This window comes from Alligator mississippiensis, chromosome 2, assembly GCF_030867095.1.
Source record: "Alligator mississippiensis isolate rAllMis1 chromosome 2, rAllMis1, whole genome shotgun sequence".
Taxonomy (NCBI): Eukaryota; Metazoa; Chordata; order Crocodylia; family Alligatoridae; genus Alligator; species Alligator mississippiensis.
This window is the reverse complement of record NC_081825.1, coordinates 192,882,310-192,992,117: the sequence shown is the minus strand read 5'-3', so window position 1 is coordinate 192,992,117 and position 109,808 is coordinate 192,882,310. Positions and strand designations below refer to the sequence as shown.

Below are 109,808 nucleotides of genomic sequence, written 5' to 3'. Positions count from 1 at the left end.
ATAGATATCTCATAACACCAGAAGCACTAGGTATCTCATGCAACCACTTGGGGCAGCAAGTCCAATACAGTATATGCATTTACCAGCCCTTGTAATCAACAATTGCATTTGTACCTCAAAAGTACACTTGCTATAAGTAGAACATACTGCTCTAACATGTAGTTAATTCTGGCATAACAGGTTCAGGCAGGCAAACAGCAGGTTTAGAAGAGTTGCAAGAGAGGATATCAACTTTGGTAGGATTGAATTTTTTTTTTTTTGAAAGCGATATACAAGGCTAAACTACCACATGCCCAATAGGGGAAAAATGCATTAAATCAGGGTTTGAGCTACAATGGTTTCTCTCATCTCCCCCAGAGCTAATCACTAGCTCTCATATGTCATATCAATAGGAAGAACAAAAAAAAAAAAAAAAAAAAAAAAGTCTAACAACATCACCCAAACCCCATGTTAGACCACGTACAAAAGGAAAAACAAATCTTTCCTTACCTGGAAATAACATGAATGCTTCTCAGCAAATGTAGTTTATATCCACTATAAGTCAATACACATTACGGCTGCTTACAGATGCAACTCTCCATCCCCAACCAGTGCTTTACTATAAAAACACAGAGCCCAGCACATGCCCCAAAGAGATCCCATTAGTTGGACCTGGCTCACCCAACATCTGTATCAGTTGGGCTCTTTAGTGGGGCTTTTTTGTCGCTTTTATCCAATAGCCAATTGAATCAGCTTTAGATAAAAACATCCAAAAGCCCTGCTGGAATGCCTGATCTACAGAGACATGGCAGAGCCAGGTCAAACTAACATGCTGCCTCTTCTGGTAAAACATGTTCCCCACTCCCTCCCTCTTAGCAGTCTATGATGGACTAGGGAAACTGGAGTTAGACCAAACTTTCACTGGCACCACAAGCATGTTGGCAGCTTGTTGGTCTCTGTTCTGTTAAGCACTTCTGGTTCTTAACACTGACTGGATGTAGGGCAGCGGGAGCTCCACTCCAGATGTTAGATTCCATAAGAGGCTCACTTACTGAAGAGTGCCACGTATTATCCAAAGAAAACTGGTACAAATCTGGCTGACTACTTTTTTCACCATATTTTAATAGGAGCTGTACCTTCTGTAAGATAAATGGACTGCTTCTGAAACTTGTAGGTGTTTATTAAATGCCAAAAATTAAGAACAGACATAGAACTTTAGTTATGTAACTTTATTCTTTTAAAGTAGAAGAAATCAACTCTTATGCGACCAGGGCAGAAGCTGTGGATGATTCACTGAAAAAAAGAAAGATAAATTAGTTGTTTTGAGTAGCTGCCACTGCAACTGCCAAAAATCCAACTTCAAATCAGAGCCTGACAAGATAAAAAAAAAAAGTGTCAGCGTTATTGATTATATCCTCAATTATCACCTACTCACTTTCCTTTATTCCTCTCACTGTTCTATGGCTGCTCTCTTTTGAAACAAGGGAGCTGTACTCTTCTTTTCATTGCTGTGCCAGTTCAGCATCAGCAACCCTAAGCTTATCTAAAATTACACTTTCCAAGACTAGAGAGGCTCACTCAGACATCCAAGGAAGGTTTAGCCAACACTAAGGAACAACCTTTCTGGTGGAAACTGCAAATGGTTGGAAAGTCAAACATCACAGCGAGCAACCTGCATTTAAACAAAACGTGCACAACTGACACACAAATGAAGATGACAGGAGGTTTTAGACTCTTCCTTGCTAGAGATGTTCAATACAAATAGAAAAGATTCCACTATTATACTGTAAAATGTTACTCTACCATACAAACCTAAGTTTGTAGGTAGGATAAGCCCGAATTTAACTCCAGTACGCTATTGGCCATGGATTGTCCAGCATTTAAATATAGTTAAATTTGGACCACCAGCTACTGCTCTGCTTCCTTATTTAAGCATACATTGATCATATAAAATGCTGTCCTAAGATTTTGAGCTTTAACTCCACTATCAACTATGGGGCATTGGGAGCCAGGGGGGATTCTCCATAGCAAAAAAGGAAGAAAAGCCAGTTAAACACTTACTACTTCCAATTGGGTGGTAGCACTCTCTTGGTCTTGTAGTAGCGAGCCAGCCTGTGAATTCTGCTCTCAATCAGAATCAGGCGGAATTTAGCATCTTTATCCTGACAAAACAAATAAAAAACAGTCAAGTAAAGAACTTCCTCTTTGGCATCCAAGATAGTTTATTTACAGTATAAGCTTTAGTTAAATCCAAATGCCCACTATCGTACAGGCTGGTATTTCTTACTTTTAGACTTTAATCCTGATCATGAGACACCAGCCTAGTCAGCTGAAATGCATAGGGATTCTGTGTAAAAGCAGCAGTAACTTTATGAGAGACCAGCACTAAAACTGGAAGACATACACAACAAAAGAGCTAGTTTTTATCCAAGCAGGCCATTTACATTTTATTAAGCCGAACAGCCAAGTTTTCCTCAATTGTACTGAGAATCTCTTCTCAGTAGAAGTTGTTTATCAGAATCCTTGAGCTTCCTCTCCATTTACTCCTCTGCAAAACAGCTCTACCAACTAACTTTGTAAGAGGTGAGTGGCATTATTTAGATGCCTGAACTTGACTTCCACCTGGCATCAAAACCAGATCTTTAGCTTATAAAACTATATTTTATCCTGAAAACTTGCAACAATATCCAAACAAACAGATAAACCAGGTTCATCTTCAATATCAATTTCAGTTAACGAAAGTGAAACCACAAAAACTTTCATGTGCACAAAATAAAAAGATGTTTGTAAATTAACAGACTAGCACATGTAGTTTCTAAATTAATCCAAAGACTTCTGGGGCTAGCAAAGATTTTTAGGACGTCTTATTCTCGTTTGTCATGGTGCCATATTTGTCACCTTTTGCCATACAAGAACCACTAGTCATCAGGGGCACATGCACGTGATATGCTTTTAAAAGCACTCAGCGCTGCATCTCATGTGTCTGTATAAATGGTAAAATGCACGTCAGCGCTAAGAAAATGGCGTCAGTGCTCTTTTGAACTAAAACACATCAAAGGTGTTTTAATTTCAAAGTGCACCACTGCCATTTTCAGTGCTGATGTGCATTTCACCATTTATACAAACGTATGAGATGCAGTGCTGGGTGCGTCAGTTTGCATGCTCCGCAGACTCGATAAATCAAGTCTCCTCTGATGTGGTGGATTTCCAGTGTGTCAGAGCAGACAAAGGTATGTGTATAAACGCCACAGCAGCTTACTTTTCTGTTCCTCTCAAGATGTTTGCGAACAGCAACAGCCTTCTTGATCAAATGGTACAGATCCTCTGGAAGATCTGGAGCAAGTCCTTTGGATTTAAGGATCCTCAAGATTTTGTTGCCAGTGACAAAACGAACCTGGGCAACACCATGAGAATCCCTCAGGATGACACCTGGAACGGACAATCAAGTTTAGATGAAGGACTCTTTAAAAACCAAACAAAGAAACAATAACAACAAGGCTCACTATTCTACAGGCTCACTCAAACATCCAAGGAAGGTTTGACCAACACAAAAGAAAAAACTTTTCTGGTGGAAACTACGAATGGCTAGAAGACGATTATCACAGTGAGCAGACTATTAGGAACATTGGATCCAGAGAACTTCACTGACGACTCATCAACCCACCTATTCTGTAGATTAACTAGTAAATATTGTATAACTTAATATGGCACGTTTATGATAGCAAGTTATGTCATTATGTCATGCAGTACCATAGAAATAGGTCTTGTTAAACCAGCTTTTTCCTCTGTAGGCAAAAAAAGCTCTTTCTTTGGGATAACACACGTTTTTGAGATTGTTGGACTTAATGTACATGCTTCAAACAAAGTACTTAGGAGACAAAAAAAAATAGGTTTCAAGGTGTAAGTTTGGCAGGGGCACTTTATCTAAAGCTTGCCAAATTAATTTTAGTCCAAGCCCGCTGCCACTATTTTGAAGGGCGGGATCACTAATACATAAGATACAGAGGCTGGCTGGAGCACAGCAATTACCACGCTCCAACAGACCCGATTCATCAAGTCTGCTCCAACATGCTGCAATTACAGTGCATCAGAGCAGCCTCCTGGCTCATGTACAGGCACCTTATTGTAGTCACTTAAAAAAAGAGAAAGAAAAGAGAGCAGAGCAGCATGCCTAAGTGCAGCGGACTTAGATAGTGGCAGGAAAATGGACTCTTAAGCAGACAGCTCCTGCACACACTTGGCCTTTTTTTTTTGCAACCTAAGTTTCTGAGAAGGCAGTTTACCATTTTGGATAACGAAGCAACAGCCATACGGACAGGAAGGCAAACTACCCCACAGTCAGACTGGTATGGCCTGCGGGGAGTTTTACCTTCCATTGTAGCAGGGGACAGGGCCTCTCCTGGGGACCACTAAGAGCGTTTCACCCAGGCACGATGTGGGCTGCCCCATCCCCCTACTTTCCCCAAGGCAGGAGGGTCACAGGCAGAGATGACATGAGGGCTGGGGCGGGGCTGGCCCTGCCTCGAGACCCACTCCCTGTGACCCCCTCAGCTCTGCGCCCCGCGAGAGGAGGATGGGCGCTATGCCTGGCCCTTACCGATCTGCGAGGGCGTCAGCCCTTTTTTGGCCAGCTTGTAGATCTGCTCCTTCACGTCGTCCGACGTCAGCTTCAGCCACTAGGAGAGACCCGAGCCAGCTGCAGCCACGACCCGCCAGCCGCGTCCTTCCCGCGCCCCGCACGTGGCTGCCTCCCGCCCTCCCACCCCGCTCCCCAGGGCGCGCGCGGGGCGGGGCGGGGCGGGGCAGGGCCGGGCCGGGCCGGGCCGGTACTCACGGTGGGGACGCTGCGGCGGTAGGGCAAGGCCGACTGCGACAGGCCCTTCCTGCGGGAGAGACGGCAAGCAACAGGCGTGAGACAGCGAATACCGGCCACCCCCTCCCCCCCACTCCGGCCCCGACCCCGCCCCCCACCCGCCGGCCGCGGCCTCACCCCGGAGCATGCATGCGACCCATGATGGCGCCTGGCTGCAAAAGAACGAGCGGAAAAGATTCGCGGCGTCTCCCCCTGGCCTTACTTCCGCCGGAAAGGGCGTCACAGCGCCACGCCACGCCCCTTCCTGCAGCCGCCTCCCTCTTGCCCCCGAACGACACTACAATTCCCAGAGACGACTACAACTCCCGCCATGCTCCGGGGCGCCCGGCGGTAGGGACCCGTACCGCCTTTAAGCGTGTCCTCAGCGCCGTTCCGTAGGGCTGGGGTTGGGCCAATCAGAGGCGACGCAGAGGCGGGTTGGAATCGGTTGGCGCCGAGCCCGGGAAAGGGGAGGTGCGCATGCGCGGGTGACGGGCCCGCCAGACTAGGCTGTGCGCATGCGCGGCGTTCAGTGCTGGGCAGCATGCAGGGAAGCGCGGGTTCCGGTGGGAGGGGTGCACGGAGCCTTCGCCTCTGGCCCTGCTGCAGCACGTGGTCCTTTCGCTGCAGCTTCTGCCTCTTTGTGCGCACATATATGTATGTATGCACGTGCAGGTGTCTGCGGCTGTGCATGTATGCACGTGCTTGTGCTGGCACGTGTGTACATGTACATAGGCGTATGTGCACATAGTCGTACATGCTCATCTATATGTGCACCACCCTGCTGCTTGAGTTAGCCTGTAAGGTGCAGCCCTCCCCTGCCTTGTCAAGAAAACAGCTCCTCCTCCTCTCAGGCTGGTGACATGTGGTAGCTGTCCCCACTGCCCTCCCTACACGGTGGCCAAGCAGCCATTCCCAGCCTGATGCAGCATGGGTCCCCAGGATCCTTTTAGGGGTGTCCTGGCTGCTGTGCAGTGCGGGCACCATGAGGCTGGGAAACGCCTGACGTGCTAGCAGAGCCATGCCCTGCAGGCAGGAAAGGGATCTGCGGTACCCCACCCTCCTGTCTCGGCCGTGCTGTCACCTGCCCCAGCAATTCTCCACAGAAGGCTAAGAGCTGGCCTCCTCCAAGGGCTTGGGGGGGGTGGAGGGGCTGATCTCCTGGACATGAATTCTTGCCAACCCAGCCAGCGTTGCACTACGCGCTACCTGCGGAAACGTTCAGTTTGTTTTATTCTAATATTCTCCCCACCAATAAGGATCCTGAGGTGGTCTGAGCAGGTTGAGTAGTGCCCACCTGAGAGATGGCTAGCTGAACAGAGGATGCTACAGCAGTGGCGGAAAGAGGTAAAGGACGCATCCAACATGAGCGCATTTGAAGATGGAGACCTAGGGGCAAAAGACAAGCATTGCCACGCAGGAAGTCTGGGTTGAAGTTCTTTTTCTTACAAAGCAGTAGCAACCACCTGTCTAGAGAAGGGAAGTTGATGCTTTAACACTGTGTCTTAGTGCAGGCCTGTCCAACCTTGGGGTGACTCCAGGCTGCACATATCATGGGCAGGCACATCCTGTTACTGCTACCGATCCTTCCACCATGGTAGACAAGCCCCTAACACTGCCACCCTGTGGGGGCTTCACCCCCACTACTGCCTTATCACACAAGCAAGCCCCATGCTCATGGCTTCAGGAACACCATGTAGGGTTACTATATTTCCAGGTCTAAAAAAGTAGGCCCGCTATTTGTTAACCTTCTAATCCATAAATCATAGAAATAAAGAGAGCCTGTTTGTCAGTATAAGGATGCACGGGGTGTCCCTGCCCACTGTGCTAGGAACAAAGTGTACAGTAGCAGTAGATATAAGTAGCAAATCCACATGGCTAATGAGTGTCACAATCCATTTTTTCACTAAAGTGTTTCACAGTGTACTACAGAGATGGGATCTGCATATGCACAAGAAGCTTATCTATCCATTCACCGTCAAACCTCTGCATGTCAGTCACCTTATTTCAGCTGTGCTATCAATATGAGACACATTGCTAATGTGGTGGGAGAAATCTCCCTAAGGTCCGTTGTCTAGCTGTAATTTGATCGACAGACAACGCAGGTAAAGAAAGACAGCTGTTTATTTGCTCGAGCAAAGACCATAAAGCCAGCAAAAGGCAAAATGGCCCCCCCTCAAGGGTGAGGCGATCTTTTATACTTCTTACAACAAAGCAAGACTATATGGTTAACAAAAAGCAATACTTGGGGCGGTGCTCTACAAATCTTTGTAACAGCATATTTCTATTAAGCTGAACTAGCACTTTTTAAAAGCTAAAAGTTAAGTAACAGTAACATTATGTTAGCAAAACCTTACACAGTAGAAGATACTTCTCAAGGACACAACCAGTAAGATCAAAACAATGGTTTCTCTGTCTTATCTTACTTCTTGCTGTAGCTGATTTTTTTAGCACACAGACACAGATTCACTTTTTAACTCAGAAAATGCTTGGTGCAGTTAAAATGATTACTTGACACAAGCAAAGGCCTAGCTATCATTCTGCCTTGTGGTCAGCTGCATTACTAGGCCACAGGTCATGCCTTGTATTCAGCTGTAAAGCTAATACTTCTTAAAAATCCAAATTATTGTAAACCTAACAGTATGCTTTCAGAAAACTATTCTATTTCAGGGTAATGACAAACCTGCGCACTACACTAATAAAATGGTTTTGTAGGGACCCAAACCTCAAAGCCTCCAAGTGCTCATGACTCTGGGAAATAGTATTAATATGGTGTACACAAAATCAGAGCACATACTATCATTCTACTCTATTTGAATGACTAGTACCAATTAACTCAGAGAAACCACAGTCTGAACCGTGTATAATCCTCAAGTCCAGTGCTTCATCACTGCTGAGGTAAGTGGAACGGGGATGCTGAGATAATATTAGATACATCTTTACTGGGCTTCACTGCTTTTGCTCCTTACCTAAACACGTTGTTAGAGCATAGGCAGAGTTCAGAAAGTTCAGAATACAGAAAGCATTACAGAGTTAAACATCAGGGCTTTTATATGTAAAACTATGACAAGCAGGTGTTAATAGCTTCCATTCACCTTTCAAAGAGGGCAATACGCAGTTTCTTAGGAAAACAAATAGTCTGCGCATGGTACAGAGAGCATAGTAAATCGTATTTAGAACACTTTGAAAAACTCTTAAAATCTGTTGAATATAAATTTACTTCTGTTCTTTATACAGCATTTCTGTACTGTCTTTATTACATATTTAAAATGATATGCAGGGTTTAAACACAGCATGTATAGTCCTATGTTTTGGCTCACCCATTTAAACACTTTCCCACCTGGCTTTCCAAAGACGATTTCTTAACCTGTATAATGTGACCATGATATATAATTATATAATATATAATGAATGTGTTCATCAGAACACATCAGATCCTGAGAAGAATAGTGGCCTCTCAGTATTTTTCCTTACACATCACAAATTTTTCAGTAAACAAATAGGCTGTTTACTGCTATTGCTAGCACCACTCCAGCTCTTTGGTTAATTAATAGCCTATTAGTTCTCAGGTGCTGGTGAAAACAGAATAATCCTCATGATAGACACCTCTGGATTCTGTGTCTATCAGCCGATCTCCCCATGCACCAAAGTCTTCTGACCAGGAAGTCTGCCTAAAAGAGAGCACCAGGTTTATCACCAGTGCCTACTGTCAAGCACTTGATCTTCAGTAGGACCCACCACTGACATAATATGGACAGGTGCAAGTCTACTGGCCTCTTTTTATAACATTCCCTTTCAACCCCATGCTCTTGATCAAGTTTTGGAGGTCACAATGTATGGCCTGCCATAAAAAAATACTCATGAGCCATGTGCCGTATCTCGGTATTTCTGATCCCCTCTAGTTGAGTTACCTTCCCTCGCACTCCGCACTTGTGCAGAGAGGACAGGTATTTCAGTCCTGTCTCCCTGCTTCTGTCTCTTTTTTACCCCTCCTTTGGTCCAAAGTTGAATGCTGTAGTGTAAAGCTTGGTGGTTATATAAGTACATCTTATGTAATGTTACCAAGCGTGACCTCCAACAGACCGATGGAAGAATCAAAATGAAAAGTCATTGTAGCAAGAGAAAGCATTACCATTCCCATCGTTACCTTTGGAAACCCAGCTGCGCGTGTTAAGGAAATGCCCAGTACAGACCACAGTCCCATACTCAGTGTCCCGCAAATAACCAACCCACAAAACTCACCATCCTGCCCTTTAGCCCATTTAAAAGCTCATTCTAAAGTTCCCAGTCAGAGCTGCCTGTGGTCTCACAGTGCTGCCACCCAGGAGGGCTCCTCCAAGGTGAAGGATAAAGGAACAGCAGGACTGATACTGTCACAATGTGGCACAAGGATCCTTCAGCACAATGTGCCCCTACAAACAAATGGGGGAAAGGTCCTATTTTCAAAGCAATCATATTGCACTTCAATTAAGATTTTTTCCCCCCTAAAAAGTTTTAATATACACACCTACAACTAGGGGTGGGCATGGGGGAATATGATGGTCGGGGGGCAGTGTCACGCCAGTACCCTGCCCATTCTGTTGCCCCTCACTGACAAACCACACACCCCCAGCCCTGCTAGTGCCCCTCACTCCTGACATTTAACATATAACATTTAACAAATAACATTTGCTGTTATTTTAAAAACCCGCTTGGATGCAGCACAGGAGTCCAAAAAAAAGAGGAAAACCAGGACAGATGGTAACCTTATGCAGGCAGCAAATTCACCAGGCCTCCTACCATACTGCCCCATGCTGCTGCCATAGCAGCTAGAAACTGGGAGCAGCAATGGTCAGGGGGGAGCCCAGGGGCAGTATATTAGCCTGTTGAAGGCTGGATTGAGGCTTTATGGAGCTTTGCTTTTCATTAAAAGCACTGAAAAAAATTAGCATGTTAAATTTATCTTTGGGGATAAACCCTTGAAAAACCAATAGGTATTGCATTAAAATGGCCCCTCTAAACACGCAGGTAAAGGCATGATAGGATCAGATGTGCAATCTACAGTCACAACTTCTGCCATGCTACACGTCAATGGCAGGAGGCACAACTGTCAGGTTGCACATCAGATCCCAATTGTGCCTTATTCCAGTGCATGGGGAGCCTGAGAGGCTCCCCCTGCACTAGCAAGAAGCTCCTGTGGCTGGGAACCCCTTAGCTGAAGGTCTCCCACCTGCAGGCATGCTTGATGCAGCCCTGAGCTGAAAGACACAGCTGTTATCTCCTAGCCTTGGGGGTTTCATGCAACCCTGGGGCTGGGGGATTGTGCTGGCCAAACCCTGCTGGGTCCTGGCACTGGGAGGCACACTGCAGGAACCCCATGTGTACAGCTATGGGACTTTTGAGTCCCAGCAGCTGTGAGGTGCTGCCAGGACCCAAAGGTGGTAGCTGCTTGGGCTGAGTCCCCTCAGCCATGGGACTTCCAGCCCTGGCTTGTCATGGTGCACCCATGTGGCTGGGAGACCAGTCCACTGACAGGCCTCTCAGCTGCTCCACAAGTAAATTAAAGCTCAATAGCAACCAGCTATTAAGTTAGTACACATTTTTGAGGTCTAAACTTTATAGCTGGTTGAAACTTTTTCTGGTGTGATAGCTACTGTGCACATGTAGCTGGTTTCAAGGTAATTTTGCAGTTAACCAGTTAATTAAGCAATACCTGTAATATGTAGAAGGGGCCTAGGAGTTATCTGCTTAACAAAGTTATGCTTGTTTTATTCCAAGATTCTCCTAAAAAGATCCTGACTCGGTTATGGTAAAGGAGTGGAAGAAATGCAAAAATGGCGATAAAGTGAAGTATTGCCACAATCTGAAGCATTTTGAGAATCTTTACTTAGTATGAACTATCAGTATTGCCTTCTTAATTATGTACTTTGCTACTGAAAGTCAAGCCACACAATTCAGTTCCCACTGATTTGAAGTGATTAAGGCATTTAAGAACACTTCTTAAAGCAGATGGAAGATCAACTATGAGAGGATGCATTGACTTTAAGAGAAAAACAAAACAACACACACACACACACACACTCTAATACACGTAGTTTAAAAAAAAACAAACAGTTCTGAATGAGAGATAAAGGAATCCATCATTTGTCAATCAATTGTAGCCTTTGTTTTTTTAGTGCAGGGGATACAATATCCCAAGTCACTGCTGGATATCTATTGATTTCTAAAAAGTCAGGGTAGAGCTACATGCCATTGACTGCAAATGTGCTATGGAATATTTTTCTTCTGGTATACTCTCCATCACTTAAAAAAAATCTATACGATTCCAGTATTTCTCATGTAGAAAAGAAAAGAAAAATCTTTTGTATTTTATACCAACATATCAGTGAGACCTCACATGTAAGTCACCAGAACAGTGAAAGAGAAATCCTGCTGCCAAATTTGACATCCTTAAGGCCGTAACAAAATATGCATGCAACTAGATCACTTGCATTGCTTTGGAATTTTCATTTAGATGTTCATAAAACTCCCTGCAGAAGTATTAGGTATAATATAATACCAACATGCTTTTTAGCTATGTAGTCGAGCACATCATCCCATAGTTGGAATTTTCAGTAGATGGAGACAACTCAGTTACAACTGTCAGTATACCTCCTTCTGGTTTTCAAAGGAAAGAGCAGCAGGAATGTGGCTTCAGAAGCTTTCAAAACTCTTGGAGAGAGGAAAGAGACCGCACAAATTCTTTATTTCAGAATAGCATTTAATGTAATTGTAGGAGAGCCGAGTCACATTATAAGTCCCATTCATTACAGGTCAGTATTTGATGGCAATATTGTACATCTTTGTTAGTCATTAGTATAAATTCAATTATTTGGTTTTGTAGAGATATATAGATAATGCGAGGCAAACTACGTATTTGCTCCCAGTGAATTTCATCATCTATAAAACATCTGCACTAGGTAAGTCACAGTTTGAGAACAGATAGTGTGCCAGGAAAATAATTTTCTATAGACTGAGAGTGGTGCAATATTGCCTGAATATATTTTTATTCTATTGAGCATGCATATTCTGCAAATACCAGAAATAAGATTTTAATGTTTTTTTTTAAATCCACCATATTAAAGTCCTTGCAGTCACTTTAAGGCAAGATACTGATATTTCTAAAGAACCTTATTTTTTTGAAATAGAGAAATAAACCTTTTATCAAAAGATCGCACATGCTTCTAGATACAGGAACCTTTAGATCATAAAAAGGCAGTAATAAAAAAATTCAGTGCAAAGTCCTAAATTAGATTATTTAATAGACAAAAGGAGGAGGTCATTGTTTGTAGAGCAAGCTGTTCTCAAATATCAAAACAAGGTCTGTAGAGAAAAATTCTATTTCTGGCTGCAGGTTACATGTGTTGCATACAACAGAATCCTTTTATTTGCATTAAACAAGGTATACAAAGCTGCTAGAGTGTGTTCATTGTAACACAGACTAAGATACTGGCAAATTTAATCCAGATTGCACTATGCTCCTTTTTCCAGTTTATTTTTAATTCACTCCTTTGTGGATGTAATATGTTAAAAGGTCAAGTCTTCATTGCTAATGTTTTCCTAATCCATCAAAAATAGTGCAGAGAGGTGCAAACTTGGTGCTGTTTCACAATGTTTTTTTCTGGCAAGGATTCAAGACAATTTCGTAGACCAAAAACCCCGCCAAACGCGATCCTAAAAAGTGTTGGCCAAAGTATATTTGCAAAAGGGAAAGGAAAGGCACAGAAATGAGTTGCATTATGAAGAACATTGCTAAACAAAAGTCAGGACAAATGCTAGCAATCATACAGTACTATGCATCTTCTAACCAAAGTCCACATGACCGTTAGAGTTGCAAATACATTTTTTAAAAGCATTACATTATGTAATGTTTTTTAATGTTATGTTTTGTGCTGTAAGACACTGTGATGTAACAACAGACTGCAAAAAGGCAGTACATATTGCTTTCATTTTATTTAACAAATGGAACATTTTACAAAAACAGTAGTCTACTTTTTTGTGCCTAAGTAACTCGTGGTTCTGATGATGGAATGGAGTTAAGTCTCAAAAACATCAAGTGAGCAGGAAATACAATCTAGTTAGTTATAACATATATTTAGTAATATTTACATGTTATATAGTAAATAAAAAATTATGTCAACTATAGCAAATCAAACAGATTTTGGATAGTGTTAGTTAAGCTCCCATTAAATAACCCAATTTTAACAATCAGAAAAGCGTCCCTGGTTTTTTATTGTAAATCATTTTTATGAAACTGGACTGTGAATATTTTAGGCACCAAGAGATTGAAGTATATTTTTCATCTGTTCTTTTTCTTTGGTGGGGCGAAGGGAAATCAGTCACTCTGGATTGGGGGGGGGCATTACTAAGGAGCATTTTAACGCTTGGGAACTAAAAGATTGTCCGTTTCTGTGCTCTGTCTGTCACTATTACAAACTTTAATGATCTTTGCTAGTGACACTCAGTGCTGATAGTCTATTATTGTCACTTCTTCAGAAAGTGTTTCTGCTTTAGTGCTAAAAACGTAGTGTGCCATTTAAACTCTCTTCATACAACTCTGCCAAGAGACAGGCTTATGGTCACCCTAAAAAGTGAGAGTTTAATAAGAAACGTATGTATGTGCAGTACAAAACACCCAAGTAACCAATTATTTTTATGGCAGACAGCAAATTGGCATTTGTATTCAATTCTCACCCTGAAATGTTGTTATAATCATGTAGGGAAATAACATTTATCATGCTTTTTGGAAAGGAACAAACAATAATAGTAAAAATCACATTTACCACAAGCTCCTCCATAACACTGCTAATGTAACTCATTCTTGATTTGAAACTTATCTATTTCAGCCATGTCACTCAAGGAGAGACTATCAATTATATGGAGTTGCAGGGCAATAAACAAGATGTGCACAACTCTCATTTTGGACCTAGAATCTGAACCCAGGACTGGCACTCACTGATTGCACTACCTAGATCCTGGGAATTTAAAACTTGTTTTAAAATGTTGGAAAGACTCATGCTCATTTTACATGGCACTGCATTTGAACTCTTTATCTAGTGTTCACAAATCATTAACCATTAGGACACAAACATTCCACTTATATAGATGGGCCATATTAATCATGGTTAGTGTAACCTAAAAATATCTGGAGACTGAATTTTCTGAAGGAAAAATGCAGTAGGAGCTGCAATTTGTCATCTGAGAATATTTGCCCTTTTTCAGTGGGAGGAGTTAATTACCCTTAGTTAATAGGCATAAGTTTTTAAATATCAGAAATAAGGTACAAAAGAAGGATTTGAATTACAAGATAAGGCACCATTATTTACAACTTCTGTTATTGGCACTCATGCTGATGTCTCTTAGAAAAGCATGACTCTTGGGATTAAATGCAAGACTGAAGAATAGTTCCAGCTGTTCCATCCAAGCTTCATTTCTGACTGTCTGTGCAACCTCTGACATTGTACTGGTTTCTGCTGCTGCAATGACTGCTGAATAGTGGGCATGTGGTCCTAAAACAACCCATCTTTTCTTCAGTGCTCCATGGCATCATCTCAGGTATGAAGCAACACAGGTAACAAAAAGAAGTGAAAAGAAAAACCCTACTATATCCACAGGTCAAGTGATTAAATGTGGTTGAATTGATACAGCAAAGTCAAAGTATTAATCTGACTATTCTGTGAATGGTTTAAAACCTTTGTTTACCCGCAAAAATTAAGAAATTCATTTACAATTAATGCTGATATTGTCACTTAACCAGAAAACAGCGATGCACTCTAGAAATCCTGTAACTGAAGCTTTGTGAAGGTTGGTCCAACATACTTGTTGAAATGTAGTCTCTTATTTAAAATGTGCAAGTTATTTTCAAGTAGGAAAAATGCACAAAATACAGATGAGTACGATTGTTTCAATTCTGTTCTTATTCAGGTGCAGAAATTGGAGTTCACAGATACGGCACGGCAGTCAGTCGATACCATTTAACAGTCTCCTTGCTCAAGTTGAAATCCTTCAGGGACAGAGTAACTCCACCCAGAAAGAAATTCTCACGCAGCGATTCTGCACTGAGCACACTTAGCTGAAGCACCCTCTGCCTTAGTGTCTCTATGCTGTATCCATTGTACACGAGCTGCACAAAGAACAAAAACAGCAGCAGCTGAAAGCTAAGTTCGCTGATTCTCTAGAAGTCAAGTCAACTGCTGGCAGGGGGCCAGGGGATTGATAGGTGGGACATTAATTTGGCTTCCACAGTTTGCAGTGCACCTCTGGTGAAACTGAGCCTCACTTTACCCTTTAGTGTCTGCTGCAATTGTGTTGTATAAACTTAGGTGCCTTCAATAGTTTGAGTGGAGGATGCTATCTATATCAATGCAAAAGCTGTTAAACCTGACTCTTGCCCCCAGAAGTTCTGGGCATCTACAATGAATAAAGTGATGTGGATTACAGCCCAGGCAGTTCATGGACTTCAGTTTAATGTGCCAAGCAACATTTAAATTTAAGGTTCTTCCTTCCTTCCCCTCCCCCTGTTTCCAGAGATTTGACCTTGGCCTAGAGAAACCTGTGTGACTTCACTTAAAATGACTGCTTTAATGTGATTATGCTATTAAGATTTTTTTTGAGTGCATGTTTAAATGGAAAGGGGTGGGATTTAATTCAGAAAAACAGGTGAGCATATTTTTAAGATAAAAAGCTTTCAGAGGCTAGTCCCTTCTCTTATATATATTTACAGATATGTATTTGAGACAGGAATCCTTTACTAGGTTTTAAAATAAAGCTGTAAATACATACTGATGACCACAAAAGAATGTTAAGGGATCTTTACTGGGGGGGACAGATTATTTTACCATTTCATTGAACGTTGGGTTCCTTGTTTTCCGTGAGATTTTGGTTTTGCGTTTAGATGTTTTGTGTGTATCTGGAAGCAAGTATGTTTTAACATAGGGATTCGGATCTGCACCATCTTCTGTGACCTGCAAATAAAGCATACCAATGAGTGAGGTTTTGTTTTTTGTTAAATACACATCTATTTAATTGTTTTACCTTCTAAGGCAATACATGATAAAACTCATGCTTAACTCAGATTAATCATGAACTCATTGGAGAGTTAACTAAAAACAGATTAGTCTTGGGAAAAATATTTGCAAAGGAGTGTCCTAACACACTTAAACCAACTTTTCATAAATGGTAACACAAACATTAAATGCCTGACTTTTGGCTACAAGGTTGCTTATTATACTCACCAGGTCTTTAATGTGCATCACCATGATAAACAGAGTGCCGTTTCTATATGAGATGGACAGCTTTACTTCTCCTCCCACTCTGCCTGAGGTAGGACTTGATGGACATTCATCTAAAAAGATGTACATTTATATTTCTGTCTATAATATTTACAGTGTGTATTTTACCAGGAGTAATACTGTGCTAACAAATTATTGAAAATGGACAACGTTAAATTATTTCTGGTTTTATTTTTGATAGTCTCAGTGTACCAGGAATACCACAACACCTACCCTCCCACCCAAATGGTGACAAGGCATGGAATCAGCTTAAAGCATGAGTCAGCAACCCCCAGCACGCATGCCAGAGCATGGCACATACGGCCATTTTGCTCAGCACCCCACAGCCAGCCCAAACTTGGGGCAGCTGCTGCTGGCCATGGAGCCATGGCTGCTCACAGCAGGTGGCCAGGAGACTGCAGGCCCTGCTGCCAGCAGCCTGGGCTCTGTGGCAGGCAGCCAAGAGGCTGCAAACAGCTGCACCAGGCTCTGCGGTGGTAGCAGCTGCATGCATGTCTTGGCACACATGGCTGGGAAGGTGCTTGGGGCAGTGCAACCCCAGCTCCTCCCCAGCCATCCATCCTAAGGTGTGCACTTAGCCACCACTGCCAGGCCTCCAGACCCTGGTGTAGCCGTTTGCAGCCTCCTGGCTGCCTGCTGCAGCTGCCTAGAACCCAGCTCAGCTGTCACAGGCAGCAAGGAGGCTGCAAACAGCTGCACGTGCACATCAGGGTGGATGGTGGGGGAGGAGCTGTGGTTGTGCTACCCCAGGCCTCTTTGTGGCCATGTGCCCCAAGGTACACCTGCAGCTGCCACCACCATGGAGCCTGGTGCAGCTGTTTGCAGTCTCCTGGCTGGCTGGCTGGCTGGCTGGCTGCCACGGGTGGCCTAGGCTTTGGGAAGCTGCAGCAGGCAGGCTGCAAACAGCTGTACTGGGGTCTGGAGCCCTGGCACTGGCTGCGTGGTAGCAGCAAGTGTGCGTGCAACTTGGGGCTGGGGCAGCGCAACCTCAGCCCCTCCTCCACTATCTGCCTGGTGACACCCATGCAACTGCTGCCAGCAGCGAGGATCAGGCCCCTTGTTGCTCCCCTGCTTCTGGCACATCAATTTAAGGCGTGCGTCTAGTTTTGGGTGTTTGGCATTCCAGCCAAAAAGATTGCTGACCCCTGGCTTGGAGGCTGAGTGTGAAAGCTTTGATTAAATTTCTTTGATAAATGTAAAGCACTGACTAAGCAAGAAAACACATTGCACACAGTTTATTTATATCTCACTGAATCCACACAGTACAGGATTTACACTTTATGATATTTTCAGAAGTAAAAACAGGGGACTTGGTATGACAAGTGAACATTTTCTGAAGTGGAAGTTATCAAACTAGAATTGGTTGAAAATAATTTTACGCTAGCCAGTACTGAAGTCCTTTACATTATAGATTGCAGTCACCCAATTTACCACCTTACACAAAAAAGCTATATATCTACCTGCATGCTTGGCTATTCCATCTATTCCTTCAGCTTTATCATCACGAAGTAAAGGGTGGAAGAAAGTATAAACAAGATCACACTGAATTTGGAAAAAAAAGGTTACACATTAGTTTAAAATGTACTAAAACATCAAAATTGAATGTTAAATTTATTGAAAATCTTTGAATATTCACCTCAGCCACCTCTGCTGAACCATTCATCAAACTTTGTATATAACTATTTAGCTCTACTTTTCTTTTGGCTGCTACTTCCTTTATATGAGTTCTTCCCAGAACCATCTTGTTAGGAAAGCTGCAAAAGAATGACAGGATAGATTCTGCTGCTAAGTTCTGATGTAGTTTAACCACACATTACATCCCAAAATGTTGATATCTATTCTTGACAAGTGAAGTCACAAATTGATACAATGCACATTCATTTTATTAAGTTCAATCTATGTATTAATATTAATGAAGCACAGTTGCACACAGAGTGACATTAAAGAAAACATGAAGGTTGCAAAGTCAAGCACTTCAAAGTTCAGAAATGTTGGTATTAAAGTTGCCTGTGCAACCCCTGCCACTTGAGCTATAGCAGATGGTTGTGCTATATGAATAGCAGTCCTGGAGGGGAATGAGACATGGCCAATGGGTTGTGCCGTTATTTGTTGCCAGCTGTGGCATGGTGAGACTTGGGGATCTTGGGTTCCATTCCACACTTGAGGGGTGGCCATTCCTCCTAATGGGCACAGGCCATCAACGTGGAATACACCCAAGTTACATCCTTCTTTCTCTCCCCAGTTTGTCCCAGTCCCATCTTTTTCTCCCACCCCTAGCTCCTTATATCACCTCTATTCTCCACACATCAGGCTCATCATCCTAGTCCAAAACAAATCTCACCCCTCTGAAGACCCCAAACTCCTCACATTCCCTGCTGTGCTCCAACCCCAGCTTCTCTCCCTGGGTTTCTTATTTAATCAGTGTCCTTCTCCATTCTGGTCTCAGTGCTGACCAACCAGTCCTACTTCTCCCCTGACTTCTGGCCATTACTCCCCTTCACCACTTTTGTCACCCCATTAAATTCTCTTTCCTTCCCATTCTCACGCCAGTTCTACTACTCTCTTCATTTCCAGCTCTCCTCTCCACTGTGCTCTGTCTTTCTAACTGCCTGGATTCAGCAGGAGCTGAATGAGAACCCAAGAAAGGCATTCTTTGTGCCCCAAGTTCAAGGGACCTAATTTAGAGCAGTTCACAAACACAATTACTGGGAATGTCCTGTTCATCTCCAGGCTGCAACATGCCCAGTACGGATGGAATCTTTAGGGAAGATTGCTGTGAAACTCCAGCGTGCTTCTACTAAGCATGCAAACAAACATTAAGGACTTGGAACATACCCTGGTAACTTCCAGAGAGGAAACAGAATACCAAGTTTGTTGTGGAATTCCTGGAACTCATCAAATGTCCGGAAGACAAATGCTGGCTCAGCTTGCCCTTCTCTCAAAACTCTCACAACATAGATCTGCCAAGAGAGACAACTTTTACATATTTTAACATCTCCTCCTCCAATAAATTCTTTCTGGTGCAGTATTTACATTCCAGGACCAAATCAGTTTTATTAGTAATAACTAATTATTATTATTTCTGGTAACACATTTTTTGTCCATTATACGCAATGTATATCCATGCATTATCACAAAGGCTGAGAAAAATGCTAGTTTGGTTCAACTGTTAGTACTTGTCCTTTCCAAGTCAGGAGGTTATGAGTATACATCTTCCACTAGGACTTGGGTGTGAGAAGATGTACATCAAGCCAAATTTAGTGTGTCAGTACAGATATAACTTGCTAGAGACAAATTCCTATAACTTCAGAATGAAGGATCATCAATATATAGTTTACATTATTTCAGTACATTTAGGAGTTTTATAAATCAAATTGTTAAAATCACTTTCGGAGATTATTTACCAAACAGTATTTCAACTCTATTCTTATCCAAATCTGACTCTTGGGGTTTATAGCATACTCCCTGAATTGCCCCTGTACAGCCCAGTTCAGAGTGATTTTGACCAGAACTATTTTTTACCCTGCTTTTTTTTAAATTTTTTTATTTTATAGTCTATCCAACCCCAAATGTACAAATGCCACCTCCCCTCAGCTCTCTCTTTATATGAATCTTTTCTGAACAGTAAAGACCCTTCAGTACTTAATTCTAGTCATGACAGCTATTCTTGTTAAGCTTGTTATGCCTATAATATCCATTTTTACATCTACATCAGTAAATCAAGACCCTCCATTACACTGCACCTGGTTTGTGCCATGACTGCTCGTGGCCCAGCAGCATGGGGCAGCCCCAATGCACCATGATCAGATCAGGTTGTTCTGAACATCTCTGTACTGTACCTGGGCTGCCCACGCACACCTCTGCTGGGCCAGGGGCAGCAGGGGCTGGGTCACTGACATCACTCTGCCCCCTTCCCAGGTCAGGCTGGTCATGATCCATTGTGGCAGCCTTGCACTGCTGGGCTGTGAGCAGCCACAGCACAAACCAGATGCAGTGCAGGGCAGCATAGGGCTGGGTCCAGGGCAGAGCCGCAATCTGCTTTCTGCATGTCCGTGTGACAGGTGCTAGTTCCAGAGACAGCAGCCAGGCACAGCTGCTTCCTATGGAACCAGCATCAGTTGCAGGGTCATGCAGGGAGAGGATCGTGGCTCTGTCCCAGCCCCAACCCCACACTGTCACTGCCTTGCGATCCTGGCCCTCCCCACCCATCCCACTCCTAGACACTGTCCCCTGCCTGTCTACAGCCCCATCCCAACTGCCCAGCTGAGAGTAACCTGCCCACCCTGTCTTAGATTCTAATGCCTCCACTTAGAAAAACCAAGTTTACCCTTCCAGGAGAAATCAAAGAGAGGTGGTTTATTCTGTACATTCATAGAGAGCTAAAGTACAGAATACTGAAAAGTTAATTAAAACCACAAATTTCCACTTATGAGCACCACTACTTCTTCCCCCATCAGCTTCTTTCTGGTCTCTCCTTCAGGAGAAGACATAAGGTACATGAAAATTTTTAACATATTTAAAAAAAGGGGAGGAAGAGCCACTGTTTGGAAAGACACAGCAGATGCTATGCTGTAACTGCTGCATCAACATAAGCCTAGAGTAAAGAAGTGTGCTAAAAATCACCCCAACGGTGATCCTGGTTGATGCAGAGTTCAACCCGGGGCAGTTTTGCTCCAAATATACATTTGTCCATATTCATAGTTCTACAGTTCAAAGAAAACAATATATTTGGTTGATATAATTAGCGGATCTTATGCTATAATGCTTTATTTCTGTTCTTGTCAAGAAACTAAGTAGCTGAGAAGAATTAGTGAACCAGTTCATGCTGAAATACATCTGTGTTTAGGATATTTTTTTCATTTTGTTTTGTTTTTGGCTTTTGGAATCCAGTTCAGCAGTCCAGTAGAATCCAGTTAACTGGTCAAGATGAGAATTGTTTTCCATGGAAGAAGGACAAATGAATAAAGCAAGCAATGGTGAAGAGATATGGCAGTAAAAGCAAATACAGACTGAATTTTCATATTCAACAATATCCACTTACATAATGTTTATCTGGGTTGTACCTCTTTTGGTACGTGAACACAGACACTTCCTTAATTCGGCCATCTTGTTTGAGAGAGTACGTTTTGGGAGAAAATGAGAGGATGGGCTCATCATTGGAAGGCAGGCCTGAGAAACGCAATTGAGCCAAGTTGTGAATGAAAAAGTTGAACTTTGTGGCAACACTTCCCAAGCTGGATTCAATCAGCCTGCAAAATGAGAAAATATCTTCAAATACAAAAGCACAATTACATACTCTGAATGCACAGCAATTTTGTTTTGTCAGTACACTACATTCCAAGAATGAAAGAAATAAATCAAACCCTTACCAAAGGCCCCAACATTAAATTTAGACTGAAAATGGTCACTGATTCCCAGTGACCATCATACCTTATTTATTGAGAGATAGATAGATAGATATAGATATATATATATATATATATATATATATATATATTAACCAAATTTTGACTGCTGTGCATTCCCAGAAAATGCAACCATTTCTCTGCAAGAGGGTTCTGACTTAATATAACTTTAAAAGTGTTGCAATAAGCATGGAATCAATTTAGGCCACCTCTCTTTCATTAACTACAAGCCTTATGGACAGATAAGGCCGAATGTAGTGATTAAACTTTTATTGCACGCATTAGAATTTTCTGTATTAGATTGCTCATTTAACACACCACAGTAGCATTTTAATGCAACACAAGCATCTTTGAAATTGAAGTTACGTATTCAACTCAGTAAAGGATAATATTATTTTATTGTATGATTAAAGGAAAACCGTAATAGTAATGAACTTTTATAGCTAAGTATTTATAGAACACTAAATTTTTATTTTAGTATCATAGTGCAGAGTTTGAGAGATGAGATTGTGTATTCAAGTTCTGTTTCACTTGGTCACTTCTCTCGTACCTTGTGAAGAAAATTGTAGCTTCTGCATCTGTAGTTTGGGGTTGTAGAGCATCCTGCACATATTTTAAATCCTGAATTCCAGTTAGCTCTGGTAACCCTGAAGAAAGCATCTATAGAAAGAAACAAAAGGTTATTATATTTTCACGATGGAAAATGAATTGGAGATTTTCATGTTTAAATATCACCACCATTTTGCATTTGTTAAAAATAGTTAAAGAAAAGTTCTGACATTCTTTAGATGTTACTTTTGATTTAATTTCTATGGTGAAAGCTATAAATACTTTTGATTCTTAAATTTTCATGGCCCAAACAAAGTGAAACCAAATCCAATCTCAGTAACAACTGTTCCTGGTCCTTCCAAGGGAGCACTGCTAAATTTCCGATTTATAACAGCATGTGGTAAGAAATGCTGGAGTGTAAGAGCCTACAAGTTAGGATTTTCAGTGCAGATTTGATCTGTCAAAAGTAACTGGGGATTTAAAATACATGCATAAGGAGTTAAACACAAGAACACAGTGAGCAATAAAACACTATTACCAATGAAAGCAAGTTAAGAAAGAGGTCTGCACGTTTCCTTATTAAATTGTATGCTTGGCAGCACAGATCCACAAACAACTGGAAACGAATAGTAGGTTTTTCACCACCATTGATGACATAGGCCATATCTGATGTTAGCACAAAAGGAGCTCGATCCCTGTTTAAAGAGAAGAAACATTAACATGTTACCGTATTTACTTGAACATAAAATGAAGCCTTCCTCCCCCAGTCAGCATTGGAAAAAGCCCCTCAGTTGCATACAAGGAAGCTTCATTAAATACATTGTCTATCTTTAAACTGATGGCAAAAGCAGCATGTACTCAGCAATGGAAACCAACTATGAAGTTGATTAAATGCAGCCATCACTGAGCATGACAGTCAAATACATAGTGCATACTAGGCAAACGTGATCCTTTTTTTGCACAAAAGTGTGTGGGGTTGTACACACATACACACACACTTTTATATATTTTTTCTATAAACCCAAAGGGCACCAACATCTGCAGATTCATAATGAAGAAGTTGGAGTTAAGAAGTTTAACACAATTTTAATCAGTAACACCCTGAAGCCCCTGGCAGATGTTAATTTAATCCCACAATGGGATCTGAGAAATGTTATCCCTGTCCCAACAATCACATGTCCTACTACACCAAATGTTCAAAGTCTACCACGACAGAATGTACAGTGGTTGGGATCCGGGATAAATTCCTCAGATCTCACTGCATGTTTGTCAGGATATGCAGCTGGCTATATGCATTCTAAGGTTCAGAAAGCTCCCAGATACCCAATTGCCCGCACAACATACCCTGAAATTATATTTGTGAAGACAGCCACATTCATACTAGTGACACAGGCAGCAGGGGATGAAGGAAACTTCATGGACTTGTCAACCAAACATCTGGCTACATGGTGCAGCTCTACGTGTCCCCACATGTGGGTACAGCCTATCAGCTCATACATGGGGACATTTAAAGCCATGCCACACAGCCGGATGCTGGGACGCACATTACACGTTTGAATTTAAGTGCAATACAAGCCAGCTGGAAAGATATTCCACATTAAATGGAGTATTAATGTTACATGAAGTGTGGGACATCTTTTGGGGCGATTTGCCGTTTTATTGAGGGATGTATTGGCTGAATGTCACCAGCATATCACCAGCACAAGGAACTAACCAAATGTGAATTCTGTTCTTTACTTACCTTTATATTGACAGTAAAGGTATACTAATATATCGATTGCATATTGGATTGGCACCAATAAAAGGGAAATTTACATTATAGGCTGTCAGCATTTTTTTGGCTGTTGTAGCTGATAAAGTTCTCCACCAAATAATTAATTATGCCTTCTGGCTGGGGCCCCTATATGCCTGGGTTCCCTTGGAAAATGGTGGGTTTCCCCTTGCAGGTGGGGCAGCATTCTAGCCAGCAAGGGGTCCTGCGTGCATGTGGCCAGGAAAACAGCTGGGCAGTGTACTTACTAGCTCCCTGCAGGTAAGTCTATGGAGGGAAAGGGGCAATTCTGGCAACTGAGGGAGGACAGACAGAAAAAGGAGTGTGTGGGCGAGTGTATTCACCAAGGAAAAGCTATATGGCTTTGCTAATGCAAGCATGAGGATTTTTTTATACCAACTCATTGCTGTGCTACACCTATAAGACTACTATAAAAGGAAACTAACCACAGTTATACTGTAATGTGGAGATAAGTCATTTCAAAAATGAAAAAAACCCAGCATGAGACAATCCCATCATCCTTCTGAGAAAACCTAATGGACAATGACTTTGAGGGGAACAGCTAAGTTAAAGTCATGAAGGTGCTTTACTTGAAAAAGCAAAGCAGAGTCTGGAGAGGTAGCCATTTTTTATTGAAAATAGGAAAGCAGGGAATTGTGATGGCCAGAGTTTACTGCAACAGGGAGCCAAAGACTAGATATACTAGATATCTATACCGGGGTGCTCAGAAGGATTTTGGAAATTATGTAGTTCCAGAAAATCACTAGTTTGACTCTGAGGATAGGTGCTGACAAATATGTAGATATTAAGTCCTACATGAGGTGAACTGGAAGTTGCTCATATTTTCAAAAAATGTTTAGTCATAGAAAATACCTTTTAAAGCTACCGAACATCTGTGCGTGGCCCAAAAACCTCCCAAAGTCAATATGAAACATATGTCCCGTGCTTCGAAGCATTATGTTGTCATTGTGACGGTCACAGATACCCAATACATATGTGGCTACACAGCATCCAGCGCAAGAATAGATGAAGTTTTCAGAAGCCTGAAAAAAGCAAAAAGGTCACGAGTTGAGTATGCCCTGAGAAAAATCTTAATTCAGTGTACCATCTATTCAGGGTTCATTTCTACCAGTGGGGCTAAAGGAAGCTGCCACAGCTCTCAAGCCTTTTTTGTACTTCAGTAACTTGAGAAATATTCCATATGCCTTTCACTTGAAAACAACAATCCATTCAAGAGTCGTTAAAAGTGAAGACAGGTAACAAAGAAAGGGTTGTTTATGGAAACAAAACAAAATATTTATTTGGTAAACGGTATAGCTTTGTTACAGAATGCTGTACCCAAGAAAAACTGTTATTCACACGTCAAGTGGCAGAAGCCAAATGGAATGGAATGCATCTCCTAAACTAGGGGTTCCCAAAGTTTCATCCCTGAAGGCCTACTTCAAAGGGACAGTCTTATGGTGGGCTGCAAAGGGGCGAGTGTACCACATCTGGCCTGCAGGCCACACTGGGAGCACCCATTCTAAACGGCGGTTAGAAGCGAAGATCATACTTTCCTATCTTAAGTTTGGAATAAGTGTTTTTCTTTTACGTCAAGTAGACGTTACAACTTCTTACATCTTAACAACTTAATCCTGAGCATTCAAGTTGCCATTTTCAGACGGACTTCTTTGCAATTCTACAGTCAGTCTTGCATTACAAATTTTCTGAAACTTACGCAGCACAGAAGATATGATTTCCCAAACCTTTAAACACAAATATCATCCATACATATGAACCATACATCTGTGACTCTTGGAAAAAATACATACCCATACCCCCACACACATTCTTCCAAGAGTCAGAATAGAAGCTGAAATTCTCTTTTAATGCAAGATTTACCCTTTTAGAACCTTCAACATTAGGAATACTATTGGAAGTTACCTTTTCATATTCTTCCTCTGTAGGATTATACTTTCGCAGCCATTCCGCAAGTGGTTTGTCTTTGAAAGATCCTGTCACTCCATATTCCACTTGAATTTTCCTAAGTGTATCTGAAGCAGGAACAAGCTCCACCATACCTTTATTTTAAAAAGTTGTAGAAAATATTTACTTGCAATGACTTAGGTTTAAATCTTGTTCCATACAATATCTTCATTCTTATTTATTATGAAGCCTCTTTAAGACATCTGATTTTACCATACAGGGCCCAACTCCAATGCAGATATTTATAAAAACTGAACTCTAAATCTGCTAAGCCTATACACAGAAAATTTTAAATGAATATCACCAGTAATGGAACACATCCAAATTAATTTGTTTTACTTAATTAAGGTTGATGGCATATACTTCGTAAATTCTTTGTCTCAAATATCAACTGATTGTGTACACCAAATACTGGTTATAATTAAAACTCTTCATTTAGGGAACTTGAGCACTTGTAAGAAAATGCTGGACATGGATGGGTGGCTCTAAGAATACAGTAACTTGAAAAATGACCAAAACAGGGTTACTTGTGGCTCTGCAGAAGAAAAGCAATCTGTTATATCACATGAGACAAAGTTCCTTCAGCCAGAGTACAAACTGGGAAATAATCCCCAGCTGGACAGTAGAGATTCATTTTACAGAGGGTCAGAGAAAGCAGTAGGTATAAACAGATAAAAATAGAAGTAGTTTTCTGTTTTGTATCCTGCAAATTCTTTAAATGATAATACTAGCAGTGAAAAGGAAAAGTAAGACACTGACATACAATATAGTCTAGTGCACTATTTTAAACTAGCTGAAACCCGCAAAACATTTGGGATGAAATACTTTTTCAATAAAGATTTATTTAAATACAGGATTTTTAGTTATCCTTTGACCGAATACTTTAACAGAATCAAAACTTCTCACCCTCGAAAAAGCTACATAAAGCTGTCTACGTGTAAATACAGGCTTAGGAATATAAATACGTATTTTGTTTACAGTCTGACTTTGTGACTTGCTTATAGTCATAAAATCAGAGGGTCCTTGTACACGTGACTAAGGGTCCTTTTACACATGAGGAAATTGCCCCTTTTAGTGGCTTAATTGCCTAAGGATTTAATTGTGTAACAATGTACGCGTTCAGCGGCATATTTCAATTTAAATGACTTGTTTACGTAGCATACTAACACACTTCCCATGTATTTCAGTTCGCTACATAACAAATTACAGTAATATTCCTCATGTATACAAGGGTCCTATCTAGAGAATGCGACAGCTAGGCATGATTGGGGAAGCTTGGGCTTGGCAGCCTTCCAGTGCCCCATGCACTGTCTCCGCCACCTTGCTGCCAGCACACCCAGCCACTCTCCTGCCACCTTCCTGGGGTAGCCAGCCCGTTCCCAGGTGGTCCTAGGTGGTGGGGACAGCACACAGGGTGCTGGAAGCCTGCTAAGTCTGAGCTTCCCTAAGCACGCCTAGGCTTCTAGCGCCCTGTGCACCATTAGATCACACAGGTGCTGCCTACGAGCTGGGGCTGCACCCGTGCAGCTAGCACCCCGCTGCCACAAAGAGAAGCACTGGGCCCCCTCACAACTCAGTGGCTGTGCCACCCAGCAGCAGTTTGTGTGGGCAGGTTCTACTGAGGGTGGGGAAAAAGTAGTGAGGGGTCTGATTTTCTTTTCCCCCTCCCAGAGCCCACCTGCATCTCCTGCAGCCAGGGAGCAAAATGCGGGCAGGTCACACAGCCGGAGAAGTGGGGGGACCCCGGTGCTTCCCTCTGTGGGGGCAGTGCCCCCCAAGCAGCACCCACCCACAGGCACCCCGTGCCTGGGCAGTCCCAAGGGGTGCCACTACCACAGAGGGAAGTACCAGCCCCCCCCTCCCAAGCTCAGGGCCTGCTAGCACTGGCCCCCTGGCTGCAGGAGAGATGGGCAGGCTCGGGGGGGGGGGGGGGGGGGGGGCGGCACCCTCACTGCTTTTTCTTTTTTCCCCTTTTCAATGGAGCCTGCCTGCTCTGCGGCAGGTGGCTCTGGTACTTCATTCTAGCTCTGACTTGCCTGCATATGTTTGAAGTACCTCAGGATCTTTTATAACAACACGCTTATTCTGACTGTCCATAGCACTCTGATTGGTTGTTTCAATAAGCATTGTGATTGGCTGCCAAGACAACCAGAGAGTGCTTTGGACAGACAGAATAAGCCTGTTATAGAACACAATGCCTTCTGTATAGCCCAGAAGCAGATGACTTCACAAACAGGAATTTATTCATAGCTAAATCTCTGCTTTTACCTGGATGCCACTATTGATAATGGTTAAAAGTTATCATTTGTGCTCTTAAGGGGACCTAACCCAAGAACTGCTGAGAAAGGTATCCGTATCTCCTGACCTGCGAGTTGCAGATTCTCCGAACTGTTCATGTCCACAATGCATTAGTTCATCTAGTCAAACTTCTGCAAATTATGTTCCATTAAATTAAGGCAATCAGGAATCGTAGTAGAGAATATATCTTTTTAGACCAACAAAATTTTTGGGAAAAAAAAAAATCTCTACTACAAGTCCTGATTGCCTTTTCCTCTAGACCAATATGGCTACAACCTGGATACCGTTAAATTAAGACATTTGATGCATTATGACTCAAATCCAATCCAGAATGAACAAAAAACTTTAAAAGAAAAAAAAGTCTTCATGTTCCCTGTGTAATGTTTTACAATGCACAATGCATAATAGATATATTTAATTGAATGTGTTAAAACAGGTAAGTATTATTTTTAACCTGCCTTCTGGTAAGTTTGACCAGCCTTTCCCACTGACACTATGAACAGCTGCGTCACAGCACTGTAGCAGTTCGATTCTGACCTAAATAGGTTTTCTGAAATTATTTGGGACCAATTAAGACTGCAACTAGTCCCCTTCTCTTTCATGTTGAAACAATAACTAGTGTCTGTACTGCATCTGTTTTAACTGTTTCCATGGGTTTTTTGTTCCATCAATCTCTGACAGCAGGGATTACAGGGAAACTCAGTCTCAATAGCAGAAATGTTTTAAAACATAGTCTACAGGGACTTTATTAAGAAATTCAAAACAGTTTAATCTGAACCAAATACTTCTAACCCCAAGTGGTGAGCTTCTTTATGGGAGCTACTGATGGCCGTAATTATTTAATGGGTCTGTTTCCAAGGAGGAACCTGTAGACATTATGTCAAGAATGTGAGTACAGCTCCTGGGAGGAGCAGGGGAATGCAGTGCTTTTGGGTTACTGTACCTCGATCTTTTCCAGTTGAGAGGCACTTAAAGATGACCATCCGCAGGTCCAGCCCCTCTTGCAGCCAAATCTTATCCATAATCTTTATCATTTGTAAAGCCAACATATCTTGCCGTAAATCTTCTCCAACCTCACAAAAAAACAAACACACTTGATAAAAGGATACACATTCAACAAAACTGAACTTGACAGGTTATGTTCCCTTGCAAGAAATAAATTATCCTTAAACAACAACCAACTTTTTTTCTTCTGTCTGTAAGTTTATAAAAAAGGACAAGTGGAAAGCAATGATGGAGCTTTTTACAACATGTTCAGACATTAATTTACCCTTATGATCCAAATTCGAACTAACTGTTCTTTTTACAATTTTCACTTTGTCTCCAAGAATGGGCAAGGGGCCACTTCAAAGGTTAAGGTACTACTGGAAGTCTTTGAAGATACAGGTTCAGTTCTTAGTTGTGCTACAGACTCCCTGCATGACCGTGGTGGGCCAGGTCACTTGTGTCTCAAAGTTCCCTCTTTATAAACTATCGCTCCACAGAAGTGTATCATGAGAATAAATGTAATGAAGATCAAGGAGTATTTAAATGATGGCCTTGAGAGGAGGGGAAGGGAGGGGGGATTGCTGAAGTACAACTGAAGTCTCCTACAAACACTAACAAGTCTTATGAAATTTGTTATTTTCATTCATCCAGGTACTTCTTCCATACTGAAACTTGTCAGGCAGTTAAATAAACAGCATAGTTGAGATGCAGCTATTAGCCTGCAGACAAGTCAAAGCTAGTCACTATTTTTTGAAGTAATTAACCATCATAAAAAAAACCTTGTAATTCTCCCCCACCCTCCCCAGATATACCAGGAAAAAGAAAAAACCCTACCTTAAACATTACATTAATTTCTTCTCCCAGTGGATCTGCATTCGCCAATGCAACTTTTAGTGGTACTGCATTAGAACTGAAGAAGGAACATGCCTGCAAATGAATTTTAGGTTAATCATCATTTAGAAAGGCAACTGGTAAAATATTTATTAACACTCAAACCAATATTAATAGTTTGTAAGTGAGAAATTTGGGAAATATTACTAATCACGGCTATTTAGTTACTAACATTTCATATATTCACACATTAACAATGAAAGTTCTGAGATTACTTGAGCAGGAAAATTAACACAAAGTGGTATCTCTACAGTGTGTAGTCTTGTACTTCTACTGTTTCTGGAGTCTCAGAATCAGTAAGTAAAATTTGTTTAAAGTCAGACCAATAAGACTTTTCAAATGAGTTGACAATATGCACAATCTACTACATATTTAAAAGAAAATGGATTTTAAGTCTCACTTCCCCTTACTACAATGCAAGCCTCCCATCTCAAGTTTAATCCATCAGGTACTATTCCTTGAATAATAATTTCTGAAGGCTACATGGCATGACTATATTTTCCTGAGGTTGTCCCATGTATTCTCAAACGTATCCTTGCACAGTTATACACAATCAACAAAGTCTTTATTAGCATATGTGTTTTAAAAATGAAAGCATTGTTACTAAATGTAACACACAAATTACCTGAAGTACATAAAATCTAAAATAAGTACCATCTACCAAGTATTAGCACACAAGTTAGTGCTCTAAATGAAAAATATAAAAACAAACTAATCACCCGTCTCTCCTAAAATATGCCAGACACCATTCTATTATTCTGAGTCTGGTAACGTAAGTGTGCCCAAAGTAAGTCCATGATTCTCATCAGCAGCAGTCTAGATAATCTAGGTACTTCCACTGGAGTCCAAAGATCCAAACATTTTGGGGAAGAAGACAAGCATTCCCTGAACGGTCCTAAATTCTAGAATTTACTTTATTAGCTCAATGCTTAGTTTTACAACCCACAGATATGGTACATGGTTTCTCAGGCTCTTTTGCCATGGTGATTGCAGGGAATGTACCAGTATATGCTTACTTTGGCTAGGAGCCCTTGGGCTGACATCTGTTACATTTTTGTACAGTAGCCAGTAGTGGGAAGTGGGGACCTTTTATAAAACTTAAAATGAAGAATGAATAAAAACAGACACACAAATTTTAAGAGGTCTTTACAGATGGATTTAGTACTGCCTCTTTACATTTGCAAGTCTACAATATGAAGAGAATACAAGTTTGGAGCTTTCACCACATCTCATTTCAGTATGCTCTCTCTGGGTTGTGTAACAGTAGAGTTTTTAAATCTATATTCTCTCCCAGACAATGCTCAAGAATATTCAGTTTGTCCTCAGTATCCATCTGGTTGTTAATTTATGATGAAATTGTATCATACTTTTTCATCCTTCCCCCTCAGGATACCCAGGATGACATTACAGGTTTTTATAATTCTTAGATAAGGCCTCATCTCATTGTGAACTAACTAACTAACTGACTGAAGGATCTTTGTTTCTGCTCAACTAATTTAAGTGTGTGTTAACTAATTCTAAAGATTTACACATCAACCAGCATAATCTGCTTTTATACACATCAAATAAATTTTCTACATACTGACTGCTCTTCCAGAATTTGCAAGTAGGCAATACTAGTATCAACAGCTATTAGTGTTGTACCTTAATATTTAATTCTTTTGCCACAAGGCTGGGATTGAGAGGCAAACGGCATTTGTTCCTTAGGAAGAAAGACTGCATACGTTCCATACCAGTTTGCAGGACATTCTGCAGACAAAAAAAGAAAAAAAAAAAAAGAAAGCACAACTGACCTTAACTGAAACATCTAAAAGGAAATTTTAGACAAAGAAATTAAGGTAGAACGAGTGAAGAGCAGGGCAAATACCTTAATTCTTGAAGCACGTTGCTGCTTTATTTCTTATCCTAAATATAGCAGGTCAGTCCTAACACTATGCTAATTAATTTATTTCTGTATCAGCCAAGCTAAAAGTTATTTTAGTCTATAGAATTTTAATTTCATATTAATGGTATGTAGACAAGGCTCTATAATTTTCTGTGATACAATGGGAAAAGTTTCTGCAGCAATGCCAATCTATTCCAGTGCTGACAAATACCTTAATTCCCATTATTACATAACTATAGCTCTTAGTTAAAAATTAGACATTGATAAAAATGTTATGATTCTCAATATCTGCTGATGCTTTCAATGTGTTTTATGGGCTTTTATATTTAAATCTGAGAACTGTATCACTGGGTAATGAAAGTAGAGTCAACAGTTTTATCCCCACCTGCGCACACAGTATTTGAAAAATTAAGCTTACATACCTGCCTAGCAGATCCACTGGCTTGCTTTACTTTTTCTGCTGCCATTCCCAGAAGCTGCACCAGTTTGGTCTGCTTCTCCAGCTCTTCCCTCAGCCCCTTCCCACAGATTGAGAGGAAGGCACCAAGAATAATCTTGTACCTTATCCCAAACATTGGATCTTGTAAGGTATCCTTCAGCAGCCTAAAATATCAGGTACTCAGGTTAGATTTTTCCCTATGAAATTACATTTTCTGCAAAGTAAACATTTCAGACTAAGCTCAACAGCAAAGCTATTGAAAAAAAGATATTAACAAGAAGCACTGCATAATACTATATGCATGTCTGAGATTACTGGTTTACAGGAACTAGTGGAATCCTGAAAGACAAAGTCATGTTGTTTTCATTAAACAAAGCAACACTTAGGTTCTACATACTCTTCAGAGACTGCAACACTTGTTGATCTGTTAGATATTCATGTAATTTTGGCACTGAAATAGCAATTCATTTATTACAGTAAAGTTGATATTTCCAGAAATACATTACACAAAGGAACGAACAGATAAATTCTTACCAATACAAGTAGTGTGCTATTTGAATATTTCCCAATGCCCGAGCTAAAATGAACCTGACCAGAGTATTGTCCAAGTAGGTTTCATATTTCAATGCCTAAACACAACAAAAATACAATTAAAAAAGACAATTATTTTCCAAGTTTCTTAAGTATTTAGTTTTAGGACTTAAAGTTACATGGTGACCAGAGATGTAGGGGCTCAGCAGAATAGCAAATGCACCCTAGAATTTACAGCAGTAATCCAATAGGATCTGTCACAGTTTAAGTGATGGAGGAACTAATATAAAGCCATACCTGAAGCTTCAATGCCATTTTTAAAAGATTGTTTATTAGTACAGAGAATAAAGTCTAACACATACAGAAGATGTTGTACAATTTGCTTATTGTTCTACCCAATCCAATGTGTAAAGAGGTATTTAAGTGCACTAAGGATATGGCTCCATGCTTCACCTGTCACTGATAGTAATTAAAAATTGATTATATACATATTGTGAAGATCAAAAAAACCCCTGTGAAATACTGGATAAACCTACAAACTAAGCAAGCAGTTGGTTCCTTACCTGTACAAACTGTGGAAGGAAGTCTGCTAACTCATCATCACTTATTGCCTCAATCCAATTAACAGCTGTAGTTCGTACTTCCTGATCTGCAAACCTACAAGGATATAAATGATTTTTAAATCATCCATTTATTGAAGTGCCAGGCAGACACGAATCACCACCTGGTTTTGACAATATGACTGTCTCTTAAGACAGTATCATCTTGGGTTTAACATTATTTAAAACAGGCTGCTGTTCACATACTACAGTTTAGCTTGCAATTAGTCATCTCATTTTAGAACATTACAATGGCAGATGTGGTTACAGTCTGTCAAACTAAGAAGTTAGTAAATATTTTCCTTCTTATGGTTTTGTAACATACAGTGTATATTCTAGTATGAGATAGATGAGTGGAGCTTTTAGATAAGTAGACAGAAATATATTATGAGACATTTTATGAGAAGGGCAATCAGACAATCTCCCTACCAATGAGAAAACAGGTCCAAAATAGATATGCTTAAAAACTACTTTGGTAAAAAAACATTTTCTGAGCAGTTTTTTATCCTCTACCCATGCAAGTCAAGAAGGAAATAGCTGACATTAATGGATAGTAAACAAAAACCAGAATGTGCAGTAGAGTTGGAAGTTAAAAGCATTTTGCAGAACAATAGAAAATGTTCAATCCATAGCTCTAAGAATTTCTACAGGGACTTACCAAGAAGCATGTTATTTGTAACAGTGCAAAACAGATGGAAACGTTTTAAAAGCACAAGTATTTAAAATACTGCTGGAATGCAACAGTGTGCATTTGCTCCTATTCACTGATTCTACTTACTCTGAATTCAGCAGTTCCAGTGCAGTCAAAGGAGGTAATGGAGGCCACTGCTGAAGCAATGAGTATATTTCATGAAGGCTCGCACAGTCCCAGTGCGGGGCACTAGCTAGTATTTTTGGTAGGCTGTTTGTGCATCCATAGCAATAATGTCGTTTCTCCCACAAAAACTCTTTATCTTCCTTTGACAACCTGTGGATAGTTCAAATCACATTTTATTTTATATGGTCATGCTGAATTGCAAAAATACTTGCCAAAGTAAATAAAATAAATCCCTTCTTCTGGGATTGAATGCAGCTTAAAAAGGTGCTACCTGCTACCTAGAGGTTTAATGCAGCCACAAGATGTATAAAATGTTAGAGAAGCAGAGATAGGTACATTGCTACTCAGAACCCATTAGGACAGAGACTGCAAGTGCTAGAAAACTTTGCTTTATGTTGAATCTAAACAGAACTCTTCATGCTACACTATAACTTAAATTCAAATACAGATAAAACATAGCAAAATGCTACTTCCCAAAAACACATGCCGGACCATTAATTTGCCATTACTGTGCCATAACCCAAGGGGCTCTAAGCAAGTACAAAGGGACAAAAGAAGTGTTTAAAAGCAAGGGAAATGTTATGGCATAAAGCTGAGAAAAGTACAAGCAAATTTTAACATATCCCTACCGTTTTGCGAATATTAGGACCCTGGTGGACAGCACATTTAAGATATTATTGACCGGTTAACCACATCTTAAGTAGTAACTGGCCCACATATTTATTCAATTAATGGTGTAGTAAAACAGAGAATAAGCCACAAAGTTATTACACAAAAAGTGTGTAATAACTTCGTGGCTGGTTCCCACCATGCCTTAAATTGAAAATGTGGCACTCCCATGGCTAGAAGCCCCAAATCAGCTGACTGGTGCTCCTGGCCATAGGAGTTTGCTGGTACAAAGGGAGCCCAGAAATCCAGGAGCCCAGATCATGATCCTGGGATCCCCCTGTACAAGCAACATGGCATGATTGGGATGTGATCCCTGGTTGCACAATCATGTCTCCTGCCATGCACATATAGTATGGCAGGAGGAGAGACTATTGGAATTTCAGATAAGATCCCATTGCACATTTAATTAAACATCTGTCAGTGGTTTCCTAGTTCAGAAGCTCTTGGCAAAGTCAGTCACAGAACTTCAACTGCATTAACATTTCAGAGCAATACAAGAGACATTTCATGCAAAAGCCTATGTACTTCATTCCTTCTCCTCCAAAAAGTCGTCTGCATGTACAAAGGTAAAATAAAAGATAAAGCAGACAAAACATACCCCAAGGTGCTATCTTTTGAGAGAATGGTAAGAAGTCGCTCCTTTACATGATTTTCCAATGTTTCTATAGAATAGTGTACAGAACTGTTTGCAGCTTGGGGAATTTTATATACAATATCAAAAGCCAGGAAAGGAAAGTCAACCTAAAAAGATAAAAAGGCTTAGTTTCCAAATATACAAGAATACTTAAAGGAATCGAACTTATAGGGGTTACTCACCAATTTATTTATTTATTAAACAACATTACTTCCCCATCTCTAAATTATTATTGCATTAGAGCTTAAGCATCATTGTTTTATACTTGCATTTTGGTTTTATAAAGGTGTAACTCTATCTTTCCTTCTGCCTGAAGTTAGGCAAACACTGCAAACTACTTCTGTCTATTGCATCCCTTTTTCCACTAGACACCTCCTATTACTAGTGACAGATAATTCTCAACCCTTTCAGCAATGAAACAAAAACACTCAAATTGGGGGACACAATTAAGAGACCACATACACACTACCTGCAATACAATTCTTTCCATAAGATTTCCTTTTTTATGAGCCATTCCTGATGTGGGACTCTTGTGTGAAGTCCAAAGGTACAAGAACTTTGTTCCACAAGTTAACACACTAAATGCCAAAACAAGAAAAAAAGCACACTCTTTCAGTAGGCACAGAGAAAATTAAAAGAAAAACAAACATGAAGCATGTCAAACATCCATAACAAAGGCGAAGGTAGCTCAAAACATGTTAATCCGATATTAAATAGGTGTCATTTAAATGGACTGTCAATGGCTCCCTCAAGGTAAAACAATACAATGGGACAGAAACAGAAACATGTGACTGAAAGAGGCCTCCCAGATCACCAAGTCCAGTTCTCTGTGTTCATCCACTAAGGTCCATCTCCCCCCAGCCCCGAAAAAAAAATCTATTCCACACACCTAAATCACATTTTTTCCCCAATCCATCCATCTCCCCCAAATCAAAAAAAAATGCCACATAAGGAGCACGGAGCAGGAGATACAAGGGCACCACCAATACCGTGTCACTGTAGTGTTATGAAAACAAGTTAAACATGCTTATATGATCCTAGGAGGTTGGCAACACTCCACATTCCAGAGAAAGGCAAAAAAATCCCCAAGGCACATTAAGCCAAGAGCACATCAAGTTTTATATGGTGCTCTTCTTTGAAAGGGAGATCTTTCATTGCAAAAAGATGTTCTGTATTTTAAGTTTCTGGATTCAGCAGAAGTGTACCATTCACTGGCCACTGTGATTTGGAGTCATGAAGCAAAGACTGTGATCAGTGCTACCCATGAATTCAACACTATTCTATCATTTTTTCATTTGAGTATTTTTCAAGTTCTCCAAACCACTTGGACTTGGGAACTGTTGTCCCAAACAGCAGTTGACAAAAACAAAAAAGTTGGACTAGTGAACAACTGAAATCCCCCCCATCTTAAAAGAAAAAGTGACATTGGTTGTTCATGTGAATAATGCAGTTGAAACAAAAATATGATACAAGAAACAAATAAGGGCAGTAGGCATGGAGCATGATGCACAAGATAGTACTTTTACGATTATTATCCAAGTTTCAACAGCATTCTGGGTATTGTACAGAAGACAAATTCCTGCCCTTGGAGTTGAAAGTGTTATATTGTCAATAGAAACCAATCCCATTGAATACTGGTTGTGGATCAAAGCTTTAGCCTCAGATGTACATTGGTTTTAGAGGCAGCGATAGTTCATTAACCTGAAGTTTAAAAAATGCAAGAGAACTCGCTTGATGTTACTGAAGCAAAACAAAATGACAATTACTTGAGTTGCTAAACGTTTTTTCAGATCTCTATCAGAGTCATACATGTTTTTATCAAAAATGGATAGCTGTATCCTCTCCAAACACCTACTTCGTCATAAGTGCTCCCAATCTGGTGTTAGATTCTCTCACAGCACAGTAATGACCTTTGAAATGTAAGTGTTCTAATTAAGTGCAATTTTTAGATCCCACTTGTAAGTTGATGTTATTTGGAAATGCAGCTGGAACGTCTGGCTTGTATCCCTCAACTATGTTGGCCTGGATTCATTCTTATTTACTGATTTATTGCCAGTCTCCTGGCATTTCTATACCTACCATAAGCAAGTTCTTCATTCAGCTTTGGCTCAACACTTTTGATCTTTGTGTTTTATTAAGCTGAAACAGTTCTCTCACCCACAACTGAGAGTTGTAGCCCTCTCCCTGCTCGTCAGATGTTGAACTAGATTTTTCTCCAGTCATAGTTCAATCAACAACTTGACATTCAATTGAAGAATTCTCTCATGTTATAAAAAAACCAACAACCTAGCACTGCTTATGTCATCTGATTACACAGTATAGGATACTCTTCTCAAAAAGGCTTCATGCCCCTAACCTAGGGAATCTTCCTTTGCCAAATGACCACCACACTGCACATGGAAGTAGAAGCACTGCAGTTTGAACAGTCCCTTGTTGCCACTAGCAGCAGTGCCAGTTGGTTCAGTCTGAGAGATGTTGTTAGGCATGCCTGGGAACTGGCCTGACAGTTTAAGATAACAGAAGTGAAAACTGGCTTAAGTTCGTTTGCATCACTCAGTTGCACCCCAAAAAAAATGTTGGATTTGAGCCAATGATTTTACTGATACCAAGTAAAATAATTTAGTAAACAGTAAAGTATCATATTTCCATTCCAGCAGAAACTCAGGAGGATATTAGGTAGCAACTGCTAACTACCTCTAAAACCAAGTCTGGATAATTTGCATTCAAGAGTTTCAAAATAGGTATCTGAGGAGTTCTTTGGACTATTAATGTTCATTAAGTTCAATAAAGACACATGCTAAGTTCCGCACTTAGGATGGAACAATCCCATGCACAGTACAGGCTGGGGGCTGAGCAGCTAAGCAGCTGCTCTGCAGAACAGGACCTGTGGGTTACGGTGGACAATAAGCTGGATGAGCCGAAAGTATTCCCTTGTTTTGAGAAAGCCTAACAGCATACTGGGCTGCATTAATAGGAGTGTTTCCAGAAGATTGAGGGGAAGTGATTATTCCCTGTATTTAGCTCTAGTGAACCCATATCTGGAGTACCATCTCCAGTTTTGGGTCCCCCACTACAGAAAGATTATAGATAAATTGGAGACAGTTCAGCAAAGGGCAACAAACATAGTTGGGGAACATGAGAGGCTGAGGGAACTGGATTTATTTAGTCTGGAAAAGAGAAGATGGGAGTTTTAAGAACAGCGTTCAACTACCTGTAGGACATGTACGAAGAGGATAGAGCAAGACTGCTCTGAGCAGCAGAACAAGGACCAATAGTCTCAAGTTGCAGCAAGGGAAGTTTAGGCTAGATATTAGGAAAAACTCTCACTAGGAGGGTAGTAGAGCCCTGGAACAGGTTACCTAGAGAAGCTGTGAAATCTCCATCCCTAGCGATTAAGACCCTGGATAGAAAAAGTCTCGGCTGGGATGATATAATTACACAGTCGGGGATGGTCCTGCTTTGAGCAGAGGGTTGGATTAGGTGATCTCCTGAGGTCCCTTCCAGTCTTATTTTTCTATCTTTCTACAATTTCTATGGGCTCCTATACACATGCAGGAAGCTTGCACTGATGTGCAGTAATGTCAGGGTGTTGGAGCAGACTTGATTTGAGTCTGCTGGAGTGTGGAAATTAACACACTCCAGCAGTCTCCAGCGTCAGATGCATCAGCATCCTCACTCTGAAAAATGGCAGTGGGATGCTTTGAACTAAAACTCATTGAATGGGCTTTAGTTCAAAGTGCCCCACCACTATTTTTCAGTGTGGGGATGCTGATGCTGGTGATGCTCTAGGAGCTTTTAATTAACTTAACTCTCAGAGCTGCATTAATTAAAGTGCCCCTCCCACAGCACACACATAAATGCCTTATGATTCTATAAATCAGTGCCAATTAATATGACTATATAGGAAGTGGATTTTTGTAAGCTATATTTTTTAGCTATTGAAGGCTTAAGAGAGGAAGGTAATAATGTTGCTTCTTAATTGTGTAAAGGACCTGACTTGATACTGCACAGCATTCTGATCAACAGGCTAGAATGATACAAAATTAACATGGGAGGTGCTAACTAAATACAAATACATCTTAAGGTTATTGTAAACGGAGAATCAAGTGAATTTTAGCAAGTTCCTGGAAAGATCATTTTCTGGTTCTCTATTATTTAATCTATACAGAGGACAATGGCCTAAACTTCAATGGTTGGATCCTTCATGAATCAGTGACCTGTTATAAATGACTGGGCAAGTAGTAAATAATGAAAAAAACAATGTCAATGATACAAAGTAATCTGAATTGCTTGGTATAGTGGACATGAGCAAACAATATGCATGTTAACAGACAAATCAGTCATATCTAGAAACAAAGGATATAAACCACACCCACAAGGGGGAAATTGGAGAAGCGTCTTTCTGAAAAAGACTTGAGGGTCTTCCTGGACAGTCAATTGAACATGAGCTGTCAGTATAGTACTGTGACCAAAAGGACTGCATACCAAGAGAATTTCTAGCAGGACTGAAGGGAGATTATCTTTATTTAAGACATGTGTAATCATTTCTGAAATACTGGGTCCAGGTCAGGTATTTATAATTCAAGGAGGATATAAAAAATGGAGACAATCAGAGAAGAACCATACAAGTAAAAGACTGGAAAATATACAGTGAGAGACTCTGGGAACACAACCTATTTAGCTCATCTAAGGAAGGTTAAAGGGGTCACTTGAATAAAAAATGGGTTACTGCAAGGTAAACATGAATGTGGCGACTTACAGCATGCCAGCTACTCCATCTAACTTCTTATGTGCACGATATTGACCCCTGTTAAATGAAAGTTAATTACAGCTATCCCAGAGGAAGAAACTGCTGAAGATTAGTTTTCATTTATCGCAGGGCATATACACAGAAGTTAAATCACCAAGTAGCTGGCACACAAATTCCCAACCTCATTCATCTTCCAATAACATGTTTGTATGCCCATGCCTACAAGGATTAAATGAGGAACATATTTGATAGTTGGTTCATCAGTATAGAAGACAAAGGCCTAGACTTCATTGGCTGGAATTTGAAGCTAGACAAACTGAGCCCCTAAACCTGGAAAAATTTCTGAGAACAAGTAAATACTGGGAGTTGGGGCTGTGGAGTCAGTATGGAATATTTATCATTACAAATTTTAAAATCCTATTAGAATTTTTTTTTTTGGAAAAAAAAGAATATGCTCCAGATCAAACAATTAATTCACAAATTTTTATGACCTGTGTGTGTAATGTTGGAAGTAAGACTAGCCAAGTGCTTCTCAACTTTTTTAAACTCAAGACAGCACTCAGAAAATGCCAACTCTTAGGTTTTCACACATTTTTACTATAGATAGCAGGACAATTCCTCTGTTGTAAACATATCACAACAGATCAGAAGATGCGACTTCTTCTTTGAAGTCTTTAGTTTTATCTTGTGAATCATATTTACACATCTAGCACTGCTAACATTGTATAGCATCCTGTAGCTCCCTTGAAAGAATCTCAAGGCACCCCAGGGTGCCTCAACACTGTGGTTGAAAGAAAATAAATAAATAAAATAAAAATTACTGGATTAGATCACATTGGTCCCTTCTGGCCTTCATGAAGATATGAAATTGCATGTTTATTTTTAAACATTAAGGCTGTTTTATAATCAAATCTTTCACTGGCTTGTCTCCTTCTACACTTTAGTCAAGCTCTTAAATATTTAATCTAGATTTTAAAAAATCAAACCTAAACTTCATCAAAATATTATGATGTAGTCCCTTCATATTCCCACTTCTAAGACCAAATCTACTAGAGATCAGGAGCGGGCAGATATTTTGGATGGAGGGCTGCTTACTGAATTTTGGCAAGCCATCGAGGGCCACATGACAGGCAGCCGGGGACAGATAAATATTAATTTTCTAAATGTTTTAGGGGCCCTGCGGGCCGGATAGAATGGCCTGGTAGGCCGTAACCAGCCCACGGGCCACATTTTGCCCACCCCTGTACTAGATGGTAGCGTCTGTTGAAAGAGACTCTGATCCGTCATAAAAATTTTAATGGAACACATGGATGATGGCTCAGCCGCCTCTCCCTACCCCTTGAACAGATGAAGAACTCCAGTTCTCAGTAGTCTTTCATTCACCTTACTTTCACAACTCGTTTTATTTACAGTTAAAGCTGCCACCTCTCTTTATTTAAAAAAAAAAAAAGGAACAAAAAAAAGTGCCATTTATGACAGAAACACTGGTATTTATCAATGAAGGTCAGCAAGTCTCTCTCAAAAGCCCTTCTGAAGCAGAAAGTCCTCCATGCCTAGGGAACCAAGTCATGCATCACACCTATGGAGATTCACTCAGCTGGTAATTCATATTACTGGAACAACCTGATTGAGATGAAGTGTCACCATGCTATGTACAGCTCATGTCTACCTCAAAACAAGACCCTGGATCTCAGCCAGTTAAACTAAAGGTAGAAGCTAGGGACGTGAAAGGTTAGACAATTAATGGATTAAATCATTTAACCAATAAGATCAGTGATATAACTAGTTAGCAAACCAGTTATTGTTTAGCCTTGGGTGGGCAGTCTACCAGGGAAAGGGGGAGGTGGGGTGGGAATGGCAGGAAGGGAAGCTACCTGGTGCCCCAGGAGGAATCAGAAGGTGGCAGGGCAGGCAGGAGGGAGGGAGGAGCAAGGATTAGTACCCATAGCCTAGAAGGAAAACAGCAGGCAGCCTAATGACTCAATTAAGCAATTAGCTGCTCATTCACAGGTGCTCTCTCCCTGCTTGAGGCTTCAGGCGGGCTTGTGTTGTTTGGCTGGGTTTGCCACTGTCTCCTCCACACCCCTTTGTCTTCTCCTCCCCTCCACCCCCAAAGGACCTGGGGGAATGAAATGCAGCCATCTGAGCTACTGTTTTACTGGCTAACCATTTAATCGTTGTAATTGGAGAAGGTTAAATTAATTTTTTTAATGATATTTACATCCCTAGTAGAAACAGATACTACCTTTGGTCAACTTTGTGCTAATGTAAAAAACTGTGATAGTGGTGGTAGGCCATGAAGAGACCAAGGCCAAGCAAACAGACATCTATGTGCCTTGTTGCACTACAAATGCCCAAAATTTGTAGCTGTAACAAAAGGTGGTATTAATTTGTGCTGCTATTTAGCAGGTGTTTATTTGGTTTCTGGTGGGAGAGCCGAGGCAGCCTGGAGCTGCTTGCACACTCCAGCCATCACAGGCAGGCTTTGGGGACTTCAGGGAAAATAGGAGCATTTCACAGAAAAATCACACACAATTTCTAAAAAGCCATTCCCTGCTCCTTCAGCTTCTGTTTTAAAGTTTGGGGAACATTACAAGAGATAGTTTATCAGTGGCATGTGTCCCCCAAACACTTCAATATAAGTTTAATGTTCTGTCAGAAAAAAAAAATCTGAGAATGCCCCTTTTTCCCTGCATTTTGAGAATAGTTTTTGATTATGATCTTGATGAAAAAATTCTTCCTGACTCAGTAAGTTGTTCTTGGACAAAGAAATGAAATTTAGTTGCACTGGAGGGAAGGCTACTTTTCGGAAAGAGTTTAGATACCTTGAAAAAAAAGGGAAGGTCTCCAATAGCTAAAAAACAAGCACCTTAATGCATGTATTCCCCCCCCCCCCCCCCCCGAGAACACTGTGAACAAACTTCCAAATTGTTTTTTAAAAAAACAAAGTTGTTCCCAATTTTTCTGCCCAATATATGTATTGAACTCTTTCAGATGCACTTTTGGCCATCATACCTGTTAATCAAATGCCTGCTGTGGCTAATAAAATAGCACTCAGTGAAAAATGGTAGACAAAGACACCTGGGAATACACTTCAGTATATGTAATCTGCTGGGTAGCAGATCCTATAGTGAAAGCCAGTATATTTCTCCTTCCCCTTATTGTGCTAGGAATGTAAAAATTACTGCCATTACATAGGCTGCTGCTACTATACCCTTCCCCTACAGTCATAATTCACCTACATTTCTAGGAAAAATTTACCAAATAGAATTATCATTCAAATGTTCCTTTAGTTCACTCTTGATCACTCTGCTATGAAGTATGGAGACAACTGAATGGAAGCATGATAATGAGATTTCCTTACTATTAAGTTTCAGTTTTGCAGTGAATCTAGAAGCATCTTCTCAAAGTGCAATGGACAAAGCACTACCATTGTCTTATTTTATTCAACAGAATAGCAGAAAAGCCGCTTACTGAGTTTTGGGAAGCCACTGAGGGCCACATGACAGGCAGCCGGGGACAGATGAATATAAAATTTTCTAAATTTTTTTAGGGGCTCCGCGGGCCAAATAGAATGGCTTGGTGGGCCACATCTGGCCCCCAGGCCACATTTTGCCCACCCCTGACTTAAGTCCTGCTTGTATACCAAGTCAGTTCCTGTAAACAGCTCAGATACTTACCGTCTAAAATCAAAGAGAGGTAAAGAAACTTGACCCAACATCTCTGGGCCCTTTCTCTGTTTATTTGAATCAGGAGAACTTCCACTATTTTGATTTAATATTCCAAATAGGGTAAGACATAAGATAGATTCCAAAGGCAACTGTGAAATCTGGATAGGAAAAATTATTCTGTAAAATAAAGAAGTATATGAAAAAACAGTCAGATACATAGTAAGTCAACTTTGACAAAATAGGTCTCATGTAAATAAAGCAGATGTTTAAAAGCTAATAAAAATTAAAATCTATTGAACCTGCAAGGGTACCTGTAACAAGAAGGCTAACTAAAAGAAGCTTAAGAATGTACAATTAAATTCAATAAATGACTCATAGTTACACAATAGATACCATATTTATTTGATTATAAGACAAGGTCCACTTCCCCCCCCCCGCCATTTAACATATGGTAAAAAGCCCCCACCTTACAAATGAGCACAAGGCAGTGGGTGGCAGGGGGTTAGGGCTGGAGCCAGTCACAACTGCTGATTGCCCCCAGCTACCTCTGCATGCCCAGCAACTCTTCCTCCTGCAGCCACCAGTCTCTCCCCACTCTCCCTCTCTGTCACACTCCTCACCTTTGCTCCATGGCAGCAGGCTCCATCCTTGCTGCAGCATGGAGCACATACTCCAGCCCAGACCTGCAGCAGCAGTTCCAGCTCTGTGCTACTGCTACGAGGCAGGGCTGGAGCTAGGGTGGCCACTGGTTCTGTTTTATATGGGACCATCCTGTTTTTAAAAACTTTGTCCCCTGTCCATTTCTAAATGAAGAGCAGACTGCAAAAAGTGGTTCCTCAGTTTACTGATGTAAATACATGTCAATCATTTGTGCTTGCAATTCTACTGGCTGTGCCTAGAAGTAGGGTGGTGCACAACCATGAGGTGGCCTTTTTGTGGTGGCCCTGTGCCTTCCTGCTGATTGGCCAAGGAGGCCGCCTCTCACCAAGACCTTGTATTTTGGGGATGTGTCAACGGCCACCCAGGATGGAAACTTCTTGTGCAGCAAAGGTAAGGGGGACAGTGATCTGTGGGATGCAGAAGTGACAAGGGGGCAGGTAGGGGAAATAGGGGACGAGTGGAAAAAAAAAAAAAAAAAAAAAATCAGGACAGATTGAGGCTGCAGGGAGGGCAGGCACAAAGGAGGAAGGGGGGGGGGAAGGGGGACAGGCAGCAGGGGGCAAGCTGCCTGCCTCTCTGCCTGCCCCCTACCAGCTGTCCCTGCTGCCTCCTATCACCTGCCCAACCACATGCTGCCCAACTGCCTTCCCCACTGTCTGTTCCCACACCACCTGCCCCACTAGTGCCACCCTCATTACGTCTCCCCCACCGCCTATAGTAGCCGGGGGAAAAATTTAAGATGATCCTCCAATAATAAGATTCCATAAATGGAAAATTATAATAAAGTTACACATTTTCTATGTATAGAATCTAATTACTGGGGGGGGGGGGGGGGGGGGTTGCCTTAAATCCAAAGGCGTTCTGTATTTGGGCAAATACTGTATTGTTTTTCAACCTGGAACTTTTTTTGTTTGTAGTTTTCAGTTCTATATGCCAAACACCACTTGGTAGGATCTTACAGTCATCCTATTCAGTTGGTTATAATTAAAATTAGAGACCTACCTAAAATCGTGGCAGAAGCATGCTGTCAGGAGGCAAAAGCCACAGCATATTTAAAACCACAATTTTTGCTGCCCAGCTGATCAGCAGCAAACAGTGAGCAGTGAGGCTGCTGAGACCCCTTGGCCAATCAGTGACAGGCAGAGAGGTGGGGGTAGGGAAGAGGCACAAGGCAAAAAGAACAAGATTTAAGGAGCTGCTGTGCAGTACACTTCCATCATGGTTTAGTTAGGTCCCTAGTTACAATAAAACCTGCCACATTAAATGACCTGTAAAATCACCCTATCAGAGGCCACTGGGATCACCTTACCCTGGGCTTTTCTTAACTTTCAGCCTATTAACAGCAGACTCCATCACACCTGGCCCTTTAAAAACAGTCAGGCATAGTCCTATTCTAACTTATGCAAAGCAAACATGTCAAATTTGTTATCACAGTCTAGGAAGAAACTGCTAAATAATCAAGACAGCTCAAGGCTAGAATAACTCTCTCAGAGAAGTACAGCTTGAAAGACTGGAGTATTTTAAGATCAACGGATTCATTAAAATCACTTACAGTTCATCCCATTTAATCAGATAGAAGAAATTTTTGTATGTGCCAACTTTCTTGGACTGTACAGGCTTAAATAAATCTTTTCCATTGTGGGTCAGAGAGCAAACCAAGTAGTATTTTTCATAACTAGAAAGGAAAAAAATCATTTAATTAAAGCAAACCTGAAATAAATGTTTATAAAAAGGCACATTTTTAGTTTGCTAACTGACTTACTTAGAAATCCAGGCAGGAAGAATTCTGTGAGCAGCAAATATCGTGAACTGGAGGTGCTCTGTCGCAGTACATGCTTCTTTTGTGCTTCGACTACTCTTTGGAGTGTTTGCTGCAGAACTGCTGCTACATGAATGCAAGTGGAGTTGAAGAAGAGCCTCAACTGCTCTAGTTAACTGGTCTACAGCCACCTGCACAGGGTTTTCAGGCTGCAATGAACCTAGATTATAATACATCTTTAATGCATATCTTCTTAAAACAGTAATCTAAAACAAACTCTTCAATAGCATTAGGTACTTTACTTACCAACTGAACTCTTGTTAGCATCATCACCAGACTTTAAAGATACCTGCACAGTAAATCATGACAGATTTCAGAAAAACAGAGCAACTTATGTCTAAAGAGTCTCTTAGTTGCTATTCATTCCAATGACAAGCTTTCTACGCCAAATACAGTATGACTGCATGAAACATTGAGACAGATTTGGGCCCCAGCTCTGGCCCTTTGCATTACTATAAACAAAAAAGGCCCATAAAAGCTACTTAAAGAGAGCATTTCAAGATTCAAGAGAAGTCAGCACCAGAGGACAACATGGTCCAATAAGCTATGACTAGCATAAGTCTTGGGGGAATTTTATTCTTAAATACTTAAGTTATTTTAACCTAAATGGTGAGAGCAACCTAAGTTACTTTAACTTTAGGAGGCCTACAGCTGAGCTAGACTAGAGAATCAGGGCAGTCAGTCAAACTGTACTGACAGGAATATAAATATAGTCAGGCTACTACTTATTTCATGTGAAATTTCTATGAAGCAATTTTGTTCAAAACAAATACTATCTTTATGGAGGAGCAAAAAAGTGCTTTTTCAAAGTTGTTTTTTTAGATATCCAGGACAGAGGTTTTACTACAGCTTGTCCTTTTTTATTCAGTGAATAACTGAGATTTACAGGGAGTAAAATCCTTAATTCCAGTGTCCACTCAATGATCCCTTTTAACAATGCCTGTAAAAATCACAGCTACAGGATGCCATATATACGTACTCCATCTTCCATAGAACATTGCCATATTATTTGAAAGTAGTGTTGTTAGATCAAGAAAGTTCAAAGAAGCATCACATAACAGCTACTGTGTAGTCATGTCACTTTCTCTGAATGACATGACAACCTTTCTGTGAGATTGCTCAGGTCAAATTCCAACTCTGCCCTAGTTTCATACTATGCTACACAGTTTTAAATAAAAATGCTTCTTGTCCTAAATTATTAGAACAGACAACGAACTGTTGAACTTCTGGCAGCCTGTTCCAGAAGTAGCTAAATTTCAGATGTAGATAAAGAGGTTTCTATACATCCCATGGACCCCCTCACAGAGGTATGAAGTAGTTTAGTTATATACTAGGTGCAAAAAAACCACATCAAGTGAAGCTGAATAAGATGCAGATTCCATTGTAAATACATGTGGAACTTAAGAAGACTATCACCATTAAAAATCTAAAGCTTGAAAAAAAAAAAAAATGGGTTTCTACAAGAGCACTAAAGATATCTTTAACTGTAGAAAGACTTCCTTTCTCCATACTATTTATGAAATGCTCTGAGACCTCTGGATAACAAGTGCTATGTACATGCCATCTCCGATTGATTTCCATCAGAAATTCAACATGCAGCACCCTTCTATCAGACTATCTCTGGAATACTCCAACATCTCCTTTTTAGACACAATGGTCACTATTCAGAATGGTACAACAGAGACCACCATATACAAGAAACCCACAGACCAACATACATATCTACACAGACCCAGCAATCACCCTAAATGCACCAAGAAAGCTGTAATATACAGTCAAGCCCTCTGATGTGACCAAGTTTCCGATGCGACTGAGAACACCCGTGATCATCACCTCACAACTTTCAAAAGGGCCTTCACTCAACAAAGGACACTCCTCTAAAGAGATAGACTGCACTTTTGAAAGAGCCACCCAGATACCATGTGAAGAATTGCTCCAGTACAGAAGAAAAACCCCCATGAATCGCACATCACTGGTTATGACATAGTATCCCTCCCTGGAACCTATATGGAAAATCCTCGAACAATTGCAACCCATATTAGAAGGAGACCCAATTCTCAAAGATCTTCCCAAAACCACCCATCCTATCCTTTAAACAAACATTGAACCTCACCAACTTCAACACCAGAAGCAAACTTCCTACAGCTCAAAACACACTGAATGGATCAAGACTAGGGCTGTGTGAAACCGCACTGTTCTGTTTTAACTTGTATTTCAACAGAACAGCGTTTTGTTTCAAATTTCATTCCGATTCGAAACAGCAGTTCTGTTTCATTTTGCCAAAACAGCAAAACCGTTTCGATGTTTCACCCATAGGCTATAATGGGGAAGCTCGAAACAGCCTATAACTTTGTCATTGCTGGCCTGATTTGGATGAAGCTTGCAGGAGTCATAGCCCTTTCTGAAACCATGAAGCCTGCCAAGTTTCAAGGAGATCCGTGCAGGGGTTTGGGGGAAACTGCACCTCAAGCTGCAGACAAGCAAAACTCGTGACATGGGTGACACTGTGCACCAAGGCACAGCAGGGTGAAAGCTGCAGCTTGCTAGCCCCTGCTGAGGCTACGAAGCCTGCCGGCTGTCAAGGAGATAGGTGCAGGGCTTCTGGGTTCTGGGGCCCTGCACCTCTGACTGCTGACAGGCAAAACTCATGACATGGGTGGGTAACACTGTGTGCGTGTTAAGGTATGCCCTCACCCAACTGACACCAAGGCGGAAAGCAGGGCAGTTCAAACAATGCTGCCTTTTATGCAGTTTTTCCATCCCTCCCCCAGAGCACTGGGATTGGAAGGGACCTCAGGAAAGGATGACAGTCACTGGCCAGCTGCAGTCAATAGTGAGAGCACTCCTTCCCCCTCCCTCTCCTTACTTTAGTTTGTTTTCCTGCAGGCAAGCCCAGCTTGAATTTTGAAACTTGAAATGTTTCGAAAGTTTCGAAACGTTTTGACTTGCCTCGTTTAATTCTGAAGCCGTTTTGAAGCTCTCCTTTTTGTTTTAATTTTGCTATTTTGAGCTCAAAACGAGTTGAAACAGCCTCGAAACGAAACTGCCAGTGAAATTTCACATAGCCCTAATCAAGACCATGCCAGAACAAGAAATATAAAGCCTGCCAACAAATCTCCACCACCCCCACAATTACTATCCCCCACAACAGAACCATCACCATTCCTGGATCTTACACCTGCACCTCCAGAAATATAATACTTCTCTCATCCAGTGCACGAAATGCCCTGATGAAAAATATGTAGGAGAAACCAAACAACACTTGTGTACCAGAATGACAAGAATACACAACTACCTGTGGGGGCACATTTCTCACAAGAAAACCACTCTCTAGTCTCAGTTCTAATCCTCAAAGGGAATTTACAAAATACCTTCCAGAGACAAGCCTATGAACTTCACTTCATCAATCTACTGGATACAAAAAAAAAAATCATGGACTACATATAGACATTGGATTTATGATACATTACAACTTACCTGACATCTGACTCCTTAGGTAAATCCTCCACTTTTTACCATCTGTTCTCATTCCCTTCCCCCCACCCTCCTGCCTCTCATCCTTTGACTACAGCCACTTTCATTCCCCCTTGCCCCCCACAACTCTCTGTCACCTACTGACCACCTCAATTTACATTTTAACTGACTGGCCTTCCTGCATACATATTGATCTCTGGCTGTTTTACCACTCCATCCTGGAAGAGCAGACGCCATCTGCAGATGCTTCCTCAGCCTCATGAAGGGTGTTTGTGCCCGAAAGCTTGCTAAGAAGAATTTTTCCAACTGTTTGAGTTGGTCGTATAAAAGATATCGGATCTACCCAAAGAACCTTGTCTGCCTACGTACATGCCAAGCATTACTAAAACATAAGAACGTATAATTTTATGCAAAGATCTATTTACCATCTCTTTACTTTTGTGGTAGCTGCCATTAACCACTCACATTCAAAAGTTCAGACTCCATTTTAGGTACAGTTTGCATAGAAACAGTTAAGTAATTTCTAGTTATTACTATTTGCTTCTGCAAAAGTGAATATTCACTCTCTTTCTTGGAAAGCACAGTCCAAATAGATGTTCATTATAAGACAGTGATGGAAGAAATAAAGACACTTCGTTAACTTTTACTGTAGGATTGTAGCAAAACCCCCAGTTTTTCTTTTTCTTTCTTTCTTTATGTGAAAATGCATTCCCTCCTCTTCCCCAACCATTTCTGACTTTCTCTCTCCCTCTCTGTTCTCTATAGATGAGTATAGTAAGCTAAGATGTAGAAGTAAGCTTTAACATTTTATTTTAGGTAGTAAGTTCTATTTTTCTCTCCTCTCCTTGCAAATAAATGCCCTGCTATTTTGATATAGATATCCACTGTTTTATAAGTTATAATTATTATGTTTGCACTGATTTTTTTTTTTACTGCTTTTATATTGTGTGATTACTGTTTTAGGCCTATATATGTAAGTTAGCATAAGTCACATCAAGTTTCCATCTTGTAATGTCAAACCTCCATCTTATCCCCATGCCCGGTTGTATAACCTATGACTCATACTACCCCTCCCATGTAACTTGGTTCCTGAATGAATGGGGATGAATGAGGGTGCTTGAGAGACAATGGCAGTAGGTCTAAAAATAGCTCCCTCTGAATGACTGAACCATCAACACCAATACCTGGATCCAGCCCTTGAAACAACCCTCAGCATTCAAGGAACAAAAGATGAGGCAACCCACCATTGTGCCAAGGCTGCACATGCTCAGTAAGAACACCTGGAGCCCTCTGGAACAAGACTGACATGGCCTGAACAGGCCCTCCTACAGGAGATCAGAGGTAGTCTGCCCCATAAAAAGGGGAAGTGAAGTCTGACTCCTTGGGATGCCCTCTTCATCTGGACCAGCACCATGTCACACCACCTATCCACCCAGAGGCCCTGCCGGCAACCCCCCTCTGGACAACGACCCCTTTCCAGCCTGGATAGGTAGCTATCACCCCCCACCCCCTCTTCAATCAAGGACTTGGACTCTGTTTCTCTTCCCTACCTGGACTCCAATCCTTCCAATGAGTCTCCTTCTCCTGCTGCCATTGTCCATGAGTGTGTCAATAACTTCATGGGGCTGTATAGTGTTTTGTCTGTTTAATAAGCTTGTTATTTTGAAACCCTGAGTTGGGTTTGTCTATTTCCTGACTGTTTTCCCCCTTGCCATCACTTATTTGCCCCACCCAATCTCTAAGCTGCCAGCCTCAGTTTCCAGCCCCAAGCTCCCAGGTTTCTGCCTCTCTCTCTCTTTCCTGGCTGTCTCCTCCTTGCCACCACTTATCTGCCCTCCCCCTCCCCCCCATATCTCAGCTGTCTGCCTGAGTTTCCAGCCCCAATTTACCTGTAACCCCAAGCCTCAGTTCCTCAGCCAGTTTCTCTCTAGTCCACCTGTTCTAATGCCGGTTCTGGCAACTTTCATTCCCTACACTTTAACTCTCTCTCTCACCTTAACCTTCCCCCAAGTATCCCAGGTACCCCAAGCACACACACAGAACCATCCAAGTTAGGAACTTACCTGTGTGCATGTGTAGATGTGTTGTATGGGTGTGAACTGGTGTCTGTCTGTCTTTGCATGCATGATATATGAATTCGTGATCTGTGTATGTGTACTGAGTGTGCGGGTATGGACAACTTTTATTAAAAAAAATTAAGTACTGTGCAAAACAAAACGAAGAAAAAACAGACTTCTTGTAAAGCTGTTCCTTCTATTGTTCCACTTGGCTACTAGTGCCCTATCATCCACTGTGTTCTAGCTACCCTTCCCAGGTTTGTCAGCAAGATGGGAAAATTTTGCCATGCTTATCTGGAGTCTTCCACAAAACACAGCAGATACCTTTCAGCCACTGCCTCATCTGCAAAACTCTTGCCAGGGAAGGCAGAAAACGCTGGCTTGCATCCATAGATGCTTCTCAAGCAAGTCCCGGGACGTCATTCTCCCCCTGTACTCGGCCTTAGCGAGGCCGCAGCTGGAGTACTGCGTCCAGTTTTGGGCTCTACAATTCAAAAAGGATGTGGAGAAGCTTGAGAGAGTCCAGAGAAGAGCCACGCGCATGATCAGAGGTCAGGGAAGCAGACCCTACGATGACAGGCTGAGAGCCCTGGGGCTCTTTAGCCTGAAAAAGTGCAGGCTCAGGGGTGATCTGATGGCCACCTACAAGTTTATCAGGGGTGACCCACCAGTATCTGGGGGAACGTTTGTTCACCAGAGCGCCCCAAGGGATGACGAGGTCGAATGGTCACAAACTACTTCAAGATCGTTTCAGGCTGGACATAAGGAAGAATTTCTTTACTGTCCGAGCCCTCAAGTTCTGGAACAGCCTGCCACCAGAGGTGGTTCAAGCACCTTCATTGAACACCTTCAAGATGAAACTGGATGCTTATCTTGCTGGGATCTTATGACCTCAGCTGACTTCCTGCCCTTTGGGCAGGGGGCTGGACTCGATGATCTTCCGAGGTCCCTTCCAGCCCTAATGTCTATGAAATCTATGAAACTGATTTTTGTCTAACTTTTGGGGTGTACAGTGTACGTGCTTGAATTGGTGATAGGTATGCATGTACCTAGGCTGGTTTGGATGTGTGCGCATGTGTCTGCCTCTGTGTGTGTGTGCGCGCGCCTAATTGATTTGTGTGTTTGTATATATGCAATTGTGTCATACCCTCCTGTCTAACAGCGCAATATTGAGATCCTGAGAGTTGGCTTGACCCCACAGGGCAACAGGATCACAAATTTAAGTGACAGGTTATTTTGAGGATTTTTCTCCCTGTTCATCAAAAGCCTACGAGGCATTTAAAACGGATTCCATAACCTCTGGAGGAATATTTAAACTGTGACATCTAACAGGCTATAGATTTTCTGCCTTCCCTGGCAAGAGTTTTGCAGATGAGGCAGTGGCTGAAAGGTATCTCCTGTGTTTTGTGGAAGACTCCAGATAAGCATGGCAAAATTTTCCCATCTTGCTGACAAACCTGGGAAGGTAGCTAGAACACAGTGGATGATAGGGCACTAGTAGCCAAGTGGAACAATAGCAGGAACAGCTTTACAAGAAGTCTGGTTTTTCTTCGTTTTGTTTTGCACAGTACTTAATTTTTTTTAATAAAAGGTTTTCAAATCAATGAAGATATATTTGACAAGGTCCGATCTGAAATCAACTTCACAGAAAATATGTTCACTATAAGGTAGCTTTATTTTGAGAATCTGCACCATTTTGGAGGCTCTTTGGTCATGAATGCAAGAATTAAAAACTTCCATGCAACTTTCAGATAAAATTGGTGAGGAATGCAACTGTTCCAGAATGCAAAAGATGGTTTAGGATTTTAAAAAATAAATAAAATGAAAACAAAATCCACTGGTATCAAAGCTCAGAAAAAGGAGGCAAATTAACCTTACTGAAGTTTTCTGCAGAACATGGATTAATCCCAAGAACTTTACTCAGATTGCTTGCCACACTTGTGCATCACAATGGATGCAATCAATCTCATTATCATGCTGCACCCACATGTGCAAACATTTCCACAAATCGCACTTTGAAAAATCTAAAACTGTTTAAACAGGACAAAATGGCAAGAGTATGCCATTGATGCAAATATATTTTTATGAGAAGACTGAAAAGGGAGGTTATTAAATCAAGTTATTAGAAAAATATTAGCCTACTTCAAAAGTTATAGGGAGCTTTAGTTATTACTTTTTTTCTTTTCACCATTTGTAGGTATTATTTTATCAAAAAGCAGTTAATCGGCGTGAAAAAGGTGCAACAGGCATGCTTACCTCAGTACTCTTACTCCTTGGAAGATTAACAGCTCTCCTTAGCTTCTTTACAGATTCTGTTATTGCTGGAGTTTCTACACCGTCCAGTGTACAACAGATCTTCCTGACGCTCTTAATTACATGATCTACTTGTTTCTAGAGATATGAAAGAAAAGTCAAAGTTATGGTCTTGATTTTGTCTACAGAAATGATTACTGTTTCAGTCAATACATAAATATTTTAGAGAAAAAAAAACAGTAAAAAAAAATCTTAGACATTATCAATAGATGTTACTTTACAGTAGCCCTCCAGAAAGACTCCCAAGTTTTTAACCCTCAGTCTTAAGAAGTTGAACACAAAGAACAGCAGCAACCTCTTCAAGTTGGTTATGGCTTTGTTATCAAAAACCCTTGTGTGGTATCCATTTTAGTGCAGTCTCCCAAAAAGAGCTTGCAAACCTCCTAGCTACATTATCTTTCTACTTTGTTTTACAGGCAGATGCGAATGCCTTGTTACAAATTGTAATTAGGCCATATCCTCAGCTGATATACACTTATGCAGCTCCAAATTAATGTATTTCATTCAGTGTAACAGACGGATTGTACTACATGAATAAAGCTGCTATTCAGTTTTAAAGTGTGGGCTCATCCCTCAGACTACAAAATGTATCTTCATAAGATAGTGATGGAAAACAGTTATTTTAATATTCATGATGCTTTAAGAATGAAAGCTCATATAATTGCATTTTAGGTCATTTGTTCTCTTTGTGCTAATTAAAGAAACTGGTCAGGAAATTTCAGCACTCTACAGACCCTACAAGCGTCCAGAAGAAAAATATTTATCTTTGACCATACATTTGTCATCTGATTGGACTGCAGATACACACAAAAGCAGCTTTAAAAAGTTCTACTTTGGTCTAGTATGCTATATATTTAGATCACAGTTGAAAAGGTTGTTTGGTAGGAACCTAACTGCTTTTTGTAAATTATACTGCAGCAAATTGTGATCTTGGTGAATGTATTGTAAAAGACAGATACCCACAGCAAATTATTTTGAAATAAAAAGAAGACATTCCCATTATCAGAACATACAAAGCATATTCAATTGTAGCATAGTTCAAAGGCAACAAAACATCTAAATTAAGTGCCTCTAACATCCTTTTCCCTCATTCAAAAAAAAAAACAAACAAAAAACCAAAAACCCTTCAGTTTTAAAACCCAAAGACATTCTTACTGAAACTATTATCTTTCATATAGAAACTGAAGTCCCTATTCCTTTACTTTTAACGAAAGCATGTATAGTTGGGAAATATTTTTCGTATTTTTATACTAGTGCTTCTACTTAAGACAAGAGAAGCTTGTTTCCTAATGATCGTTTACAAGCGTTTGTATCTAAATGTAGGCGTCTAATACTGTAACTTCCTGATAAAATGTGAATATTAAGACATTATGTACGATATAGTGTCTCATGACCATACTTTGAATAGATAGTAAACTCATTTGTATTTAAAAGCGTTCATATTTAAAAGCCCCCAGGGCCTGCGGGGGCATGATGGGCTTCTGCTCGTGCATCTCACACTGCTGCCAGACCCAAACAAAGATTATGATTTTGTAGGTATAATGGAGACCTGGTGGGACCCCACCTATGACTGATGCATAGGTATAGAAAGCCTATAGACCTTGGGAAGAGGGGTGGGGGGCATGGCCTTCCATGTGAAGGAGCAGTACACTTCCCTTCAAATCAAGTTTAGCAACCAAGGAGGGCATCTTGAGACCCTCTGGGTTAAAATACAGGGAGAGCATGGGGAAGGGGATGTGATTGTAGGAGTCTATTACAGACCTCCTAATCAACAGGAAGAGCTGGATCATGAATTCAATAGGGAACTGGATGAGGCTGCACATTCCTGATGCATGGTCATCGGGGGGGGCTTCAACCCCCCTGACATCTTGTGGGAAGAGCACACAGCCAAACCTTACCGGTTGCTTAGCTTCCTCGCTTGCATTGATGAGCTCTACCTCACACAAGAGGCCTATGGACTGACTAACAGAGAGGCACTGCTGGATCTGGTTCTGGCCAAAGGGGCTGATCTAGTTGGCAATCTGAGGATCAAGGGAAAGCTTGGTGACAGTGACCATGAACTGATCACCTTCTCTGTCCTACACAGAGCGGGCAAATCTCTCAGTAAAACAGAAATCCTCAACTTTGGGAAGGCTGACTTTCACAAACTCGGGAGACTGGTCAATCAGGCACTAAGACACCATGGTCCCTTAGAAAGGGGAGTCCACAAGGAATGGTTGTTCCTTAAAAACCCAATCTTCGAAGCACACGGGAGGGAAGTCCATTCCATCCCACAGGAAATGCAGTTGGCAGGCTGGGGTACCCACTTGGCTTAATAGGGAACTTTTGGACCCCCTGAAACCGAAAATAGAAGCCTAAACCAGATGGAAAATGGGAGTCATCACCAAAGAGGACTACACAGCACTAACTTGTACCTATAGAGAGTGAACCAGAAAATCCAAAGCAAGACCTGAAGTCAGGATAGCCATGGGAATCAAGGACAACAAAAAGTCCTTCTTTAGATATGTGGGAAGTTGGAGAAAGAACAAAGGCAACATTGGACCCAAGCTAGATCAAATGGGGAAGCTGACATCTGACGCTCAGGAAAAGGCCAGTCTCCTAAATGATTACTTTGCATCAGTCTTCCACCCACCCAAAGGGGTCACCCTGTTGGACAGGACGCAAAGCATCTAGGGGATGGGAGATAGTCCCACAATTGACGTAAATCAAGTGAGGGAACACCTCAAGAGGCTCGACATCCATAAGTCCGCAGGCTCAGATGGAATGCACCCAAGAGTCCTGAAGGAGCTGGTGGACATCAGGGCACGCCCATGGTGAAGGTATTTGAAAATTCATGGCACTCAGGAGAGGTACCAGAAGACAGGAAAAGAGCCAACATGGTCCCAATCTTTAAGAAAGGAAGATCTGGGGAATTACAGGCCAATCAGTCTGACAACCATCCCTAGAAAAAGTCATTAAGGGCTCCATCAGCAATGGAAGGCAATTTTCTGAGTGCCAGCCAACATGACTTTGTTGCTGGAAGGTCTTGCCTGACCAACCTCATCTCCTTCCATGACCAGGTGATGCATTGCCTGGACAAGGGAAATGAGGTTGATGTCATATCTAGATTTCAAGAAGGCCTTTGACTTGGTCTCCCATGATGCCTTCATGGTTAAACTGGAGAACTGTGGCTGCAACCCTCTCATGGTCTGATGGCTGAGGAACTGGCTCTGGGGTTGGACCCAAAGAGTGTTAGCTGATGGGAGCAAATCAACAAGGTGCAAGGCGACCAGTGGTGTCCTTCAGGGCTCAGTACTCAGGCCAGTACTCTTCAACATCTTCATCAATGATCTGGATTCAGGTGTCAGATGTAGACTGGCAATTTTGCGGATAACATAAAACTATGGGGCAAAGCAATCACACTGGAGGACAGGGTGCTGATACAGGTCAACTTGGACAGGCCCGCAAGAAGGGCGAACCAAAACCTGATAGTATTCAATGTAGAGAAGTGCAGGATGCTCTACCTTGGAAGGAAAAACCAGCAGCATATTTATAGGCTTGGCACTGCTACGCTTGCTAGCAACACAATCGAAAGAGACTTGGGGGTCTCAATTGACCACAGGATGAACATGAACCACCAATGCGATGCCGTAGCTGGCAAAGCCAACTAAACTCTGGCATGCATCCACTGATGCATCTCAAGCAAAACCAGGGATGATGTCAACCTCCCGCTTTACTCGGCCTTAGTGAGGCCACAGCTGGAGTACTACGTCCAGTTTTGGCCCCCCCTCCCCACTTTAGGAGGGACGTGGATAAGCTTGAGAGAGTCCAAAGGAGAGCCACCTTCATGATCAAAGGTCAAGAGAGCAGGCCTTATGAAGAGATGCTGAGGGACTTGGGACTCTTCAGCCTGGAAAAGACAAGGCTCAGGGGGAACTTCGTGGGAGCCCATAAGTATGTAAATGCATAGGCAACTTTCTAAAGTTAGTATGGAATAAAAGAACCTCTTGTCCAAAGATTAAATTAAAATTGGAGAAGGTACTGTATTTTTTTTTTTTGAAGACCAAGAATCATTTATGCTTAAAAGGTGCACTTTAAAAAGCTATAAGATTTTAATATAGAAAATAGTTGTGTTTGTACTCGTTTGAAGTGGGATTTTTAATTAACTGAATTCTGACAGAACTATAGAGATCTCAAAATGATCTGAATAGGATAGGTTAAATTTAAGGAGGTTCTCAGAACACATAATCAGAGACAAAGACAATATAACTATAAAGTTCAGTAACTGTTGTATTTGCATTAGTAGGTTGTATATTCACGAGCTGAAGACATGAAAACATTTCATATCAACGTTTAGCCAAATAAAAGGTGACAATACTTGAATCTAGCTGTACCCCCGAAAGAAATATATCTTCCATCTTTAGCAAGACTGGGTAAAGAATATAAATCTGAGTTGTGGTAGTAACTGCCAACACTCCTCTGGTTAGCTTGTTGTACTTATCCAAGCAAGGAAACTGAAGCAGTATTAGAACAGATAAGACAACAAATCACAACCAGCATCAAGAGGAAGCAACATCCTAAACCAGCAGTGCTTCTGTAGTAATACAGAATTCAACACCACTGGTATAAATGCATTTAAAGCTGTAATGCTTAAAAGAATGTTTAAGTAACAGAGCTAATTGCATGTTTAGACCATACATTCCTGGAGAAGTGATAGGCGCTAGCCTTGATAAGAGAGTAAGTGCACAATTCCTAAGAAAGATTAAGTAGCTGCATCAAGATTGATCCTTTCAAGAAAATTATTGGGTCTATTCATAAACACAGTTTTTAAAAATGCAATGACTCCTGGATGGCTTCTTATAAGTAACCAAGTTAAACAGTCTTTTTTTTCTTTTTTATAGAATTTAGGAAACCTATATTTGTTCATTTCCTAATAGATCAGATTACCTAGGATAAATCACATAAATAACCTAAGCATTAACCAAAAGCTCACAGATGGCCAAAAGCAATGTTGAGTATTCAAACAGAACTCACCACTAGTTTTCTGGAGCATGCCTTGATATCAAGTATGACCTTAGCAGGGGCAACTACTACCTTTTGAAACCTCCCCAAAAAATGCAAAAGGGAACTCTGATTAAAATATGTAGTCTGCTACTTGCTTGTGTTTTGATTTACTTTATTTTAGAATTCTCTCTACTAATAAGAGCACTCATAGCTAGAATTGCATTTTTTAAATCTATCTTTACTTGTTCAGTCTTTCAAGAAATGGAAATAGTCACATATGATTAAGATTAGCATTAAGTGTCCCTTAATTGAGATCAAGAAATAATATTTGACCCACCTCTCTTTTTCTACCCTAGCAATGTTTATAATGTACTGGGGGCTATTATTAGTTTTCACATAACATTTAAAAAACACTCATCCATTTACCCTGACAATAGACAAGATTTTACTAGTCTGACTATATATACACACACACACTAGGAAAAAGACAGGAAAATATAAGATCTGAAAGTTTAGAACAAGAGATCCAACATCATCAGAGATATCTGAAGGATCCCATTAGTTTAGTTGCCTATATTTCATTATTTGTTTTTTTGTAACTATATGGATTTAGTATGTTTCTTCTTTATTTTGACTGCAGAACATTTTTCTTATGACCTAAAGATGACCACAGTTGGGAACCAAGGAGGAGTGGAAATCAAAAGAAATGCATACACATTACCTCATTTTTAAGAAACATGTCAATTTGATTGTGGTATTCCTTTAGCTCTTCATCAGAATGCCTGGAACAAATATTGGACACAAGTTTTCAGCGTATTATCTTAAGATTAAGGACAAATATGGTTTGCTCAGATGAGTAGCAGAGGGCTTGAATCACAAAGGCTGTTAAAACACACAAAGTTACCTTGCAATATTTTCTCTAAAAGTCTTTTCTGATTGACAGATGTATTTTGTTATATGTGTAGGTGTCCTATCATCTTCTTCCTAGCAATAAGAAAATACTGTTTATTCAATCCGGTTGCCACTATTTTCCTTAGTTTCCATTACCATGAGGACATCTCTCCCTAATCTCTCTCAGGCGCTTACTTTTGGACTGAGTTAACAGAAAAAGATAACGTATTTCCTGTCCGGCTGGTTTTCTACATTAGAGTTATAAATAAATAAAAAAGAATCTCAGATTGAGTACGAGATGCAGAGACTGATATACAGAACACCCAAGCCAAACATTAAAAAAAAAAAAAAAAAGATGTGTGCAGTTGAGTTCCTAATTCCATATTTAGTCATTTCAATGACCCGATTTTTTTAAAAGGTACTCAGCAGTTTCCATTGATTTAATCCACCTTTCATTGCATTTAAATAGCATCCTCCATCTAAGGCCCTTAAAGTAGTCTGAATACCTCAACATGCTTCTGAAGTAGGAAACTATTCTCATTTTACTGATTGAGCCACCGTTTCAATTTACCAAAGTCACACAGGAAACCAATTTTTCAACCCTGTCTTAGTCATAAGACCATCACTTCTTGCTTCTATAGGCACAAGTGAAAAATAACAGGACATTTTTGCAATCAGTTTTTCCATGATAATACTTGACTCGAGGTTAGGATCTGCAGTTCACGAGAGCCATATTAATATTAATTTATTCACCATCTACTGTTCATGATATTCTGCAATCCTGGCTTCTCTTTGCTTTGCTTCTGTAAATATCAATCAAGCCAATTCAACACCACTTATATTTGTGATAAATACAGTGTAAAGCAAATGGCTTTCTAACCTGGGGAAGGAGGATGTGGGGGTAAGGGGGTGGAAATCAGGGCAGGAGAAGATGGTGAGTGAAAGAAGGCCACTTAACCCCTTACAAACCATCTTGAATTCTCTCAACTCATAGGGGAGCTATACACAGTACAATGAGTATTATTAGCTTATCTATTTAAAGTGATGCATAACTGAATGGATTAACAGTTGGTTATTCATGTAATTAATTTATATAAATCTCAACACTAACCATGACAAAATCCATTCTAATTTTATTTACTTAAGCTCCTACAGGGGAAACAAGAGTTAAAGAGCTCTGTAAACCTTTGATACAGCTTTTTACCTTCCTCAGAAACCCCCCCACTTTCAGCCAAAGCAGCTGGATATCTTAATAAATTAGAAGTTCATATGTACTTACTGTTCGTGCCAGATCTCTGCACACTACACTATGGCTCAAGAGCTGCAGTTTAATCTCTGCATCCCATTTTCGACAGTTCTGAATGTATTCGTGACTTCCTACACAGTGTTTGCTGTTAAAATAAATACTTTAGTTACCCACAGTTTCAAAACTTGCCCATTTTCATGCAGTTGAAGTATTCAAAGCAATCCTGTTTTGAGCACCTCTCATATCTGTATTCTCTCAAAAAAGGCTTTGAAAAATTTAGGTTCTAAACTTCTGAATCCAGCTTTCAATCCTGAAAAAAAAATATTTGAATTAAGCCATACCACACTTTACATATCCTATCATAGAACCTATGCATAATTTTGTGTTTAAATGCAATGACTTACAAAACTCTAGTAGTATAAACCATTATAACCACAAATTCCAAAATTAACTAAACAGCATTAAACAATCCAGACAGTTTTGTTTTTTGTGGGTTTGTTTTTTTTGTTTTTAATTCCTTCCATCTGTCTTTCATATTCATTTACCAAGTTGCAGATATATGAATAGAAGATCAAAGCCATGTTAACTTGTTACTGTAGCCCAGGGATAGGGATTTTGTTTGGCACATGCGCCTCAGGACAAACAGCAGGGAAACGACCAGGCTGCGCTATCACAACAAGGATCGGGCCCCCTAACAGCTCCCCTGCCATCTCTCCCTGGAACACCAACTTCTTACAAGCTGAGGCTGAGGGTGTTTTTGCCACTCTGCCCAAAAATGTTGCTGACCCATTACAGTCAAAATGTCCTAAAAACCTGAATCTAAAAACTGCTCATGTTCACGGCAGAAGTTATGAGAAAGAGAACTCCCTAATCTAAGAGTTTCCTTATACTGTAGCACATGAATGTGAAGATCACCAAGTTAGAAACATTTCCTAACCTCTAAAACAGCAGCTGGCAACCTTTTCAGGTTGGGGCCTGGAATGACCCAGTCTGGGTCACAGATGTGTGGGCAGTAGGACCTGGCTGCCACTTCTCTCCACCACAGCACAGGGAGTGCAACTACTACCAAAGCCTACCATCACCATATGCAGAATAAGTCACATGTCTCAGTGCCAGATCCAGTAGCTTTAGTGGGCCAGATGTGGCCTACAGGCTGTAGGCTGCCACCCTATGATCTAAAAAAAGTCACAGTATTTCATATACTGACTCTTTTTCAGAGATCAACTCACCAAGGATTCAAACAAGAAACCAAATTTTGGCCTGAGAAAGTATGTTAACAAACATGTTAGGCACTTACACACATGCAGGGAGCCTGCTCTGACATACTGGAAATCAAGTCTGCTGGAGCACATAAATTGACATACTCCGGCAGCCTCGCACATCATGTGCATTAGCGGCACAGTGCTCTGAGAAAATGGTGGTGATGTGCTTTGAACTTAAACTAAAGCACACTGTGAACGTGTTTTAAGTACACTGCTGCCATTTTCTCAGCGTGGGGATGCGCTGCGTCACTGCTGCACGTGACATGCGGGGGTTTTAATTAGTGCTGCTCGCTAATTAAAACTGCTCGGCACTGCATCAGAAGCACGTGTACAATGTCCATTTTGACTATTTTTTCCCCAAGTGAAGGAATAAGCATATGTATTAGAATAGGGCTGTTCAATTAGCAGCCTGTATGCAGCTCACAAGGGGCTAAGTTGCAGCCCCTCTGGCTCCAGCCTAGCCACTGCTATCCTCATTGCTCCAACTGCAACAACAGCCAGAGTCTCAGGGCTCTGCCACCCTCCTCCAGCTTTCACTGCTTGCCCCTTGTGGAGTGGCACAGCCCGAGTAGCTGAGGATGACCCTGGTGCTGTGCAGACACTCCGTGGAGCCATGATGAGGGGACAGAAAGGGGTAAGCATACATGCAATGAGTGGTGGGATGCCTGTACAGGCACATGATATATCAGGCAAGGGGCTCCCAAAAGGTGCAATGGGAAGATGCCTGCAGTGTGCAGCCCTCGGGGGCCCATGGCACACCCTGGTGCGGCTTCTGCTGGTGCATCCTATGAGGCATTTGACCCCCACCACTTAGAAGTTGCATTTTTTACATGTATTTTCAGTAAGAATGCAAACTATGGCTTCCACTTTGACCAAGATGGTTAGCTTAGAGTCCAGGGCTGCACATGGCACCCTCACAACCTATTTTAGATTGCCATTTTATACCACATGATTGAATATATGAAGAACAAAATGTCTTAAAATGAGTCCATAATTCTACAGCACAGTCTGTTTGGACCATCCATGCTACAACAACACTCCAATCCTTTTACAGCATCATGGAACAGCCACTCAGGCAAAAAGGTCTTTACAACTACAGAACTTGGAATATGGTTTGGTTATAAATTAGATTTTATTAAACTTGGCTGAAATGGTACAAGCAATATGCCAGCCCCTATCCACCACCAGTTTTTAACGAATGAAATATAAGGTTTGAGCTAGCATAAGTCAAGTGTGAAACCGAGTCACAAGACGCACAAAGTACTTGGCTATAAAAATTAAGTGAATTCAGTGCAAGCAAGTATTGCCATTCCAAAAACTAAAGTGTTGTCTATTTAGTAGACAGACAGAGGTAGCTAATAGTTTTGAAAAAAAAAATTTAAAAAAAGGTGCTTGAGTATAAGGTATACATATTCCTGTCCCAACTGTGATTTACCAACTTCAATCTGGCAGACAACTGCTACTGCGACCAAAATAGTAGAGGCTCAGAAACCACTAACTTTGACAAGGTTAGTTTCCAAAGGAATTAAAATAGAAACTGTACAGATCTCAAATTATTTAATACTGTGAAAGGCTAGTTAATATAGGACAAATGGATCTACAGACAAATAGGCACTTAAAACAACTCCCCCGCCACTACAAAAGGAACTAATGGTATTAGGATTAAGACACTGAAGTTAATTTGCAAATTTACTGTTATATATTAATGCATAAGAACAGGCTTTCTAGTAACTCTGATTTAGAATGAGTTAAACATTAATAAAAATAAAAGTTTACTTACTTCTGCAAAACTTCTTCTCGGCCACAGACTTTCAGGATATAGCTGCCAATATCCACTTCATTCAAGTCATCATGTACCCAGCAAAGTGCTTGCATTATTATAAGCTCAACAGGAGAACTCACTGTTTAGAAGAAAACCCAAACACATCCTAAAGTTAAATATCAATTACTGCAACTGCCTCCCTGTACATCTTAACTAATTTGAATGTAGCTGCTTACTGTTCCTATTGGATAGGATTTCTTTTTATACAAACAGACAATAGTTTCCTCATAGATACAGAGGCAAAAAACTTATAGAGGCTTATCTGGATACAATGAAGTACAATACAAGAGAACTCTCTAATCTATGCATTCTAAAACATACCACGGCACCACAGATGAATTACAACCTGGCTATTTCATAAGGAAAGAAAAGAAATATTTTTTTTTTTTTAACAATTAAAGTTTAAATGAATACCACTGGCATCTCAAGCATTAGGCAAGACATGGATTATCCAAATTAGAATCCTCCTGGGATAATCAGGACCAAATCTGAATAAGTATTTTTACCAAGTGGCCAAAACTGCAGTTCTCATCTATAGGGTTCCTTTTACTGGGTGTACTGGATTAGTCCCAACTTTGAAGGGAAGTGTTACAGTCTAAATAAAAGTTCCCTGGAACATCCATATGTTATTTTGTTTTAAGTACATATAAATCCAAAACAGAAATTTTTCAAGAACATAGTTAAAAAAACCCAAACACAAAAAACATAACATTGAGAACACAACTCTAAAAATCCAATGAGGTCTGGTATAATTTTGCATCATTGGCTGACATTTGAATGAATCAACTTGTCATGGCATACAGAGTATAATTTGTGCATAACACGATATGCAGTATGATGCAAAGACAGCATAGCATAACAAACCTGTTTCCTACCATGAGGTAGTCATTACAAAACTATCTATAAGAAGAGTGTTGTTTATAGTTGAATATTTGGTGGAAAAAACAGAAATCCAGATATTTGGAGTATAGTTACTTAAAAAGGGTATCACAATCAGAAACCATTATTTGATGCTCAATTTTTTTTTTGCAGCAGTATATGCAGACTACAAAAAAGTATGCCCCATTTTGAGGAATTCTTAAAACGTAACATAAATTTATGGTAAACTGTGGAATCTACACCAGCAGTTTCAAAACATAAGTTAATTTGTGATCGGTGGTTTAAAGTGTGTTTAATTTAGATGGTATCTCTTTATGCTATAAAAGTATATTTAACAAGGACCGTACACAGTACAAGGAATCCCAGTATTGCTTTTATAAGGACAGAAGTTGGAGTTTTAATTCCCAGAATTCAGATAACTTTCCAGATGGTTTCTGTTAGAAAGAACAACTGTTTGTGCATTATACTAGACAGACAAATATTTTTAAAAGTACCAGCCGTAAATGCTATATTTCATGCTTATACATAAGCACCCATTTTGTCAGCTACTAAAGAAACTCATCATAAGCTTTTTTAAAAAGCATGCATCTGTAAAATTGATGCAAGAAAACATTTAATATGTATAACATGGTATGTCTAGAGAAACACTCATCTGTTTCACATATTAAGCTGCTGACACTAAGTTTCACAAAAAAAATAAAGCAAAAAAATAAACTGGATTTCAGAAATGGGCCTTTAAAAAAAATAGATATTGTCATCTGAATGAAGTCTGTTTAATATATTAAAAGCAGTCAGCAGATTTCAGTTAACAAGCATTGCCACCAAAGATTTTCATTTTAGCTACTGTTTCTGAACAAAAAGTTCTTACCCTCACCATGTTTCTAAAGCATTGAGAAAAATTTTGACAAAACCCTCCTACAGATGCAGTATTTAGCAACCTTGAAGAAAAAGCCTCCCGACGTGTCATCTTAACCCTCTCACCCAGTTATCAAACCAATTATTTCTTCTATGTAAATAAAAACTATAGCAATGTATTAAATGGATTATGTTATTTATCTACATTTTCCCCTTGTATTAAGAATGAGGAAAAATTAGTATGGCAGTTACCTTTAAAAGATATAGACAGGGCAGCCTAGGCCACAAGAGGAAAAAAATACTAGAAACACTAGAAGACGTAAATTTTCATGACAACCTTTTTAGCAACAAGTTAAATCTAATTTTGTTAGCACAAATATGTCAAGAAAACAAAATTTGGCATAAGAGAAAAAAGAAACATGTTTTTGTTGTTTAAGCCAAGTTAAATAAATAGTAAACAATTACCATTAATTAAAAATGAACAATAAACTTTAGCTTAAACATCAAATATTTAACAAGAGAGGGAAATGTTTTCATACAATCATAGAAGTAGGGTTGGAAGGAACCTGGTAGATCTTCAAGTCCGACCCCCTGCCTGGGCAGGAGGAAAACTGGGCTCAAATGACCCCAGTCAGGTAAGCATCAAGCCGCTTCTTAAAGACCCCTAGGGTAGGAACCAGCACCACTTCCCTTGGAAGTTGGTTCCAGATCCTAGCCGCCCTAACTGTGAAGTAGTTCTTACAGATGTCTAACCTAAACCTACTCTCCAACAACTTGTGGCTGTTATTCCTTGTTATCCTGGGGGGCACTAGGGGAAACAAGGTCACCCCCAAATCCTTCTGGTCCCTTCTAGTGAGTTTATAGACGGTCACCAGGTCCTTCCTCAGCCTTCTCTTGTGAAGGCCGAACAGGTTCAGGTCCCGTAGCCTCTCACTGTAGGGTCTGCCCTGCTGTCCCCGGATCATGTGGGTGGCCCTCCTCTGGACCCTCTCAGTGTTGTCCACATCCCTCTTGAAGTGGGGTGCCCAGAACTGGACACAGTACTCCAGCTGTGGCCTGACTAGTATCGCATAGAGGGGGAAAGTTCACCTCCCTGGCCCTACCTGAGATGCACCTGTGGATGCACGATAAGGTTCGGTTAGCCCTGCCAACCGTGACCTCGCACTGTTGGCCCACGTTCATCTTGGAGTCAATGATGACTCCAAGATCCCTTTCTGCCTCCGTGCTCTCAAGGGAGTTTCCCCATCTTGCAAGTGTGTTGCTGGTTACTACTGCCCAAGTGCAGCACCCTGCACTTGTCCGTATTGAAACGCATCCTGTTTTTGGTAGCCCTCCCCTGCAACCTATCCAGGTCTTGCTGCAGTCTTTCCCTCCCTACTAGCATGCCCACCTCACCCCAAATTTTGGTATCATCAGCAAACTTGAACAGGTTGCTTTTCACCCCGTCGTCCAAATTGCTGATAAAGAAATTGAACACTGCAGGCTCAAGGACCGAGCCCTGGGGGACTCCGCTGCCCAATTCCCCCCAGGTCGAATATGACCCGTCCACCACCACCCTCTGAGTACAACCCTTCAGCCAATTTGCAAACCATCTGACTGTGTAGGCATCCATGCCACAGTCGCCTAGTTTTTTAATGAGAATGGGGTGGTCGACAGTGTCAAAGGCCTTCCTGAAATCCAGAAAGGCTACATCCACAACAACACCTGCACCCAATACTTTTGTGACCTGATCGTAAAAGGCAATCAGGTTGGTTTGACATGACCTGCCCTTGATGAAACCATGCTGGTTGCCCTTGAACATCATCCCCCATGCCGGCCCATCACAGATGTGCTCTTGATGATCTTCTCAAAGAGTTTCCCCAGGATTGAGGTAAGACTGACGGGTCTATAGTTGCCCGTGTCCTCCCTCCTCCCTTTTTAAACATTTTTTTTAAACATTGTAAGCATAATAGCTTACATTTGCAATTACTACACAGTTTATGCAGAGATTAGAAGTAATTTTGAAATATTTTCCTGTGCAGAAATTGTAAGTGCCTTATCAGAGCAACATTTGTATGCAAGTATATTGGTGGTACAGTCTGACACACCTGCTACTACAAACAGCAGAGGGAGCACAAGATAGTTTTGCATTATGTAACTAAGCTAAATGCTTCAGAAACAATGAGTTATTTAGAATATGAAGGATTTAACCTCATTTACACTGAATTTAAGAGAAAGAAAATACTTACAAAACTAAGGTAATCCACTTGACTGAATTTCCCAAGCTTAAGTAGTATAATAGTAATAGGATAAGTCCCTCCCCTCAATTTGCTGGGCATGACTATGAAATAAATTGTCTTGGAATCCCTATCACTATTTCTGTGTTTGCATTGTCATCTGTATTGTTTGGCTGCATAAGGAATAGCTCACTTCAAATGCAGTTAATGCATTTTTCTCTTTCTCAATTCTTCAGAGCTGAGAAAGATTTGGCCCATGAAGCTATTGGAGAAAATGGGGATGCTGGGGTGGAATGAGCAGGGGCAGAGCCCACTGCTGAACTGTAATGTACAGAGGCCCCATTGGGGACACTTGATGAAGACAAGTCACTTGTGTGAATGCCACAGTCACTTGTCCTGCTGTCAGAAGTGGGTCCAGATCCATCCCACAAGGAACCTCTTGGTCATGGGGGGAGGGAGGGCAGAAGGGTCAGGGGGAAGCAAGGGAGTTTCACACCCCCACTATAGTTCATAAACCTGCATAACAACTCAAAAGGGGAATATGCCTATAACTGTGACTTAATCCTTTATGGCATACCTCTTCTCATAAGGATGAGCAATTAACTTTAACTTATTTGCTTGTCTGACCAAAAAAAAAAAAGGAAATCTCAAAATGATTTTTAACCGTACCCTATGAAATAAATAAATAAATTAATTAATAAATAAATAACAGTTAAAATTGTGTACGTTGTACACACTGATAAAGCCGAATCAAGCTATCCGCTTACCTTAAAATTGATAGTTCTAAATTTACATTTAGATAGAACCCAGGAAGGCAGAAATTTTCAAAAAGAATTTGCGCAAGTATTTCACACTTAACAACCTAATGCTTCAGGCTTAATTACCATATTTTCTTGATTAGAAGACAAGTTTTTTGCCCCCATTTAACTTTGGGGGAAATGCCCCTTGCCTTATAATCAAGCACAAGGAAGCAAGAGGGGAAGGTGGGGAGAGAGGCAGCTGTTGCAGCTCTGGACCCATCCCAGGGCTGGGGCTGGAGCAAGGGCCAGACACACAGCTGCTGTCTGCCCCACCCCACCTCTTCATGTTCTGTCATTCCTAACCCCCAGTCTCCCCATCCCTCTTTCCCCCTACTTTTCCTCTCTCCCCCATCTCTGCTGCATTTCTTGTTACCTTTGCTTCATACCTGCAGACTCTATCCCTGCTGTAGCTTGAGGCTACAGGTGGCAGAAGCAGCATGAAAAAGGGGAGGCAGGGGGAACAAGGGAGACTCTGGGCAACCTGGGGCTGCAGGGCAAGAAGTGGGGAATCCAAGTAGCAAAGGCAAGCTGCCTGCCTGCCTCACTGCCTGCCCCCAACCACTTGGCCCATTACTGCCCTCCTTAATCATCTCTCACTCCACCACCTGCAGAAGTGGGGGTGGGGATGGGGGCAAGACACAACAAATTGAAGATAGTCCTCCAATAATTAGAATCAATACATGGAAAATTATAATAAATGTATAAATTTTCTGTGCATAGAATCTAATTACTGGGGGGTTGTCTTACATTCAGGGTCATGTATTCCAGTAAATATGGTACTCCAGGGGGGAACCCCGCCCCGCCCTAAAATAAACGTATTCTTTCAAATGGAATAAATCAAAATCTTGTTGCCATGTGAGCCCTGAGGTATTAGCACCCATTTAATGATTAAAACATCTTCTGGAATGCTATATCTGATGACATTGGCAGGTAAATGGCAAAATTCTCCAGCAGCTTTTTTTAAATTAAGGAATCATTTCCTTCAGATAATTACATACAGCTGCCGCAGCTACACCACAGAAGTAGAGAAAGTAATTGGACTATGGAAAAGAGCATTGTAACAGTTTTCCATTAGTCGGGGAGCATTTGCCTCAGCTAAAGATAAAAAGAATCAAATTCTTAAATTTGTACAACTGCAGAACACTTTGCAGTATGTACAGGTGATAGAACCTTGTTAGTGAATTAAGGGATCCTTTTGGATTTGCATGTAGACTTAACTTATACTTAACAACATTGATTGGCTCACCACCACCACAAGAAGAGTTGTCATTGGAAGGACAGCCTAACAGTACAATTTGATGAAGGGGAGAACAAAGCAAAAAGGAAAAGAAAGACAAACCTGTAAGCCATTGCTTTTATTGATGTAAGCTTAAGAGAGACCAAACTTGCATAAGATAATGAACAAAGACAGTAAATTAATTGCCATCAGCTTAATAGTTAACTATAAAATGGAAACATACCATCGCAGGTAAATGTCACTGGCTGTTGGAATCCTTCAATTTCTATTGAAACCTTGATGCTGGCACACTCTCCACTTATATTTCTCTGTAGCATGACAGGACTCAACACAAAGCCTGGATTTGTGTGCTGATTGGTATAGGGGAACTTGGTCCGCAACCTGTGAACAAGAAGCATTCAATTTATGAAACACCAAGAGTCCATGTCTGTAATGTAGAGGAATGTAGTTTTCTGAAAGTAGTGCCCAGACCTAACAAACATGAATTGCTTTGATTCTTCATCCAAGCAGGATTACAGAAAACATTTACCCTTTGTCTGCACCACGAAATGGTCTTTTAACAAGTACATTTACATACACATTGGTACAAAGAAAAGAAGGGGAGGTCTGCACTGATCCAAACCAGTAAGCAGTGGGTGCTAGAGCACCTCTCTCAGCCTGTTAGCCACTGCAAACCCAGCCAGATGGGGCCATCCCGGATCAACTCCCCAGTACATGCCCTGTAGTCCCCTGCTCTACCCCCACAGGGGACTGAGGGGCCCCCTGTTCAGGTGGTGGCCCACCTCGAGGGAGCTTCCCCCTCAGGGAGTTCCTCGAATCCTGAGTTACTCAGCCCAGGCAGTCTCGGGGAGGCCAAGGGAAATTCCCCTTTTACTCTTCCCAGCTGCTGATCGTTTCAGCCGCTGCCACAGGAGGGAGGGAGGGAGGAAGGGAGAATCTCCCTGCATTCCCTGAGGTTGCTCCAGGCTATCCCTGAGACTGGCAGCACCTAAGGCAAGCAGTGGTGAGGTTTGGGAGGGGAAGCCCCCACAAGGCAGGGGCTCCCTGGTGTCCCCGTTCTGGACTGCATGGCCAGGCACACAGCCCAAAGGAGTTCCCCCTCCCTCCTATGGCAGTGGCTGAAGCAATCAGCACCTGGGAAGGGAGAGTGGGGGGGAATTCCCCTCAGCTTCCCAGGGCAGCGCCTGCCTGGCTAGGGGACCCCTGGCCAGGGTGGAGGAAGCCCCCTGAGCTGGGGGCTCCTTGATGCCTACACCCGTGGGGCCTTGGCAACTCCTTCCCCCTCCCTTCTCTGGCAGGAGCTAAGCCAAGCAGCTGTGCAGGGGAGGGGGAGGTCAGGAATTCCCCAGGCTCCCCCTGGCAGGGGGGAGGGCTGCAGAGGGGCAAAGAGTCCCCTTCATGGGGTCTTCCCCCCCCCAATGTGCTGTGTAGACCTGGACTAGGAGTGTCGGGGGGGGGGGGGGGAGCTCCCCTGTCCCCCACCCCACAGGCTGATGGAGACAAAAAACCATGCTGTGCAGCCCCTACCTGCTTGGAGGTTGGACAGAAGTTGAACTTTGAATCCTAGTATCTTCGCCTCAGTATCTTATAGCTAGCTACAAGTTCCACAGGCTAGCTAGGCAGTAAAATTATTTTCTTTTTTGGCTAAGATGCGTTAACACATCCACATAGTGTGATCCCCATTTATATTAAAAACAAATAACAATAAACTAACAATAGCTTCCTTAGGGCTCACCTCTTTGCTAAAACAAGGGATTCCTAATATTTTAATCTTATATTGGATTATAATAGCACCTGAAAAGGTGCTGAGTGATTTCTAAACTCAAGAAAAAAAAAAAAGGTCCTGCCAGAGTAGAGTCTTGCATATATCTCTAATAGTTTGTTGTTTATCTTCTCTGTTTTTGCCTTATTCCTTTTGGAATGAGGTGACTATAATGAATACTATTTCAGGGGTTGTCAACTGGGGGTAAGTATACCTCTGGGGGTACTTGGGAAGACCCTAGGGGGTATGCATGAGGAAGTGCGGACTGAGTGCCAGCCACCACCCACCACCCCACACTGCCACCTCCCAGAAAGAGGGAGGGAGGAGGGAGGGGCAAGCTCCAGATGAGCAGCTGCAGGTGCTGCTGCTGGAGTAAGCACAAGGTGCTGGACAGGGGAGGAAAGCATTTACTTCCTTGCTTGGGGATCTCACAGGACACTAGTGTGACATCACTGCCTTAAGATGTCACACTAATCACTGCCTTAGTAGTTCATAGGAGCAGAAGGTTAGAAGGGACCCTCTGGATCCATTGTATCCCTTCTCTTACTACTGTACACTTCACTTTCAAAAACCAACTGAGCACTGATTATATTCATCTGAAGGAGGCTGTTGCAGCAAATGCCTTTGTCTGGAGTTACTGATATAAGGGATAGGTTGAGAGAAGTCAGTTGGGACAAGAAGGTGAGTGAAGAAATTTGAAGGACACTGAAAAGAATGAGGAAAGACAAAGAATAAAATGCAAATACAAAATAAGTACAGGAGAAAAGCCAGCGAGGTGTAGGATATGAAGAGAGTAAACGAGGGGTGTCAAACTTATCCGCCCTGTGGGCGAGAAGAGTGGCATGGGGACAGTACACAGGGTGGATCAGAACTGTGGCCCCCACTGCATGCCAGATCCACAGCACCTGCTCTGGGATTAGTGCTGCATGCAATGCCCCTTCCCTTCCCCTCCCCTTACCCCCACTTTCCCCACCACTAGTCCAGGGCAGGTGTTACTTGCAGCATGTGTCAATTCAAACCAAGAGGCAGCACTGGGGGCCAGATGACCACTCGCAGGCTGCATCTTCAGTACCCCTGGAGTATGCCAATGAATCAAAAAATGCAAAAAAGAAACTAAACTTAAGCCTATTATATAACATTGTGCCAACATGTTACACTGTATAAACCAAGTTAGAATAAACTGATGTGTGGGGAAGGGACATATACTAAAGTTGGCCTAATGCAGCCAAGTACTAGGACCAGACCCGTGAATATTACTTTAAAAATGTGTTATCAAGTGTGATGTTTTCAATAACAATAGCACACAATGCTATTTAGCCATTTACTTATTTCTGAAAGCTAATTTGAATTCAGTAGTTTCTTACTTTGTAACTGCTTGATAAAAAGCTGCCATTTCTTGGTTCTGCCCTTCAATTTCTTGGAGAAGTGCATTTCCTGTTGGCAAGCTAGTGGTCCCATTGTCTTTCTGCAACTCAAAGATAAAACAAAATTGTAAAAAAATAGTTGAAAAATATTGCTAGAAGTCCTCATAAGCGCATTCCTTTCATTAGCAAAGATTAAAAAGTAATTTGAAGTTTGCTAATTTTACATTTAAACTACTAAGTGTGTTGTTACAGACATATTACAGGGTCATCCAAGTCTTTAAGAGAATGTAGCAATTACTAAACATTCAGCAGTGATTTACGGTCTTGGATATTCAACTCCATTTTGAGGGAGAAAGGAAGTAGCAGACACAACTTTACAGTTAGTCTGCAACACATGCCAAGCGATAACTTCTACATTAACAGCCAGAGAAGTAGAATCAGAAATTAAATATGAATGGCAGTTTCTACATATAAAGAAAGACTGCAGGCATTTCCATGAGTTGAGCCCAGCAGCATTGAGCACATCCCACTCTAACCTAAGAGTGCACTGTGGTCATAAATTGCAACTGTCTTAAGAAAAAAATAGATGGAAATAAATGTAAATTTAAACCCAAGTGTTTGAATCAGCCCCACTATACTGAAACAACATGCATGCAGGATAGTGTTTGTTCTTAGAGCGTGTATGAGTGACAAAGATGCATCATGTAAATCCTGGATGCAGCCTTTAGAGGAGCCAGGAACACTAAGAGGCTGTCTGTTTTCTCAGTCTGTGCTAATGTAGCAATGTTTTGTTTGGTTTTTTGTTTTTCACTTTCCCTCAGTCGAGGGTATTTTTCTTCACCCCTGTGTCTGATGTTTTCCTTTGCAGCTAATAAGGCTTCAACAGGAGATTTTTAGGTGGTTTGGTTTCCTTTGCACTGGTTATCAATGCAAAACAGAGAAAAAGGCAATCTGAATCTTCTCCTAACAATTGTGGCTCCTTATCTTATTTGAAAGAAGTGTAATTCTCAGGTGTACCACTTGTCCAGTCTGAGGTGAGGTGCAAGTCAGAGTGCTAAAATCAGTTCTGATCCAATAAGAAAAACACTGGAAAATCCAAAATAAAAAAACAAGATCACTGGGAACTGAAACAGTATTCAAAATAGGTTACCGGATAGGAGAAAAGATGTTTTTTTGGAGGGATAGAAGACTTCTTTACCCCCTTTTACCTTCTTTCTAACACTGAGTACAAATGAAAGAAGAAATGCCTACCAAATCTGTAGTTACTCCTGAAGGAGGTCAACACACTTAAGACTCACAGCTGAAAATATTTAAAATCAGACAACTTCAAAATTTGTGGTTTCTACCTCAAACTTGTAAGTACTTTGTTGTGGAAGTAGATTCTGAATAAAGTATAAAAGAATGAACATACGAGTCACTGGAACATTTTCCACTGATATAATATAATACACTGATATAATAAATAATGACAGCTGTCAATGTTTGTAAGTCCGGGTCCATAAATCTCAATTCCTCTCTATGCAAGGAACTGCATGTTCGCTCATTATAAGTAGATAAAGCCAATTCATATGCTTTACTAGGGTTAACTTGATAGCCTTCTACCAATTATTTTGAAATCACATATTCGATTGCAAGATAAAGTGCATATTTATATCACATGATCATAACACAGAAGTACTGTGCTAAACATTATCTAGATAATTCAATGTAAACAGCATAAAAAAGTTAAAATACAAGTGGTTGATGCTGTTCAGTGAAGTTAGACCAGGGGCAGGCAATTATTTTGGCTTGAAGGCCACTTAATGAGTTTCAGTGAGGTGGCAAGGGCCACAAGGGTAGCCCTGCCCTTTGGTTACCATCTTGGGACCAGAAGTTCCACCCCAAACTCCTGACCTTTGCCTGTACGTCCCACACCTCACCCCCAGAAGTACTCCTTTTGGGAGGGGGAAAGCTAGGGGCTGCCATCTTGGAACCAGAAAAAAACCACAGATCATATACTAAAAGTCAAACACCTACTATAACATATTTTAATTTTATTACCACAAATATTTGCCACAATCATTTGCATAGTGTATATAGGATTGCATAATAGCTCAAAAATAGTCTTACTCCTCTTGTGTATGGGATGTGGTTGGGGGTTGGGTGTGTGTGTGGTGGGGTGTGACTGTGTGGGGGGGGTGTATGCATGTGGGAGAAGGTTGTGAAGGCAGGGGAAGGGTGGAGGGGTGTGGGGACCCCCTCTCACACACTCCCCACCCATAGCGCACAGCCTCTGCTGCCAGCAGCAGTAGCAGCAGGCAGTGAGGGCACAGGGCACTTGTGGCCTATGCAGGTGTTGCGGCCCGGCAGCGCATGGCTCCAGCCAGAGCTGCACAGAGCGGCAAGGAGCACAGCCAGGCCAGCCTGCCCCTATGACATGGGGCTCCCTGAGGTGCATGTGCAGCTCCTGGCACTCACACAACACCAGGAGGAAGCTCCACACAATTGAGCCAGCTGCCTTCTCCGCTCCCTGCTGTGCAGGTCCTGGGACTCCGCTGGAAGTGGAGGAGAACCCTGCCCCCAGCTCAAGTCCCAGGCCCTACCCATGGCGACATGGAGCAGGGAAGGCAGGCGGCAGTGCCTGCATGGGTTACAAATGCCCTGAGGGCCTGCCTGCTGCTGCTGCCGCCAGCAACAGGGGCTGTGCACCATGGGTGGGAGTATGTGGAGGGGCCCCCACACCCCCCACCCTCCCTCACACCCACGCCCTGTCCACCCAAGCTCCACGCTCCTGTTGCCCTCTCCCCCTCCCACCCAGACACACGCTCTGTGCTCCTGCCAGCCCCAGCCACATGCTTCCTCTAGCCCCCACCACCCCTGCCGCTTCCCTACCTGCTGCCCAAAGCAAGCACTGCAGCAGGGAGACTAGGAGGAGCCACTGGATGTCAGGGAAACCAAGAAGGTCCCCTGCAGCTACAGCAGCAGCCCTGCCCTGAAGCTGCGTGCTGGCTGGGCCAGGCCCTTCCACCCATGAAGATGGGAGCAAGGTGTGTGGGCTGGGTGGGGTACAATTCATTGGTGGGCACCCATGAGACAGATGAAATTGCCTGGTGGGCTGTATTCTGCCTGCCCCCGAGTTTGACAATGCCTATAAAGAGACTGCATGTGCGTGTGTGTTTGAGGGAGAGATCCACCCACTGGCTTCTATTTCCTGGAAAAATTTAACTATGCCTACTGGAAATATAGCCTACCCTGTGGACTGGCCCCTTGCCACTCTCCTGGCCTACCAGGCAGATGAGTTTGAAACCCCTGGTTTACTATTCATATCCTATATCTTCCTGGCTTTTTTCCTATATGCACTTCATTTTGTGTTTGCATTTTTTTTCTTCTCTGTCTTTCCTCACTCTTTCCAGTGTCCTCCAAATTTCTTCACTCACCTTCTTGTCCCAATCGACTTCTCAACCTACATGCATATGCTACATTTTCAAATAAATAAAAAGCTAACTAGTGGGTGTCTAGGAGGTTTCACTACAATATTACTTAACACTACCTTAGTCTGTCTTGCCCCCACTACTGTGGTATTCTAGATGTTTTTAAACAGAGATAATAAAATTTTACAAGCAACACTAAAGAATACAAATTGTTCTGAAGTGGAACTATCCCCTCATATACAAGTAAAGGTCACATTGCATATATGTATTCCATATTTTATAGGTCCAGTAGGTTTTACTACAATATCACAACACTGGCTTAGTCTGTGTTCCCTCTGCTATAGTGGCTGAAAGGAAACCAAACCTTTTCACTTCAAAAATCAGTAGTTTCACTGAATATTTACAACCTGGTAGATTTTTGATAGCCTGTAAAATATGCTGAAATAAATGAGTCTCAATTTCATTTGTCGTGAATGAGCACCCACAAGTCTTACACAAATGAATTGTATGACTGGTGTCTCCAGTGCCAAGAATTAAAAGAGTATGTAGACTGGGATGTAAAAACTGTTCATTAGATCAACGGACAAGTCAGAACTGAGCCTGATTAGAAAACACTGGAATTTTGATACTGAAGCTGACCTTGTATTGCAAATAAAGAAACTGAGTCTTCATTTCTGTTGTGTTACTCAGCTCAGTTCACATACATTAAGGCAATCATTTCCAGAGAGCCAAAAGCGATATTCACCAGATGCACTTCTTATACACCTTGCTTGCTAGTCTTAAGTTACTCCAGACCATTCACTGTGTCTGCTTTAAGCCATTCTGTGAACTATCAGGCTCAGATCCTGGGGTGAAACGTTCACAGAAAAGAGACTACAACAAATTTATACCGCTGCATTAGTCCTGTTGCAGATCTATGCAGTCCAATTAATACTAACTTTTATCTTGTTGGGATCCTTTGACCCTAGCTGACCTCCTGGCGCTGGGGCAGGAGGCTGGACCTGGTGATCTTCGAGGTCCCTTCCAGCCCTAACATCTATGAAAAAACACTCAACTGAAACAGCCTGGAATCAGACTTCCCAAAAGTAATCTAACAACACCCTCTTAGTTCCACGTTTTTCCTCCCTATGCAGGCAATATGAAAAGAGAACAGCATGGGATCTTCTATAGAAGCAGAGGAAATGGCTGAAACCAGTTTAAGATAAGCCTGGTTGGATGTAGTATCAGACTTAACTGATTTAAGTTAAACTGACTGATGGAATGTCTGTCCCAGATCCCCATGTTAACTGAGAAATAGGATAAATCAGTGAATTTACACGCCACAGCCAATTACCTTTTTATACGTTATGGGAAAAAAATCCCAATACATCCACAAATTCAAATCAGTGGTAGTACAGTAAACAATTACTATATTTACTTCAATCCACTAAAAGATTTCTCCCCCTCATTCAGCATGGGGAGGAAAAAAAACCCTTGTCTTGGATTCAAGTTCAGAAGTGGAGGGAGAGGGACAAGGAAACAACACAGGTGACTGTTGTGGCTCTGACATCAGCCCTGAGCCCAGGTCAGAGCCAGAATCAGAGTCACAGTAGCATCTGCCCCAACCCTCTGTATCTTCTTCCTCCCCACCCCTTACTCTCAGGTGCAGTCAGGCTCTAGCTCCCTTCGCTCTTGAAGCACAGAGCAGATGGAAACGCTGTCCTCTGCCTGGCCACTCAGCAGTTGCTCAACTCCAGGCTCAGGACACTGCTCCATCATTGGGCAGGAGCATGCTTCCATGTTTTCATGCCCCAGGAGGAAATGGAGCCAGAGCCACATCTCACAGTAAGAGGAAGAAGGATGAAGGGGGCAGAGGTTATGTAAGCTACAGGGAGAAGAAGCCTGCCCCTCTGCCACTGCTCTCCCTGCTGTAGCAGTGGAGGGTATGAATTTAAGACAACCTACCAGTAATTAGAGTTACATCTAGAAAACAATAAAATTTATAAAGTTTTCCATATACAGAATCTAATTACTGGCAGATTGTTTGAAAAATTCAAAGTAGTCTTGGATTCAGGTAATTATGGTAAGTCCATTTCACTATTTATTCATATTCAAATATTGCATTCCTTCATTAAGTTATTCAAGTGCCCGTTTACTAATTTCAAACAGTATCAGCTGCTCATTAAGATGATCAAGTGAGCTTACAAATTCATATTTCAATAAAGTTTAAGTTAAACGTGCACAGACTAGAAAACTGACAGTAAAAATGGTGAAGACTAGTATGCCTGCAGTTCTCAATTTTAGCATCATGTATTTACTTTGCTTTTTTCCTCATTACTATGAACAATTTAGTTGTATGATTGATCTTAAAAAGTCTGACTCTCTCCAGTGCCTGATGAAGGGAGTTTGTGCCAAAAAGCCTGCAAAGAACAATTTTTCCACTTATTTAGTTGGTTTAATAAAAGATAACACATTTACCCAAAGAAACTTGTCTGCCTATGTCCTTAGACCAACATGGCTACAAGCAACACCCCTGAAACATACATAATCCTTAGGCTCTTGGCCACAAAATAATTTTAAGGTAATCAAGTCAGCAGAATACAAAACTAAATACAGATGGAAACAGGAAGTAAGCAGATAAGTGGAAGGTAAACCCATGATAAAAAGTACAACATGCATTATGTCAACTCTAGACAGGAAACATAGGCTGTTAGGTTAAAAATCAAGGCTACTTCCTTATTGGTTTAAAAGTGACAGAACACTACGATTCATTTGGTAAGAAACTATCCAGTATAACTAGGTTTGGCAGAATTTGATTGTTATTTTTTTTTAATTTTGACAGCTAAAAACCATTGTTTCTTTTTAAGCATTTATATTGATTTTTAAACTCTTTGAATTTTCAGCTTGTGCAAAGTTAGGGGTGTTTTTCAATTTTTATTGATTTAAATTTTCAGGATTGCTCAAACTTAAATTTCCATATATTTCAATTATTACTGCTGGAAATGTTTTCCCTCCGGTCTGTGAGTGTGAGGTGAAGTCAGCCTTTATTGAGGTTTATTGATTAAAAAAAACCCCCATCAAACCCTGCCAAGCCCCAAATATTTATCTGGTGTATCTCCTTGTTTACAACATGCCTTGAAATAAGATACGCACCTCGTTTTGAAAAGCAGAATGAAGGCGGGGTGGGGGAGGAGAGGAGGTTCCTGGTAGTGATTAGCAGAAGCAACAGGAGGTGGAGAGCCAAGTCGGCTCCTTGTTCTACTCCCTGTGTACAGACTTGACTTTTGGTTTCCCCCAGTAAGCACCAGAAACTGCTCTTACTATATGTCTTGCATAAAAAAAAGGTGTACTCCAATTAAATCAGTAGCTGGGGTTTGTTGTTTGGTTTTGTTTTGGTTTGGGGGGAGGGGGGAAGGGGAAAGTGTGTTATATGCAAGAAAATACAGTATTTATTTGATTTTTATGCTGCTTTGCCCAGCAAATGCTCAAGGCATTGCAGGGGGAAGGGAAGAATTAAGTTTTCAAAAGTTATCTTGCAGTTGCTGTACCTTTTAACAAGCTGCATTCTACAAGCTGTCAGGGCTTTTCAACCTTTATTTCAATAAGTGTACCCCCAGTGGCCCCCCTTTTAATATGTACCACTGGGGGGGGGGTCCTGGTGAGATGTGGAAGGAGGGGGAGGGGGGGTTTGCTGAGCAGTCAGATGTGGAGTGGGGTTGTGGTGAGCAGCGGGGCGACGGCAGCACAGTATCTGTGCAGCCCTGCTCTCGCCCCACCCTAGCCCTGCTCCTGAGGCAGCGGCACAGGGTGGCAGCACTCCATCCCCGTGTACCCCCTATGACTTTTCAAAGTACCCCCAGAGGTATGCATACCAGGGATGGGCAAAGTCTGGCCCATGGGCTGGATTGGGCCAGCAGCAGACTCCATTTCCCAGCAGCCTCTGCTCGTGTCATTGCAGCCAGCTTCCATGGAGACCCCAGAAGCAGCAGGGCAGCGACAGTATGGAGCCAGGGTTTCCACAGAGACTAATCCCAGCAGCACTGACAGAGCACACAGCTTGGGCAGGGTGCTGCTCCACGGCTGGGATCTTGTGGCAGCAACAGTGTGGCCCAGATCCAGGGCAGAGCCACGATACACTGCCTAGACAAGGGCATGTAGGCAGCGGACTGTGGCTCCAACCCAGCTCTGGATGCCCCATACATGTGTGCAGCTGCAGCGCAGCAAGCAGGTAGCCAGGAGCACAGCCTGGCAGTGTAGAGAGTAGCGTCCAGCTAGTAAGTCTATTGGGAGGGAAATGACATGGGGGAGGGGGGGCAGATGGAGGGCCCCACACTGAGGGAGTGGGGCAGGCGCTAACCAGTCAGGGTGCCGCTTGGGGCGGCAGTGGCACTGCGAGAAGGGCTATAGCCACCCTAAAATTCACCCATCCCAAGCACAGCTCAACTCAATCCCTGCTGGGCAGCGCCTGCCACTGCCCCTGCCCCAGCCCTAGTGCCACTCCCTCCCTCACCACAGGGGCCTCAACCTGCCCCCCCTCCACATCTCTTCTCTCCCCCCACAACAGACTTACCAGCCAGATGTTACTCTCCAAGCTGCCAGGCCATATATTAGTAATTGGATCAATATCGGCTGATATGGCTTGTTAAAAAAAGGCAGCCATTGGTATCAGCCCCGAAAAATCTCTATTGGTGCACTCCTAAAAATTACTTTTTGGAAAGGATGCCAAAGGAAGTTCTAAGGGGGGAAAATAGATCTGCAACATTAAAGAAATAGTCTGGAAATTGTGCCATTAATGCTAAGTACAAACATTTGGGGGGCACTAGGGGGAAGTTAAACTGGTTCAAAATGGAAGCCCAATATCAGCTAAGTCAGGATGGGGGGGAGAGGGGCAGGGGGTTGGGGTCCAGGAGGTATCACCTACAGGGTTTTGATGGGGTCCAGTATAAAAAGCTTGATACTACATAGATTCAAGTATATATTACACTGGGTTCTGCAATTTTTAGACCCATTTGCATGCATGGAAATTCTGTACAGTTACAGGTTTAGACTGATTGCTGGTCACTGAGACTAAGTCCATAAGTATAAGATCAGCACTGGGACAGGCCAAATTTAAATGGAGCAGCTATTTTGAACCTCCCCAAATGTCTGTACTTAGTCTAAAGAAATGGGGGGGATGGGGGTGGAGAAAGGGTGCTAAAACTATCTGGACTCTGCAGCACAAACAAGAAAAAAAAACTTAAAAGGGAACCAACAACATGAATAACCACATCAAGACAGACAACAACAGAAAAAAAAACAAAAAACCAGAGAACCTACAAAACAATGGAAACAGGAACATGTGAATAAAGCAAGTCCTGCCCTGAAGACCAAAAAGCAAGTGAAAATTCTCCTGAAGCAAGCTATATTGGTTTTTACAGAGGACACAAAGAATCCTAGGAGCAAAAAGGGTTTTTCAGCCATAAAAATAGACAAAGGAAAACAAAATAAAATAAATGGCCTTCTTATACAGTTCTGGCAAGATTTAAAATCAGGGCTGTCCAACTTCTAAGCTGTCAGGGACTGCTCAGCCCACGAGCCGCACAATGCTCACCCTTAGCTTCCCAGCTGCAGGCTCCCCACTGCACCACAGTGAGTGCTCTGGGTCATAGGGTCCTACAACACTGAAGTTTATGCAACACTGCACCATCTAGTTCAACCCCTAAGGTAGGAGCACAAAGTAGAAGCTGGATGGGGAGGTGGGGCAGGAGGGAATCTAGAGCCCCCAAACAGGAGGATAAGATAATCTCCACCACAGAATTCTGAAAAGCACCAAGACATAAAACTGCAAATATGGCAAGAACTTCTGATAAATATCAAGTTTGAGGTATTACTGTATAGTTGTAGAACAGCAAAACATTTATATACTTACTGTATTCTCAATGGTATGCACGGTTGTTGAGCTAAGTGAAAAAAGTAAAGCCATACAGGTAAGTGGAAATGGGAAACTGCAACATGGGCTTAACAAAGATGGTTCATTCCAAACTAAACCAAGATCTTTAAGAAAAAGAACTACATTTTCTAAATAAAGAAATGTAATAGCATATATCACACACCTGAATACAAGATATGCACCCAGTTTCTAGGAAGCCCCAAGAAGGAAGGAAGGTTTTACCTTGGAATATGGTTAAGTACCTGACATGTGGAGTCTCCAGTGGTGGGAACCAAGTACCACAGTCTAGGAACTTGTGGGCTGGAAGCCATAGGACTTCCCAACCCCATGTGCTGGCTTGGTCCAGGCATGGTAGAGCCAACCTTAGATAAGGCTCCAGAGTAGTGCGCCAAATACGACCCAGAATCAGCATGCAGTCCCCAGACTCAGTGTACTGGATCCAATTTGGCATGTGGTTTCAGTCACAGGCCAACCTTGTGTGCCAGCATAGGTTCAAACATTGGGGGGGGGGAGGGGAGGAGGGATGTGAAAGTAGAGAAGAGGAGCAATTAAATGCTTTCACTGCTCCACACCAAATGTCTTGACCAACAGGGAGGTCTTTTCCTTGTATACAATGCACACCTCAATTTTCCCCAGCTGGTTTTGGGGAAAAAGTTATGGTTTATATGTGAGCAAACACAGTAGATACGATCCAGATTTCAGTAGAACATTCTACACTGCCAAATAGGAAATAACATTTAGCCACTTCTCCTTTAATCCAGTTCCTTAGAACAATATTGCTACAACTTGGATACCTTGCCCATCTTAAAACTCCTATATTAATTTATTACCTTCTCCAGCATAAGTAGTTGTGTTGAAAAGGGAACATCAGGCCAGAAAAAGGTTTCTAATGAGTTTCTCAAGGATTGGTCTTGGGATAGAGCTCATTTAATATTTTGATTAATATCATTCTCCAAAGAGTAGGAACAGGCAAAGGGCTGAAAGTTGGAAGGCATAATTCATAGGGAGGAGAATCCAAATGCCATACTGGAAGAACCAGATGACCAGAACTCAGAGGACTATGATGATGGTCAGAATTGATACACAGACATGCACGGTCATGCAGCATGCTAGTTGAACACAGAGTGGCTACAGATCACCAGTATGATGCAACAGATAGCATCTGTTCTTTTTTACTAAGTTTTCATCAGGGAAGGTACTTCCAGGAAGGACAGGGAATAACTGTACAAAACACTGGCAAGGCCTAACATGGAAAGCTGCATACAAAATTCTGGTCTGTATATAAAATACATGTTCAAGATGGATATTTTAAATAGGCACAGGAGCAGAGAAGGCTACCAGGATACCAAAGAAGATAAAGTCCATCTTATGGGGAAAAACAACAAACGAAAGAGCACATTTTGCTTCCTCAGCCTAACAAACAAAGGCTGAAAGACGATGATTTTAGCTACAGGATAAATACTGCCACAGAAACAGGTGACCATGAATAAATTCAGGGTGGAAATTAGAAGAAAGTTTCTAATGGTCTCCAGCAGTGATATTTTGGAACTTGGGCAGTGGAGGCAAAAAACCTGCCAGTATAAGATGGTACTTGTTCAGCTTAGGAAAAGGATCATATGAGGATACCTCCTGTGATAGCAGTGGCTGAACTTAATGACCCCAGAGATCTTATCCATCCTGATGTTTAAACGGAGAATAGACCTGTTGACGTGGACAATTAGAGTAAGAAAAAGTGAAAAAGTTCATGAAACCTGGCTCCCCCTCTATAAAGGTAGCCTTGATGCAGGGTCTGGAATCATAAACAGTATTAGACACAAGACAAACATGTTGTATCTGAGTTTTTCCAAACCTCTACATACTTGCAAAAATAAAATAAAAAATTGATGGAAAAAACCTGCACCCCTGTAGTTAGCCTGTTTCTGAAATAATGAGAGTTAGCCCAGAACTGCAAGAAGCACTAAATTGAAAGACCAGGAATTTTACATCAATGGAAAATTATTTTAGCTACTGCCTGGATGATATTTTTTATCTGGAAAGCCCAGTTTGGTCTTTTAGAGAAGATATCAGAAAGCAAACCAAAAAATATCCTTGATATAACTATTTCAACTATCCAACCTGAATCTAAGCAACACGAGCAATGCAGACTTATTGGTGGGAATTGGAAACAGAGTTTCCAATAATTCCAAGTGAACAGATCCTCCAGTCAGTCTTGGCTGCCCATGCCAACTTGTGACAACTCTTCCCATAGGACCTTATGACTATTGGCACTGGCTGGAGCCAGCTGAGGAGTCCTGCATAACAAACCCTCTGCCTTTCTCAAGAGTTCACTCTAGTTCTCCCTAGATGTTTGGACAGAGCATGCTAGTCAAATAGTTGCAATGCCAAAATACAACTCCTCCCCACCCCAAAACACTGACATATTTTGTGATCCTTTTTTTCCTGCCATCATTCCCCTATTAGTTTACAGTCCTGTCCTCTATTTCTCTTTAGATGCTGCAGCTTGACAGGAATGAAAACAAATCTCTCAGTCAACCACTGCAGAAGTAACTGGTTAGGAAAGCCATTCTCGACACAACAAAACCAAAGTAGTGGCCTTCTTTAGAGAACTCATCAGCTCTGGCCAGTGCACAGTCCTAATAGGCAGATGTGGAGTAATCTACACCCTCACAAGCTCATAAAGGGTCTCATCACAAAGCTCAATCAAAACAGACTTAAGCGAAGACACTGGCACAGGCTAACCCTTCTGGCTCTGCAGGCCAGATCCGGCCTGAGGGCCATATATTACTAACCCCTGTCTTACTGGAGGAAATTTTCTGTGGCAGTGTTTGATTTCAGCTATTTTAATATAATTTACAGGCAGCTCCCGCTTAGCGCTCTTAATTGGTTCGTGAAAAACCAAGCCTTAACCAGAACTGAAAGTATTTGATGACCCAAGATGGCAACCACGAGCATAATAGTGAAACTTGCTGAGCAATAAGTGAAATCAGGTATCATTTTAAAATGAGCATTATAGCAAAATAGCACTAAGCAAAACAGCATTAAGCACTGGTTGCCTGTAGTCAATACTTTCATATTCCTAGTAGTTTAAAAAGACAGACAAATATCAACTCTTTAGTATAAATAGGTCTCCTTTGCTATCCAAGAAACAGGGCTTCGGCAGAGATAACACTATCTAGGTAACTGATATTTAGGTTTTCCAGTAAGCTCTCAAACAAAACAGGAAAAAAGGAGACCTGAAATTCCTACTTTCTTCTTTGATACATCAAGGACCTTTTCACACTTGTTTTATACATTATAACACAATAAAGATGCAAGCCTAGTAGTCTCCCTTTGCAGGCATATATTGAGTGATATTATTCCTTTAATCTAGCTTCTTCTGTTCTTTTTATAATAGTTTACTTGATCACACAACACTACTGGTATTAGAAATACGGGATTTAAGTTTTTAGCAACCCAGCAAACCAGAAGGCATAGTCGCTGGTTTACATTAAGACTTTGAGCGGGTTTTGACTATTCACAGCTCCAGTTAATTTAAATGGGAATTGTGGGTGCTCAGCAACTCTGAAAGACAGGCCAACAGCCTACATCACGGCTGTCCAATTTGAGTAGCTGGGGGCTGCACACTGTACTGGCCGTGGGCCCCAGCATACAAAATGTGAAGGCTGCACACTGCAGGGGCCATGGTCCCTGCAGGCTTCCCAGGACTCCCATCACATAGGCAACAGGGTCCAGCAGGTGCTCTCCCTCTGTGTCACCTTGCACCTGAGACCTGTGGGCCACCAGTTGGACAGCCTTGGCCTACATTAGCAATTGTATTCAATGCCCTGTCCTCCTCATGACACCCTTTGACTCCTCACTGTATGTTGCTTTAGCACATTTTTACCACAGAAACATTATAGTATATCATTGCTCCATGGCATGCAAATGATGTCAGCATACAGCAAAATGAATGTTCCTACACAACCAGGAAAGTGGTGAGGGAAGCAATGTTTATTCCACAGAGACTGCATATTTTAATTCTGCTGTTTCTACCAAAATATTTAGAAGATTAGAATCTACTGGTTAAAGACCTGCATTTGAAAATGTCGACAAAAACTGACCTGAAATGTTTTCTTTATTCCCCCTTTTTTCCCCTCAGTCTCACTATGCATATTTAATTTGTTGTCCTGCTGCATTTATTGCTTTGTTCATGTGCCAAATGATACTTTGTTCATTTATGTACCTAATTTCTAGTCCTCCTCTCATACTTTAAAATGAAACCATATGGGATGCATGAGCAAAGTATTCCTAGTGTAACTTAAGTATCTAGTTCTCTTTTCACCCTTTAAAATGAGGCCATAGGAGATACACTAGGATTTTTTTTACTGCTTCCTCTCCTCAAAACAGTTTTTTCAAAATTATGGGTTCTGGGAAAGAACCAAGAGATCTGGCCATGCTTGTGTACACAGTCTTCTTTTCCAAGCAATGCTTTTAGTGCACTTCAAATTTTAAAGAGCAGTTTTGAACACATTCAGCTTTCCTTACTTAAGGCTAAGTGAGCATATTCTGCCTTGTTAGAATTTATCAGCTTTTTACAGCTGCAGGGATAAACTCTACTTCAACTAAAAAGGAAGAAATGCAAGATTATGGCAGCTATTCACTACTGTAGCTCTCCAGGTTTTCTTCCTACACAGAGGGAAAGAAGATACACTTACCTGTATATAATGCTCAAATGCCTTTGCTCCAGAAGCAAACAGAACAGTTTGACCACACTTGCTGTTAAGCAGCATAATTATGAAAGTCAAATTAGTAACAAGATTGCAAATACCCCACCATCCCCAGAATCATCATCTTTCTATTCCGGGATAATGTTGGTGAAACATTCTAGAACTTCCTTAGCAAATCAGGAAGTTTACATTGGAGCAATTACTTTATTTAAAAACCCCTAACAGTAGTGCTGTAGATTCCAAAATTTGAATGCACGTAGTCCAGTGGCTACCAGCTTATTTAGACATTTGTCTCTGTCCACATTTTCATATATTAAGAAGATAAAGATTTTTATCCAAGTCTTTCAAGTCATTGCAACTAATATTTGCCACTGTAACAAACAATACAATTCAAAATACTGATTTACTGTACCTGTGGTGTTTGGCCCTGTAACTTGGCAAGCTGAGTTGTTCGAATGTTTAAGGACTGACTCCTTGTAACAGTTGCTCCAGAAGCAAGCTTCCCATTAACTTTTCTTTCAAGGTGACATGTTACTAGTGATTTTTCTTCTAGTAGTACAGCATCCCAGGGATCTTCCACAACAGTAACAGAAGTCACATTTACATCATCTTCTGTTTTATACAAAGTCTCCACACCATCCACTTTTGGTTTACTTAGAGGATCCAAGTCTAGCCAATCAAATTTACTAATATCACCACAGTTTTCTGAATCTGACAGATTAGGAACTGCAGATTTAATGCCAGTCATGTCTAAGTCAGTGTTTAACTTCCCATTTTTCAAGAATTCTGATGTTCTGGCAATTTTATCAAACAAATTTGCCATTTCAGGTGTAAGCACTGGACAATACAAAGGTAAACTTCTCTGTGGATGAAAAGGTGCAGCAGCCGATAATGGATATGAAATGTATTGGGACCGTCCTGGAGGACGGAGATAGACAGGTTCTGCCGACTGATAAGTGGACATACTTGGATGGAAGCCATTCTGAAATACACCAGCTTGTTTACTGTAAGAAGCCACTGGGTTAATAAGAGGTAAAGTGCAAGTCACTGGTCCAGGTATTCCAGGTGTCCACTGTCCTCTTTGACCCGTAGGGGTAAGATACAGTTGTGAAGAAACTGATGGGCTCAAAACAGGAGTTGTTGGTAAAGCAGGTACTTTACTAGATTCAAAACTGTCATCCAGAAGCAGTTTCTCTAGTTCAGCATGAGAAAGTTTATCTATGTCAATGGAATTTAATTTGCCTTCCCCCCTTTCAGCATCAGACTCTGGGAACAGCATGAGATCATAATCTTGTTTATTATGAGCGTGTGCTTTATTTTTGGTGCTGCTTAAGGAACCACGAGTTAGTTTATTACTAATTGTTCCTTTCTCCTTTTGCATCTTAGCTAGTGCCTCAGCTTCCATTTGTAATGCTTCTTCTTTGTCCACATCTTTTGTCCTTGCAATCCCCAAAGAAGGTGATGATTGCTGGTTAAATCCATTGCTATCAGATATCTGAGCCATGCCGTGAAAACAGAGGTCCATTTAAAGAGTGAACCCTTCTTGTAAGTGATCTTTGGACCTTGACTCTATGAAAACAGATTCAGCAGATCTGTAAAGGGAAAGAAAAAGCAAGAAAAATGTGCAAAGGCATAATTTGTACACTTAACACATGACAGACAAACAACAATTTAAGCAGTAAATATGGACCTAAGCTTTATATATTAACCAATTTCCAAATTATGCAACTTTAAGTTTCTGAAAATCAAGTTTTCTTTTAGTTATCTTTCCTGACAGAACTTGTGCAAAGCTAGTCTAAACTCTTCTATTCACCAAGACCTACCTATTTCTCTTGTCAGTTCTATATATGCAATTGTTCAAACATAGTTTCCTTTGACACTCTGAAAAAAATCAACTATGAAATCACCACTGTAATGCTAGGAACAGACATTTTAATTAAAAGGAGGAATGTTGGCTTGGTGGGTAGGCCAGGACTGAAGACACTACTTTGTCACGTGTGATCTTGGGCAACTGATCTCTGGGAGTCTTGGGTATCCAGGAAACAGGGATGTAAGTCGCTCTCATAGGCATATTGTGAAGATTAATTAAGGCAATACGAGTAACAAAGAGCTGGTTCTCTTGATACATATGGTCAGAAGACTTCTAATTTATCACCAGTACAATGCATAAGGTAAAAAAAAATGATGCACATCAGACTGATTACATTGTATTATAACATGAAAGACCACAGTTACATTATTTCTTGCTGAAGGCTTTTTATTCTTTTAGAAGTGTTTGTTTCATCATACTCAGACATCATAATTAGATTCCCCAACAATAAACTGTTTTTCACGTTCAAACAATGTACATATTTACATATGTTTATATTAATCCTCATAATGGCCCTTGAAAGTAGGTATTATCCTTAGGAGAGAAAAAGATAAACTAATGGAGAGAAGCGAAACCCAAGATTAAACAGCAAATAAGAGATATTGGCCAGAATTTCCAATTCTAATCCTATGCATTATTTATTCGATAATGTCCCCCTAAGGCTATCTAGTAAACACTTGCACCAGTTTAGAAGTTACTCCACGGTTCCTCTCTGGCCATGTGCAGTTTTCGTTCTTATGACAGTATATCTATTTCCATGTTTCACAGCAGTAAAATGGAAAAAGTACTGCTGGGTTCAAGAGCTGGAAAAATTCCACTAACAGCCCTAAGCTATAATGGAAATGGCAAGATACAATTGCAAATGAGTTTCTACAGAGAAGTTATACAAACAGCAACAGAGAGCTTCAGGATTTTTTTTAAATGGTATAACCTCTTATTGTCACTAATCCAATTTGTTTCCTATTTTTAGCTCTCCAGAATGTATAATGTACAGATCAACTTTTATCTTACTTTAGACTTTAGTCTTCCAGGATAAAATCAAAAGGAAAATAGGTAAATAAAAATCAGAAATTTTACTTTGAGGGATGACTGAGGAAGGGACAAGAACGGATTTTTTAATACATCCATTTACAACTCAAATTAGGGGTTTCATTACACCCATTTAATTTTAGTGACCAACATGTTTGAAGGAAGAAAATTTTTGCTGAAGGTTCTACATCCTCATGTTTCAGGTTAAGACTGAGAAGGAATATTAGCATCAGCATTGTACAATATCCAGCACAGCTGAGAGGCGGGGAAGAAATAAATAAAGGCAAGATTGACAGTCCTAATACTTTTGTGCTAAGAAAGAAAAACAAATGTTTTTAAAAATAAAAATCAGGTCCTACTTCATGTAAAACTGCAATGAAAGAGTTGGGTTTTTGTTCTTCTTTACAGACTAACCAGACTGTAAACATCTAGAGGATCACCACTTGGTAAGTAGTAATCAAAATGGATCCATAGGAAAACGCTACAAAAAAAGTCAACCTTGTCACCTTATGGTAGGCTTTTTCACTAGTAAAGAAGCTGTACACAGGAAACCCTTCCTCAAGGCTTTTGACATCATCTCCATTAAAATTCTCACAAACAAACTAGGGAAATATGGTACTCACTTAACTACTGTTATACAAGTAGACAACTGGCTGGAAAACCACACTCAGAGTAATTAAAACCATCTTTCAAAATGGTAGGCTGCAAGTGACATTCTGCAGGAGTTTCTCCTGACTCTAGTAGTATTCAATATTTTCAGTAATAATTTTGATAATACACTGGACAATGCACTTAAAATTTGCAAGCGATACCAAGCTGGGACAAGATCAGAAGCATGTTGGGAGGTCAGGATTAGAATTTAAAATGATACTGAAAACAGGAGGAAAGGGAACTGTTCTCAAATAGCAAAGATGTAATTCAATAAGGACAAGTGTGAAATACTAAAAAAATTGATAGATACAAGTACACGTTCAAAATGGGGCAGAATTTCTGGAAAAAAGAATGAGGCTCCTAATGAATCATAAATATCATACTGTCAAAAAGCACATACCAGAATATAAAAAATGGAAGAGTACTATGCAAGACAAAATAATCTACTCTACTCTGCCCTTGGTAAATATTCAGCTAGAGTACTAGGTTTAGTGCTGAGCACCATACTTTAAAATGTATATCAACTGGTAAGAGTCCAGAGGAAAGACTGATCAGAGGTCTAGGAAACATTACCCATGAGAAAAAGGTTGAGAGAACTGGGATGGTTTACTTTAGAAAAGAGAAAACAGAGGGGAAACATAAGACTCTTCAAGTATGTAAAGGGTTATTGTGTACAGGGCCCAAGACAAGAAATAATGCATTAAATTATAACAAAGGAGACTTAGGTTAGACATTAAACTTTCTAGCTATAATAGTTGAGCAATAGCTACCTTCCTAGGGATACTGTGGCACCTCCATCAGTTTTTAAGCACAGATTAGACCAAACATTAATCATGAAGGATTAGGAACAAAAGAAAGGGACTACATCAGCAGTTTGCAACTGTTTCAAGAAGCACGCCACAATGCCCCAGCTTGTGCCCATGGCTGGCCAGTGTTAGGACCTGGCCACTGTCACCATCCTCACTTCTTTCTGTTGCTGCAGATGATATGGCACCGTGGGATGTATCTGGTTGATGGTGTAGATTGCCAATTCCCAGACTAAGTTTCTCAAGATCCTTTCCAGCTCTATTTTCCCCATGATTTTGATCAAAGATATAAATCAAAGAAATAATGTTCAGATAAAACTGCTTCTTTAGTACAGTATAACCTCAGAAATCCAAATATCAAATGTCTGACACTTCTTAACATCACTAGATCACCCAATCTATGCTAGATTGGGGAGGAGTGGTAGCCGGTCCCAGAGCAGCAAAGGGGGAAGCTTGCATGCAGCAGCTGCCACTGCCATCCACCACCCTGTGCCACTGCTCAGCATGTGGCTGCTGCTCTGGAACCAACCACCGCTACCCCCCACTCCCACCCTCCAGGACCGGTCACTGCTCTGGCTTAAAAAACCCAGAGTTTTCAAATTTCTGGCAGATGCTCGGTCCCAAGCATTTCAGATTCATGAGGTTATATTGTATTTCCTTTTACCTTCCCATTCAGGCTGTCTATTATTTTACATTCCACTCAGCTTGAATATAGATTGTCAATTTGACTTCAAGTACTCTCATGGTGTTTAGATTGACAAAACCCCAGAGAAATGCTAAAAAAATAAAACACTACAGTGAAAAAACCTACAGTGAAAGATATTCTTCTTTATATTAGATTTAGCAAGCCTCTCTCCAGCAATACCTAGTTTCTGGGTTAAGTGGATGCTTGAAGGAAAGTTACGTTGATCTTTCCAGCTACAAAGTTTAAGTAGTTTATTCTGGAACTCTGCAGTTTGGGCTTTGTCTACAATAATAGTGAATGGAGTGCCTGTGCTCTACTACCAGTGGCAGATATAAGAATCTGCATGCTTATTGTATCCACTGCTTTAAAATGGTACACTTTTCTTATTTACTCACACTTCAGGAATAATTGTTGCAATGTCTGGTTTGCAAGTGAAGTGTGGACGCCAGCGGGACTGCTACTCACAGGGCATGTGCAATTAACACAAAGCAATAAAGTCCAGCGCTTATTGTGCTGGACTTTATTGCTCCGGGGCACCCCACTTGAATGTGCACCTGGGACTGCATCACACTGAGCCAGCTCAAAGCCTACACATGCAAAACAAGATCCAACCTCTCAAATCATCCAATGGCAATTTAAAATAGATATGAAGCTTTAGTTCTTAACTCTCTCCTAGCCACAAGGGCTAGAAAGAGGAAGTACTTTGTTTCTCTTCTTTCCCACATCAGAGAATAGACAGATGTATTCAAAGAATGGATAGATGTCCACTATTTTATTTTTAAGCCAACTGGTACTATTTAGGCCTTTTATGAAGAACTTCCCCTCCAAGCTTTCCTAAGCAGTAGTAGTATGAAATTGGTATGGTTTTCAACAGTTTTAATGATGCCTGAAACAACAGAAAACTTATCAGAGCTTGAGAAAACTATCAACACTTAAGTCAGATTAACTAGTACTATTCAGGGCCCTCTAACCACTAGCAATCATACTCATTTCACACACAAAAAGTACTATGCAGTCACTTCTGAGTGCTCCCACAGCAGTCGGAAGAGCTTCCTGTGGCTTTTCCTGCTGTGACAGCTCTTCATGCCAGCATCACAAGAAAATTAGCTCATCCTGCTCCTCACTACAACAGGGTCTCATCAGGGCTCTATAACAGTTCAGTGCAGCTGGGCAGGCTGTCAAGGAGCCAGGCCCTCTCCCTCCCTGCTCCCTTGGAGGGGAGGACTATGAGACACTGGTAGGTCCTAGAGACACCCCCTATAACCCTTCATGCAACTATAAAATTACATGTAGTGCTACAGAACACAGAAATTTCTCTTTCAGAGAGGTACTATTTTGTAGCACTTTCATCATCTTTCTATCACTAGAAACAGCTTGAATGGCTGCACTTCACTTTATGTAGTGCTACAAGGTAGTATTTACTGCTACAAGTATAATGTCCATGGCCTCATCCTAATGTTCTCACTAGCAGCAACACCTAAAACAACCCAAACAGATGGCCTATTTAATGATTTAGCAAGTTCAAGAAATAATGGATATGCTAATCATTTTAATGCAATTAAATAATCAGCAGTGACTGCACACTTGGACTGCAAAATAAAAATAATAAAAAGCCTAATTACATTCAATGCCAAGGCAGAACAGAAGTATGTAAGTGGTTGTCTGAGAAGTTCCCTTCTATTTTTGTTTTTGCTAGGTAGACATTCCGTCATTGCACTCATAGTTCCATTTGATCACAGTATTTTAAGTTTGCCATCACACAGGATGTCCAAAAAGCCAAACCAAATATCTGAACATATTCTCAAACTTTGTAACCGGGTTGCAGTTTCTAATAGTTTGAAAAAAAAAAAAAAAAACCCGAACAAACCTGCACTTAATATGACTGCAATAGCTTTAACAGGACTTATTTCCTGCATGCCAACATTTTAGTGGTATATTCCTATATCAGAGTTAATATTTCCTTGATATAAGTTAACACAAAACAGAATGCTCAACTAAGGTTTGAATATCAAATATACATCACCTGCTAACTTTTATTTTAAAAAATTAAAAAACCAGAAGAAAAAAATGCTATAGCTTCACTCTGAACATTTCAATTTGTAGCTAACCAAATTCAGAAACGGGCAATTAAGAGAATCCAGTTAAAACTACTAAAATATTTGCAAACATAAGATTCAATGATCAGAATGAGACTAGCATCACTGCTGTTGCGAGTCATATTGTCTAAATAGCCTTGAAAGATGCAAAATTTGTTCTGCTCACAGCTTCTGCTATCTAGCCAACAACACTACAATTTAGTTTTCATTTGTTTGTCTTCAAGAACACAATTCTCTATTTTAGTACTTAAGGAATATTTGTCATATATTTCTTTTACAAAACTGAATTTACTGTAACAGTAATAATTATCCTTGTCTACTTTGCTGATTTCCCTTGTGTTTGAAACGGAACTATCACCCGAGTACTTTGAGTATTCACAATTATATTATGATATCTCTAGTAGTTGTATACAGCATTTCCCCCAATGTTTGAAGGATGCAAACTAATGGATAATGTTGTGGATTCATTTCAGATCTAATTGCTAACTTAGAATAAAAGCATCAGAAAAATACCTTACCTGGTTTCTTTGTTCCTTTGTTATATGCTTCTGGAAGAAACTACAATCACCACCCTGTACCCAACTCTAAACTACTGCCATGCCTCCAAAAGGGAAACAGAAAGGAAGGCAAGGGAAAAGAGGCAGCAATCATCTGAAAATACCTCCTAGCCAAGTGTTATAATATTAACTAGCTGAAGGTGCCAGCATTTATTCACAGAATGGAACTCAATCTGCTAGGAATAAAATGTAAAAAGCAGCATAAGAAGTGGCTCATCCTGTATTGCCCAAATCACATAATCCCCATGTTGTACCTAGACAGGAAATTCTGTGAAGTTGGGGAAAGCATGCCAGAAAAAATTGACTTTCTAAGTCAAATCTGCAACTTTTGTAACTCTCCACTTACAGCCCTGTAGTGTTGTTGCACTCTAAATTACTATCAAAAAGGGGGTAACAAGATGGTCTAAATCTGTTCCTTGTTTCTATTTATTCTAGACAACAGATGAAACCAGAATTTCACATACAAGAACCTTCAAAGATACAAACTGCTTTTCTGTAACAAGGATTAATCCCTCTCTTACATTGAGAACTAGTAAAAACTTATTTACAGGGCATTCTGCTATTTGGTTAGATTTATAGTAAACCCTACATCTGCCAACTGTTACACAATCTTTTTCATGGCTCCAATATAAGTTCTCCCAAAGCAATACTTTTCCCTTATATAACTCTAGGCACATATTTTGGGCAGAGTAAGAATTCAGTTTATTCAAGTTATCTTCTTAGGGATCAGTTTATAAAATATTTTAATTTCAAAAGCAGCTTTAAAGCATTATTGACAAGTCAAGAAGCTACAAAGGAACCATGACATTTTGTCTCCTACAGATAAGATCTACCAAGTGAGAACAAAGATTTCCTGGAATCAGAACATTCTGGGTTCTCTTGGCCTAAAGCAACAATGTTAAATATTAATTTAAGTACACTAAATTCTAAAAGGAATATTGCTATTAAGAATGAAGCATTACCAAAGAGGATTACTCTGTACTCACCTGCACCTGTAGAGAGTGATCAAGGAAAGCCAAGGCACAAACTGAACTTAGGCTAGCTACAGGAATCAAGGACAACAAAAAGTCCTTCTTCAGGTATGTGGGAAGCAGGAAAAAGAACAAGGATAGCTTTGGGCCCCTGACAGATCCAACGGGGCAACTGACTTCCAATGGCCAAGAAAGGGCCAAATCTCCTAAACTACTTTTTTGCATCAGTTTTTCACCCTCCCAGGAGGATCAGACTGTCAGGAAGAGCACAAACCAATCCAGGAGCAGGCAATGGGCCTAAAAAATCAGTGTTGATCAGGTGAGGAAACACCTTGAGGAAGTGGTCATTCATAAGTCTGCGGGCCCAGATGGAATGCACTCAAGAGTCCTGAAGGAGCTGGCAGACATCACTGCTTCCCCCTTGGCAGAGATATTTGAAAAAAATCGTAGCGCTTGAGCGAGGTCCCAGATGACCAGAAAAAGAGCCAACGTGGTCCCTATCTACAAGAAAGGCAAGAGGGATGACCTGGGGAACTACAGACCAATCAGTCTTACGTCTGTCCCTGGAAAAATCCTTGAGAAAATTGTCAAGTGTTCCATCAACACTGGACTGATGGATGGTAAGCTTCTGAATGCCAGTCATCTTGGCTTTGTGACTGGCATGTCATGCCTGACCAACCTCATCGCCATCTATGACCAGGTAACATGTGCCCTGGACAAGAGATGACATGGATGTCATACTTGGACTTCAAAAAGGCCTTTGACCTAGTTCTCCATGATGTCCTCATGGTTACGCTGGGGAACTGTGGCCTTGTTCATCATAGGGTCCAACGGCTAGGCAACTGGCTGTGGGGTCGGACCTAAAGCGTACTAGTTGACAGAGCAAATCAACGTGGAGCAAGGTGACCAGTGGAGTCCCTCATGGCTTGGTACTTGGGCCAGTACTCTTTAACATCTTCATTAATGATCTGGATTTGGGAGTCGGATGTGAACTCGTCAAGTTCATGAACAATACCAAATTATGAGGGAGGGCGGTCACACCGCAGGACAGGCTGGGGATACAGGCCAACTTGGACACACTCTCAAGGTGAGCCAATCAAAACTTGATGGTCTTCAATGCAGAGAAGTGTACGGTGCTGCACCGCGGTAGGAAGAACCCCCAGCACATGTACAGGCTCAGCAGTGCTACGCTCGCTAGCACCACAACTGAAAGGGACTTGGGGGTCTTGACTGACCACAAGATAAATATGAACCACCAATGTGATGCTGTGGCTGGCAAAGCTAACCAAACTGGCATGCATCCACCGATGCATCTCAAGCAAAACCAGGAAGTCATCCATCCGCTTTACTCAGGCCTGGTGAGACTGCGGCAGGAGTATTATGCCCACTATTGGGCCCTCCACTTCAGGAAGGATGTGGAGAAGCTTGAGAGAGTCCAGAGGAGAGCCACTCATATGATCCAAGGCCTGGAAGGAAGGCCATACAAGGAGAGGCTGAGGGACTTGGGACTTTTCAGCCTAGAGAAGAAAAGGCTCAGGGGGGTCTTGGTGGCAGACTATAAGTACATAAGAGGGGTACATCAGGACCTGGGAGAACACCTGTTCACCAGTGGTCCCCAAAAGATAACAAGGTCTAACAGCCATAAAGTCCAGGAAGGCCGATTTACCCTGGATATAAGAAAAAAAAGTTCTTCATGGTGCATGTGTCCAGGGTCTGGAACAAACTCCACCCAGAGGTGGTGCAAGCACCTACTCTTGACTCCTTCAAAAAACAGGTGGATATATTTCTTGCTGGGGTTACCTGATTCCAGCTGACTTCCCGCCTATGGCTGGGGGGCTGGACCTGACGATCTCCCGAATTCCCTTCCTGCCCCTAATGTCTATGACAGGGGCAGGCAATTATTTTGGGCAGAGGGCTGCTTACTCAGTTTCGGCAAGCCATTAAGGGCCACATGACAGGCAGCCCAGGGCAGATTAATATTAATTTTCTAAATTTTTTAGGGGCCCCGCAGGCTGGACAGAATGGCCTAGCGGGCCGTATCTGGCCTGCCCCAGTCTATGAAAAGCTAAGAATTAAATTTATTCTCAAGGTTAAGGTAAGGAATCATTTCAAGACTGCCAACATGGAATATTAAACTTGTAACTTAAACTGAATACCCCAAAGGTCCAAATTAAATGTCTTAAGTCATGTAAAGTTATTTCTAGAGAAAAATCCTATTACCTCTTTTTGAATCAATCGCACCATCTGCCCATGTTACTATTAACATCCTTTATCTATTTATGTAGAGTTACACAAAAATTTCGTGTAAAAAGAGAGAGACATTTTATACACATTATTTATAAACTGTTTACAGTATGGTACACAATAAATAAACTCAAGCATGAAGTATACGTTATTTAGTGTTATTTTAAAAGAGGAACTTTACAGCAGCCAGCATTTGGACTGTGCAATAAGCTGCCTAAAATTCCAGCACTAAATACAGAAGTGATAACAACACACAGGCCCACTTCCAACATTCCTTTTAAAGTACTACCTTGACATACAGTAGCCAGTTTCCTCAAGGCAAAAGGGGCAGTTTTTAAAAAACTCCCAGCACTTATCTTGCTCTTAAAAGAAAATAAAATCAAAACTAGTATACTTGATGAACATCTAATTATGGCCTAGAGTTTGAATGTAGAAAATGAACTGACTGCCTAGTCAAGAAAAGTCAAAGAAATAATAATTCTACGATGTGAAAGAAACAACTTAAGTAAAGTGAAACATAGCAACCACATGCAGGGTGAAGAATACTGACCAACTAGCAAGTACTTTGTAGTATAACATTCCCTATAGCAGGTAAACTCCTTAAAACGCAGCACGAAAAAGTCTGATGTTCGAAAGACAACCTTTCGTCCTATAGATTCCCAGATTACTAAAAACTGAGAAACTATCAACCAGGCACTTCAGCATGAAAACCTACAAGCACATGATGATTGCTTATAGAAGCATCAGTTTCAAGTGGAGATTTTAAAATAGTTGAAGTGACAAGGATGACAATACAGGCATGATTAGACAGGCTAGGCCAATGGTTCTCACCCCCTCCATAATTTTTTGGAATTTCACAGAGCCCCACTTAAGAACCACTTTCATTCCTATAGTGGACCCTGTGACATCCTTAAAAGTCTCCTGGAGTGACAGGGTAGGCAGAACCCTGCCATATTGTGCTTTTTCTAACATCAATCAGCCTCTTCCTTGTCCCCAGTCTGTATCTGATGGGTGAGCATGTTGCTCTTGGATATGAATGCCAGTGACTAGAATCACCCTTTCCCACAACACTTACCTCCTTGCACACGGGCTGAGCATTGTAGTACCCTCACTTGAAAAAATCACTGGAGTAAGAAAGCAAGATCCTGAAGGTGGAATCACTGCAAGGGGTTTCTTATGCATGACAAAATTGTTCAGCCTGCCCACCCAGGGCTGCTCCGACCTGGCTTGACATGCTGTGTGTGTAGAGGTTGGCTGGGGCACAAGGGTGCTCCAGTGCGGGGCTAGCCAGAAGGCAGCCCCGCAATGGGACGCTGACGTGTAGCTGGGCCAGCATCTACACATGCATTGCTGAACACAAAAAAACTCCACAGCAGGATAGTATTTATATTTACAAATACTATCCTGCTGCAGAGTTTATCAGTTTCTTGCGGCTTAATAGGATCACAAGTCTAGATGCCAAGACATTGCCACGTTTACTGTGGAGTTAATTAGGCAGCTCTGCGGTAAACATCTCAGGCAGACGTGCCCACCACAGTGCCACAAGTTAGGCTGTAGCTGTCTCTCCTATACATCAAGTGAAGCCATTGAATTATGCCTAGTTTCCTTGCAGACAGGCGTAGTATTTGTCTTTTTACGTTTTTTAAAAAGGCCATACCTGCATATTAATTCTTAGGTTTACTGATCCATACCTCTCTTCTGCGCACACCTTATCTTCTCCCCCAAATGGTGAGTATTATTCCCTAGGATATGAGGACTTTACGTGCTTTGGGACAATATTTCAACAATTTATCTACATTCATCTTTTGGTGGCTTCAAGAATTACTTCTGTTCCAAGGTTTTTGCAATTGGGAAGTTTTAGTAACGAAAGAACTGTCCTAGCAAGTTAGCTTTCTACAGGAGAAAAGGGAAAGAAAAAAAGCAAAAGAATGCTTGCTTAAGAATTTCCACCAAATTTCTGGAATTTGCAGGAGAACCATCGTTTCCTGCCTCCAAACCAGAAAGTTTGGGCAATTTTTTTCAATAGTGAAGGAAAGTGCAAGTTCTAGGAACTAATAGTTAAGAATAAATTTGAAATCCAAAAGCAGAGAAGAGAAGATAGTGAGCTTCATATTATGCAGAAGTCTGAGGAAAAAAGAAAGGTGAATTGTTAAGCAAGTTACATAGAGATAAATAAACACAAAAGTTCAAGCCAAAACATGGAGGAACTCTCAGAAACTGAAGAGATGAGAAGAAAAAAAACACGGGACTCCCCATGGACATTGACTCAGGTAAAGGAAAACGCTGTTGATATAAGAGAAATATCTGCCTTTAGATGCATTTCAGGGGGCTGGATCTATTTTTTAAATATAAAATTTATGACTTGAATAAGTTAGATTTGTTAATAACATTTTTTAAAATTATCTATATTAATTATTTTTGGAAATAAGAATTTGTGAAATTCTAGAGGGGAAAATCAACTTAATTTCTAAAGGAGCTCTTCACCCAACACTTAAAAAAATGTATTTTAAAACTTCTTACTCATTTAAGCAGTTTCTCCCATGTCAGTTTGGGAGTTTTGCTTCCTCTATTTTTGTAACAGATCCTTGAAGCTACCTTACATTTCTTAGCATTTAAGAACAGACGCTTCCATCTGCAGTAACATCAGGAACACAGTTCTCCTACTTTTAGGGTTATGAAAGACTGGTTCCAAGAGATTTCATATTAAAAAGATTAAGGTAAAAGTTGAACTGACAGTTTTCTAACAGCATATCTAGAAAATGTAGAAACTGATGTTGCATAAATTTAAACTATACATCTGCTCAAATATATTTCAGCCAAAGAAAGTACCAAGGTTTACCTGGTGCTGATCCCAATCAACTCCAGTAGGCCAATAAGTAACTTTTATATATTTTCTACAAACTTATTTAAAAAATATAGGACAGCTAACTCCAAATGAAAAACTGAACTCATCCCGCTTCAATTTGTTCCTGTAGAGGCCCGTCTCCAGATTACAGCTATACTGGTTTAACCAAAGGCATACCACATTTTCTCACATAAACCCATACCTTATGCCTAAAGCTAGTTGGGGAAAATTGAGGTATGCATTATATGCAAGGAAAAGGGCTCCCATGGGTAACATTAACTATGCCCTGCTCCCAGCCCACTCCCATGGCAGTTTCCCTGGATGTAGCAGATGCCAGCCCCCCTCCCACCACTCCAGAGATCCCAGACCTCTAATACTTACCCATACTCCAAGAAGCTTTTTTGTTTTCCTTCTTAGGGCCTTCCAAAAATAGAATATTACAGTCAAAGGTGCGTAATATTCAAGAAAACACAGTACTTTTAAACTGGCACACTAGTGTTCATTTCTGTCAACTGGGAAAACATTAAAATCCTAAATAACCCTGTCTGTAGGGGGTTGCACCTCCTTATACTGGTTATAAAAACTGATTTATGTCGAACAGATGTGACACACATCAGCATTCTGACAGGCTTCAAACTTTCAAGCCAGGTAATGTCTATGAAATCTATGAATAGTCTAGTGGAAAAAATCTCCAAGCACACACCTAGATATTGCAGTACTGAAAATTCAACAGATGTTATAACCAAATTAAACAGAAAATCCAAAATATTGTGGTGCTGGATATAACTGGGGAGGGGTACGATAGCTGATCAAAAAAAAATCAAGGTCCTATGAATTTCCATAACACTTTGCAAACAAGAAAGTACTGAACTCAGCGCCCCAGCCAAATTCCCACATGGGTAACTGCTTTCTACTGGGATTCCATCTACATTTTTGAGTGCTACAGAAGCCATCTCTTCCCCTCTTAAATCATTGGTTTCCACCATTAACAAATGTCAGCCTACTCCAGTAATAGTAATACCAGTTTTACTTTTATCCACATCCATGGTTTGTGAGCTGCTTTGAGATATTTTAAAATGAAAAATACTAGTTTAAATATAGAATACTATATAATAATTTATAATGACTACTTTCAATGGCTATTTATCCTTTATTTCATGTTATGAAAGCAAGGTGTCAAGTGACCTTAATTCCTCATCCAAAATAAAATACATAAAATGCTGCTCCCTTGATCAACTAATTGGCCTGCAAATGTGCTACCTTTTATAGATACACAAAGAGTTCTTCAAGTACTGAAACAAACATACACATTTGCCCTTTTAATGACTATTACTGGAACATTAGACCAACCTCCTTCCTTTTGTTTACTGCTTCCTGTACGTAGAACTCCTCCCTATTCTGTTCCCAGGACCGCTAAAACTGTACCTTTGATTCTGTTCCTACACAACTTTCCCAGTTGAATCACCAGAAGCAGCAGCAACATAATGAAACTAATGGCATCCTAGTCTGTTGCACTTGGATGCATTTCATGCTACCACGCCTGTTACCAGCACTTCTTGGCAAAGACTATGTGGCAACAGAACCAAATTTCAATATTTCTTCTGTAGAAGCACTCTCTCATATCCCCTTTCAACCTCATCCCTGACTGCACAAAAAAGCTATGCTCCACAGTGTTCCTTTTCTCTTTTATCCAATTTTCTGCATTTCTCCATACGGCCCTTTATGATTGAAACAATGTGTGAATCAACTGCTCTCTTTCAAAGGGCAACTGAAAACCCACATGTTCTCCAAAATATTCCTGGCAAACTACATTGTTTTTGCCCAATGCTATTGCAAGAGCCCAATATCCTCTGCTATTGAATGCACCTTATATTTCACACTTGCAAATAGAATTTCAGTCCAAAATCCAATCTTTTATTTATAAAAAGAGTGGCTAATTCTTTTTTCAGCTTCTTATATGAAACCAATCACTCTGAGCATACCAGGTTGCCTTTATGATTTGCAAAGACTCTTCTGACCAGCATAATCTGATGCACTGATATGTACCTGGACTCCTTTCCAAACACTGCTACTATGTCCAACCCATAGCAGCAATATTACTGACAGATAGAGCACTGATGTTCATTTAGTGTAGATTTGCTGGAGGTAGAGAGCACCGTCTACACTAGCACTCCCACCATTCCTACCACAAGCAAAAACAAACAAAAACCAAACAATTATCTGATTCAATAAAATAATTCTATTCTTAAAAATGTAAGTATGTGTCTTGCTCTACTCTACAGCATGACCCTTCTGCATTCAGCTGTAGAGTACAATAGCCACTGATTATATTAATGTATGTTATTAGATAAAGCCAGAGATGCAAGAGGGTGCAGATGCACCCCTCCAATTCCTGCTCCAACCAAACTTTAAAACAAAATGCCTGGGAGGGGCAATAGCACTTCTATTCAGGCAGTGCTGAGATGGTAGAGCCATGAAGATATTTGACTATTTCCCGATTCCTGCTAATCTCTCTTCACAAGGTGTTAACAACCCAGTATCTTTTTTAAAGGTCTTGATGTTCCACTATTCAAAGTATCATTCCTCCTGCAATTTTGCTGTTAGAATAGAGACATTACCAGGAAGGGCTATTTTACAGCCCTGCAAACCGTTTTTAGTTCTAGCTAATAGCCTTAACTCAAGTGTGGTAGTATTAACTCTGCTGTAGACATTTCTAACTGTGAAGTAGTGGAGGCACTGTCAAGACTCAAGAAGGCTAGATTTTGCATGATGAATTTGAATGAGACATGCATTTAACTATAATGCTTACACGACTAATGACACAATATCTTTGGACTTTTTTGCCTAATGTATTGTCGTTTTAAAAAGACTTTGTGCCATCCAGCAAATTCTAGTAGAATGAGCACTCTTATTTTAAATGTAAAGAATTTACATTTGCTTTGATCTTAAACTGAATGATATAGTAGTGCTAGCCTTCTAGCATATTAGTAAAGCATCTAAAATTATTTTAATTGGAGAAAACTGTTACATTATATATGTGACCATGGGCTACATCATCTGCACCTGTCCTCATTTCAAAGTCTTAGAACCATCCATGGATAAGGCTCTTTTTTCAGCTGCTCTTCTGTTCTTTGCTGCTGCTGTTGTAAGGTACACTGAACAACATAAATATAAGGAAAACAGATGGAAGGACCCCAGTTCAAGGAGAGCAGATGTTGTATAGCCACAGTCCTTCCCTGAATTTCAGTCCATACATAGTAGTGCACCAAATCAGACAAGACAGATCTTGCAATAATAGTTAAATGTCTTCTACCTCTTCAGCAGACAGTTTCCTTCAGGCAAGGAATTTACCCAGTGGCTGTTACAATAAGCAGATGCTACAAAGTCATACAGCCTTGTATTCATACAAATGTTAAACAGTATTTTGGCTATGATCTCTTGGAAAAAGTGCACAGTTTAGTTACATATTACTGAACATTCAGTGGCTGTGAGGTATGCTGCATATTCAGCCATTTAGACTACAGTTTTCTGCATCACACAATGCAATACAGAACTGGGAGTGCAAGCTTCAATACACTGCTTTGCTACTGTGCCTCAATACTACCTACACACTCACACAGGGGTCACTTTAAAGACAAGTGTACATTGGCTGCTATGATGGCTATTGGTGTCTCTGCTAAGATTGCTAATAAAAGTATTCATTGCCATACTGAGATGTGTTCTACAAACTCATCTGAGACTAATTCTTCTCACCCAGGTCAATATACAGTGACAACTTTCTATTAAGTACTAACATCTGTAAAATATCCCATTACAAATGCTGTGCCATTTCCATTCACTGAATACGGGTCACAGACTATAAAAGAAGGGCCAATGTTTTTCATATCATGCAAAATGAATGCCTAAAAGCCTATTAACTATATTAACATGCAAACTAGATTTCTTCTTCATCCTCTATTTAATTTATGGGATGAGTTACAGGGCTTGCAGGCAACTATTTAGAATAAAACTTTGCAAATTTCACAGGAAATGATTACAAGATTCTTCACACCTTGGCTTTGATCTACAACATGCTTAACAGTATAATATTGAGCTTTTCCACAAAAATTCCATCATGTGAGCTTTCAAAAGCAAATCTTTATCTCAAAACATTTACAGAAAGTGTAAGATCTACCATTCCAAGTACATTTAGAAAACACTTCCTTCTTCACTTACTTGCCAAGGCTGGAATGCAGACTTCTGCATTCCCTCATAATCATTGATACCACAAGCACTACCCCATGCATAAAGTAACAAGGAAAGCTGTAAAAAGGTGGCTGATGTCATTGACAATTGCAGATAAACAATGGAATTGGCAAGTAAATAAAAATCCATTTCCGCTTTCTAAAATGTATACCAATACATTTAGACCTGGACTACCACTGCCACAACAGAATTCTGGTCTTTAGCAAGTTCTCATTAAATTTCTTGTACCTTTCTCTAAGAAGCATGGAACTCTAAAAAGTTTTGAGCTAATATTAACACCTATAAGTGGTGCTAATGGAATTTTTTTATTTTAGTAGGTTAAATCCTACAATTGTATTTTATGGAATTTGATTTTCTACAGACAAGACTAATCTGACTATGTACTACAGGTACTGCTCACTTAATGTCATCCCAGTTAATGCTGTTTCAGTATTATGACGCCAATCTATTAGAAAACTTACTTGTTTAAAGTCATGCAATGTTCAGTTATAACACTGCTTTGCCACCACCTGCTTGTAGGTAACTACTGTGACATAACTGGATTCACTTAATATCGTTTCACTTAAAGTCACATTTTTCAAGGAAGTAACTATGACAATCAGTGAGAAGTAACTATATATTGTTACTCCTCGAGTATATTGTTATTTGTAACGCTTTAAAACATAGTTTGAAAACGTGTGCTGTATGTGGCAACAGCTCAACTATACATACCCATTACTTTCTGATTGGATTTTGGTGAACCTCACACTAGGAGTTAAAATGAGTTTCAAATGCAACATTATGCATTCAGATGACAAAATGGGACCACTAAGAAACCTTGCCAAGTGGGGGAGGAAGGGGGAAAGACGACGAAAAAAAAAAAAGATGGAAGTGGATGGAAGGGAACCCTTGATTTCACCAGCCAGTTCTGGACAGCAAATTATAATCCTGTATTGTGATAGGATTAATAGTTTTAATTTTACTTGCCAAGTGGGATGGCAGAGATACTTATCTCAATTTAACTAGTAATCCAGGATAAGCAATACCATCAATCTGAAACCTAGACTCTTTAATAGGGAAAGATATATTCAGTCTAGTTTCAGGTACTACCTCTGCTTTTGTGGTTTCCTGCCTTCTATATTTAAAAACATGTTTTGCTTCTTGGTTGCTGTTAGAGACCCACACAAAAAGGGAGGAAAGAATAAAGAGAAAAGACTAGAGAAGAGTCCTAGATCCTACATTTATGTACAAGGACTACCCATAGTGGGGAACTTTTATGCAACATAGAACCCCCAAGAATAACAAAGGTAATCTGTGAGGATGCAAACACCTGGCCAGGCAGATCAATATGCAGACCTAGAATTTAAATTAAACCCAAACTGACTATAACCGTAAACAGACTGGACAGAAGAGAAACTGCTTTCCTCTAACTTAGAGAAGATACTTTCTAGGTTTTATTACAAATAGCAGCAGATAAAAAATTCTCAGACAGGAAGCATAACTTTTGACTAGCAATTAGATCATCAAACAATAATTCAATACCTCTCCAGTTTAAAAAACAAGCATTCATTTCTTTTTTTCCAGATCTAATCTATGCTTCGTAGCCATTTTTTCACTCTGTACACCTTTCTTGTCCCATCACTCATACCTATTACTTTTTCCTCATCTCACTTGGCTTCGCTTTCTCCTTGTTTTGAGTATCCCTTCGCCCACTTTTGAAGACTCTGAAAAAGAAACCCAGTTTAACAATTTCTCTCCCTCTCAAAACTTTCATCATGGCAACCTTTCTTCTGGCCCTGTGTCTGAAAGAAAGTGACAGAGGAATAAGCAAGTTGCCTCTTCAACAATGCAGCACAGAACTCCATTCTAAACTAATGAGGTTTGTTAGTTGATCAGCCTTTTCCCTTTTATACAGTTTATTTCTTCCCCTTGGTTTCTCCTCCCCATCCATTTTCTTTAATCACCTATGAGTCTGCTGCTACTGAGGATGAGCTATAGGCAAAAGAGAACTACAAAAGTTCTTGAATCTTAACTAGCGCACACAAATTGACTTCTCAAGCTTTTCTCTTTTTCAGTTTCCCCAGGATAGGAAACTCCCTCATGCAACCAGATTAGTCGGGTTTACACCTTAATTTTTCTATCAACAAACAATCCCCCACAACTTGCAGTTCACTAGTTTTTGGGCACGTAGTTAAATATGGTGCTCTGGAACATAATTCATTACCTCTTGTTTCCACCCTCAAAGTGCTATTTTCTTTATCTGTGCTGCTTATTGCTAACATCCTCTTCCCTGCCTCTCTCCTTCCACAGGAATTGGGGAAAAAACAAACAAACCCCTATTTATTCTTCAATAATTACAGGTGCATACTCCTTATTAGGGCATTAGTACTAAACAAGAAGTATATAAAAACATTTTTAAAAACGCTATTTACTGGGTCAGACAAGACCGTGGATGTTGAAAGGAAAAGTGAACTGGGTATGACCAAAGTTTCCCCCTCCCCACTGTTCTTCTTCCACTTGAGGCATACAGGCTTTAAAAGTCTAGGAAGCTCCGAGTCAGAGGCTGTGCCCCTAATTCCCATACCCAATAGCTCCCAACGCCCCTTTCCTCCAAAAAACAGCCCGATCCCTTTTTGAACGTGGCAGAACCTGTACAATCCAGTCCCACATGTCCAAAAGTAAAAAGAAACATTTAAGTACTAAGGTATTTTCCAAGCCATCAGAAACAAGGACACTAAAGAAAAAGCTTGGGCTGCAAACAAACAGATGATCCCTTCTCTTCTGGGATCCTACAGCCTCACAAGCCCCTTGTCCCACCCCTGTACCTGGGAAGTACCTGTCGACCCGGCAGCAGTTGGGGCTGGCTAGCATTCGCTGCCCGGCTCCTGCCTAGAAAAGCTGGGGGGAACACAATCAAATCAGCCAGGTTTGCTTCAGATCCAAGCTGCCTGGCCTCGTAGCAAGCTGCAGCCCTTCCAGCCAAACAAGCCACAGGGGAACTACCCACCAAGGATCGCAAGCGGCCCTTTCAGCCCCACATGTAAACAAACAGCGGCTTCCCGGAGGCCTGTTTGGAGGAGAGTGAAACCCCACGTGGTGGATTCAACCTGTGCCCCTTTCTAGCCCAAATGAAGCCGCTCCCAGCCCAGCCCAGGCCAGGCCAAACTTCCCCCATGCTCCCAAGTGCACCCCTGGCCTCGACAGCCCCCCCAGGCAGCCTGCCCTGCCCAGCCCAGCCCAGCCCAGCCCCCAGGGAGACTTCAGATGGATGGCACCAAAACAATCAAGCAGCAAAGCATGTTTTCATATAATATATATTTTTCTAAAAAGCAGGAAACCACAACAGCAGATGTAGGTGCCTCAAACTAGACTGAATGCCTGCTTCCCTCGGAAAGAGGGGAAGTTTCAGGCGGGTGGTATTTCTTACCATGGACTGCTGATTACATGAAGATTTAATTATCCCGCTTGGCAAGTCGCATTAAAACCATGACCCCCACCAAGATTAGCGTTTGCTGGTGAAGTCAGCGCACGGCTGCTGGTATCTCAGCCCCGTAATGGCGCGGACGGGGGGAGCGGGGGGACCAGGGCTCCCAGGCTGCTCCCCCTCCCCCTACACACTCCCACCCGCCCCGGGCCGCCCCCGGGCTCCTCTCACCTCGGCGCGCCTCAGCCGCAACCCCAGCCCTAACCATCGTCCGTGGCCGCCGCGCACAACGCAACTGTCGAGCTCCGGATCCAACGGCCGCTTCACGCTCCGCCCCGCCCCCCTCGGCCCCGCCCCAGCCGCGCGCTCACTTCCGGCCCAGCCCCTTGAGCCGGACTGGCTGCGGGCCCCGCGCCTGAGGAGAGCGGGGGGCGGGGCCCGCGGGGAGTGGGCGGGGCCCGCCCTTGAGGAGAAAGGCGAGGGGTGGGGTCACCAGGAGAGTGGGCGGGGCTAGCGTCTCACGAGACAGCGAGGGGCAGGACCAGAGTGGAGTGGGCGGGGCCCGCGCCTGAAGAGACCGGCTAGGGGGCGGGGCCATCGCAGGAGTGGGCGGAGCTCAAGCCTAACGGGAGAAGGGGAGGAGTCAAAGGGCTATGACTGGGTGGCGAGGAGCGCGGGTTGTTTCTGAAGGCCTCAGTGAGGTCACAGCGGGCTTCTTACGTCATGGTTCATTGCGCACGT

At 41.3% G+C, this 109,808-nt stretch overlaps 2 protein-coding genes and 1 non-coding gene across 4 annotated transcripts; all 3 read right to left on the bottom strand.

The window, feature by feature from the left end:
• Positions 1-1,193: 1,193 nt before the first annotated feature.
• On the bottom strand, positions 1,194-5,075 carry RPS13 (ribosomal protein S13). The gene is made up of 6 exons (XM_014602443.3): positions 4,970-5,075; positions 4,814-4,862; positions 4,577-4,655; positions 3,239-3,408; positions 2,041-2,141; positions 1,194-1,272 (listed from the first exon to the last, which is right to left on the bottom strand). Exons 1-6 carry the CDS (start codon positions 4,990-4,992, stop codon positions 1,239-1,241), a joined length of 456 nt encoding a protein of 151 aa, XP_014457929.1. The 5' UTR covers positions 4,993-5,075; the 3' UTR covers positions 1,194-1,238.
• LOC132248911 (small nucleolar RNA SNORD14) lies at positions 1,554-1,646 on the bottom strand. The gene has a single exon (XR_009460384.1). It is a non-coding gene; the product is annotated as a small nucleolar RNA SNORD14 (small nucleolar RNA).
• Positions 5,076-11,549: 6,474 nt separating the features above from the next.
• Positions 11,550-109,400, bottom strand: PIK3C2A (phosphatidylinositol-4-phosphate 3-kinase catalytic subunit type 2 alpha). 2 transcript variants are annotated; one of them, XM_014602315.3, is made up of 33 exons: positions 109,299-109,400; positions 88,078-89,257; positions 73,642-73,748; positions 70,739-70,896; positions 64,487-64,607; positions 61,478-61,589; positions 60,212-60,291; positions 60,029-60,089; positions 54,268-54,402; positions 46,727-46,769; positions 46,424-46,640; positions 46,214-46,336; positions 44,011-44,178; positions 36,050-36,158; positions 35,545-35,687; positions 34,239-34,427; positions 33,425-33,518; positions 32,865-32,959; positions 32,314-32,494; positions 31,651-31,755; positions 29,950-30,042; positions 29,072-29,201; positions 25,789-25,925; positions 24,739-24,908; positions 22,633-22,789; positions 22,096-22,205; positions 21,182-21,389; positions 18,976-19,100; positions 17,777-17,894; positions 17,601-17,682; positions 16,084-16,193; positions 15,688-15,813; positions 11,550-14,972 (listed from the first exon to the last, which is right to left on the bottom strand). In XM_014602315.3, the coding sequence occupies exons 2-33, from the start codon at positions 89,188-89,190 to the stop codon at positions 14,790-14,792; spliced, it is 5,103 nt and encodes a 1,700-aa protein (XP_014457801.2). In that variant the 5' UTR covers positions 89,191-89,257; positions 109,299-109,400; the 3' UTR covers positions 11,550-14,789. The 2 variants fall into 2 exon arrangements, with proteins under 2 accessions (XP_014457801.2, XP_006277232.3); XM_006277170.4 differs by having other exon boundaries at positions 73,642-73,742.
• Between the last annotated feature and the right edge of the window lie 408 nt (positions 109,401-109,808).

Coding starts and splice junctions, on each gene's coding strand:
- RPS13 (XM_014602443.3), bottom strand. CDS start 4,992: ATGGGTCGCATGCATGCTCCGGG. Junction 4,863..4,969: donor GGTCGCATGCATGCTCCGGG/GTGAGGCCGCGG, acceptor TCTCTCCCGCAG/GAAGGGCCTGTCGCAGTCGG. Junction 1,273..2,040: donor CTACCACCCAATTGGAAGTA/GTAAGTGTTTAA, acceptor TCTTTTTTTCAG/TGAATCATCCACAGCTTCTG.
- PIK3C2A (XM_014602315.3), bottom strand. CDS start 89,190: ATGGACCTCTGTTTTCACGGCATGGCTCAGATATCTGATAGCAATGGA. Junction 34,428..35,544: donor TCAAAAGATAGCACCTTGGG/GTATGTTTTGTC, acceptor AACTATCCACAG/GTTGTCAAAGGAAGATAAAG. Junction 22,206..22,632: donor TTCTTAACTTGCTTTCATTG/GTAATAGTGTTT, acceptor TTCTTTCTATAG/ATGCTTTCTTCAGGGTTACC.